The following is a 144,179-nucleotide window of genomic DNA, read 5'->3' as shown; positions in this document are numbered from 1 at the left end:
CTCAGTGCCATAGCCAGGGGTTCAATCGCCAGTGCGAAGAGCAGAGGGGACAGGGGACACCCCTGCCTCGTCCCTCGATGCAACCAAAAGTACACAGACCTCCTCTTGTTCGTGGCCACACTCGCCACCGGGACCTCATACAACCACCTGATGAACCCCTCCAAAAACCCGAAGCTCTTCAGCACCTCCCACAAGTACCCCCACTCTACACTATCGAAGGCTTTCTCAGCGTCCATCACCACCACTATCTCCGCCTCCCCCTCCCTCGCCGGCATCATACTAACGTTCAGGAGCCTCCACACATTTGCGTTCAACTGCCTCCCCTTCTCGAACCCCGTCTGGTCTTCGTGGATGACCTACGGCACCCTATCCTCAATTCTCGTGGCTAAGACATTCGCCCGCACCTTGGCATCTATATTTAACAACTAAATCGGCCTGTAAGACCCACACTGCAGGGAATCCTTGTCCCGCTTCAGGATCAAGGAGATCAGTGCCCGTGACATCGTCGGGGGCAAGGCCCCCCCCTTGCCTCATTGAAGGTCCAAACCAGCAACGGGCCCAACAGGTCCACATAGTTTCTGTAAAATTCGACCGGGAAACCATCCGGCCCCAGTGCCTTCCCCGCCTGCATGCTCCCTATCCCTTTGGCCAGCTCCTCCAGCCCAATCGGGGCCCCTAAGCCGCCACCAGTCACTCCTCCACGTTCGGGAACCTCAGTTGGTCCAGAAAGCGGCCCATCCCTCCCTCCTCCAGAGGGGGTTCGGACCGATACAGTGCACCATAAAAGTCCCTGAAGACCCCATTGATGCCAACGCCACTCCGCACCACACTCCCTCCACTATCCTTAACTCCCCCGATCTCCCTAGCTGCGTCCCGCTTCCGAAGCTGATGCGCCAGCATCCGACTTGCCTTTTCCCCATATTCATAAATCGCCCCCTGGGCCTTCCTCCACTGCGCCTCCGCCTTCCTGGTGGTCAACAGGTCGAATTCGGCCTGGAGGCTACGCCGCTCCCTCAACAGTTCCTCCTCCGGCACCTCCGCGTACCTCCTGTCTACCCTCACCATCTCCCCCACCAGCCGCTCCTCCTCCCTCTGCTCCCTCCTCTCCTTGTGGGCCCTAATGGAGATCAGCTCTCCCCTAACCACTGCCTTCAGCGCCTCCCAGACCTTCCCCACTCAGACCTCCCCGTTATCGTTGGCCTCCAGATATCTCTCTAAGCTTCCTCGGACCTGCTCGCTCACCTCCTCGTCCGCCAACAGCCCCACCTCCAAGCGCCACAACGGGCGCTGGTCCCTCTCCTCCCCCAGCCCTAGGTCTACCCAATGCGGGCGTGATCCGAAATGGCAATCGCCGAGTACTCGGTATCCTCTACTCTCGCTATCAGCGCCCTACTCATAATAAAAAAGTCGATCCAGGAATAGGCCTTATGAACGTGCGAGAAGAATTAAAATTCCCTAGCCCCCGGCCTTGCAAATCTCCAAGGGACCACCCCTCCCATCTGGTCCAAAAACCTCCTCAGCACTTTAGCCGCCGCCGGCCTACTACCCGTCCTAGACCTGGAACGATCCAGTGCCGGATCCAACACTGTGTTAAAGTCCACCCCCCATTATCAGGCCCCCCCACTTCCAAGTCCGGGATCCGACCCAACATGCGCCGCATAAAACCCGCATCGTCCCAGTTCGGGGCATACACGTTGACCAGCATCGCCCTCTCCCCTTGCAGCTTACCACTTACCATTACGTACCTGCTGCCAATCAATCATTCATTCATTGTCTGTCACAATGCTCGACGCCTCGAACGACACCTTCTTTCCCACCAAGATCGCCACCCCCCGATTTTTGGCATCCAGCCCCGAATGAAACACCTGGCCTACCCACCCCTTCCTCAATCTTACCTGGTCTGCCATCTTCAGATGTGTCTCCTGGAGCATGACCACATCCGCCTTCAGCCCCTTCAAGTGTGCGAATACCCGAGCCCGCTTGACCGGCCCGTTCAGTCCCCTTACGTTCCAGGCTATCAGCCGGATCAGCGGGCTACCCGCCCCCCCCTGCCCCGCCGACTAGCCACAACCCCCCCTCGGCCAACCACGGGTCGGTGCCCCACGCCCGGCCCGTTCCCCACGGCGGCAGACCCCCATCCCAACCCCCTCTACTCGCTCCAGCTCCCCCTTGACCATACCAGCAGCAACCCGGTTCCCCCCCCCACAGTTAGGACCACTCCTCGCTGCATTGCTCCCCCCATTGCACTCCCGCAAGTCAGCTGACTCCTGCTGACCCCGGCCACACCCGCCTCTCCGTCGACTCCTCGCATTGTGGGACATCCCCTCTCACTCCATTACCCACCAGCAGGCTCTCTGCCTCCCTCTTTCATCCCAAGCACGGGGAAAAAACTGCGCTTCCCCGCCCCGGCCCTGCCCCCTCCAGCCTTCAGAAGAATACTTTCCACTGTACTTCGGTACACATGACAATAAACAAATCCAATCCAATATAGGCCAGACTGGGTAATGACAGCAAGTTTCTTTCCCTTAAGGGCATCAATGAACACCAGTGACAAAAGACAGCTTTATGGTGTTTCTTGCTGAAAATGATTTTTATTATTCCAGAATTTGAAAAGTGAACTGTGTGAAGAAGGGAGGCAAAAGATATGTGTGCAGTTCTGGTCGCCACACCATAGAAAGGATATGATTGCACTAAAAAGGGTGCAGAGGAGATTCACCAGGATGTTGACTGGGCTGGAGAGTTTCAGCTATGAACAGAGGCTGGTTAGGCTGGGACTGTTCTGCTGAGAGTAGAGAAGGTTGAGGAAGTTGACATGATCGAGGCGTACACAATTGTGAATGGCATAGATAGTCAGGAGAAACCTTTCCACTTAGAAGAGGGGTCAATAACCTGGGGGGGGGGGCACAGATTTATGGTAAGGGGCAGGAGATTTAGAGCAATATGGGGAAAACATTTTTCACCCAAAGACAGATGAGGGGCGGAATTCTCCGACCCCCCGCCGGGTCGGAGAATCGCCGGGAGCTGGCCTGAATCCCGCCCCCGCCACTTGCCGAATTCTCCAGCACTGGATATTCGGCAGGGGCGGGAATCGCGCCGGTTGGCGGGACCCTCCGACGATTCTCCGGCACGTGATGGGCCAAAGTCCGGCTGCTGTCTTGCCTGTCCTGCCGGCGAGAATCAAACCACCCCTCTTACCGGCAGGACTAGGCGGTGCGGACGGGCTCCGGGGTCCTGGGGGGGGCGGCGCGGGGCAATCTGGCCCCGGGGGGTGCCCCCACGGTGGCCTGACCCGCAATCGGGGCCCACCGATCTGCGGGCGGGTCTGTGCCATGGGGGCACTCTTTTCTCTCCGCCATAGCCACAGCCTCCACGATGGCAGACGCGTAAGAGACACACCGCCCCCACCCCGCGCATGCGCAGGGATGTCGTCAGAGGCCGCTGACGCTCCCGCACATGCGCGGACTTCCGCCGCCCGGTGAAGTCCTTTCTGCCCCGGCTGGCGTGGCGCCAGAGGCCTTCCACGCCAGCCGGTGGAGCAGAAAACACTCCGGCGCGGGCTTAGCCCCTCACGGTGAGTGCTTCGCCCCTAAAGGTGCGGATTTGGGGCGGCCCGACGCCAGAGTGGTTCACGCCACTCCATCCCACCGGGACCCCCCGCCCCGCTGGATCGGGGAGAATCCCGGCCCAGAATCTGGAATTCACTGCCTGAAAGGGTACTAGAGGCAGGGACCCTCACAACATTTAAGAAGCATTTCGATGAGCACTTGAAACACTGTAGTTTACAAGATTATGGATCAGGTGCTGGAAAATGAGGTTAGAATAGAGAGATGCTTGTCTGACAGCGCAGACAGGTTGGGCCAAAGGGCCCCATTGAGTGCTTTAAAACTCTATGACTCTTTGAACACGTATCTGTACATGGTCTTCACCGAGAACAAATGAGGCTGGTTGATGGGAGTACATGACCCTTCCATGGCCACGTACAGGACTCCTCCAATCCCAAAGTGAGCTCTTCCCACAACAATCGACCTCCCGCCAGCTCAACCTGTTTTAGCAGCTTCTTCCTTCATAATGATTGTTTATCTATCTTGAATGACCTACAGTAGAGATTGACTGCAGTGTGCATCCCTGTCTCTGAGTCAGAGGCTGTCACCAGGGAATGACAATAAAATGTTTGCTGGTGTGGATCCTGTAGAGCCTGACCTCGTTGTGCTTGTAGCAGCTGAGGCAGACAGGCGCCGAAGACAGCAGCAACGGCAACACAGGCTGGAGGTGGCACCACGTGTGCAGGTGGCCACCGCACACCATGAAAGCCCAGCCTGAAGGGGAGGCCAGTGGCAGATAAAGGTGTGCTGACAGACAGCATATGCTGCAGATGACTGTGGCTCAACAGAGAGACAGTGCAACACCTGTGCCACGTCCTCGCAGACATGGCACCAGTTGAGGAGGAGGAGGACACCCACTCCTGGTGGCCATGAAGGTCACTGCAGCCCTAAACATCGATATCACTCCAAGCTCGAGCAGGGATCTGTGTGGCATATCGCAATCAGCAGCCCACAGGTGCATCCAGGAGGTGACGGATGCTCTGTATGCCTGGCATCCGACTATACCACATTCGACCTGGACCAGGCCCACAAAGATGCCTGGGCTACAGGATTTGCCACCATTGCCAGGATGCGCTTGGTCCAGGGGGCAATCAATGGCATGTATGATGCCATGCGAGAAGTGCGGCATCAGGGAGTGTCCTATATTGATAGAAAGGGGTCCCACTCCCTGAATGTTCAGATTGTGTGCGACCACCGCCTCAGAATCATGTACATGTGTGCCCGCTATCCTGGCAGTGTGCATGACAGCTACATCCTGGGTCACTCGGAGATCTCCAGTTTGTTTGAGGACCACCCTAGGATGACGGGTTGTCTCGTGGGGGACCAGGAATACTCGCTGAGGACATAGCTGATGGCGTCGGTGCGGAGGCCTGAGACCGAAGCGGAGACCCAATGCAATGAGGCTCAGGCTGCCACCCGTGCCAATATAGAGCGGTGCATCGAGCTGATCAAGATGTCGTTCCAATGCCTTGACCGCTCTGGCGGTGCCCTGCAGAACACATCCCAGAGGGTCTCCACAGTCTGGCACAGCAGCGAGGCGACATGGAGGAGGAGGAGGTGGAGGGACATGCAGCCTCGTATGACGAGGAGGAGGCGGACCAGGAAGGGCTGGAGGACGAGGCAATGAGGAGCCGGAGGATGGACGACAGGCTGCGGCGTGGGGAGATAATGGTGCATGGTGAACACTGACGGCCCCCTTGTTGCCTTGGGGCAGAGGGGGTAATGGCAGGGGCATTGTAGGGGGCACAGTGGTTGTCCATACTTACCAGGCATTGCGGGGAGTGGCTTCCCAATGATAACATCTGTCCCAGTGGCAACTCCCCTCTGCCCTCACTCACCATGCTCCCACCCCCGGCCTCACTTATCGGGCCCTGGTGACCCCCACCACCACTAATTTTGCACCCACATTTTCCCAAGTGTTAACTATTTCCCAGACAATTAATAATACTCTGCCAGCCGCTTCTCATATTCTAGTGGTCTGAATTCCAGAATCAATACTTTCCATATTAGTGCTTGTTAGCTTGTGCAAAACCCCAATGAATCATGGAGGTTAAAATAGGTGTTATCAATTTAAAATCAAATGCCTTTAAACTGCAGCTCAGAATTTGGTTAAGCGTTTTGATCACAGCAATAACATTGACTGGGTACATTCAGTGAAGGTCAATAATCACATCTAAATTGGCTTCTTTCCATCAATCTGAATGAGCAGTTATGTATGAGTGGCAGTTGTTCAATACTGAAACAGGAAGGGGGTACAAAACATTCAGATGGCTTAGCAGCAGAGAAAGTCAATTCAGCAATTTATAGGGGCAACATAGAAAATGTGTTTTTCATTAGGGGAAAGTAGTTTTTAAATGCTTTCATTTCTCGTGGTTTTAAAAGAGATACAACAGTGTAACCCTTGTGTGTATCATCATAAGTGAACACGTTTATGCGCAGTTAGCATTTTAATTCATCTCCTAACACCTTCATTGTCATAAAAATGACAAGAAAATATTAGCTGGGGAAGTCGTAGGTTAGATTGTTCATCTAGGAAGATCTCCCAGTCCCTCATTGCCATATCAGATTGTTCCTTGAATGGTTCCAGAGTTCTTGCCTCCATTATTGTGACTGGGAATATATTGTCCTTGACAGTCTCAAGCAGGTGGCAGCAAGTTGGCAACCCATTTTACATTATTGCCCCAATGAAAATAATAATTGGGAGAAATTTAAATAGGCTTCACACTGGCGCACAATATCATAATTATCCACTTTCTAATTGACAAAATTCCTGACATCTGACCAAACTTATCTTTCACTAATTTGAGCCCTTCCCCCACTTTGTGGTGTTCAAAATCACGAGGGGTCTAGCCAGAGGTGTGTAGTTAGGAAATGTTCCCGTTGATGAAAAGGCTGAGAATCAGCCAACATCAACTTTAAAGATGACTAGTGAAAGACCCAAATGTGGCATGAGGAAAGTCTTTTCACACAGCAAGTGGTTACGATCTGGAATACACTGCCTGCAGTGGAGACAACTTCATTTATCCATAGAATCCTTACAGTGCAGACGGAGGCCATTCAGCCCATCGAGTCTGCACCCACCCTCTGAAAGAGCACTTTATCAAGGCCCCTCCCCCGCTCTATCCCCGTGACTCCACCACTCTATCCCCGTGACTGCACCTAACCCACACATCTTTGGACACTAAGGGGCAAATTAGCCAGGCCAATCCACCTAACCTACACATCTTTCAAGGAAACCGGAGCACCCGGAGGAAACACGTGCACTACATGGGGAGAGCATGCAAACTCCACACAAACAGTGACCCAAGGCCGGAATTGAACCTAGGTCCCTGGCGCTGTGACACAGCAGTGCTGACCATTGTGCCACCCATGCCACACTTGTGGCTTTCAAAAGGGATATTGGCTAAACACACAAAGCGAAAAGATTTGCAGGGCAAAGGGTGGATAAGTGGGACTAACTAAATTTCTCCTGCAGAGACCCAGCAAGGGCAAGACTGTTGAGATGGTTTCTTGCTGCATTGTAGGCTGATATGATTCTATGAACATACAACTCTCTCAATTCATATCCGTCCGCTATATTGTTTGTTGTTGTTTCTCTTTCCATACTTAGTGGCGCTCAAGGCAGGCTTTCCTTTGTCCCCATAGCGAGGTGTTTCCTGGAACAGGTCATTAGCCAGAGGCTTATGGCTTAAGGGACTCCACACCACACCAAGCATATCTGACCATGAATCTCCCTCTCGCTCTTATCACCTGCCATTGCTGCGTTTGTAGGATTTTGCAGGAATACACAACCTGTTGGCCGTGTTGTGGACGCACCTTCCTCGGCCATCCTGGAGAGGAACCTGAACCCTGAGCTTCTGACTCAAAGGCAGGGATGCTACCCTCTGCATCACAAGACCTCCTCCTTCACTATATACCAGCCATTAAACTGAAGGAAGACTTAATAACATTCCAATGTTCTTGTGGGGAATACCTGTAGACATTGTTACCCCCATATTAAAGGAACAATGAAGGAAAGACTCACAGTCTCATATAGTTCTACTCATGCTCCTACCTCTCGTGTGGGATTCTCTGTTGGCTGACGCTGAAATCGCGGAACGTGATTGGGCAGAAAATAGGTTCCAACGCAAAAATCGCGGCAGGTGCCGATTTGACACCAAATCCCTTTTCTCCGTCACCTCGACAGAGGCATCAATGCAGTCTGGAACTCCGTTTTCATTATTTTAATACATTTTGAGTGCCTAATTCATTTTTTCCAATTAAGGGGCAATTTAGCGTGGCCAATCCACCTACCCTGCACATCTTTGGGTTGTGGGGGTGAAATCAACGCAAACACAGGGAGAATGTGCAAACTCCACATGGACAGTGACCCAGAGCTGGGATCGAACCTGGGTCCTTGGTGCCATGAGGCAACCATGCTAACCACTGCGCCACCATGCTGCCCTGGGAACACCGTTTTCATGTCATTAGCGGGCCCGACCCGGTATTCTCCGGGGCCTCCGTGATGCTCCTCTTCCGATGGGCCAAGTTCCGATGACATGGGTCACGTGTGCTTTTAAATATCGTGAAACCGACCTCCTGGCTGCTGAGGGAGAGAGAGGGAGTACGGAAAGTGTCCAACATCGCCATAGTTTGCTGACAGTTGTGCCTCTGGCCAGCGGGGCTTTTGTCAGGGCCGATGGGAGTAGCGAGGGTGGCCAGGAGATGGACTTTGGGGTCGGGGTGGATGTGCACTGAACACCATTGCCGTAGCTGGCAAGGCAACCATGCAGCTGCAAACGCCGCTAACAGCCCATTGTGTACACGGGTCGTATAGGTGTCCCCCCAGGCCACCCCCCTAAGCACCCTCTGGCCCCAGCCGACCCATCAGCTGTATGGGGGCACTCCAGCACAACCAGTGCCATCTTGTTGACTGGATGAGTGTGTGTGGAGATTGTAATGTGTTTGTGTGGCTGCAGCTTGTCAGCCCCCCTAGTGTCAATCCCATATTATTTTTCATTGGAATTGATTGTGTTACACATGGTGCCAGTGCTAGCCCCTCCACAGTGGCTGAATTGGCCCAGGTTCGGCGCCAGTTTTGCTGTTGTTAAAGTCCACGAATCCTGCGTCGGCGTCAACACTTAGTCTCAGAAACAGAGAACCCCACCCCTTATGTTTTGGGCTGTTCGGGAGCTGAGTTCCTACAGTTATGGGCTAGAGAGATCAGGAAAGTGTGGTGGAAATCACAACTTAAGTGGAAAAAGATAGATTGTTAGCCTTATTCATATTGCATGTGTAACTCTGTATTTCCTCTCACAGATGTTGTAGGCTTGTTAGTGGAAGCTGTCTATATTGACATGAAAAAGTAGGATATGATCGGTGAAAGTTGGAGTTATAATATCCTTATTTTAGTTTTATGATGTTGAAAGCGGAGGATGAAAGTCAGGAAGGGTTCATTTCCACTAGAAATAGATTCCTCACACAAGATGTGGACTGCCTGCACCAGAGATAGGTTTCCCAGACTAGAGATGGATAGCCACACTATAGATGACCCCCTCTCCCCACCAGAGACATAGATTGCCAGACTAGAGACCCCTACATCAACCCTCTCCTATACCTCCACACCCAGGCATGCTTACTTCAAAATGTCGAAGGACAACTGGCAGAACAGGCGCCGGAATGTGGCAACTAGGGGCTTTTCACAGTAACTTCATTGAAACCTACTTGTGACAATAAGCGATTATTATTAGAATGGGCTTCATTAGATAGGCAAAAGTGTATCTTATGGTTTTGCAATCTTACTTCAATGTTATCAAATCTGACCTGGAGCCAGCCACACCGCAGGGACAGCAGCCAAATTCCTCGGACTGATCTCGAACAAAAGAGAAAATGCTGGAAAATCTCAGCAGGTCTGGCAGCATCTGTAGGGAGATAAAAGAGCTAACGTTTCGAGTCCGATGACTCTTTGTCAAAGCTAACAGATAGAGAGTGGGAAATATTTATGCTGTGGAGTATGAACTCCACCTCGGACTGATCTGTTCCCTGTTAGAACAATATTCACGACGCCCTATGCTGCTCTTGCTCATGTATTGCTTGTTTGCCCCTTGTTCCGCACTGTAGCCAATCACTATTTTTTAAATAAATATTTTTATTCTCCTCCTTTTTCACATTTGCATCCAAATTTACACCCACCAACAAACAATCAATGGTAACAAATACAATGTCAATCTCCTGGGCAACAATTCCTCCCTCCCATCAACCCCCAAACAACCCTCAAAGAAAAGGATTCAGGAATCCACCATCCACCCATACATAGTCACCAACAACATACCCCCCCCCACCCCAACACCCAACCTATCACTATTTCCCCAGGGTAGAGGGGTCAATTACTAGGGGGCATAGGTTTAAGGTGAGAGGGGCAAGGTTTAGAGTAGATGTACGAGGCAAGTTTTTTACGCAGAGGGTAGTGGGTGCCTGGAACTCGCTACCGGAGGAGGTAGTGGAAGCAGGGACGATAGGGACATTTAAGGGGCATCTTGACAAATATATGAATAGGATGGGAATAGAAGGATACGGACCCAGGAAGTGTAGAAGATTGTAGTTTAGTCGGGCAGTATGGTCGGCGCGGGCTTGGAGGGCCGAAGGGCCTGTTCCTGTGCTGTACATTTCTTTGTTCTTTGTTTGTTCTTTGTATTTGTTGATGTACCATTTGTCAATGTACTCTGTTGATTATTCTCTTTGTCTCCTATGTACGTACTGTGTACGTTTCCTTGGCCGCAGAAAAATAATTTTCGGTATATGTGACAATAAATATCAATCAATCAAGTTGCTTCATGTGACATCATCATTAGTTAATCTGCAATGAAACAAATCACCAGGACAACTCGTATGATAACCTTGCCCATTTTAAACTGTTGCCGAATGGGAGCGTCCCACAATCATTCTGCCTCAGAAATGTCTGAAGATCAGGCTGTTTAATGGGAAGCATGCATCCATCCTGGCCACTCCACAAAATCCCCTGGACTCCACTATTGACAGATCTTCCACTTCATCAATTTCCATTAGTGAGTGGTAGCACAGGGTCTTGTAAGGCATGTCTGCTCCCCCGGACATCAGCCAGGATTCTTTTGGAGTCTCGGTGACTTGAAGGAGAAGCCAAGCTGATTTTGAGGAGATAACAGTTACCCTGACCTCCACGTTGGTGGGGAAAAAATGGACAGTTCACTGTACCTGTAACCTTGGACCTGAAAATGTACCCCGGGTGCCTGTTTTTCCAGTTGGCAACGACAAAATCGCGTTCAGCGAACGAGCGGCGAATTCAGGTTTCCGACCAAATCGGGGACGGCGCCGCTTTCGCGATGCTCCGCCCTCTCCAAAGCAACAGACTCGGAGATGCCTGCCCCTGAGCGGCTGAGTTCCCAACGCCGTGGGTCCCTCATGGTCTCATCCATCAGGAACTCAGCATGATGGCTGCGGACTCAGTCCAGCGTCACCACAGTCAGGGGACGGCCAATCCGTGGGCAGGGGGAACATTATTCGGGGCTGGGGGCACTGCGGTTTGGGGTGCACGAGCCAGCCAAACGGGGGGGGCGCCATTTTGCGGGCCGGGTTTGTGGGTTGCATCCGCCATGTAGCACGGCGCGGTTGCTGCAGCCCACCGCTGTGCACATGCCCGACCACTGACCCGGCAATTCTCCGGGGCGTATCGGCAGCTCGTGCCGGGTGCTCTACCCTGCCGTCCTGCTCGCCGCCAGCAAAACGGGGGATCAGTGGCCGTTTTGCGCCTGTTTTTCTGGTGTAAAACGCTGCCGTTTCCACGCCGGCGTCGGGATATAGTCCGAGAATCGGAGAATCCGGCCTCTTATTTTTACTTTAGAAGTCAATGGAAATCGATATTGGGCAGGGGCTAGAAACAGGCGGCTGATGAGATTTCACCAACTTTACATTGTCACACAAACATTTCTACCTGGTCAACTCTAAGCCTATTTCCCCAATACCTTACATGGGAAACGTTGAGTTGCACCTCAGCTTGACTAAGTGGTGAATAACGCATCATCAAATCCAAGCATTTGAAGCAATTATCCATTTTATCATTACATGTTATGCTCATATAAATAGCTGAGGCCATCTAGATGAGTGGTAGGATAACAAGGTGAATGGAGAGAAGCAGGCAGTTAGTGCGAATAAACACTGGCATTAAAAAAAAGAGAATTACAGAGCAGCATATGTACTGACGCTTTATAAACCCTTTTGTGTTTCACTTAATCGAGTACTTCTGATAGATTTGTAAGTACAATACAGATGCTAGGTCTCACGATGTCCTGGAATGGTCAGTCTTTTAATTTAATTGTTTTTTGATCACTCCCTGGTTCAAATCAGTTGTATTTTTATTCCAGCTCTTTTTTTTGGTCAGTTCTGTGGAAGGGTCATCTAGATCCGGGTGGCACAGTGCTTAGCACTGTTCCCTCTCAGCGCCAGGGACCTGGTTTTAATTCTGCCCTTGGGTGACTGTGTGGAGTTTGCATGTTCTCCCCATGTCTGTGTGGGTTTCCTCCGGGTACTACGGTTTCCTCCCACAGTCCAAAGATGTGCAGGTTAGGTGGATTGTCCATGCTGAATTGCCCCTCCAGGGATGTGCAGATAAGGTTGGGTGGACAGGGGAGTGACCACGGGTAGAGGGCTCTTTCGAAGGGTCAGTGCAGACCCGATGGGCTGAACGGCCTCCTTCTGCACTGTAGAGATTCTATGGATTCTAGACCCGAAACATTAACTCTGTTTCTCTCTCCACAGATGCTGCCAGACCTGCTGAGTTCATCCAGCATTTTCTGTTTTTACATTTTGTTCGTCTACGGCTTGTTTTCAGAATGAACGATGTCACTTTGTCACATAACGTGTGGTCTGGATGGTAAAATTTGTCAACAGGAAATGCTTCAAGACTCTACTGACCCAAAGATCTTGGGTGCATCTTTAATGTAGTTAAACATCCTAAGGTGCTTCACAAGAGTGTTATGAAACACAATTTGACACCAAACCACATAACGAGAAATAAGGGTTCATGATGAAAAAAGACATAGGTTTTGAGGAACATCTTTAAAGCTGGAAAGTGAGATGGAGAGGCTTTGGTCTGGTTTAGGTGGGAAATGTCAGTGCTTTTTGGGTGGCACTGTGGAACAGTGGTTAGCACTGCTGCCTCACAGGGCCAGGGACCTGTGTTTGATTCTAGCCTTGGGTGACTGCCTGTGTGGAGTTTGTGAGTTCTCCCCATGTCTGCGTGGGTTTCCTCTGGGTGCTCCGGTTTCCTCCCACAGTGAAGTGGATTGGCCATGCTAAATTGCCTTTTAATGTCCAAAGGTTAGATGGGGTTGCGGGATAGGGCGGGGGAGTGGGCCTCAGTAGGGTGCTCTTTCAGAGGGTCGGTGCAGACTCAGTGGGCCAAATGACCTCTTCCGCACTGTTGGGATTCTAGGATTCTAGGATTTGGGGCAATTAAAATCAGGATTGTGTGACGGCCATAATTGGAGGAGAACAGACAATCTTAAAGAGTTGCGGGGCTGGAGTTGATGAGAGAGAAGGTGAAGGGTGAGCATGCGGAGGGATTTGGAAACAAGATCAAGAATCTAGCGGCTTTTCACAGTAACTTCATTGAAGCCTACTTGTGACAATAAGCGATGATGACAATGATGATTATTATTATTAATTTTAAACTCAAGATGTTGCTTAACCAAGAGATCAACAAGCACATGGATGAGGGGTGAAAGGAAGTTGTTGTGAATTCGGATTAAGTGCAACATTATTTTGAATGACCTAATCTTCGATAGAGGGAGGATGTACGGAGACTTTATTTACCAAGCACTGAAATACTTTTGGCAGAATTCTCCGTTCCTGAGACTAAGTGTTGACGTTGGGGCAGGATTTGCGGAATTCCCGCCCTTAGTCATACCTTTCTTTCCACTTACACGGTTCAATTCCCGTACCAGCCTCCCTGAACAGGCACAAGAATGTGGCGACTAGGGGCTTTCCACAGTAACTTCATTTGAAGCCTACTTGTGACAATAAGCGATTTTCATTCATTTCATTTTTTTAATTTCTCTTGCTTTGCCTGATTTTACATTAAATTAAATATTTAAAATGACACTTTCTGGTTTAGACTCTGCGTGCCTCAGTGGCAGCACAGTAGTGCAATGATTAGCATTATTGCTTCACAGTGCCAGGGTCCCAGGTTCGATTCCCAGCTTGGGTCACTGTCTGTACGGAGTCTGCACATTCTCCCTGTTTCTGCGTGGGTTTCCTCCGGGTGTTCCGGATTCCTCCCACAAGTTTGCAAGACGTGCTCCTTAGGTAATTGGGACATTCTGAAATTCTCCCTCTGTGTACCCGAACAGGCGCCAGAATGTGTCGGCTAGGGGCTTTTCACAGTAACTTCATTGCAGTATTAATATAAGCCTATTTGTGGCAATAAAGATTATTATTATAAGTTTTCTTCAATCTGATTGGTTGAAGAGACACCCTGTTTACCCTTAGTTAACAATCTTAGATGCTCTGTAGAGGGTGGTGTGCTGAAATGACACTCTAATTACTGTAAGTTGCTGTGCAAAAGCTCACATAAAGTTTGTGAGGAATGTACCCACCTGAATTGGCCAAGTCCCGATTTAAAATGGCGAACGGCACAGGCTGAAGGGAAATTCAGCCAACACAGGCAGAAACCAGCAGGTGCAGGTTTACTGTGTATTTAACTCTGCAAAAGCCCAGACAGCATCGATACCAGCGACCATCAGCATAATAATGTAGCAGCCATCTACATACTAATGAGCAATCCCCGGGAACAATAGCAACATTTGGGACACACAAAACTAAGCCAGACTCCCCGGCGCCAGCAGGAGCCAACACTAAAGAGGTTAAGGGAAACCTCAAGACCGCCCATCGATCAAGGAACCGCTCCAGTATTGGAGGAATCGAACCAAGCAATTGGAACGAAGTCCAATCACCTAGAACCAGGTACAGGGTCCACCCCGAAAGGCGGGAAGCCCCTGGGGACTATAAAAGTTAAGCCCCAAGTTCAAATCGTTCTCCTTGACCGGGTAACTCAGCAACGCAAAGCAACCCCTGAGAGTGAACGGTCCAAGCTGCCACATCCCTGAAGTAAGTCTCAAGTCAACGCTCGCTACGAGATAGGCGCTCCTAGCTACACGTACCAACTTCGAATCCCGCAGATTGAGAACCCGGACGAAAGGCCATTTGTTCCCCTGACCTGGTGGGCCAGTCCGAAGTTAAGTATAGGCCTGTTAGTTGTAGAAGTAGCTTAGATGTAGAATTTGTGCATGAGTAGTGATTACTGTATATAATAAATGTGCTTTGATTTGAATCTTACTAATTGGTGTGTTGAGTTATTGATCATTACTTGGACTTGAACCTCGTGGCGGTATCATAAAGATACCTGGCGACTCGAGAGCAAAGGTTATAAAACAGAGCCAATAGAACCAACCAAAAGTTAGCAACAGGAACGAGAATCGCAATCTTGGGCCAGTGTTGTCATTGGGCACTGGCTGCTAAATCTGAACCAATAGGATGGAGCTTATTGTTATATATGTGGATTATTGTAGTTGTGTGAAATGTCTCTTTAAGATCGTAGTCACGTGACATCATTGGCTACTTTGTGAACTTTTAGGAAGTCTGGCACCAAACCTTGTACAGAGAAGACTTGTTCAATAAACCTTTGTTAATCTTGCATCAAACCCATGTGCCTCTGCAATCCTATTTCTTTTGTACCGTTAGTCTAAGGTTACAGCACTTACCTACACAGAATAACAGATAAGCTCTTTTTTTCTTTTTCTTTTTTATCTAGAGGGGATGGCAGGGAAGGTAGTGCAATGTTCCTCCTGCAGAATGTTTGAGGTGAGGGACACCGTGTACCTGCTGATTTCATCTGTGGGAAGTAAACCCATCTCCAGCTCCTCAGAAACCGCGTTACGGAACTGGAGCTGGAGCTGGATGATCTTCGGATCATTCGGGAGGCAGAGGTGGTCATAGATAGAAGTGTCAGGGATGTAGTTACGCCGAAGAATAAAGATAGATGGGTGACGGTGAGAGGGGCTGGGAGGAAGCAGTCAGTGCATGGATCCCCCGTGGTCATTCCCCTTAGTAACAAGTATACCGCTTTGGATACTGTTGGGGGGGGGGGAGGACTTACCAGGGGTAAGCCATGGGGTACAGGGGAGAGGAGTAGAGCATTAGTCACTGGAGACTCCATAGTTAGGGGGATAGATAGGAGATTCTGTGGGAACGAGAGAGACTCGCGGTTGGTGTGTTGCCTCCCAGGTGCCAGGGTCCGTGATGTCTCGGATCGTGTTTTCGGGATCCTTAAGGGGGCGGGAGAGCAGCCCCAAGTCGTGGTCCACATAGGTACCAACGACATAGGTAGGAAAAGGGACAGGAATGTAAGGCAGAAATTCAGGGAGCGGGGGTGGAAACTAAGATCTGGGACAAACAGAGTTATTATCTCTGGGTTGTTACCCGCGCCACGTGCCAGCGAGACGATGAATAGGGAGAGAGAGGAGTTGAACACGTGGCTACAGGGATGGTGCAGGAGGGAGGGTTTCAGATTTCTGGATAATTGGGGCTCATTCTGGGGTCGGTGGGATCTCTACAAATGGGACGGTCTACACCTGGACCAGAGGGGTCCCAACATCCTGGGGGGGAAATTTGCTAATGCTATTCGGGAGAGTTTAAACTAGTTCAGCAGGGGATTGGGAACCTGAATTGTAGCTCCAGTATACAGGAGGTTGAGAGTAGTGAGGTCATGTGTAAGGTTTCAAAGTTGCAGGAGTGTAACGGCAGGCAGGAAGGTGATTTAAAGTGTGTCTTCTTCAATGCTAGGAGCATCCGGAATAATGTGTGTGAACTTGCGGCATGGGCTGGTACCTGGGACTTCGATGTTGTGGCCATTTTGGAGACATGGATAGAGCAGGGACAGGAATGGTTGTTGCAGGTGCCGGGGTTTAAATATTTCAGTAAGCTCAGGGAGGGTGGTAAAAGAGGGGGTGGGGTGGCATTGTTAGTCAAGGACAGTATTACGGTGGCAGAAAGGACGTTGGATGAGGACTCGCCTACTGAGGTAGTATGGGCTGAGGTTAGAAACAAGAAAGGAGAGGTCACCCTGTTAGGGGTTTTCTATAGGCCTACGAAAGGTTCCAGAGATGTAGAGGAAAGGATTCCAAAGATGATTCTGGATAGGAGCGAAAGCAACAGGGTTGTTGTTATGGGGACTTTAACTTTCCAAATATTGACTGGAAACGCTATAGTTCAAGTACATTAGATGGGTCCGTTTTTGTCCAATGTGTGCAGGAGGGTTTCCTGACACAGTATGTAGATAGGCCAACGAGAGGCAAGGCCATATTGGATTTGGTACTGGGTAATGAACCAGGACAGGTGTTAGATTTGGAGGTAGAGGAGCACTTTGGTGATAGTGACCACAATTCGATTACGTTTACTTTAGTGATGGAAAGGGATTCGTCTATACCGCAGGGCAAGAGTTATATCTGGGGAAAAGGCAATTATGACGGATGAGGCAATTCTTAGGATGCATCGGATGGAGAGGAAAACTGCAGGAGATGGGCACAATGGAAATGTGGAGCTTGTTCAAGGAACAGCTACTGCGTGTCCTTGATAAGTATGTACCTGTCAAGCAGGGAGGAAGTGGTCGAGCGAGGGAACCGTGGTTTACTAAAGCAGTCAAAACACTTGTCAAGAGGAAGAAGGAGGCTTATGTAAAGATGAGACATGAAGGTTCAATTAGGGCGCTCGAGAGTTACAAGTTAGCTAGGAAGGACCTAAAGAGAGAGCTAAGAAGAGCCAGGAGGGGACATGAGAAGTCTTTGGCAGGTAGTACCAAGGATAACCATAAAGCTCTCTATAGATATGTCAGGAATAAAAGAATGACTAGGGTAAAAGTAGGGCCAGTCAAGGACAGTAGTGGGAAATTGTGCATGGAGTCCGAGGAGATAGGAGAGGTGCTAAATTAATATTTTTCGTCAGTATACACACAGGAAAAAGACAATGTTGTCGAGGAGAATACTGAGATTCAGGCTACTAGACTAGAAGGGCTTGAGGTTCATAAGGAGGAAGGATTAGCAATTCTGGAAAGTGTGAAAATAGATAGGTCCCCTGGGCCGGATGGGATTTATCCTAGGCTTCTCTGGGAAGCTAGGGAGGAGATTGCTGAGCCTTTGGCTTTGATCTTTAAGTCATCTTTGTCTCCAGGAATAGTGCCAGAAGACTGGAGGATAGCAAATGTTGTCCCCTTGTTCAAGAAGGGGAGTAGAGACAACCCTGGTAACTATAGACCAGTGAGCCTTACTTCTGTTGTGGGCAAAGTCTTGGAAAGGTTTATAAGAGATAGGATGTATGATCATCTGGAAAGGAATAACTTGATTAGAGATAGTCAACACGGTTTTGTGAAGGGTAGGTCGTGCCTCACAAACCTTATTGAGTTCTTTGAGAAGGTGACCAAACAGGTGGATGAGGGTAAAGCAGTTGATGTGGTGCATATGGATTTCAGTAAAGCGTTTGATAAGGTTCCCCATGGTAGGCTACTGCAGAAAATACGGAGGCATGGGATTCAGGGTGATTTAGCAGTTTGGATCAGAAATTGGCTAGCTGGAAGAAGACAAAGGGTGGTGGTTGATGGGAAATGTTCAGACTGGAGTCCAGTTACTAGTGGTGTACCACAAGGATCTGTTTTGGAGTCACTGCTGTTTATCATTTTTATAAATGACCTGGAGGAGGGCGTAGAAGGATGGGTGAGTAAATTTGCAGATGACACTAAAGTCAGTGGAGTTGTGGACAGTGCGGAAGGATGTTACAAGTTACAGAGGGACATAGATAAGCTGCAGCGCTGGGCTGAGAGGTAGCAAATGGAGTTTAATGCAGAAAAGTGTGAGGTGATTCATTTTGGAAGGAATAACAGGAAGACAGAGTACTGGGCTAATGGTAAGATTCTTGGTAGTGTGGATGAGCAGAGAGATCTCGGTGTCCATGTACATAGATCCCTGAAAGTTGCCACCCAGGTTGAGAGGGTTGTTAAGAAGGCGTACGGTGTGTTAGCTTGTATTGGTAGAGGAATTGAGTTTCGGAGCCATGAGGTAATGTTGCAGCTGTACAAAACTCTGGTGTGGCTGCATTTGGAGTATTGCGTGCAATTCTGGTCGCCGCATTATAAGAAGGATGTGGAAGCATTGGAAAGGGTGCAGAGGAGATTTACCAGAATGTTGCCTGGTATGGAGGGAAGATCTTATGAGGGAAAACTGAGGGACTTGAAGCTGTTTTCGTTAGAGAGAAGAAGGCTAAGTGGTGACTTAATTGAGGCATACAAGATGATCAGAGGATTAGATAGGGTGGACAGTGACAGCCTTTTTCCTCGGATGGTGCTGTCCAGCACGAAGGGACATAGCTTTAAATTGAGGGGAGATAGATATAGGACAAATGTCAGAGGTAGGTTCTTTACTCAGGGAGTAGCAAGGGCGTGGAGTGCCCTGCCTGCAACATAGAACATAGAACATAGAACGATACAGCGCAGTACAGGTCCTTCGGCCCACGATGTTGCACCGAAACAAAAGCCATCTAACCTACACAATGCCATTATCATCCATATGTTTATCCAATAAACTTTTAAATGCCCTCAATGTTGGCGAGTTCACTACTGTAGCAGGTAGAGCATTCCACGGCCTCACTACTCTTTGCGTAAAGAACCTACCTCTGACCTCTGTCCTATATCTATTACCCCTCAGTTTAAAGCTATGTCCCCTCGTGCCAGCCATTTCCATCCGCGGGAGAAGGCTCTCACTGTCCACCCTACCTAACCCCCTGATCATTTTGTATGCCTCTATTAAGTCTCCTCTTAACCTTCTTCTCTCCAACGAAAACAACCTCAAGTCCATCAGCCTTTCCTCATAAGATTTTCCCTCCATACCAGGCAACATCCTGGTAAATCTCCTCTGCACTCGCTCCAAAGCCTCCACGTCCTTCCTATAATGTGGTGACCAGAACTGTACGCAATACTCCAAATGCGGCCGTACCAGAGTCCTGTACAGCTGCAACATGACCTCCTGACTCCGGAACTCAATCCCTCTACCAATAAAGGCCAACACTCCATAGGCCTTCTTCACAACCCTATCAACCTGGGTGGCAACTTTCAGGGATCTATGTACATGGACACCTAGATCCCTCTGCGCATCCACACTTCCAAGAACTTTACCATTAGCCAAATATTCTGCAATCCTGTTATTCCTTCCAAAGTGAATCACCTCACACTTCTCTACATTAAACTCCATTTGCCACCTCTTGCCACAGTAGTGGACTCGCCAACACTAAGGGCATTTAAATGGTCATTGGATAGACGATAAGGGAATAGTGTAGATGGGCTTTAGAGTGGTTTCACAGGTCGGCGCAACATCGAGGGCCGAAGGGCCTGTTCTGCGCTGTAATGTTCTATGTTCTGTGTACACTTGCCTCTGGTACTGCAAACTATTAAAACATGTTTTTATCATATTAACTAGTTTTGTTTTCTCTGTGTCGGTTAATTTTCCGACCAATATAACACTCACATTGCATTTCAAATATACGTCCATTTGAAGCTTCAATTTCAATAAGCTTATTATTGGGTCATCTATTCAGACATCACATTTCAGTTTTTAATTATTGTAATCATTTTAATGCATTCTGGATTAAGTCCTCCTTCAACAAAAGGGGGACAATGTGGCCTGCATTACAAAAACCGACTTTGATAGCACTGGAACTCATTATTGTCAGAGTCATGAGTTCAGCATTGTTTTGGAAGACTTATACTTCTTGATTACAGGATACAGTTGATAAGATTAGATCTCAAATTGATTCTACATTTTTTCCATAAATATTGCAAAGTCCAGGCTAACACTCGTGTTCAGCAGTGAGGGAATGCAGCACTGTCAGAGATACCGACATTTTGATGTATAAGATCTCACGGTACTATTTTGAAGAAAAACGACGGAGCCGCCCCCCCCCCCCCCCCTCAAGTAACCCCTAAAAAGAACCCAGAGTACCGGATAATTATCATATTGGTTGTGGAAGTTTGCAGTTGGTTGCAACTGGTTGCCCTGCTTCCAACAATACAATGGTGGCAACATTTGAAAACTTGTCAGTAATGCAATTTTGGACATCCTGAGGTTATAGATGAAGCCATTTAAATGCAAATCTCTTGTTTTTCTCATTGTGTTGCAAATTATGGCGCCTGTATTAGTTTGGTGAGTCGTGGTTGTATTTCATGTATTGGGATTTAACGTGATAGTTTTCTTTAACTTGTTCACGGGATGTGGACCGTGCTGGCTAGCTGGTGGTCATTGTCCTAAATTATTCTAAAAAGGTGGCGGTGGGCATTTTCCTTGAGCTAAGGAAAGTGCTGTGAAATACTTTCAGCGGCAAGCCAACCGATGAATAGTGTGGAATCACTGGTGATTTATAGGCATGGAGTAAAGAACAATGGCAACATGCCTTTTATTTGAAAGCACTTTTGTTTAAAAGCACAAAATAAGCACTGGCTCAACCAGGCTTGACCTCCATTGAATGTGATTTTCCTATCAAAGGTTACAGAATGTTACCCAATACCGAGACAGGAAAAGATACTACTTAGGACTCTCAGCGCATGTTTCTGAACACTGCTGTGATAAAAAAATAAAACGTCTATTCTGTTAGTCTTGAATTCTTTGTACAAATGCGATTTGCCAGATCTGTAAAACTGTACTTTGGCAGAACACGCATGTTACTGAAATGAGTGCTCGTGGGAGAAGGCTGGAGTTTTGTGCTTCGCCATCTGTAACTTTCCAAATGAATGATGAGAGCCCGACGGATGCCGAAGCTGAAAATGTCGGCCTATTTCCCCGTCCCAGTGGCACAGAAAGATAGAACATAGAACAGTACAGCACAGTGCAGGCCCTTCAGCCCACGATGTGGTGCTGACCATTTATCCTAATCTAGGATCAACATAACCTACACCCCTTCAATTTTCTGCTGTCCATGTGACTGTCTAAGAGTCGCTTAAATGTCCCTAATGACTCTGACTCCACCACCTCTGCTGGCAGTGCATTCCACACACCCACCACTCTCTGTGTAATGAACCTACCCCTGACATCTCCCCTAGACCTTCCTCCAATCACCTTGAAATTATGTCCCCTCGTGACAGCCATTTCCACCCTGGGGAAAAGTCTCTGGCTATCCACTCTATCCATGCCTCTCATCACCTTGTACACCTCTATCAAGTCACCTCTCTTTCTTCTTCTCTCCAGTGAGAAAAGCCCTAGCTCCCTCAACCTTTCTTCATAAGACATGCCCTCCAGTCCAGGCAGCATCCTGGTAAATCTCCTCTGTACCCTCTCCAAAGCATCCACATCCTTCCTATAATGAGGCAACCAGAACTGGACACAATATTCCAAGTGTGGTCTAACTAGGGTTTTATAAAGCTGCAGCAAAACCTCGTGGCTCTTAAACTCAATCCCCCTGTTAATGAAAGCCAACACACCATACTCCTTCTTAACAACCCTATCAACCTGGGTGGCAACTTTGAGGGATCTATGTACGTGGACTCCAAGATTCCTCTGTTCCTCCACACTTCCAAGAATCCTGCCTTTAACCCTGTATTCAGCATTCAAATTCGACCTTCCAAAATGAATCATTTCACATTTATCAAGGTTGAACTCCATCTGCCACTTCTCAGTCCAGTTCTGCATCCTATCAATGTCCTGTTGTAACCTGCAACAACCCTCAACACTATCTACAACTCCCCCAACCTTCGTGTCATCGACAAACTTACTAACCCACCCTTCCACTTCCTTATCCAAGTCATTTATAAAAACCACAAAGAGCAGAGATCCCAGAACAGATCCTTGCGGGACACTACTGGTCACCGACCTCCAGGCGGAATACTTTCCATCCACTACCACTCGCTGTCTTCTCTTGGCCAGCCAATTCTGTATCCAGACAGCCAGATTTCCCTGTATCCCATGCCCCCTAACTTAAATCCATATACACTACACCCACTGCCCGACCTTCATCAATGTGTCTTGTCACATCCTCAAGGAATTCAGTGAGGCTTGTGAGGCATGACCTGCCCCTCACAAAGCCATGCTGACTATTTTTAATCAAACTATGTTTTCTAAATAATCATAAATCCTATCTCTCAGAAACCTTTCCAATATTTTGCTCATCACAGACGTAAGACTGATGGGTCTGTAATTCCCAGGGAGTTCCCTATTCCCTTTCTTGAACAGGGGAACGACATTCGCCACCCTCCAATCATCCGGTGCTACTCCAGTGGAGAGTGAGCAAAGATCATCGCCAATGGCACAACAATCTCCTCCCTCGTTTCCCGTAGTAACCTTGGGTATATCCCTTTTTTTAAAAAATTAATTAATTAATTTATTTATTTAAAAAAAATTTAGAGTACCCAATTCATTTATTTCCAATTAAGGGGCAATTTAGCGTGGCCAATCCACCTATCCTGCACATCTTTGGGTTGTGGGGGCGAAACCAACGCAAACACGGGGAGAATGTGCAAACTCCATACGGACAGTGACCCAGAGCCAGGATCGAACCTGGGACCTCGGCGCTGTGAGGCAGCAGTGCTATCCACTGCGCCACCGTGCTGCCCCGGGACTTATCTATTCTGATGCTTTTCAAAATTTCCAGCACATCGTCCTCCTTAATATCAACCTGTTCGAGTCTATTAACCTGGTTCACACTGTTCTCATGAGCAACAAGATCCCTCTCTCTAGTGAATACTGAAGCAAAATACTCATTTAGGGCCTCCCCCATTTCCTCAGACTCTAGGCACAAGTTCCCTCCACTATCCTTGATCGGCCCTACTCTCACTCTGATCATCCTTTTATTTCTCACATAGGTATAGAACACCTTGGGGTTTTCCCTAATCCTTCTCACCAGGGCTTTTTCATGCCCCCTTCTAGCTCTCTTCAGTCCATTTTTGAGTTCCTTCCTGGCTACCTTGTAACCCTCTAGTGCCGAGTCAAATCCTTGCTTCCTCAACCTTACGTAAGCTTCCTTCTTCCTCTTGACTAGAAGCTCCACTTCTCCTGTCATCCAAGGCTTCTTCACCTTACCATTCCTTCCTCGTTTCAGTGGGACAAAACTATCCAGCAATCGCATCAAGTGCTCCTTAAACAACCCCCACATTACTGTTGTGTATTTCCCTAAGAACAATTGTTCCCACTTTATGCTCCTCAGCTCCTGTCTAATAGCAGTATAATTTCCCCTCCCCCAATTAAATACCTTCCCATACTGTCTGTTCCTATCCTTCTCCATGACTATGGTAAAGGTCAAGGAGTTGTGGTCACTGTCACCGAAATGCTTTCCCCCCGAGACATCTGACACATGGCCTGGTTCGTTGCCGAGCACGAAGTCCAATATGGCCTCCCCCCTAGTCGGCCTATCTACATATTGAGTCAGGAATCCTTCCTGTACACACCTGACAAAATCTGCTCCATCCAAACCATTTGCACTAAGGAGGTTCCAGTCAATATTAGCGAAGTTGAAGTCACCCATACCAACAAATCTGTTAATTCTGCACTTTTCCAAGATCTGCCGCCCAATCTGTTCCTCACTCCCAATAAAGTGACTGCTCCTTTCTTGTTTCTGCATACTGACTCAATAGACAAACCCTCCTCAACTACCTCCTTTTCTGCAGCTGTGGTGGACTCCCTAAATAACAGTGCCACTCCCCCTCCTCTTTTACCTCCCTCCCTATTATTCTGAAAACATCTAAAACCTGGAACATCTAACAACCATTCCTGCTTCTGTGAAATCCATCTCTCCGTAATGGCCACAACATCGTAGTTCCAAGTACTGATCCATGCTCTAAGTTCATCTCCCTTATTCCTGACATTCCTTGCATTGAAACAGACACACTTTAACCCATTCCACTGAATGCAACTTTGCCCTTTGACAAAGAGTCATTGGACTCGAAACATTAGCTCTTTTCTCTCCCTGCAGATGCTGCCAGACTTACTGAGATTTTCCAGCATTTTCTCTTTTGTTTGCCCTATCAACTGTCTATCCTTCCTCACAGACTTGCTGCATACTATTTCTGCCTGGTCAACAGCTACCCTATCCTCTGATCCATAGCTCTGGTTCCCATCCCCCTGCCAAACTAGTTTAAACCCTCCCGAAGAGCTCTAGCAAACCTCCCATCCAGGATATTGGTGCCTCTCCAGTTTAGGTGAAATCCGTCCTTCATGTACAGGTCCCACCTTCCCCAGAAGATATCCCAAAGATCCACATATCTGAAGCCTTCCCTCCTGCACCAGCCCTGTAGCCACGTGTTCAGCTGCACTCGCTCTCTGTTCTTTGCCTCACTTGCACATGGCACCGGTAGCAATCCTGAGATCACTACTCTGCTTGTCCTGCTCTTTAGCTTCCAACCTAACTCCCTAAAATCACTTTTTAGATCCTCATCCTTTTTCTTATCTATGTCGTTGGTGCCTATGTGCACCACGACTTCTGGTTGCTCCCCCTCCCCCTTAAGAATCCTGTAGACTTGATCCGAGACATCCCTGGCCGTGGCACCCGGGTGGCAACCTTGCGGGAGTCTCATTCACGACCACAGAATCTCCTACCCATTCCCCTAACCATTGAGTCTCCTATCACGATTGCTTTTCTATTCCCCCTCCCTTCCCTTCAGAGCCACAGAGCCAGGCTAAGTGCGAGAGACCTGGCCGCTAGGGCCTTCCCCCGGTAGGTCATCGCCCTCAACAGCATTCAAAACGGTATACTTGTTCTGAAGGGGAATGGCCACGAGGGATCCCTGCACTGTCTGCCATTTCATTTCCCTTCCCCTGACTGTAACCCAGCTACTCTTGTCCTGTACCTTGGGTGTGGTAGCCTCCCTGTGACTCTTCTCAAAGATGTATGCAAGAATTAATTAAAACAAGAGTCTCATCGATAGGGAGGAGCCAGGAAATGATCGAAGAAGGAGAATGGGAATAAGAAAGTTGTCAACTGTGTTTAAACAGCTGTTTTGTTACCTCTAACATCATTCTTTCAATTTGGATTCTAGGAGTGCAGTGTCCATGACATTTATGCTGTTGCATCTGTCCAATTCAGATACTTCAACCAGCTCCTTAATTAAAATTTACCCAGATGTCTATTTATGAGTGGAACAAAGTACGGATACGGATATAATGCAACACACTTTATTAAATATAGTACCTCGGTACATGTGACAATGAACAATCCAATCCAATATCACCCACTGGAGTTCCCCCTCCTACCCCTACGGTGACCCAGGCATTTTCACTTTTACTTGAGCACTTAAATGATCTTAAATCAGTTCACTCGTTACTGACACTCTTCAAGTGATAATATTTTCTCGAATACTTGATCAAAACCTCTCTGAAGGCATCAATTTAACATGTCCGATCAAAACCTCTCTGAAGGCATCAATTTAACATGTCCAATTTTTTCTAGATAGGAGAGGTAAAGTTTTGAAGTTTTAGCAGGATGCTATTTAGTTAGGTTATTGCACAGGCAAAAATCCCTGAATAGTGTGTTTTGAGCAGCAATTCTAATTTACATTTTTTATTGGTACATAAAACAGGAAATCTCTTTTCATATGGAAAATCTTCAGAGCCTGCAATTTATTATTGCACAAAGAAATTGCTTCTTGCTTCACAGGTCCTGATTAGTAAAGAGTATATTGCTTTCATTATGTTTGCACAATGCTCACTGTCACTCGAAGAAACTGCCAGAGGATAACTCCCACTCCCAGTCCTAAAGCAGCAACTAACAAGGAATGACACTGATATAATGTACATGCAAATCACGTACAGACCAATATTACAAAAGCACCATACACCAGATTCCGATGAACCTATAAACCACATGTGCATTTTTCCCATAGCCAATAATGGAAAAGGAAACCTCATGCTCTGCCTGGCAACACTCTTAGAATTAAAATGCTGACAGCACAAGAGGAGGCCATTCAGCCCATTGTGCTCATGTTGGCTCTCATATATGGGAGAAGACAGGCAAGGATTGGGATTGAAGCCGACCCCAGTGCTTTCATACTGGTCTTTGAAGAAGCTGGACGGGATTCTCTGTTTCAGCAACTAAGTGGAGAATCGGGACTGTGTCCCACTGGCGCGAGGAGTGTCGCCAAGGTAGTATTTTCATATCTGTACTATGTAAAATTATGCATAGAGCAAACATTCATGTTTCCCTGCACTTACTGGTCTCACGCCACCATTTTGAATGAGCCTCCCATCTGAGCGGCCTGTCTCTAACCCCCACAATGCAAATGACGACCCTCCCACTGACAAGGAGAGTAGCCTGAACCCCTCACCAAGGAGGAGTACCCTACCCCCACCACGGGACTAATGAGTTACCACCCCTCATACCACACATGCATGAGGGTGACCCGCAATGTTGAGAGCAACCTTGTTCTGATTGACAGCTGCTGGCCACTTCAAAAATGCTAAGTTCTTTCTGTGATTAGAAAAGAGGAATTGAAAGCACTTAGCATTTTTCAAAATGGCCAGCAGCTGCCAATCAGAACAAGGTTGTTTGTAAAAGTTGTTAGGATCAATGGAGGGTACTTCAGATGCATTCAAGCATGAAGGGAAAGATAAATAAACAAATCTCCAGCCTGCTGTGTTTAAGTCATTAAGTCAATCAAAGGTACTGCACTGTGAAATTGAAAGAATGTTAAGCATTTCAAACCATCTCAAAGGATTTGTAGGCTTTTCAAGTATTGTGGACTTTCTAGGAAGGCTCTGACACTTCAAATAGCAGCAGCTTTAAATGCATAGGGCTGAGGGAGCAGATGTGAGGAAAGGGAAAGTGTTCCCGGTTTGAATCTTCAATGAACTGTCAGATTTGCTCATCAGCTGTCAGGCACAGCAGTTCAGAGTGTGAAGGCCATTCAGGGTTTAAACAGGTCAGACAAGGATGATGATTTTGAACAAAGGGCTGCCTTTGATCACCATGCCAAGAGTAATCTTCAGGTTGCCCAGGGCTGGAAGGGGCAGTCCAAACACAGGACCCCTTCCCGATGTCTCTATAGCAGTGGAGTTGCCCCTCTCCCACAGACCACTCCTTCCCAGGATCTCACCATGTCTTGTGTCTTGTCGGATCACCATTAGATTAGACTGGGGAACACACCGACTTCTCATCACTGCTCTTACTTGCACCCTGCACCATTACAGAGATTATCACCTCAGTGGGGTATTTTAGTGAAGAGGCTCCCGGGTCACCTTCTGGTGCGTACTTCACACATACTGCAGCACATCAAGTGGAGATAGGGACTCCCAAGGCTGAGGATCAGGACAGGGGAACCTAGTCACAGGCAAACATATCCCAGGCCCACATGAACATTGCTGCAGTGCTCCAGAGCTTAGCCCATTCACAAAGCCTCAAGGTGGAGGCATCAAGAGCATTGCCGGGCACTGACTGATCTCAGCCAGTCACAGAGGGACATGTCACAGGCACAGAGGGACATGGCACAGTGCCAGAGGGACATGACCGAAGCAGTGAGGGACATTACAGAGGCAGTGAGGGACATGGCCTCACCTCCGACCCATGGAGTAGCCTGGGGTCCATCGAACACCCTGGGGGAGGAGGAAGGGATTTGGCCCGTGCCCCACAGGCGAGGTTCCGGGACACCTCAACCCTTCCGTGTACCGCCTACCTGACGCTGGCGAACCTAACTGACGGCAGGCAGAACAGTGACACGTCATCACCTGTGACACCTGAAGGTCAGCTGGGCCCATCCAGGCACAGGCCCTCCAGAGGACGACCGCCAAGAGCATCAAAGGTCAGAGGATGAGACACAGCAGAAGTGGCTCCACTTCTGCTATGCTGTCTGGGGTTACATCGAGAAGAATCAGCATTCCACCTAAGATAAGGAAGTTAGAGAACACGTGAGTTGGCACGGGCGCAGCATATAGGCATCAGTTAGGGTTAGGACACAACAATGTATATACTCACCATTAAATACGGATGCGTCTTAATGGCCTCATCAGGTCTAACTTGGTGCCGGGACGATGGAGCGTTAGGCTCATTTAAATATGCATTTGAGGGATTCTCCCAGTGCCTGGGAACTAACGGCTGTGTCTGGGAGACCTCACCAGGGTGCCGTTTAGTAGCGGTTTCCACAAACGTGGATCAGTGGTCATGATACTTGAGAGGTGGGGGGTCTCCCAGGCCATTAGACACCCATGGGTGGTCAGAGACAATGCAGGCTGGCACTCTGGAACTCCCTCTGACAGCAAGGTGGCTGGGCACTGCCAGTCTTGCATGCTGACACTGCCAAGGTGCCCGGGTGATACTGCCAGACTGGAAGCGCACTGCCAGGGTGCCATGGTGACAGTGCCAAGATGTCTGGTTGATAGATTGGCACTGCCAGGGATCGGGACCAGGTGGGGTCTTATCAGTGGCGGGGGATGAAGTGATGTTCCCGGGAGCCTCCCCGAAGTTGGAAGGGGAGAGGGAATCGAAAACAGGAGGGGGTGCTGAAAGATGGGGGCAGCCAGACAAAATGTTGCCCCGATCTGTGAGGAGCCTTTCCTGCTGGGCGTGCCGGCCTCGATGGAGAGAAACACACGAGGATGAAAAACAGCAAAGTGCCATTGAATAGCGGGGTATGTCACGATGCTGCAGCACCCCACTGCACTCCGCTAAATGCACCCAAAACCGGACATAGATTTTTTTCCAGTTAAACCGCGCCCCATGTTTGCACCAACAGTCCGACCTGCCTCTAACCTCTGTCATAACGGGTGTTAGAGATGGGCTGGGCCTGGTGTAGATGATGTGCAAGGTGAGGGGGGGAGGGGGGGCCTGGAGGATGGGGTGGGGCATGGTTCCCATGACACATGAATGTTCCACCTGGTTTCACCCTCAGAGAGAGATGGCAGAGCACGTGGCCAGAAGTGTCAGCCCGCCATGTATGGCAGATCACCTGAGCCCGAACCACTCACCATTTCCCGCCAACCCCCTCCTCCCGATGGGCCTGAGAGATGGAATGGCCAGCACACATGCAAATGTCACCCAGGTGGATAGTGGCATGTATTCCCAAAGGCAGGAATCAGACTTTGTCAAACAATAAAGAGCACGAGAGCTCATCTCAGAGCGAGTCATCATCTTCCTCTGCCCTGTGGACAAGACCCGCTGATACTGCCAACCTAGGGCCAACACCCTGTGCTGATGCTGGTGGGACCCTCGGAGGTAAGAGGGAGAGCTTTGATAGTGGGAAGGAATAGAAGGCTGTGAAAAAGATGGAGTGAAGGGCTGAGGGACAGGGAAGACGTGAGTGGTTTTGGGGAAGGGGATTTAATTTCAAATTGGGGGAGTGGGGGTGGGCATGGCGAGGTGGCATAGGAACTGCCAGTGGCTTGGCCTCTTAGTTGGTAAATCAGGAGGTGATGAAGTTGTGCACCATGGCCCTGGATGATACGTTGGATGGCCTGTCCTGCCAGCCTGGGCTCCAGTCCACGACCATCCTAGACACCTTCCTCATCAGATGAGGCCTGGCGTTCTTCCTTGTCTTCTGGACTGTTCTCCCCTCTGCTGCACGATGTTCTGCAGGACACAGCAGGACACCACAATGCTCAAGACCCTCCTGGGGCTATATTGGAGAGCACCACCAGAGCGGTCGAGGCATCGGAAGCACATTGTGCCGATGCACCGCTCACTGACAATCCAGGTTGCTGCATGTGTGTCGTTTAATGGGTCTCGGCGCTGATTTCAGCCATGGCCTTTGCGGGTAACCTTTGTTGTCCAAGTGTCAACCCTTCAACTGAGGAGTGCCTCAAACGTATGGGGAACCTCATAGTGCACCAGGGTGTAAGCATCGTCACGCTGCCTGGGTATCGAGCGCAGATGTGCAAAATGTCCATGATGTGCAACTGGTGGTCATTAACCAAATGCACATTAAAGGAGTGGAGCCCTTTCCTATTGATGAAGAGCACGCCCTAACCAACCTGTGCTCGGAGGGGGACATTCGATTCATCGATCATCCCCGGACCTGGGGCATGCCAGCATGGCAGAATCCTACAGCTACACATGTGTCCTTCGCACCTCCTCCTGGACCTGTTGGAGCAGGCTCCTGTTGTGCAGGGTCTTCCCTGAGCTAGCCCTGCTCCTCCAGCCTTCATGCACCTGCAATGGCGGCTGTGGCCAGGTAGATATCAAGTACTGCTGGCTTTACACCGAAAGTCATTCTCTGCGGGGTGGTAGCAGTGGCGGGGGAGGGGAGGGGGCAGGTCCTACAGGTGAGGGCGAGCAAGGGAAGTGTGCATTTGCTGAGAGTTCAGCTGTAGTGCGATGTGGGGCATGCGTGTAACACGCAAGTTGTGGCAGAGAGCTAGTCATGCATCCTGGCTGGGACAGGATGGATGGGAGTAGGGGCGCGGTGCACAGGCAGTGCTTGAAGACAACTTGTGGCTCTAAGGCGTGGGCTATCTGAGAGTGTGACTGGTGAGGCCTCAGTGTGCCAGGGAGGGTGCCTAAGGCCACAGAGCATGTGTCCTTTGTTTGGGGGTGAGCTCTGCTATTCCCCTGCTTCACTTGCAATGGAGCTGCACTTCTGATGAATGCACTGAGGAGTCCCAGCACCTGGTGTGCCGCTGACTAAGCTGGACCACGCCCATCCTGTTGATGACACTGCAGGGGTGTGTGTGTGTGTGTCCCTCCCCCCGCAAGCCCAACAATGTTTGAGAGTTTTCTTACCTTCTTGCTCCCCCTCAGCAGCCATGGTTCCCAGTACCCGCTTGTAAATACTTGCACCAATTCGTTCCCGCGAGAACTTCTGTCTAAGATGGGCAGAGCATCGCGGAGGGATGGAGCATGAAGTGCCAAACCCATTAATAATATTTAAATTCATGCAAATGACTGTTTTGCATGGACCCGCCGGTGAGGGGTGTAAACTTTGATAATGCTGCCAGAGAGGGCTTGGAGCTTAGTGACGGAATCAGCGCGGGTGAAAATGGCAATTTTTCCATTGCGTGCTGTTCTCCGCCTGATCACAATTCTCGCTGCCAGCATCGCTAAGCGGAGGATTCGGCCCTTGGGTTTATGATATCACTAGCAGCCCTCCTTTTCTGAACAAGATTGTCCAAATATAAGATGGCAATCTCTTACCACATTACCCAATGAGGATCCTGTACTGATTTTAAATACATCACCATCTGCTGCCTTGGTCGTTCTGCCATTGCCAACTTTGATTGCCTCCAGGCTATGCTCCATTCTGTTCATGTTTCTCAATCTGACTGCTTCAGTCGCTCATTCTGTGAGCACTATCTTCTTCACAAAGTCGTCTACAGCAGCAAAAACAATGGTGCAAACTGATGAGGCTTCACAATTTTACGTCAGAAAATCATCTCCCAAATCAAATATAGGTATCCTTTCTACGGAAGACTGATCTTCTCCTTGACCTTCCTACCTGTGAAGTCTCGAATACAAACCTAACCGTCAGTGAATATTTCCTCATCTTTTCTTATCGCCCACAGCCCCCCCCCCCCCCCCCCCCCCAGCTATCTGAAAATGCATTATCCTCCATTCTGGAAATTCTGATTCTGAGCTTTACCTCTAATTCAGTCTCTGTCCTCAAGTCCTCTACCTGCCATTACTGTTGTTAATGCACCAATTAGCTCCCTCACTTATGCCTTTAATGCATTTGTCGCCACCAACGCACCCAACCCATCCTTTGTTCTCCTGTGTATGGCTTTCTGCATTTAGTACAACTTGTTCACTGCCAAATTTGGTGAACCCATGCCAAGCATTTCCGGATTTTTCTGTCTATAATCTAATCCACGGCTACTCCAGAATGATTCTGGAAATCAAATACAGTTCCTGAGTCCTCTAGGGCAAGCAAGCTACTTCAAGTCACTTTTCTTTTCCCCTTTTAGCTTTCTCTCTATGATAGTGCACAAGAAGCTCATGGGTTTATTAATATCAAGTTGTGAGCTTTCACACCACCCTCATGTGTTACTAGCCCTCTTCCCCTATTCCTGCCAAAAACGTCTCACCCAATCACTCATTCTAACCCCAATTCTCTGTCGCTGAACAGTTCCTCCCCTTCACCCACACAGTAACAGTGACCTTGATTCCCTTTGCCCACTTAAATCCTTGCCACATAAACAATGCTTCAGTTTTCAAAGGTTTGATTGATCTGTGTTTGATTATGTTAGTCTGTTCAGTGACCTATGTATTTATGTACTTAATTTCTTAAGCCTGTGTGGTGGAACTTGAGAGCTTAAGTAACTGACTCCTGGCCGAATGTTCAGGAAAGAGCTGGAATCTGGCTGTGACTGTGTGTGTAGAAATGTTGTAATTGCTGAGATATTTGTAAGCTATGTCAAGAAACTATTGCGTGTTTAGAGCTAGTATCATTTCTGAATTATTTTGAGATAAATCAGGTATATAAGAAATACAATAAGACAACCAATACATACCAACTACCTCTCCTGGCTTAGTGGCATAATTTGCCCTGTTCATCGCTGTTCCTCTGTTTCAAAACTATCATTGCCCTCTTCCTGAAAAAATTTACATTTGGCTCTGTTTCCATTGCCACCGCCAATTATCTCCTAAGCTTCCCTTCTTGTCCAGGACTTTTTAACATTTCTTTAGTCGTCCATGGAATATGGGCGTCACTGGCTGGGCTGGCATTGGTTGCTCATCCCTGAGGGTATTTGAGAGTCAACCACATCACTGTGCGTCTGGAGTCACATATAGGCCAGACCTGGTAAGGACGACAGATTTCCTTCCCTGAAGGATAATGGTCTCATGATCATCGCTAGACTTTTGATTCCAGATTTTTATTGAATTCAAATTTCGCTATCTGCCATGGTGGGATTCGAACCAGGATCCCTAGAGCATTATCCTGGGTCTCTGGATTACTAATCCAGCCACCATACCATTATGCAACCACCTCCCCTTGCTTCCAATTGAATTCTCCAGCAATTCCCATGTAACTCCATTCAGTTCAGTTTCTGTGCTGCCCGCAACAGTGAGATATCCCCCCTCCCCCTCTGAGACAAGGCCATACAATGTATGGGTATTAATAATAATTACATATTCATATATTATTAATCATATCTTCTGTGACTAGAATCAAAATCATTCACTTCTCTAAGAAGCCTGTTGATGCTCATATCTTTTCCATAGTCTAGTCTAGCAATAAGGTTTTATTTTCTTCCTGACTCCTCTCCTCCTCTTTATAAAACCAATAGAGCACAATAAATAGGAGCAGGAATAGATCCTACGGCCTGATGAACCTGCTCCGCTATTCAATACAATTAACGCTTCAACTCTAATTCCCTGCCCACTCCCCATATCCAGGCGGCATGGTGGCTCATAGCACCAGGGACCCGGGTTAAATTCGGGCCTTAGGTGACTGTCTATATGGAGTGTGCTCTTTCTCCCCATGTCTGGTTTCGTTCGGGTGCTCCGGTTTCCTCCTACCATCCAAAGATGCGTGGGTTAGGTGGATTGGCTGTGCTAAAATTGCCCTGTAGTGTCCAAAAGGTTAGGTGGGGTTACGGGGATGGGGTGGCAGTTTGGGCCTAGGTCAGGTGCTCTTTTGGGAGGGTCGGTGCAGATTCAATGGGCTGAATGGCCTCCTTGAGGCAAAACTCTGTCTATCCCAGGCTTAAAAAATATTCAAAGAAGGGGCATCCAAAACACTTTGGGGTTGAGAATTCCAAAGATTCGCAATCTTTTGAGTGAAGTAATTTATCTTCATCTCAGTCCTAAATGATTGATCCCTGATCCTGAGACTGTGTCCCAGCCCCCCGCACCCCCTGTTCTAGAACGTATTAATATCAACCTTCTTGCTGATAGTCACCCTCAAGTATGGGCCTAATTTTTTCTCAAAAGGAACAATACCTTTCATGATATGTAGATAGAAAAATAGATAGACAGGCAGCCAAAGAAATATTTCATTATCTACTCGTCACAAACTTTGGTAGAATGCAATTGATAAAACTTGTTTCTAATACCAATGGAGTGCATCAGATGATGTTCAAAGTTCTTCATTTTAAAACCCATTCTTCAATGAAGAAACTCAATCAGAAGGATTTTTTAAAACGTGCAACAAACACGATTAATCTTGCAGCTATTTCAGGCTTGAGACATTGCTGAGATTTATAGTTCCTAACAGACACAATTTTGGTTTGGCTAATTATCAAACGCACCTAAGGTATTCCATTGACTTCATGCAGGCAGGTAGTTCTGTTGTACAACTGTTGTAAATGTGGGCACTGAAGTGAATCCACCAGTTCAGTCCATAGGCCTTAATCCTCCTCTCCTGTGGGCTCCACTTTGCAACAACTCCTTGATGTAACATCAATGACCACGAGATGAAAATGGTGAAACTATTGAGGCTTTATTGCCCAAGATGTTGAGCCTCCTGCAGCTGGAACCAGAATGGGAGCAGCACAGGAGAGCTTACACTTTTATACGTCGCCTGCTGTGAGGAGCCAGCAGGCTGGGATTTACTGTGTTACCTATAGTACAGTGGCAGCACCGTAATACGCGTAGTGTGTTACCAGTGGTGTTTACCACATTCACCCCCTGTTTAAAAAAACATCCAGCGGGGGGTGAAAAACGTTACAGATTGAGTCTGTTGGGGGCTTTGACCCTCCGCCGTGATCGTCTTAGTTCTGGTGGTGGTAGGGGCGCTGATGTGGTCACCTGCGACTCCGGGAGCGTGTTGTCCTCTCCTTTGTCGCCCAGTAGTTGATCCGATGAGGGGACGGATGCTGCTGGGGTGGGGACCGCGGTGAGGTTTGCTGGTGTGAGGGTGGGCGGCGCAGGGGCGAGGGAGGCAACCGGAGGGGGAGGGGACGGTTGTGAGTGGGGACCCAGCGGGTGCCAGGTCCCAGAGGGAGACTGTGTCCTGTCGCCCGTCGGGGTGTGCCACGTAGGCGTACTGTGGGTTCGCATGGAGGAGGAGGACTTTCTCGACCAGGGGATCCAATTTATGACTCCTCACATGCTTCCGGAGGAGGACAGGCCCAGGTTGGGAGCGAGACCCCGGAGGTGGACTTCCTAGGGAAGGCAAACACACATTCGTGAGGGGTCTCATTAGTAGCATTGCACAGAAGCGACCGGATGGAGTGGAGCGCTTCGGGGAGGACCTCCTGCCAGCGAGAGGCCGGGAGATTCCTAGACCGAAGGGCCAGCAGGACGGCCTTCCAGACCATCCCATTCTCCCTCTCCACCTGTCCGTTTCCACGGGGGTTGTAGCTGGTTGACCTGCTCGAGTTGATGCCCTTGCTGAGCAGGAACTGACGCCGCTCATCACTCATGAAAGAGAATCCCCGATCGCAATGGATGTAGGTGGGGAAACCGAACAGAGTGAAGATACTGTGCAGGGCCTTGATGACCGTGGCAGAAGTCATGTCGGGGCATGGGATGGCGAATGGGAAATGGGAGTACTCATCAATAACATTGAGAAAGTACATGTTGCGGTCGGTGGAGGGGAAGGGCCCTTTGAAGTCCATGCTGAGGCGATCAAAGGGGCTGGAGGCCTTTACCAGGTGCGCTCTATCTGGCCGGTAGAAGTGCGGCTTGTGTTGCTAACTTTTGGTTGGTTCAATTGGCTCTGTTTTATAACCTTTGCTCTCGAGTCGCCAGGTATCTTTATGATACTGCCACGAGGTTCAAGTCCAAGTAATGATCAGTAATCAATACACTGATTAGTAAGATTCAAACCAAAGCACATTTATTATACACAGTAATCGCTATTCATGCACAAATTCTACTTCTAAGCTACTTCTACAACCAACAAGTCTATACTTAGCTTCGGACTGGCCCACCAGGTCAGGGGAACAAATGGCCTTTCGTTCCCCTGAGTCCTGAGTCTGCGGGATTCGAAGTTGGTACGGATTGGTAGCTAGGAGCGTCTATCTCGTAGCGAGCGTTGACTTTTACGGTCTCTCGGCGGCAGCTGCACCGGTCACGGTCAAGGTTGGTTCGCGTTGCTGTGTGACCCGGTCAAGAAGAACGATTTGAACTTGGGGCTTAACTTTTATAGTCCCCAGGGGCTTCCCGCCTTTCGGGGTGGACCCTATACCTGGTTCTAGGTGATTGGACTTCGTTCCAATCGCTTGGTTCGATTTCTCCAATACTGGAGCGGTTCCCTGATCGATGGGCGGTCTTGAGGTGTTCGTTAACCTCTTTTGTGTTGGCTCCTGCTGGCGCCGGGGAGTCTGGCTTAGCTTTGTTTGTCCTAAATGTTGCGATTGTTCCCGGGGATTGCTTATTAGGATATGTAGATGGCTGCTACATTATTATGCTGATGGTTGCTGGTATCGATGCTGTCTGGGCTTTTGCAGAGTTAAATACACAGCAAACCTGCACCTGCTGGTTTATGCCTGTGTTGGCTGAATTTCCCTTCAGCTTTTGCTGTTCTCCATTTTAAATCAGGAGTTGGCCAACTTAGGTGGCTACACCAACCCTCCTTGTGATCCTAATGCAAAGCGTGAAGGATCACATTACTGCGTTGTTTTCATTCCCTGACCCGGTGAGGGGCGGTATGTCAAAACAGGGACATGCATTACAAAACAAGAAAATCAGAACCTCTAGCAATCCTTAATAAACTACACTCCCTTCAACATTTCATCACTCTAACTTCCTCAACCATACAAACAAAATCATAGCAGTTTTACACATTTTTCCTGGCTTGGCAGTCAAGCTCAGGACTGTACAATTGCTCATGAACATTTCTTTATTTGCAACAAATCGCAAATGAATGCTCTTTATTATAGATCGCGGGGGTCGGCGGTCTGGTCATATCCGAAAATAGGGGATCTGATCCTATATACCGGGGTGCGAGCGTGGTAGGCTCTCCTTCTCCATTTTCTCAGACGGATAGTCTGCACGATGCAGCAGAGTATCGCCAATACCAATAAGGATTCTATCACGTAGGACAGGGAGTACCAGGTTATAAACCTGTCACACCAAGATGGTGTGGTGTCGCTTGTGACTGGGCTCTGGGTACTGTGGGGAAGTCAATCATTAACGGCTGGGGGGGGGGGGGGGGGGGTGAGGTCAGGGGGCTTGCGTTCGCACGCAACCAAATGTCCATTATAACGATGAGCCACACGGAGGATGTCCTCATGGTTCTTCTTCTTTCACTTCTCTTCTCTTCTCTTCTCTGGTCCTGGAGCTTCTGGAGTTCTGTGGAATCAAGCATAGTGTCTGATACTATCTTGGTTGAACATCTCATATGATAGCCTGTCTGTCCTTTAGTGCCAATTACTCCCTTTATAATTGGTCACTTTGTGTGACTCCCTCATTTGTTTTTCAAAAACTGAATTTCTGGACAAGACACACTTACAAATACTGAACCTGCTGACTGCTGAACTTGATGAAAGCTGTGCTGAGAGATGTAGCGATGTCCAGGGGCAAGACCGTTAACGCTCATGTCGAACTACAGTGATGCTATTCAGCTCTCCAAGCAGCCAATCACCTTACAGAATACCAAAAGAGAGCCAACCTGGAAAAGCACTGAAAACAAATCACTTTTTAAAAAAAATTTACAGAGCGAAAAATAAAGATTGGAACATAACACCAACGTGTATTTATTTATTTTATTTTTAAAATAAATTTAGAGTACCCAATTTTTTTTTTCCAACTAAGGAGCAATTTAGTGTGGCCAATCCACCTAACCTGCACATCTTTCGGTTGTGGGGGTGAAACCCACGCAGACATGGGGAGAATGTGCAAACTCCACACAGACAGTGACCCCGGGGCGGGATTGAACCCAGGTCCTCAGCGCTGTAGGAAGCAGTGCTAACCACTGCCCCACCGTGCCGCCCACCAACTTGAATTTATACAGCACTTTTAATGCTATAAAATGTCCAAAAGTGCTTCACAGCATCACTATACAACAAAATTTGACAGCGGGCCACATGAGATAATATTAGGGCTGATGGTCAGAAGCTATAACAAAGAGGTTTTTTTTAAAAGAGTGCCTTCGAGGAGGAAAAGAGCTGAAGAGGTATAGAGGATAAGGGAGGTTGGAGAAAATTACAGAGATAGGGATGGGAAAGGCTATGGAGCACTGAAACAGTTTTTGAAATTGAGGCGTTGCTTAACTGGAGGCCAATGGAGGTTAGCGAGTACAGGGTTTATGGGTGAATAGAGTTTGTTCGAGTAAGGACATGGGCAGCAGAGTTTAAAAAATACGGCCTCAAGTTTACAGAGGGGCAAACTTAGGAAGCTGACCAGGATTGCATTGGAATAGTCAAACACTAGAGGTTAAAAAGGGAATGATGAGGGTTTCAGTAGCTGATGAGCTGAGGCAGTTTTGGTGAGAGGTTGTGAGAAACTCATCAGAGAGTCAAATATGACACCAATTTTTGAAGTTTCTGGCTTTGCCTCAGACATTTGCTAGGGAGAGTGATTGAATTGTTAGCGAGGGACAGAGCTTAGAGCAGAGACCAAAGATAGTCTTTCCAATGTTCACTATCTTGGGACATCACTGCAGCAGTTCCTCAGGATACTGTGTAGGCCCAAATATCTTCAGCTGCTTCATCAGTGACCTTCCCTCCATAATAAGATCAGAAGTTGGGATGTACGCTGATGATTACACAATGTTCAGCTTCATGTCCACATTTAGCAGGGTCTGGACAACATTTAGGCTTAGGCTGATAAGTGCCAGGTAACAACCATCTCCAACAAAAGAAAATGTAATCATCTCCCCCTTGATATTAAACGGTGTGACCATTGCTAAATCCTTATTATCAACATTCTGTGGGTTACCATTGACCAGAAGCTGAACTAGACCAGCTATACAAATACTGTGGCTACAAGAGCAAGCCAGAAATTGGGAATTCTGTGGCGAGTAACTCATTCTAAATCCCCAAAGCCTGTCCACCATCTACAAGGCACTTGTCAGGAGTCTGATGGAATAATCTCTCTATTTGCCTGGATAGGTGAGGTTCCAACAACACTCAAGAATCTCAACACCATCTAGGACAAAGCAGCTTGCTTGATTGGTACCCCATCCACTCTCTCTACCACCAATGCACAGTGGCAGCAGTGTGTACTACCTACAAGATTTGCTGCAGCAACTCACCAAGGTTCCTTTGACACCAAATTTCAAACTTGTGACCTCTATCATCTCGAAGGACAATGGCATCAGACATATGGGAACACCACTGCCTGGGAGTTCCCCTCCAAGTTACACACCATCCTGACTATATCACTGTGCCTTCACTGGCACTCGGTCAAACTTCTGGAACTCCCTCCCTAACAGCACTGTGGATATACCTACACCACATGAATTGCGATGGTTCAGGAAGGCAGCTCCCCACCACCTTCTCAAGGGCAATTAGGGATGGGCAACAATTGCAAAAAATTAGATGAAATTTCTGGATGTTCGACAAACAATCATTAACCCACTTGACAAAGGATTAAGATAGAAGCCAAAATGTCTTTGAGGAGGTAAGGAGGAAATTAGACAAAGGAGAGCCAGTGGACATGATCTATTTGTATTTCCGAAAGGCCTTTGACAAGAGACTGCTAAATAAGATAAGACCCCATGGTGTTAGGGGCAATGTATTGAAACAGATAGAGGATGGGCTAACTGGCAGAAGAAGGCAGAGAGTGGGGATGAAGGCGTGTTTTTTAGGATGGCAGCCAGTGACGAGTGATGTTCTGCAGGGCTCAGTGTTGGGACCACAGCTACACATGATATACATTAATGACCTGGAAGAAGGAACTGAGGGCATTGTTGCTAAGTTTGCAGATGATACAAAGATCTGTAGAGGGACAGGTAGTATTGAGGAAGCAGAGAGGTTGCAGAAAATGAAAAATGAAATGAAATGAAAATCGCTTATTGTCACAAGTAGGCTTCAATGAAGTTACTGTGAAAAGCCCCTAGTCGCCACATTCCGGCGCCTGTTCGGGGAGGCTTGTACGGGAATTGAACTGTGCTACTGGCCTGCCTTGGTCTGCTTTAAAAGCCAGCGATTTAGCCCAGTGTGCTAAACCAGAAGGACTTGGACAGGCTAGGAGAGTGAGCAATGAAGTGGCAAATGGAATACAATGTGGAAAAGTGTGAAGTTCGGCACTTTGGAAGGAGGAATAGAGATATAGACTATTTTCTAAATAGGGAAAGGCTTCAGAAATCTGAAACACAAAGGGACTTAGGAGTCCTAGTTCAAGAATCTTTTAAGGTTAGCATGCAGGTTCAGTCTGCAGTTAGGAAGGCAAACGCAATGTTAGCATTCATGTTTAGAGGGCTAGAATACAAGAGCAGGGATGTACTGCTGAGACTGTATAAGGCTCTGGTCAGACCCCATTTGGAGTATTGTGAGCAGTTATGGGCCCATATCTAAGGAAGCCTGTGCTGGTCTTGGAAAGGATTCAGACGAGGTTCTCAAGAATGAACCCTGGAATGAAGGGCTTGTCATATGAGGAACGGTTGAGGGCTCTGGGTCTGTAGTCGATGGAGTTTAGAAGGATGAGAGGACATCTTATTGAAACTTAGAGAATACTGAGAAGCCTAGATAGAGTGGACGTGGAGAAGATGTTTCCACTAGTAGGAGAAACTAGAACCCGAAGTCACAGCCTCAGACTGAAGGGACGATCCTTTAAAACTGAGATGAGGAGGAATTCCTTCAGCCAGAGGGTGGTGAATCTGTGAAACTCATTGCCCCAGAAGGCTGTGGAGGCCAAGTCACCGAGTGTCTTTAAGACAGAGATAGATAGGTTCTTGATTAATAAGGCGATCAGGGGCTATGGGGAGAAGGCAGGAGAATGGAGACGAGAAACATATCAGCTATGATTGAATGGCGGAGCAGACACGAAGGCCTAATTCTGCTCTGAGCACTGCGGCCTACGGCGCTGAGTTCCAGGGTTCGAATCCCGGCTCTGGGTTACTGTCCGTGTGGAGTTTGCACATTCTCCTCGTGTCTGCATGGGTTTCACCCCCACAACCCAAAGATGTGCAGGTTAGGTGGATTGGCCACAATAAATTGCCCCTTAATTGGAAAAAAAATAATTGGATACTCTAAATGTATTTATTTTTTAAATAAAAAGATTCTGCTCTTATATCTTATGGTCCTATGGTCTTATGAATGGACATTAAAACAAATAATTAGTTTAAAAATCTAATAATTAATCGTAACGGAGGCATGTAACAACATCCCACAAAAGTATGTATATTTTCAGGTCCCATAACTGTTATTCAGTGGTAGTTATTATTATTCTGTTCAAAACTCAGCTCAACTTCATTGTACCAGGCTTAACATTTTCTGGGGTTTCTAACAGTGATGTAAGTCTGGAAAAGGAGACATTCTCAACCTATCAATTCATTTTTCTGATTGTCAGTTATTTGTTGGCAACGTGGCCACACAGCCTATCCTGTAGCAAAACAGCGAGTAACAAACCTCATTGTTAAAATTTCCGAAGCCAGGGGCCCCCCATTGGGTTGATGGAGGTGATGGAGAGTATGGGAGCAATGCAGGTAGGGGGGGCCCCGGGGCCTGGATGGGTTCCCGATGGAGTTTTATAAAAGGTTTGGTGGGGACCTGGGGCCTCTGCTGGTGACGGTGTATAATGAGGCTAGGGAAAGGGGGGGCGTCCCCCCACACTATCGGAGGCATCCATTTCCCTGATACTAAAGAAAGATAAAGATTCGGAACAGTTTGGGTCCTACCGTCTGATATCGTTATTAAATGTGGACGCCAAGTTCCTGGTGAAGGTGCTGGCCTCGCGTACTGAGGTTTGCATGCCGGGGGTGATAGGCGAAGATCAGATGGAGTTTGTGAAGGGGAGGCAGTTGTCGGCGAATGTAAGGAGGTTACTTAACGTGATTATGATGCCCCCAGAGGGGCAAGATGTGGAGGTGGCAGTGGCAATGGATGCAGAGAAGGCTTTTGATTGGGTGGAGTGGCAGCATTTGTGGGAGGTGCTAGGACAGTTTGGGTTCAGGCAGGGGTTTGTGGGTTGGGTTCGGCTGCTGTATAGGGTGCCGGTAGCAAGCGTGCGGATGAACTGGGTGAGCTCAGGGTATTTTGGGTTGCACCGTGGGACAAGGCAGGGGTTCCTACTCTCCCCGTTGCTTTTTGCCTTGCCGATAGAGCCACTGGCAATGGCGCTTAGAGCATCGAGTGGTTGGAGAGGGATTGTGCGGAGGTGGGGTGGGGTGGGTGGGGGGATGGGGGGGGGGGGTTGACCACATGATCTTGTTGTATGCAAACAATCTGTTGCTGTATATCTCTGACCCACTGGGTGGCATTGGTGGAATCATAAGTATCTTGGAGGATTTTGGCCGGTTTTCCATATACAAGCTGAACATGGGGAAGAATGAGGTCATCTCCATCGAGGCCAGGGGGCAGGAGAGGAGGCTTTTAGAGCTGCCGTTCAAGGTGGTGGGGGCGGGTTTCAGGTACTTGGGCATCCAGGTGGCACGGGGATGGGCGCAGCTGCATAAGCTGAATCTGGCTCGGTTGGTGGAGTAGATGAAGGGGGATTTTAAGAGCTGGAATGTGTTGCCAATATTGCTATCAGGGCGGGTGCAGACAGTGCAAATGGCGGTGCTTTCAAGGCTCCTAATTGTGTTTCAGAACCTCCCCATCTTCGTTTCAAAGTCATTTTTAAAGAAGATCAAAGCATTGATTTTGCGGTTTGTGTGGGTGGGAAAATCCCTGCAGGTCAAGAAGGTGCTGTTGGAGCAGGGGCGAGGGGGGGGCGCTGGCGTTGCCAAATGTAATGGCCAGCTAACATCGTTATGGTTAAGAAATGGGTAGTGGGGGAGGGGTCCGCGTGGGGGTGGATGGAGGCGGCCTCTTGCAGGGGAACGGGTCTAGGGGCATTGTTGACGGTGCCTCTGCCATTCCCACTGACCAGGTACACCACAGGTTCAGTGGTGGTGGTGGCCTTGAGGGTATGGGGGCAGCATCTGAGGCTGGAAGGTGCCTCCATGTGGGCACCGATTTGTGACAACTACAGGTTTGCACCGGGGGCTGCTGGACACGAGGTTTCAGGGGTGGCGTCAGGCAGGGATCGAGCGGTTGGGGGACCTGTTTGTAGGGGGAAGCTTTGTGAGTTTAGAGGGCCTGGAGGAGGAATATGAGTTGCCCAGCGGGAATGGGTTTAGATACTTACAGGTTCGGCACTTTGTGAGGAAGCTGGTGTCGTCCTTTCCTTGGTTGCCACTCTCTGGGTTGCACGATAAGGTGCTGTCCAGGGAGGGCATGGGTAAGGGGAAGGTGTCTGAGATTCTTAATGGACTGGGAGGGTATCCCGAGAGGAGAAGTCAAATGGAAATTGGAGGAGGAGCTGGAGGGGTGGGAACTGCAGGCCAGGTGTGGGATTGGGTCCTGAGGAGGATCAATGCATCCTCGTCCTGTGCAAGATCTTATCCAGTTCAAAGGGCGCATATGACGGTGGCTAGGATGAGTAGGGCTTTTGAGGGGGTAGATGATAGATGTGGGCGATGCGCGGAGAGGCCTGCAATAGCGGCTGGTTTAGCACAGTGGGGTAAACAGCTGGCTTGTAATGCAGAACAATGCCAGCAGCGTGGGTTCAATTCCCGTACCGGCCTCCCCGAACAGGCACCGGAATGTGGCGACTAGGGGCTTTTCACAGTAACTTAATTGAAGCCTACTTGTGACAATAAGCTATTATATTATATATTATATTAAACCATGTCCACATGTTCTGGGCATGTCCAAAACTGAAGGGTTTCTGGCAGAGGTTTGCAGAAGTAATGTCCGAGACGCTGAGGGTGAAGGTGGTCCTGAGCCCAGAGGTCGCAATATTTGGGGTGTCGATAGACCTGGGAGTCCAGGGGGCAAGAGAGGCCGATGTCTTGGCCTTTACCTGCCTGGTAGCCTGGAGATGGATTTTGCTTGGGTGGTGGGACTCGGAGCCGCCAATTTCGGGGGGGTGGGTGAGCGACCTGGCGGAACTCTTGAGGCTGGAAAAAATTCAGTTTGTCTTGAGAGGGTAGGTTGATGGGTTTGCCTGAAGATGGAAGCCATTCATCCACTTATTTAATGGGGAAGGTAGAACGGGAGGAGGGAAGGACAGGGGGGTTTGGGTGTTGACTAACTATTTATTATATTGTTCCAGCTTGCTCTTGCTCTTATTTGTGTGTTTGCTTTTTATATAAATACCTTAATAAAAATATTTTAAACAAATTTCAGAAGCTAATCTGGATTTGCGTTAAATCCTGAAGTTACGATTATTTATGTGCATTATACAATGCGCATCTTTACCATCTATGCTTCAGCGAAGGATGCCCGCATAGGGCATGTGAGTACTCTTGTGCCTGCCAATGTGTGGGGATTTGTAACTTTGACTTTGTCACTGTAAAATGGGGAATATTAATTCAGCTGTCCATTATCCAATCTCCAGATGTTCATCTCCATGCACTTCAAGCACTACTGCCTTACAGATGGCTGTGTATAAAATTACTGCTAAAAAGTGCTTTAATGTCCAGCAGTCTGAAAATTATAGCATGTTTTGGCAAGTTATTGCAGTCATTGTATGGCACTAACATGCCATCAAGTGGCTGAATGTAATATTGCAAGCAGATAATTCCAAGTGCATAAAATACATCTCTTGTGTTGCAGTGGCCTCTGTTCCTGAGCCAGTAACTCCATGTTCAAATTCTGCTCCGGAACTTGATGGCCAAGGAAGGTGGGCTCATAATGCAGCCAAACACAATGGCTTAGATTCTCCGATTTTGAGGCTATGTCCGGAGGAGGTTTCTGGTTTTACCGTGAAAAGGTTGGTGCCGCCCCCGCACCGATGCTCCGACCTGTGAGGGGCGAGTAGCCGCGCCACGTAAAACGCACTGCCTTTCTGATATAAATGCCTGGAGAATTGATGGGTCCATGGCCGCGCATGCGCACGGCGACAACCTGCAGCGGTCAGGCCGTACAACATGGCGGCGGCCGTGCGTGGACTTGATCTGCCAGACAATGCCCCTCTGGACACCTCCTCTCTACCCCCGGGCCACCCCCCATCAGTCCCCCAGCCGTCGCCGAAGCCCCCCCGGCCAGCAGCACAGCTCCCCCCCCCTCCCCCCGTCTATGGAGGCGCTGGACACAATCCGCAGCCGCCACGCCCGATTCCCAAAAACTGAAACCACACGTCCCCTATGCCGTCGGGAACACGGCCCATCCGGGGCGGAGCATCAGGGGAGGGTCTTCAGATACGTTCTGAGGCCGTCCCAACGGCGTGCGGTGTACTCTTCGATGACGCAGTTTTGGAGGGGGCGGAGCATCCGAAAACAGCCGCTGCCCCGGTTTGGTTGTAAACAGGGATTCTCTGCCCGATGGCCGATTACGATATCGGCGTTGGGCAACGGCGAATCCCACCAAAGAGTATCAACCTGCATAAATCCCGTCAACACATGCCAGCAACAGGCATTATGAATGGGAGAGATTCCTGGTCAGCCATGTGGTGGAATGTAATTCTGCCATCACTAATCATAACTCACTACAATGATAGACATGTAAAGATACACTATGGCATGGTAACGTGCTTTCCTTATGGGTTGGATAGCTGATTGGAGTACCAACAGCATGGGGTTCAGTCCTCTTTCCGGCTTGAGTGGATTTGGGACCTCACTCCATGTTCTATCTGCGTTGGAGACTATGGTGCTACCGATCAGACTTGTCTTCACACAGAGGAACTGAGGAAGAAAGTATCCCTAACTTGATATCCATCAGAAATCATTTATCTATCTAATTAACCTGTATTAATTTTGGCTTCTCAGTTTGAAAGTATAATCACTTCAAGGTGAAGTGTTTACAAAGCGTTGTTGTCACAAGAACATCCTGCAGTTTTCTATCTTATGAATTCTAAGTTGTCCTGCTGTTACAGGTCAATTCATTCCACACACATTCATCTCAATGGACAGATGTTATAACTCTTCCCAAAGGGAAAACAATATTCTCATATGTTTAGTTGCTGAATTAACCATTCTAAATGTGCTATGAAACGCTAATTTAAAAAGTGGAATTGAAGATTATACAGATCAGCCATTGTTGATTTCTACTGTGAATTGTGGTACGATGGCACAGTGGTTGGCACTGCTACCTCACAGCACCAGGGACCCGGTTCAATTCCGGCCTTGGGTTACTGTGTGAAGTTTGCACTTTCTCCCAGTGTCTGCATTGATTTCCTCCGGGTGCTCTAGTTTTCTCCCAACAGTCCAAAGATGTGCAGGTTAGGTGGATTGGCAACGCTAAATTGCCCCTTAGTGTCCAGGGATGTTCAGCTTAGGTTGGGTTATGGGGATAGGGTGGGGGAGTGGGCCTAGGTAGGGTGCTCTTTCTGAGGGTCAGTGTAGATTCAATGGGCCGAATGGCCTCCTTCTGCACTATAGTGAGTCTATGTTTCTATAATCTTGAATGCACTGCCAGAAAGGGTGATGGAAGCAAATTCAGTCATAATTTTTGAAAGGATATTGGATACATACTTGAAAAAGGAAAATGTGTTCCTTCAAATAGCTGGCAGATACATAATGGATCGAATGACTCCTTCTGTGCAGCATGTCTCTGCATTGATTTGGGTTGTACATATTGGAAATTTGCACATTCTCGGCCGTGATTATCCATCCATTGTTTAAACAGGAAGTCATGGAATTACACAAAATCACATAAAATCTACAGGACAGATATAGGTAATTTGGCTCAATTGGTCCATACCACTCTCCTTCCATCCCTTTTTCATCTTTTAACCTACTCTTCTATTTCATTCTCCCTCATGTTCATTGAGCATTGTCTTAAGTGTATCTCACCATTCACCTCAACCATTGAGAGTTCCAAGCACTAGCCTCTCTTTAGGTAAGAAAGGTCATCCTAAATTCATTATTGAATTTATTCATGACTGCCTTACATTTATGGCCTCTCGACTTGGTTTCCCCACAAGGGACAGGATTTTGACCTTTGGGCCAGAATGCCACAGTGTGTGGGAAACAGTCACCCATTGTTCCCTGAAGAAGCCAATTAATGGCCAGAAGTTGCACTTGTCGTGGAATGAAAGATGGTGGGAAGGCTTCGAAGAGCCCATAAGTGACCCTCACCACTGAAAAAGCAGCAGGTTGCCATATAGGTAAGCGGGAGAGAGGGAGAAGAAAGTTATTTTCTGGAGATAAGTTTACCTGATCAATCTTGCCTCATAATTATAATTTCACAGGTTTGGTATCTTCTTTATAAGTCTTTTTTGCAGCTTCCATCAGTGCCCTATATCCATTTAGTATATGAATAGGCAGTGTATAATTTTCTGATATGCTTTAGCTCCTTCAACAAGCAGCTGGGTGGTGGAATTAATTATGAATCAGCTGCAATTTCCTTCCAGTTGATCAGGAGGAAAACCCATGTTTCAAAACTCAAACATCCTCTTTTTTATCTCAAACAAAAGATAGAAACACCTCCCTTTCCCCAGTGAACAAAATACACATTTACGTGCACAATTTTGATGTGAGAGATCTTTCACATGGTTTTGAAATGTAACTAGTCTGATTGACACTTCTGGCTTTCCGTAGTCATGTGGCGATGCCAGGAGGCTGTCTCTGGAGGCAGACATCTTAGGTCAGTTCCATAAAGGCCACTCACAGAAATAGATACTAATGACGACTGTTGTCCTGGTACATGAAACAATCATTGTCCAACCTTACCTCATCTCATTTCTGGAAAAATGCTTCTTTGAAACCCTTCAAATTTCTGAAAACTCTAAAGTTCACCTTGAGCAGAATTTTCGTAGCTCCGTAGAGGTAGGCTTCAAGGTGAGACCAGGAGGAATTTTAGAGGAAAATACATGAGTTCAGCAGCTTAACGGGTTCCCCATCTCCAAGTGAACTCCCCAGAGGCATGTGAGCACTACTAGAGGCTATCTCAATACCAGCTCTATCCTTCAGTAGTCGATAGCCCCCAACTCAGCACCAAGCTCATAGGGTGCCGGGGGGGATGGTGTACCAGCTGCTGACCTGGGTGGCCCATGAGGCCTCATAATCTAACCCCCTCACCAAAACTTCCAAAGGCCTCAAAACTATGGCAACCATTTATTTTAGCTCTTCAGAGGGTGCCTCAAGATGGAGGAGTCTTTGCGTTCGCCTTTGGCAATGACAGTGCCCACCTCGGCCACTGGCAGTGCCTACCTCTGCCAACGGGGCTGCTGTCCTTCCAAGACTGCAGGCCCCCTCTATGTCTTCACAAGGACATCCAAGCAATCCAAAATCGGCAAAAGAGTGGTTACTTTCTCAAATGGGTTCTCTCATCACCAGCGGTGTCCTTCAGTCGACTTCCTTGCTCTTTTTCTTAAAATTAATTTCATATTGCGAGACAAGTACAATGATGAAAATCCTTGGCTATAATGAGTAATGCACAGGAAGAAAGATCACCATGTCAGAACAAGACTGGACCAATTTTACAGTAAGCACTGTTTTGTTTCCACACGGTTCACAGGGTGGTTGCCTCCTGTGTGTCGTGGGTGTTATGTTTGTGTGAAGCACTCGGTTTAATTATTTCCTTTTGTAAACTCGCAGAGTTCTTACCGATGACAGACAGCTTCCAGGAGGAGTTATTTTGTGTGGGTGGCACAGTGGGATAAAGTGCTGGAGGTCCGATCAGTGCGATTGGCAGCTCCCCCCAATGGTTCAGTGGTCTGGTAACCATGGAGTGACCTGCGGCTGAGTGAAATCTGCACATGGAGTTTCTTCCAGCTGGTTATCTAAACTGGTCAAATCTGTTAAAGCTGCAAAATAGCTTTTGTGAAGTTTATGACTGGTTTGTTTGGCAATGCAATCAGTTTCCATGGAGATTGCTGATATCTAAATAAGCACTCAAATTGGTGTGGTACCAACAAGCTGCTTTTATTTTCAGACCCTTGTGATTAGTCTGTCAAGAAAAAAAAAAGACATGCAAAATATGAGATTTGAGTGCAATTGCGCTCCAATATACTAACTCCTGTCAGGGAGCCAACTAGTGGTCAGCTAAATAGATGCGAAGACCAATCTTATCAATTAGCTCATGATTTAAATTGGCACCAACCCTTTGAGTCAAGTTTCAAGCTGGAAGCATCTATTTCATCAAATGGAAAATGCTAAGTGAATGGTGTCATTGAAACACTTTGGGCGCGATTCTCCGCTCCCGCGCCGGCTGGGAGAATCGCCTGGGTCGCCAAATTTTCCCGTGACGCCGGTCCGACGCCCTCCCACGATTCTCCCAAGCGGCGAGAACGGCCCCGTTGAGTTCCGCGCGGCGCAGGCCGGAGAATCGCCCGAGACACCCAAAATGGCGATTCTCCGGCACCCCTGCTATTCTCAGGCCCGGATGGGCCGAGCGGCCAGCCCAAAACGACGGGTTCCCCCCGGCGCCATCCACACCTGGTCGCTGCCGGCGGGAACAGCGCGGGAACGCTGGGGGGGGCGGCTGTGGGGAGGGGGGATCCTGCACCGGGGGGGGCCTCAAATGGGGTCTGGCCCGCGATCGGTGCCCACCGATCGTCGGGCCGTCCTCTCTGAAGGAGGACCTCCTTTCTTCCGCAGCCCTGCAAGATCCGTCTGACATCGTCTTGCGGGGCGGACTCGGAGAGGACGACAACCACGCACGCGCGGGTGACGCCAGTCATGCGGCGCTGGCCGCGTCATGTATGCGGCGCCAAGGCCTGGTGCGCGTAAATGACGCGGCGCCGCTCCTAGCCCATTATCAGGCCCTGAATCTGTCGGGATAGGGGCCGTTTCGCGCCGTCGTGAACCTCAAAGGCATTCACGACGGCGCGAACACTCTGCCTCCATGTTGGAGAATCCCGCCCTTTCTATTCTAACCAGGCACAGAATAAAGTCTCTCCTGGCCTGACATTGTGCTTCAATCTCAGAAAAGCTCCCTACACTGTACCAGAATGGAATTAATTTATTTTTCATTTCTGGCACCAGCTGTCCTCTGGGTCCAATCTGAGAGCAAATTGATGGAAAATTGGTTACTTTTGTGCTGAAGGCCCTCAACATACCAGGGCCTGGATTGAGAATATCCCAAAACCCAGGACAAATAGAAACTGTGCATTTATATTAAAGCTCTCCAATGCCTCACCCCACACCATCTCGCTAACCTCTTCCAATTCTGACCTCTGGTATGCCTCCCATTTCCTTCTCCCCATCGTTGGTGATCTTACCTTTTGCTGCCTAGGCCTTAAGCTTCAGAACGCCTGCCCTAAAGCTCTTCACCCCTTTCTCCAGCTCTTCCTCCACATTTAAGAAGCTTCTTAGGACATCTTCTGTAATAAAGGTTTTATATCACCTGCTCTAATATCCCTCTGTTGTTTCTAATTCATCCACAGATTATGTGTATATCTAGATAGGCCAGCATTCATTGTTCATCCCTATTACCCTTGAGACGGTGGTGGTGAGCTGCCTTCTTGACCCGCTTGCAGTCCATGTGGTGTAAGTACAGTGGCTTTGTTTCACTGTGACTGTCGACAGGTAAATCTTTCTCTCTGTGGCCTTCATTTTCTTTATAAAACTCCGGCTTTGGTATTTTATATTGTGAGCTAATGCGAGATCAGTGCAAAAGCACACTGAGTTGGCAGAGAAAGGCTCAATGTACTGAGGGTGCTTTGGACTACATTGAGTAGTTCCGCTGACTCCGTGTTTTTATTTATTGCTAAAAGAAAGCCAAATCCTCTTTGTAAGCTTTAGCATGCAATACCATGGATCATGTATGGCCAATGGCCTGTTGACGACTCGTGCTTTGGGAATCCTCTAGGGAGGAGTCAATGCCACCAGAAGCAGAGAGTGAAGAACATTTATGAGGGAATACCAAAATTGCGGCGTAAAGAGAATATTCCAGAAAGAAGAGGGAAAATACTATCCAGTGTGAGCTCTGTGTTTGCTCTGTGCCTCACGGGTGCCTATAATCCCCGAGTCACAATGTTGTGGGTTTGAGTCCACCCCAGTGACCTGAGCACAATCTCGAGGGTGACACTCCAGTGTAGTATTGAAGGAGTGCTGTACTTGTTAGAGGAGTGGGCCTCTGGGTGAGATGTTAAATCACCCCTGCCCTCTTGGGTGGCCATAGATGACCCCATGGCAGCTTTTGAAGAAGGGTGGGTGAGTTCTTTATGGTGTCCTCAACAATATTCGTTCCTCGATCAAAAACTGAAAATAGATTACCCGGTCAGTTGCTGTTTTTTGGGTTTTATTTGTGCGAATTGCCTGCCACATTTTCCCTGCCTTGTGAGAGTGGCTACCCGAAAAATTACTCCATTGGCTGCGACATGTCTTGAGATGTGAAGCGGTCATGAAAGATGCTACATAAAGGCAACTTCTTTCTTTCTGGCAGACAAACAAAATTGAGTGAGATGCGACCAAGCATCAGCTGTAGATCAAAGTGGTCCTGGCACAAGGACGAAGAAACCATTTTGAAATATCAAGAGGGACATAAAATACTATAAAACTACATTAAGTAAAAGATTTGAAATGCAAGGAGGCTGTGGCCTCTGAAGATTCAGCAGATAATCTTGAAGGTGAGTGTAAGTAAAAGAAACAGACAATTAAATGGATATGGGTCTCATATTTATCAATCGATAGCAATTTTGATAATATCCTTGCAATCTCTGGGAAGCTATAAGAATTCTCACTAAAGCTGTTTTATTACAGTCGCTTTAGTTTTATCTCTGGACAGCGAGCATTTAGCACTGGCCACATAATAACTCGGGGAAAGAGAGCATTAAATAAATCCCAGTCTTTACACTCTTTGATTAAGGGATTCAATTATTATAGTGTAAAGCCAAGCCCTATATATTTCTCTGCAAATTATCTGACAAATTTTATGACCTTTTCCGCACCCACCTGCTCCCAGTCCTAGCCCCTCACGCTCTTCACTCCCCCTCAAACACTCCTTTTCCCTCCCCTCCCCCTCCTCCCACTCCTACTGCCCCTCCCCACCTCCTCCTCCCCTCACACGCTTCCTCATCCCCCTCCTTTCTCTCAGCCCTCTTCGTCCTCCTCCTCCTCTACCTTGTCCTTCCTCAATTAGTCCTCCCCCTCACCACCTCCACTCAGCTGCCCCTCCCCCTCCTTCCTCCTCTTCCCCACACCACTTCCTCACCTCTCTTCCCTCTCCTCCCCCTGACTCCTCCTTGTCCTGCTCCTTACCTCCTCCTTATTCCCCCCACCTGCTCCTCCCCCTCCCATTGCTCCTCCTCCTCCTCTTCCAGTGTTCCCTGTCTCCTCCTCGCCATCACACCTCCAGCTACTGTCTCCTCCTCCATCTTACCCTCCTCGCCTTCCTCCATGTCCCATTACCCCTTCTGCTCCTTCCACTACTCCTCCTGCTGTCCCTCCTTCTACTCCCTCTCAATCCCCCTCATCTCCTCCAACTCCACTTCCTCCTCCTCCCCTCTTCCCCTCCATACACTGCTCTCCTCTTCCTTTCCCACCCCATCCTGCTACTCCCTTCACTTTCTCCATCCTCATCCACCCCTGCTATTCTCTTCTCCTCCCCACCTTCCTCCTCCCCTCCACCCACTTCCCCTTATCCTCCTTTTCCTCCTCCTCACCATCCTACTCCCCCTCCACCTTTCTCCTCCTCTGTCCTCCTCATGCGTCCTCCCCATCCCTTCAACTCTTCCTCCACCATACCCCCCTTCCTACTCCCCCTCCTCCTCTAACTCCCCATCCCTCCTCCCCCCCACTTGCCTCAACCCTCCTCCTCTCCCCCAGCTCTTCCTCTATCCGGAGTGACTGACTGTAGTGCCCACCCGTAAGGTTACTCAGTGACTTGGTAATGTCTGCAGGGGCTGGTAACATTTGTCCCAATTCAGGGAGCTGCTGGAAAACAGCCGGATTTGGGGTTACTGTTTCGAACAATCGGTCTTTCCTCTTTTCTTCTGATATAATAGAAACTGATTCTCCTTTAAAACATCTTTCTTTTTAATTATTTTAATTTTTTATACCATCGATTCTGATTGTCATGTCATTAATATTATAATTGTTATTCAATAAAATTGTTTTATTAGGGTGTAGGGCTGGGGGTTTGGGAGGTAGGGGAGCGATAGAAGGTGGACTCCGGATAGAGGGGCTGGAGTTAGAGGGGTTAGAGGACTTGCAGGGTAGAAGGGGTGTGGGATTGAGAGGATGGGGTGAGGGTTAGTGGGGGTGAGCCCAGGGTGAAGGGGCTGGGGGGGGATTGGAGTTAGAGTGGGTGGGGGTGGCAGAAATTGTGGTCAGGGGGCGGGCGTTACAAGGTTGGGGATTACAGGGGCAGATGGTAAAGGGTGTGGGAGTATGGGGTAAAGGGCAGAGGGGTTGGAGATTCATGAGTGGGGGCTGGGTGGGTGGGAGGCAGCAGGGGTGGGGGGATGTTAGGTATGAGGGGGTGGGGACTAGGGCAGGAATGTAAGAGGTTGGGAAGGGCTGAGTAGGGCTGGGGGGAGGGGGAGAGCGGTGGCGATGGTGAGAGATCGCTAGCTTTGCATCTAGTCCGTATCTGGTATGTGCATTTGAAAAAGTCGTTCTAAAATTCTGGTTGATTCTAAACATGTTTATGGCCGCATTATCCGTTCTCGCCTAAAATAAATTAAGGAACGCGATTTACGCTGGCTGGCCACTTAAACGTCCAGATAGGGTACAACTTCTTGTGTGTACATCCTTAGCGTAACATTTGATGGTTTCAAAGGCAGATGTTTCAACTTCTGATTGTAAATTATCTCAGGAATCAATGATACAGCTGCACGCGTATCCACTTCCATTTTGATTTCGTTACTAACAAGTTTTGGAAATGCTCAGAAACATTGTTGATCGTCCCACACCAACAAGGTGCCTAGTTTCAGCTCCTGAAGTTGCTCAGGTACATCGTCTTGAACTTCTTCTTCCAACTTATAGACGCAACTAGTCTGCTTAGAAGTGTTTGTTTTCTTGCACATCTTCGGTGTTGGTGAAGTTTTCTTTCTGAGCCTAACATGCTTTGTCAATATGGCCCTTTTGTAACAGTTATTGCACTCATTTTCTCTACATCAGCATTCCCCCACTGAATTTGCAACCTGTGTACATCAGTGACATGATAGCTTTGCAACTTTGTTTCGGACGATCTCCATCTTGTAGATCTTCACTTCAGCCCTTATCTGTGAAGCCTCTTTTGTTGCTGGCTCCATTAACATGGGAACTTCTACAGCAGCTTTGAGAGTTAATTCACTTCCAGTAAGCATCTTCCGCTGAATAGCTTCCCTGCAGAGTGCACATAGCTTCCCTGCAGAGTCCACATACCATCCTATCACAAAGGGTGTCATCCAGTGTTGTACCAAACGAACAGTATTTTGCTAACCTTCTCGACAAATTGTAAAATACTTTCATGTCCCTCCTGACTACAGCAGTGGAACCAAAACCTTTCTGCAATTAATAATGGTCGAGGTGAGAAATGTCCTTCTAAAATCTTCATTAGTTTGCTATGGGACTTATCTCCTGGTTTTACTGGACAAACTATGTTTTGTGGCAGCATAAAAGTTTTACGCCCTACCAAACTGAGAACTGTTGCAACCTTTAGATCCTTTGGTGTTTGATTCACTCTGAGATACAATTGCAATTTCTCCTCATATGAGTTCCACGTCTCACAGTCTTCATCAAATGCATCCACGGCGCTGGTTTTTCCCACCATTCCAGATACCGGCTTCTGGGGTCGATACTTCAAACAACTTCCTCCCTTCCAATTCTTTTGGATGTATGGAACAAGCAATCCCCTTATCCACAATGGAAATTAGAAATTTTTCTTTTTGCCTGACTGTGGTTTGCCTTTCCCCCCCCCCGAGTACAGTCGTAAGACTTCCAAATCCCCATTATTAGGGGGTTGCTCATGCAATCTAAGATGGAGAACTGAAGCTTGAGAAAACGCTCTGCTGATGTCACTACAGGTCATGTGATGCAGGGATGTATTCTCTGATACATAACAATAACCCTTAAAAATAACCATTGCTCGGGGAGAGCTGAAGCCATGAACAGCCTTGGCTCTTGTGAGTGGCGCAATGCGTTGGCATCATGGAAGCTGCCAGGGTATCTCGCAGAGATCTCTCGAACCTGGGTCCTGCGGTCACAAATGATTCAAACATTTATGGGTGAAACCCCTTGCTAATGACAAAAGCACCCAGCTGGCTGGCACCTTGGTGGGCACATGGGTGCCATCGATGGCACCCTGAATGCAGAGGAACCTTGCAACTTCAGTAAAGCCTCTGGCCCACTTAGCCTGTCTGACTTGATCCATCCTGAAATGAATGAATGTTCTCACCCGCCTGAATAGAGCATCAGTCACCAGGTTGACACAGCTGTGTGTACCTGACTGGGAGACTCGGCAAAGTTCAGCAACTGAGCCCTGGAAGGATCCAGAGGAATGAATGTTAAGTACAACAGTGACCTTGAAAGCCACGAGCATTGAGTGTCCACCCACATAATTGGAGGCTATATCTGGCCCAATCATCTGGTAGATGGTTGTGACAGCTTCCCTTGAAAGCCAGAGCCTCTTGTGGCTCTGGACCCCGGTCATATTGAGGTAGGTGGATCGCTGCCTGTATAGCCTGGCAGCTGGATAGTGACGTTTTCTACTGGGGATGTCCTCCTTGCCTTCCATTCTGGCCCTGAGCACCCGGTGACCATGCATCTGCTCTGAGGTGATGCCTGCAACCACCCGGCCTTCTCTCTTTTTGGCCCCTGTCCTCAGAGGAGAAGGTTCACCATTCTGAGTAGGCTATGAAAAGTCGGCGATGTTTCAGAGGATCATAGGCTGCACTCCCCCTTTTCGAGAGAGAGAGCTGACTGGTGGTGATGTAACCCGAGGGTCACCACTCCTTAGGCGAGGGGCAAGATTGGGAAGACAGGGCCTACATGGTACGGGAATCAGCCAGTATGGGAATTGAGCCCCCGCTGCTGGATGCAGCCCTGCTGCTTTTTGCACCCTGTAGCCTTTGATGTCCTTGGTAGACGTCATCTGGAGGGCCTGGAGTTGGAGGGCCCCAGCCAACTTGCTGGTCACTGGCTTCTCCATGCTACTCTGTTCTGCCCACTGCCCTTGAAATGTGCCGGTGTCGGGGGAGGAGGGGTGTGGTCCGTAAGAACTGGAGACTGCCATTGTCCCCTTGGTGGCAGGCCCCTGGTTGGTCTCCAGCACTTTCTCCTCCCTAATGGTGCCGTACGGCCCTGGGGGTCTCCATGGACAGAAGGGCAGCAGGAGTGAGCTCCGGAGGCATCTGCGTCATCTGGCTCTGCCAGTCCTGGTGCCTCACAGTTGTCTGCACCATGTTGCCCTCAGCGATGGTCCGAAGTGACTGTGTCATGCTCTGCAGTGGCCCGGCAATGTTCACCTGCATCTGGGACACGTTCCTGTGCGACTTGGACACGCTATGGAAGTCCTCGGCAATGTCCACCTGCATATGTGACATTTTCCTCAGTGACTGGGGCATGATGTTGAGGCCCCCAGCCATTGTCATCACAGACTGAGCCATGCCTTGGACACCACCAGTCAAGATGTTGGCGTTGTGCTCCAGGCTTTCCACTGCGGTCGCCACCCTTGCAATGCTGGCCCCGGTGCTACGCATTGCCGGCATCGGCTCCTGTGCACGTAGCCTTTGGGACTCCTTCATTCGGCCTTGCAGCCACTGGAATGTCACTGACATCCTCTCCTGACTCTCACAGGCGTATCCTAGTATCTGCATCAGCTCTGGAATACACTTGTGCAAAGGCTCGGCATCTGACTGGGATTCAGCTGAATCCTGGCTTCCGATTGCTGACTCCTTTGGATGTTCCTGCCTCTTCTTGATGTGCACCATCAACTGTTTGATGCTCATCAGATTGTGCCTCAGAAGCCTGGCCATTAATGTTGTCCACCGAGGTGTGTGTATCTGTGCTGGTGGAAGGTGGGAGTGATAGCTGTGATGCATCAATGATGGTCTCCTCGGAGCTCTCCTCTGAGGTGGTCTCTTGGGTAGCAGGGGTGGGTTGACTCCGGATAGCCCAGCCCAAGCAGGTGGAGATCCTGCGAGAGAATGGACATCTGGTCAGTGAGAGGGAAGGATCATTTTGTCTGACCTGGACAACTCACTTGAGACAGGTCATCTGGGTGAAGGGTGCCAGGGTGCTGAGGAACAGGCACAAAGAGGGTGCAAGGTGTTAGCCAGTGATGTGTGGGTGGGGAAGGAGTTGCGGTTGGGAATTTGAGGGATGGCAGGTGATGGATGCCAGGAGAGAGGTAGTAACTTACCCTTGCAGTTGGTGGAGGACATTGGTCTTCTTCTGACATTAGACACTGGTCGTCCTGGTCATGCTGCCCACACTGACAACCGCTGCCACTCCCTCCCAGGCGGCTGACCCTCTGAACTCCTTGGGGGACAGGATGCCCGGTATCTCATTCACAGCATCGAGAAGCCTGTCCAGCTCGGCACTCCCAAAGCGAGGAGCAGGTCTGTGCGCTGCCGTGCTTGTGTGTTTTCTGGGAGTGAGTGGTGAGGGAGCATTTAAAAACAGCTCCCCCTTTTTAGCAGCGAGACGCTGCGGTGCGAGTCTGGCGAATCAGATGGTGAGACAGCCAGTAATGGAGAGAAGGCTCGTGGGGGCTCATTTTCGGCACACAGTGCTGTTAAATATGGGCGGCGATCTCGCCAACATGGCAGTCGAGAAACACCCATTAATCGTGCCCAAAATGACACTTAGAAATGTTTTGAGTTAAATCACACACAAAGTATATTTTCGGTCTTTAATTAAATTGAGAGCTGCCTGTGTGAGTGCAAAATGGGGTAACAGATTTGCAGTTCTTTGCCTGCTAACAAATTGTAACCGTTGATTCAATCCTAAAGAATAAGATCCTAATTAGATATGAGCTCTACCTGATATCAATATTCTGCCGAAACATACCTCTATATTCCGTGAGACCAGAAATTGGGAAGGGGCCCTGTTCAATCGCAGGCCGGCCCAGACTAATTGCTGGTCCGTGCGCTGAGCAGGGGGAACTCTCCAAATACGGTGGCCGCAGGGGCTTAGTTAATTTACCACCTGTGAATGTTTAAACAGACCGAGGAACTCGCTGTGAACACACTTGGAACTCGCTGATCACTGATCCAGGATCAGACTTCCGGGTGCGGCGATGACCAGCTGAGTCGCACGTTTCGGCAGCTCCAAAGGCAATTTTAACGGCTAAAAGTACTGTGCGGTGAACCAGAAGGGAATCCCCCCTGGATACGGATGAAAAAAGGAGAGGAAGGTGGCCGGATTGCGGTGGATCCTTTAGAGCAGCGGCAAGGAAGGCAAGCAAAAACCAAGATGGCGTCGGAAGGTGGCAGTTTAATATGGGGCCCTGAACAACACGAGTTTTTGAAACGCTGCGTGGAAGAACTCAAAAAGGAAATGAAGAAGGAGCTGTTGGCCCCGATATTACAAGCGATCGAAGAGCTAAAGGAGGAGCGAAAGACCCAGGAGTGGGAGCTTCGGGTCGTGAAGGCAAAGGCTGCCGAGAATGAGGACGACATACAGGGCCTGGTGGTGAAGACGGAGATGCACGAGGCACACCATAAACGATGTGTGGAAAGGCTGGAGGCGCTGGAGAACAACGCGAGGAGGAACAACCTAAGGATTCTTGGTCTTCCTGAAGGTGCGGAGGGAGCGGACGTCGGGGCATATGTGAGCACGATGCTGCACTCGTTAATGGGAGCGGAGGCCCCGGCGGGTCCGCTGGAGGTGGAGGGCGCATACCGAGTGATGGCGCGAGGACCGAGAGCAGGAGAAATTCCTAGAGCCATAGTGGTGAGATTCCTCCGTTTTAAGGACAAAGAGATGGTCCTTAGATGGGCAAAGAAAACTCGGAGCAGTAAGTGGGAGAACGCGGTGATCCGCGTATACCAAGACTGGAGTGCGGAGGTGGCGAGAAGGAGGGCGAGCTTTAATCGGGCCGAGGCGGTGCTTCACAAAAAGAAGATAACATTTGGAATGCTGCAACCGGCAAGACTGTGGGTCACATATCAAGGGAGGCACCACTACTTTGAGACGGCGGACGAGGTGTGGACTTTTATCGTGGAAGAAAAATTGGAATGAGCGGGTTATTAAAAAAAAGAACGTTTGAAACAAAGTGGTGGGGCGAGTATGGGGGGCGAAGAGGGGGGTAAAAAGGGGGGAAAGAGGAGTTTTATGTTATTAATCCTGCGATGTGGTAACTTTTCTCTCTTCCACAGGAGGTGGTGGGGGGAGGAAAGGAGTGGAGGAGATGGGGCGTTGGCCATTGGGGGCGGAGCCAAGGGGGAAGCGCAGGCTCGGTTCCCGCGCTATGATAATCATGGCGGGAAGGAGGGGGCGTCGCACGGTGCGAGCCGAGGTCACGGGGGGAAGCCGAGGTCGGCCAGAGTTTGCTGACTTCTGGGAGCAACATGGGGGGTGTAACTACGCTAGTGGGGGATCTAGCGGGGGGGTGGGAGGGGGGAACTATTGGGCTGCTGCTGCTGGGGAGAGGGGGGAGCTGGTATGGGGTGGGATGGGCGGGGGGGCACCGCCTGGGGGGACACAGCTGCGTGGGAACCGGGTGAGGAGCTGGAAAAAGGGGATGGCTAATCGACAAGGGGGGGGGGGGGTAAAAAGCCCCCCAACCCGGCTGATCACGTGGAACGTGAGAGGGCTGAACGGGCCGATAAAGAGGGCACGGGTACTCGCACACCTTAAGAAACTTAAGGCAGACGTGGTTATGTTACAGGAAACGCACTTGAAACTGATAGACCAGGTGAGACTATGCAAAGGTTGGGTGGGGCAGGTGTTCCATTCGGGGCTAGATGCGAAAAACAGGGGGGTGGCTATATTAGTGGGGAAGCGGGTAATGTTTGAGGCAAAGACTATAGTGGCGGATAGCGGGGGCAGATACATGATGGTGAGTGGCAAACTACAGGGGGAGACGGTGGTTTTGGTAAACGCATATGCCCCGAACTGGGATGATGCCAATTTTATGAGGCGTATGCTAGGACGCATCCCGGACCTAGAGGTGGGAAAGTTGGTAATGGGGGGAGATTTCAATACGGTGTTGGAACCAGGGCTGGACAGGTCGAGGTCCAGGACTGGAAGGAGGCTGGCAGCAGCCAAGGTGCTTAAAGATTTTATGGAGCAGATGGGAGGAGTAGACCCGTGGAGATTTAGCAGACCTAGGAGTAAGGAGTTTTCATTTTTCTCCTATGTCCACAAAGTCTATTCGCGAATAGACTTTTTTGTTTTGGGAAGGGCGTTGATCCCGAAGGTGAGGGGAACGGAGTATACGGCTATAGCCATTTCGGATCACGCTCCACATTTGGTAGACTTGGAGATAGGGGAGGAAACAGAAGGGCGCCCACCCTGGAGAATGGACATGGGACTAATGGCAGATGAGGGGGTGTGTCTAAGGGTGAGGGGGTGCATTGACAAGTACTTGGAACTCAATGATAATGGGGAGGTCCAGGTGGGAGTGGTCTGGGAGGCGCTGAAGGCAGTGGTTAGAGGGGAGCTGATATCAATAAGGGCACATAAAGGAACGCAGGAGAGTAGGGAACGGGAGCGGTTGCTGCAAGAACTTCTGAGGGTGGACAGGCAATATGCGGAGGCACCGGAGGAGGGACTGTACAGGGAAAGGCAAAGGCTACACGTAGAATTTGACTTGCTGACAACGGGTACTGCAGAGGCACAGTGGAGGAAGGCACAGGGTGTACAGTAGAAGGCGAGCAGGTTGCTGGCCCACCAATTGAGGAAAAGGGGAGCAGCGAGGGAAATAGGGGGAGTGAGGGATGAGGAAGGAGAGATGGAGCGGGGAGCGGAGAGAGTGAATGGAGTGTTCAAGGCATTTTATAAAAAATTATACGAAGCTCAACCCTTGGATGGGAGGGAGAGAATGATGGGCTTTCTGGACCGGCTGGAATTTCCCAAGGTGGAGGAGCAGGAAAGGGTGGGACTGGGAGCACAGATTGAAATAGAGGAAGTAGTGAAAGGAATTAGGAGCATGCAGGCGGAGAAGGCTCCGGGACCGGATGGATTCCCAGTTGAATTTTACAGGAAATATGTGGACTTGCTCGCCCCGCTACTGATGAGGACCTTTAATGAGGCAAAGGAAAGGGGACAGCTGCCCCCGACTATGTCTGAGGCAACGATATCGCTTCTCCTAAAGAAGGAAAAGGACCCGCTGAAATGCGGGTCCTATAGACCTATTTCCCTCCTAAATGTAGACGCTAAGATTCTGGCCAAGGTAATGGCAATGAGGATAGAGGATTGTGTCCCGAGGGTGGTCCATGAGGGGGACCAAACTGGGTTCGTGAAGGGGAGACAGCTGAATACGAATATACGGAGGCTGCTAGGGGTAATGATGATGCCCCCACCAGAGGGGGAAGCGGAGATAGTGGTGGCGATGGATGCCGAGAAAGCATTTGATAGAGTGGAGTGGGATTATCTGTGGGAGGTGCTGAGGAGATTTGGTTTTGTAGATGAGTATGTTGGATGGGTGCAGCTGTTGTATAGGGCCCCAGTGGAGAGTGTGGTCACGAATGGACGGGGATCTGCATACTTTCGGCTCCATAGAGGGACAAGGCAGGGATGCCCTCTGTCCCCATTATTGTTTGCACTGGCGATTGAGCCCCTGGCAATAGCATTGAGGGGTTCCAAGAAGTGGAGGGGAGTACTTAGAGGAGGAGAAGAACACCGGGTATCTCTGTATGCGGATGATTTGTTGTTATATGTAGCGGACCCGGCGGGGGGGATGCCAGAGATAATGCGGACACTTCGGGAGTTTGGAGAATTCTCAGGATATAAACTGAACATGGGGAAAAGTGAGTTGTTTGTGGTGCATCTAGGGGAGCAGAGCAGAGAAATAGAGGACTTTCCGCTGAGGAAGGTAACAAGGGACTTTCGTTACTTGGGGATCCAGATAGCCAAGAATTGGGGTACATTGCATAGGTTAAATTTAACGCGATTGGTGGAACAAATGGAGGAGGACTTCAAGAGATGGGACATGGTACCCCTGTCACTGGCAGGGAGGGTGCAGGCGGTTAAAATGGTAGTCCTCCCGAGATTCCTCTTTATGTTTCAGTGCCTCCCGGTGGTGATCACGAAGGCTTTTTTCAAAAGGATCGAAAAGAGCATCATGAGTTTTGTGTGGGCCGGGAAGACCCCGAGAGTGAGGAAGGGATTCTTACAGCGTAGTAGGGATAGGGTGGGGCTGGCACTACCGAGCCTAAGTGAGTACTACTGGGCCGCCAATATCTCAATGGTGAGTAAGTGGATGGGAGAAGAGGAGGGAGCGGCGTGGAAGAGATTGGAGAGGGCGTCCTGTAGGGGGACTAGCCTACAAGCTATGGTGACGGCCCCATTGTCGTTCTCACCGAAGAAATACACCACAAGCCCGGTGGTGGTGGCGACTTTGAAAATTTGGGGACAGTGGAGACGGCATGGAAAGACGGGAGCCTTGGTGGGGTCCCCGATAAGAAATAACCATAGGTTTGCCCCGGGGAGAATGGATGGGGGATTTGGAATATGGCAAAGAGCAGGAGTAATGCAACTGAAAGATCTGTTTGTGGATGGGAAGTTCGCAAGTCTGGGAGCGCTGACCGAGAAATATGGGTTGTCCCAAGGGAATGCATTCCGGTATATGCAACTGAGGGCTTTTGCGAGGCAACAGGTGAGGGAATTCCCGCAGCTCCCGACGCATGAGGTGCAGGACAGAGTGATCTCAAAGACATGGGTGGGGGACGGTAAGGTGTCAGATATATATAGGGAAATGAGGGACGAGGGGGAGATTATGGTAGATGAGCGGAAAGGGAAATGGGAAGAAGAGCTGGGGGAGGAGATTGAGGAGGGGCTGTGGGCGGATGCCCTAAGTAGGGTAAACTCATCGTCCTCGTGTGCCAGGCTAAGCCTGATTCAATTTAAGGTGTTACACAGGGCGCATATGACTGGAGCACGGCTCAGTAAATTTTTTGGGGTAGAGGATAGGTGTGCGAGATGCTCGAGAAGCCCAGCGAATCACACCCACATGTTCTGGTCATGTCTGGCACTACAGGGGTTTTGGGTGGGGGTGACAAAGGTGCTTTCGAAAGTAGTGGGGGTCCAGGTCGAACCAAGCTGGCGGTTGTCTATATTTGGGGTTCCACAAGAGCCAGGAGTACAGGAGGCGAGAGAGGCCGATGTTTTGGCCTTTGCGTCCCTAGTAGCCCGGCGCAGGATACTGTTGATGTGGAAGGAAGCCAAGCCCCGGGGGTGGAGACCTGGATAAATGACATGGCAGGGTTTATAAAGCTGGAACGGATTAAGTTCGTCCTAAGGGGATCGGCTCAAGGGTTCACCAGGCGGTGGCAACCGTTCGTCGAATAGCTCACAGAAAGATAGAGGGAATGGAAAAGAAGAAGGTAGCAGCAGCAGCCCGGGGGGGGGGGGGGGGGGGGGGGGCGTGGGGGGGAGGAACCAGAAGGACTCTCAGGGTTGTTAATATATATGTATAATATGTATATGTCGTTGCTATAAATAATTATATATTGGACTGTTAAATCATATTTTTGGAGAGTGTTTATCTAAGACAAGGCAGTTGCCATTTAGTTTTAGTTTTCGTTTTTGTTATATATTATTTATTCTTTGTTTATAAAACAGGTCATTGTTATTTATACGGTTATATTATTGTGTAAAGGATACACAATGTACTGTGATGGTTGACCAAAAATTTTCAATAAAATATTTTTTTAAAAAACTGATCCAGGATCATCCCATGACTGCTTAACACTGTTGTTTGCAATTGATGTGATTTCAACGCTTGCAAGTAAATAAATGTTCGCAATTAATGTTGTTTTAGGGCAATTCCTTCATTTGATTTACTTTCAAATACCAAATGATGACTTAAAAATTGGTTGCGAATGCCAAATGTCCTGGAGTGGGACTGTTGAAAACACAATCCTCTGGCTCAGAGGTGAGAGCGCCACCCACTGAGGGACGGATTACACTAAACAATAATTCCATATTCATTTTGATAGCGGGAAGGCTGGACTATATTGATAACGAGGTGATTATTGTTGTCGTTTTCTAAGAGTTAGAGTTAGTATCATCTAAAGCTTTTTGATTCTGCTCTCTGTCACCTTTAAAGGGCTCTCTTAAGAGTGGTTGAAGAGAAATAATGCTATAAATAATCGCTTATTGTCACGAGTAGGCTTCAATTAAGTTACTGTGAAAAGCCCCTAGTCGCCACATTCCGGCGCCTGTTCAGGGAGGCTGGTCGGGAATTGAACCCGCACTGCTGGCCTTGTTCTGCATTACAAGCCAGCTGTTTAGCCCACTGTGCTTAAAGGTGTGCAATGAATTGCAAGTCTGACTGACTGGTGACACCATTATTTACTGAAGGCTGTGCAATATGATGAATGCATTGGAGTTGGCAATGACACACATTTAAAAATATTCCAACCACAGTCATGATCATGTGCTTCTCTTGGGGTGCAGTATGAAATTGTTTTTACACTTTTACAGAACCATAATATCACTTCCGCTGAGATTCAAAACAGAACGAGAACTTTTAAGGCACAAACTACTTTCGATGTTCTCGAAGTTAGTGATTTTAGCTTCTGGCTCAATCTGTAAGTGATATTTTAGCATATTTACTTCTGTGTGAATGATTCAGTAGTGAAGAATCACGCTGCAAAGGAAAACCCTGTTCAGCAAGATCCCGTTAAATTTGCTGCGAAGTGCTGATATTATGAACATGTCGGGACAGGGAATGGTGTGAACATTGTTAGGACTTGTTACAGCACAACACAGAAAGAATTAAGAAAAAGTCACCTTCTTATTTTTTTCAGCATTAGCTCAAAACTATATGAAGAATGGGGATAAATGACATAAATATTTATTTTATTGCCTGTCCCCTCCAATGGTGGCTTTTTATCCACCCCTAATTTCCATTGTCCCATATTTGGTGACCATGTTTAAATGTCGAGGCGCTATCCTCTGCAATTTCTTCCCTAAATCCCTCTGCTTCTCTCTTCTCCATTAAAACACTCTTTGAAACCTTGGGTGAAGGTTCAAATAAATAAGATTCTTAGGGGGTTAGGCTGGGTAAATGTTGAGAGGATGTTTCCACTCAAGGGACCAGGGGGCATAGTCGCAGAATAAGGGGTACTCAATTAACACGGATTTGAGGAAGAATTCTTTCTCCCAAAGACTGGTGAATCTGGATTTCTTCACCCCAGGAAGCTGTGGAGACCGAGTCCTTGAACATTTTCAAGGCTGAGATCGATAGGATCTTAATCGGGAGGGGAATTAAGGATTACAAAGAGAAGGCAGCAAAGTGGACTCAGTGAGATCAGCCATAAACAAAGAACAAAGAAATGTACAGCACAGGAACAGGCCCTTCGGCCCTCCAAGCCCGTGCCGACCATACTGCCCGACTAAACTACAATCTTCTACACTTCCTGGGTCCGTATCCTTCTATTCCCATCCTATTCATATATTTGTCAAGATGCCCCTTAAATGTCCCTATCGTCCCTGCTTCCACTACCTCCTCCGGTAGTGAGTTCCAGGCACCCACTACCCTCTGCGTAAAAAACTTGCCTCGTACATCTACTCTAAACCTTGCCCCTCTCACCTTAAACCTATGCCCCCTAGTAATTGACCCCTCTACCCTGGGGAAAAGCCTCTGACTATCCACTCTGTCTATGCCCCTCATAATTTTGTATACCTCTATCAGGTCGCCCCTCAACCTCCTTCGTTCCAGTGAGAACAAACCGAGTTTATTCAATCGCTCCTCATAGCTTATGCCCTCCATACCAGGCAACATTCTGGTAAATCTCTTCTGCACCCTCTCTAAAGCCTCCACATCCTTCTGGTAGTGTGGCGACCAGAATTGAACACTATACTCCAAGTGTGGCCTAACTAAGGTTCTATACAGCTGCAACATGACTTGCCAATTCTTATACTCAATGCCCCGGCCAATGAAGGCAAGCATGCCGTATGCCTTCTTGACTACCTTCTCCACCTGTGTTGCCCCTTTCAATGACCTGTGGACCTGTACTCCTAGATCTCTTTGACTTTCAATACTCTTGAGGGTTCTACCATTCACTGTATATTCCCTACCTGCATTAGCCCTTCCAAAATGCATTACCTCACATTTGTCCGGATTAAACTCCATCTGCCATCTCTCCGCCCAAGTCTCCAGACAATCTTAATCCTGCTGTATCCTCTGACAGTCCTCATCGCTATCCGCAATTCCACCAACCTTTGTGTCGTCTGCAAACTTACTAATCAGACCAGTTACATTTTCCTCCAAATCATTTATATATACTACAAACAGCAAAGGTCCCAACACTGATCCCTGTGGAACACCACTGGTCACAGCCCTCCAATTAGAAAAGCATCCCTCCATTGCTACCCTCTGCCTTCTATGGCCTAGCCAGTTCTGTATCCACCTTGCCAGTTCACCCCTGATCCCGTGTGACTTCACCTTTTGTACTAATCTACCATGAGGGACCTTGTCAAAGGCCTTACTGAAGTCCATATAGACAACATCTACTGCCCTACCTGCATCAATCATCTTAGTGACCTCCTCGAAAAACTCTATCAAGTTAGTGAGACACGACCTCCCCTTCACAAAACCGTGCTGCCTCTCACTAATACGTCCATTTGCTTCCAAATGGGAGTAGATCCTGTCTCGAAGAATTCTCTCCAGTAATTTCCCTACCACTGAAGTAAGGCTCACCGGCCTGTAGTTCCCGGGATTATCCTTGCTACCCTTCTTAAACAGAGGAACAACATTAGCTATTCTCCAGTCCTCCGGGACATCCCCTGAAGACAGCGAGGATCCAAAGATTTCTGTCAAGGCCTCAGCAATTTCCTCTCCAGCCTCCTTCAGTATTCTGGGGTAGATCCCATCAGGCCCTGGGGACTTATCTACCTTAATATTTTTTAAGACACCCAACACCTCGTCTTTTTGGATCACAATGTGACCCAGGCTATCTACACCCTCTTCTCCAGACTCAACATCTACCAATTCCTTCTCTTTGGTGAATACTGATGCAAAGATCTTATTAAATGGCATGAACACGCCACTAACTGATACTCGCACATTCAGCAGCTGAAACGGCACGGCAAGGTCCCCACGAGGCAGAGTGGGTGCAAGCCATTAAACAACTCCAGGGCCTAAGCCTGGATGAGGGCGGCCATTTCGCGCACTTTTCACGGGCTCCCGCGCATGCGCGCACTGACCGAGGGGACGGCGAGGCCGAAGACCGCACTTCGCAGTCGCGCACTACTTACAACCGCACCGCGCATGTGCGGTGGCGTACCGAATGTTCTGACGTCACGGCGTGCGGCAACTGTGGCTCCGCCCACTTAAAGCGGCAATGTCCTGCAAAATCCCGACGCTGTCTCCAATGTGGCAAGCTTGGCCAATATGCAGCCCTATGCAGATCTGCTCAACCTACTACCGCTCATCACTCCAACCAGTCACGCAGGGATGTCCGAACCATCCAGCCCCCGGTCACCGATTCCGACTTCGACTTGATTCCGGACCTTGACACTGAGGACCCTAAAGCACCATTTCAGGTGGGCATCATCACCAAACACAAGATGCTCCAGAAGACAAAAGCCAAGTCTCTCCCAATATTCAGCATTGATCTGGACGACGAGTGGTGTGCCACCCTCACGGTCAACCGATCCCGCATCCGATTCCGCCTGGACACCGGCGCTTCAGCCAACCTAATTACGCGGTCTGACCTCGAAATCCTCCATGTCAAGCCTACCATCCTGCCAGCCGCCTGCCAGCTTCTGGACTATAATGGTAATGCCATTGCTGCCAGTGGCTCTTGCCAGCTTGAAGTGTCGCACCGGTCATTAAAGGCTAACCTGCCATTCGAAATAGAGGGAGCCACTAAAGCCTCCCTGCTTGGTGCTCAGGCATGCAAACTTCTAAACCTTGTCCAAAGGGTTCACTCCGTGTCACCCGCTGACGCTTCCGCATCTCAGGACGCTGACTTTCGGACACAGCTGAACGCCATCATCACCCGATACCACAGTGTATTCGAGGGCATGGGCACACTCCCATACATTTATAAAATCTTGTTAAAACCAAATGCCGCGCCTGTGGTGCACGCACCTCGCAGGGTACCAGCACCCCTCAATGACCGCCTCAAGCAGCAGCTGCAGGACCTCCAGGACCAGGGCGTCATTTCGAAAGTTACAGAACCGTCTGACTGGGTCAGCTCTATGGTATGCGTGAAAAAAACATCCGGCGAATTACGCATATGTATTGATCCCAAGGACCTCAACCGCAATATTATGAGAGAACACTATCCCATTCCAAAGCGTGAAGAACTCACCTGCAAGATGGCTCGCGCCAAATTTTTCACCAAGCTAGGCGCATCCAAGGGGTTTTGGCAGATCCAATTCGACGCATCCAGTCGGAAGCTCTGCACCTTTAACACCCCATTTGGCCGGTATTGCTACAACCGGATGCCGTTTGGCATCATCTCTGCATCGGAAGTGTTCCACAGAATAATGGAGCAGATGATGGAAGGTATCGAAGGGGTTCGCGTATATGTGGACGACATCATCGATCGCCTCCAACGCGTAAATGCTCCTTTGGTCAAACAGAACTTAAATTCCTCAGAGACCACATTTCACAGTTTGGTGTGCTGACACGGTATCTGCCATTAAGGCCATGAAGACACCGGAGGACAAGAAGGCGGTCCTCCGCTACCTGGGCATGGTCAATTTCCTGGGGAAATTCATCCCTAACCTTGCCTCCCACACCACGGCTCTCAGGAACCTGGTTAAGAAGACGACCGAGTTCCAATGGCTCCCCGCCCACGAACAAGAATGGCGGGAACTCAGGGCGAAGCTGACCAAGGCCCCGGTGTTGGCATTTTTCGATCCGGCCAAAGAAACAAAGATCTCCACGGATGCCAGTAAGTCCGGCATTGGAGCAGTGCTCCTTCAACGTGACGATGCCTCCTCATGGGCCCCTGTCGCATACGTGTCACGTGCAATGACGCCCACCGAACAGCGCTATGTGCAAATTGAAAAAGAGTGCCTGGGCCTTCTTACTGGAGTTGTCAAATTCCATGACTATGTCTATGGACTCCCAAAGTTCACAGTCGAGACAGACCACAGGCCACTGGTCAATATCATTCAAAAAGACCTTAACGACATGACGCCGCGCCTGCAGTGCATTCTCCTTAAACTCAGGCGGTACGACTTTGAACTCATCTACACCCCGGGTAAGGGGCTCATCGTCGCCGATGCACTCTCCCAATCTGTCACCGCACCCTGCGACCCAGCGAGCTTCGTGTGCCAAATTGATGCTCAGGTGGCATTCGCCGCATCCAATCTGCCCACCACGGACATACGATTCATCCATATTCGTCGTGAGATGACCAACGATTCCCTGCTCCAACGTGTCATGCGCCACCTGACAGACGGGTGGCTCAAGGGCCAATGCCCTCAATTCTATAACATTAAGATGACCTGGCGGTGGTCGATGGAATTCTACTAAAGCTGGACAGGATCGTCATTCCGCACAGCATGCGGAACCTCGTCCTTGAGCAGCTCCATGAGGGCCACCTGGGAGTGGAGAAATGCCGCCGATGGGTCCATGAGGCAGTGTACTGGCCTGGAATCAACAAGGACATTACCAATGCCGTTCTTAACTGCTCAACATGCCAGCATTTCCAGCCTGCTCAGCCAAGGGAGACCTTGCAACCCCATGAGTTGGTCACGTCCCCCTGGACCAAAGTGAGCATCGACCTGTTCCATGCACTTGGCCGGGACTATGTGCTCATAGTGGACTATTTCTCAAACTACCCGGAGGTAGTTAGGCTACACAACTTCACCTCAACTGTGGTCATTTGGGAGTGCAAGGAAACCTTGGCTCGCGGTCATGTCCGACAATGGCCCATGTTTTGCCAGTCAGGAGTGGTCCTATTTTGCCAAACGATACAATTTCACACATGTCACGTCCAGTCCCCATTACCCCCAATCCAATGGCAAAGCTGAAAAGGGGGTGCACATTGTCAAACGACTCCTGTGCAAGGCGGCCGATGCAGGATCCGATTTTTACCTCGCCCTGCTTGCTTACAGGTCAGCTCCATTGTCCACCAGCCTGTCACCGGCTCAATTGTTGATGAATCACACGCTGCGGATGACGGTGCCGGCCATTCATGTCCCAGACTTGGACAACCTTCCAGTCCTTCGTCAAATGCAGTTGTCACGGGCCCAACACAAATCGACGTACGATGCCCGCGCCACGGATCTCCCTGCTCTGGCTCCTGATGACGAGATCCGTGTCCAACTTCCCGATGGTGGTTGGTCCGCCACTGCTGTGGTGCTCAGACAAGTGGCCCCCAGGTCATTTTTGGTTTGTCTACAAGACGGCTCTCTTCTTCGCCGGAATAGGCGGGCACTACGACTCCTTCCTCGCTCGCCATTAGATCATCATGTCCTGCCCCGCCGTCACGACAAACCCTTCACGGACTTTGCAGATCTCCCTTTCGCTCTGCCACCCTCTGAGTCTGACACAGTCCTGCCCATTCCAGAACAGGCGGCCCCTGACCCACCCTTGAGGCGGTCAACCAGAATTTGTCGCCCACCTCAGAGACTGAATTTATGAACTGCCTGAATTCATGGACTCTTTGAACTCATGAACTAATTGTTTTGTCACCCTGTTTGATTAACTCACTGGTTTGTACATACTGTTGTTCTAGTTATATTTTGTGTTACATACTGTCCAACTGCACTAGACACCTTCCAATGTAAATATCTTAGAGTTTCTGTACATAGTCCTGTAAATACGCTCGTATGTGCCACACATAGTTAGGAACATTCACATACTACATTATTTATTGCCACGAACATGCATTTTGTTTTAGAAAAGGGGGGATGTCATAATATACACATCAGTATATGATGATGCCGAGACAAACACTGACTGACACACTGCAAGACCAATCAACACACGCAACACAGCAGCCAATCACCAGTTAGGGCACGGTCACTATAAAGACAGAGGGCACTAGTTTTCCCGTTCATTCGGGATGCAGCCTCTGAGACAGACAGAGCCCGCAGTCAGTAGCACAAACATCCACCATGTGCTAACAGTATAGGCTGGTCAGGTTAGGCATAGGTCTTCAGTCAATCTAACATAGTGTCGACCCACAGTGCAAGTATGTTTAACAGCTCTTAGTTAAATAAAATAGAGTTATACTATTACAAGTGTTGGTAGCCTGTCTATGTTACTGCTAAGGTAAGCGCAGTCTCCACAGATCCAGAGTACCCAACACATCACACCCAGGTCCCTCTGCTCCTGCACCCCCTTAAGAATGGTGCCCTTTATTTTACATTGTCTCTCCATGTTCCTAAAAATCACCTCACATTTCTAGGGGCAGTCTGCACTCATAGGTATTGATTAAACCTAAATGCCTAAAAAGAAATATTTTTTTCTTAAACAAATCAACTTGGTGGTAAAAGGGGCAAAAGAGAAAGAAAGCCAGAGGCAATGGAGACAAACCCATTCAAATACTATGGAAACACAGCCCAGTGAGACAAGTAAAAACCGAAGGGCTGGATTCTCCATCGGCGGGATCCTCCGCTTCGCTGGCATCGCACGCATGCCCGCAGGGGTGGCCACAATAAGAAACCCCATTGGCTGGCTACTGGGACGGAGGATCCCGTTGCCGGCAGGGGCATGCTGCATCAGAAAATGGGTGCGGCGGGACGGAGAATCCCGTGCAAAATGTTTAAAAGGAATAATCAAAAGTTTGGAAAGAGACTAAATGATAGAGAATGAATATGGTGGGGGGCAGCACGGTGGCACAGTGGTTAGCATTGCTGCTTCACGGCACCGAGGTCCCAGGTTCGATCCCGGCTCTGGGTCACTGTCCATGTGGAGTTTGCACATTCTCCCCGTGTTTGCGTGGGTTTCCCCCCCACAACCCAAAGATGTGCAGGGTAGGTGGATTGGCCACGTTATATTGCCCCAAAATTGGAAAAATTAATTGGGTACACTAAATTAAAAAAAAAGAATGAATATGGTATTGAAAAACGATGAGGGAATAGAAGCAGGTAGAAATGAACACAGGGCAAGGGAAATGGCGGCAAATGATGAAAACACAGGTTGATAATTAAGAAAGCAGTTTGTGACAACAGAAGAAGCGTTGTTAATGGCCGTCAAGTAAGAATTGGGAGAATGTAATAATGGGTGTGGTTCTCCGGTCCCCCAGACGTGTGTTTTTCGGCAGTGCGCTGTTCGCTGGCTGCGAGATTCTATCTTCCCGCTGCTTGTCAATGTTTGATCTGTACAACGGCCTGGTCAGACCACACCTTCGGTATCTAGGGGCTTTTCACAGTAACTTCATTGAAGTCTACTTGTGACAAGAAGCGATTATTATTATTATTATTATTGTATGTAGTCCTGGCCACTGAGATGCATGGCTGACATTCTAATTGTGGAGACAAGATCCACAAGGTCCTGAAGTTCACCAATGTACAAACAGTTAACACGTTTGCCTAAAACTTCCTCAACTCCACTATTTTAATAAAGGCATTAATGCATTCATTCAAACAAATACATTAATACAAATTAATACATTGCCTTTATAATGGTGCCTTCATAATGTGGCCAAACAGGTAGAGCACCAACCTGAAAAATCCATCCAGCATAACCCCAATGGCAGGTGGTAAGAACTGGAGAGACTCCTGGTCAGCCATGTTTAATGTGGAGTGACAAGCCTCAAGCTACAAGCCCTTGGCGGCAGGCTGTAGCGATCTGTTCCGGGGAAATACCTTGCTATGGAAACAGTCTGCCCTGTGCACCACGAGGTGCGGGAAGAGCAACAACGACAAGCAAAACCTAAAGCAGATAACCCGGTCATTTATTTCACTGTTGACCTTGGAGCTGGCTGCGTGCAAATTGGTTGCTGCATTTCCTACATTAAAACGGTGACTATAAAAGTACTAATTTGTATTTTGGGGACATTTGAGATTGTCATGGGCACTACCCAAATGAAATAATCTTTTCTTTAACCACTTATGTATTGGTGTCCATTGGATAAATTCCAAGGCTTTAAATAATGTTGAAAAATTAAATAATACTATTTTTATTGTTACCACAAGAGGTCACTCTCATCATGGATGTTTGGTCCCAGTATGTGACTCCTCCTGATTGTTTTTCTTGGCTCAGTGTTGCAGATTTAAGCACTAAACTGCCTGAAGCATTGAGTGAGCAACACTAAGGCACGTTGTAAAGACAATGTGAGATCACACATTATTAATACAAAGGCGGAATTCTCCGGATGTTGGGATTCTCTGTTCCCGTCGACAGAGCATCTCTGCCCGTGGGTTCCCCGGCAGTGTGAGGTGGTTTCAATGGGAAATCCCATTGACAGGCAGCGGGGCGAGAGAATCCCGCCGCCAGCGAACGGCACGCTGCTGTGAAACAAACGGCTGGGGTACCGGAGAATCCAGCCCAAATTCTCTCCAATTTTCTTCATCACCTGCAAGCTTGTGTTAACGGCAGTTTAATGTTGCTTCCTTCGGCATTATCGCTGCATCTATATTGACTTTAAGGCAAGGCTTTCCCTCACCTACCGCATTTCATTGTCTCCATCACCACGCGCGCATCCAGTGCGAATGGACGCTGACCCTCCCCGTCAGAAAGATCTGCCTTGACTGTTTCCTGCCCATGTCGGTTACTGGCAGCCGCATGCAGGCTCCATGTGATGACCAAATGTGCCCTGCAGCACAGCGCTGAGCAGACATATGTAGAATTGTGAAACCAAAACTTGCAGTGAATCTGCAAGTTGAACGTGTCAAATCTCAGAATGGCAGTGCACTGCACCGTCAGCATGACGCTTGCATTAACCGAGGCAAGCCAGAGCCGACGATTCTGGAGAGGTGAACAAATGTCCTATTATAGCATCATAGAATCAATCATACAGCACAGAAGGAAGCCATTCAGCCCATCGTGCCTGTACCAGCTCTTTATATAAGCTATCTAATTCGGCTCACTCTCCTAACTATTTCCCAAATAGCCCTGCACATCTTTCCACCATGAGCACTTATCCAAGTTTCTTTTGAAAGTTAACATTGCACCTGCTTCCTGCATCCTTTCAGGCAGCGCATTCTAGATCATAACTACCGGCTGTGTTAAAAAAAAACTCCTCTGGTGTAGGTTTTCCACTTAGTGAACATTCAGAGATTAGAAGCAAATAAATCTCACGGCGGTTAGAAGGAAAACGCACACTTCCGGTTGCGGCTATGCAGAGCTAAGTCGCAGGTTCGGCAGCTCCCGCTTGGAACAGACTTTTGGGCTCTTTTCAGGGCCCTCAACGGCATTTTTTCGAAATTTCCCAGTGTGGGAAGAAGACTGCAACATTCCCCCGACAGTGTATGGCTTGGACCAGGAGCGGGGCGACTAAAAAAGTGGTGGTGAACCCAAAGAAAGTGCGAGGGAAGAAGAGCAAGATGGCGGCGGGCGGGGACCAGGCAGCGTGGATGCAGTGGGTGTAGGAGCAGCAGGAGGTTATCCAGCGCTGCTTCAGGGAGCTCAAAGCGGACCTGCTGGAGCCGATGAAGGCTTCAATCGATAAGCTGCTGGAGACCCAGACGGCCCAGGGGCTGGCGATCCGCGAGGTCTGTCAAAAGATCTCCGATAACGAGGACGGGATTTTGGGCCTAGCGGTAAAGGCGGAGGCGCACGAGGCGCTCCACAAGAAATGGCAGGAACGGTTCAAGGAGATGGAGAACCGGTCGAGGCGGAAGAATCTGTGGATCCTGGGCCTCCCGGAGGGGCTGGAGGGGTCGGATGTGGGGGGCTATGTTGTCACCATGTTAAACTCACTGATGGGAGCGGGGTCCTTCCAGGGGCCCCTGGAGCTGAAAGGGGCCAATAGAGTGCTGGCGAGGAGGCCCAAGGCTAACGAGCTGCCGTGGGCGGTGCTGATGCGGTTACATCGGTTCGCTGATCGGGAGTGCGTGCTCAGATGGGCCAAGAAAGAGGGGAGCAGCAGGTGGGAGAACACGGAGGTTCGAATATATTAGGACTGGAGCGCGGAGGTGGCGAAGGGGGTGAGGTTTGGCATGCTGCAGCCGGCGCAACTGTGGGTCACCTACAAGGACCGGCACCATTATTTTGAGACCCCGGAGGAGGCGTGAGCCTTTGTTTAGGCCGAGAAGCTGGACACAAACTGAGGGTCGGGATGGGCGGTCGGGGTTTGCTGTTGGTGTGTTACATTTTGAGGGAGGGTTCTTTGCTCTTGTTTCTTTTTGATTTGGTGTGAGTGGTTAGGGTGGGTGGGCACTGTTTTGGTTGGGTCTGTCGGGTGGGCTCTTGGAGCGGGGCAAGTAAATGGAGTAGGGGTGGATGGCCGGCAGGGGGGATGGGGCCCCGTGGGGGAGGGGGAGGCCCGAGTCGGGGGTGAGGGGACTGGGCCTGTAAAAGGAGCTGCGTCAGGGGTGGCGGGGCCGGGCAGGTAGAAAGCGCGGGCTTTATCCCACGCTGAAGGCTGGAGGGGCGGGGAAGCGAGGGTTGTTTCCCACGCTTGGGATGGAAGCGGGAGGTGGAGAGCCTGCTGATGGGTAATGGAGGAGGAGGGGATGTCCCACAATGCGAGGAGTCGAAGGAGAGACGAGAGTGGCCGGGGTCAACAGGAGTCAGCTGACTTACTGGAGTGCAATGGGGGGAGCAATGCAGTGAGGAGGGGTCCTAACTGTGGGGTGGGGGGGGGGTGGGAGGGAACCGGGTTGCTGCTGGTATGGTCAAGGGGGAGCTGGAGCGAGCAGAGGGGGTTGGGACAGGGGTCTGCCGCTGTGGGGAACGGGCCGGGCGTGGGGTGCGGGCGCGTGGCTGGCCGAGGAGGGGTAATGGCTAGTCGGCGGAGGAAGGGTGCGGGTAGCCCCCTGATCCGGCTCATAACCTGGAACGTAAGGGGATTGAACGGGCCGGTCAAGCGGGCCCGGGTGTTCGCGCAACTGAAGGGGCTGAAGGCGGATGTGGTCATGCTCCAGGAGACACACCTGAAGGTGGCAGACTAGGTAAGATTGAGGAAGGAGTGGGTAGGTCAGGTGTTTCATTCGGGGCTGGATGCCAAAAAATCGGGGGTTGGCGATCTTGGTGGGAAAGAGGGTTTCGTTCGAGGCATCGAGCATTGTGACAGACAATAGCGGCAGGTATGTAATGGTAAGTGGTAAGCTGCAAGGGGAGAGGGTGGTACTGGTCAACGTGTACGCCCTGAACTGGGTCGATGCGGGTTTTATGCGGCGCATGTTGGGTCGGATCTCGGACTTGGAAGTGGGGGGCTTGATAATGGGGGGGGGACTTTAACACGGTGTTGGATCCGGCACTGGACCGCTCCAAATCTAGGACTGGTACGAAGCCGGCGGCGGCTAAAGTGCTGAGGGGGTTTATGGACCAGATGGGAGGGGTGGACCCTTGGAGATTGGCAAGGCCGGGGGCTAGGGAATTTTCATTCTTCTCACATGTTCATAAGGCCTATTCCCGGATCGACTTTTTTATTATGAGCAGGGCGCTGATAGCGAGACTAGAGGATACCGAGTACTCGGCGATAGCCATTTCGGATCACGCCCCGCATAGGTGGACCTAGAGCTGGGGGAGGAGAGGGACCAGCGCCCGTTGTGGCGCTTGGAGGTGGGGCTGTTGGCGAACGAGGAGGTGAGTGAGCGGGTTCGCGGAAGCATAGAGAGATACCTGGAGGCCAACAATAACGGTGAGGTCCGAGTGGGGATGGTCTGGGAGGTGCTGAAGGCGGTGGTTCGGGGAGAGCTGATCTCCATTAGGGCCCACAAGGAGAGGAGAGAGCAGAGGGAGAGGGAGAGGCTGGTGGGGGTGATGGTGAGGATAGACAGGAGGTATGCGAAGGTGCCTGAGGAGGGACTGTTGAGGGAGAGGCGTAGCCTCCAGGCCGAATTCGACCTGTTGACCACCAGGAAGGCGGAGGTGCAGTGGAGGAAGGCCCAGGGGGCGATTTATGAATATGGGGAAAAGGCAAGTCGGATGCTGGCGCATCAGCTTCGGAAGCGGGACGCAGCTAGGGAGATCGGGGGAGTTAAGGATAGTGGAGGGAGTGTGGTGCAGAGTGGGGTTGGCATCAATGGGGTCTTCAGGGACTTTTATGAGGAACTGTATCAGTCCGAGCCCCCACTGGAGGAGGGAGGGATGGGCCGCTTTTTGGACCGATTGAGGTTCCCGAAGGTGGAGGAGGGACTGGTGGTGGGATTAGGGGCCCCGATTGGGCTGGAGGAGCTGGCCAAAGGGATAGGGAGCATGCAGGCGGGGAAGGCACCGAGGCCGGAGGGTTTCCCAGTCGAATTCTACAAAAAATATTTGGACCTGTTGGGCCCGTTGCTGGTTAGGACCTTCAATGAGACAAGGAAGGGGGGGCTTTGCCCCCGCGATGTCCCGGGCACTGATCTCCTTGATCCTGAAGCGGGACAAGGTTCCCCTGCAGTGTGGGTCTTACAGGCCGATTCCGTTGTTAAACGTAGATGCCAAGGTGCTGGCGAAGGTCTTAGCCACGAGAACTGAGGACTGGGTGCCGCAGGTGATCCACGAAGACCGGACGAGGTTCGTGAAGGGGAGGCAGTTGAACGCGAATGTGCTGAGGCACCTGAACGTTATTATGATGCCGGCGAGGGAGGGGGAGGCGGAGATAGTGGTGGCGATGGACGCTGAGAAGGCCTTCAATAGGGTAGAGTGGGGGTACTTGTGGGAGGTGCTGAAGAGGTTCGGGTGTGGGGAGGGGTTCGTCAGGTGGGTTAGGCTGTTGTACGAGGTCCCGATGGCGAGTGTGGCCACGAACAAGAGGAGGTCTGAGTACTTTCGGTTGCATCGAGGGATGAGGCAGGGGTGTCCCCTGTCCCCCCTGCTTTTCGCACAGGCGATTGAACCCCTGGCTATGGCACTGAGGGAGTCGAGGAACTGGAGGGGGTTTGTGCGGGGTGGGGAGGAGCATAGGGTGTCGCTCTATGTGGACGACTTGCTGCTATATGTGGCGGACCCGGTGGGCGGAATGCCGGAGGTAATGAGGATCCTCAGGGAGTTCGGGGATTTCTCAGGGTACAAGCTCAGCATGGGGAAGAGCGAGTTATTCGTGGTTCACCCAGGGGACCAGGAGAGGGGGATTGGCGAGCTCCCACTAAAAAGGGCGGAGAGGAGCTTCAGGTATTTGGGGGTCCAGGTGGCCAGGAGCTGGGGGTCCCTGCATAGACTTAATTTCACGAGGCTAGTGAAGCAAATGGAGGAGGCGTTTAAGAGGTGAGACGCGTTGCCGCTGTTCCTGGCGGGTAGGGTGCAGTCAGTTAAGATGACGGTGTTCCCAAGGTTTTTGTTTCTGTTCCAGTGCCTCCCATTCTTATCCCAAAGACCTTCTTTAGGTGGGTCAACAGGAGCATAATGGGGTTTGTGTGGGTGCGTGGGACTCCGAGGTTGAGAAGGGTGTTGCTGGAGCGGAGTAGGGATGGGGGGGAGGCTGGCACTGCCCAACCTCTGTGGGTACTACTGGGACGCCAATGTGGCGATGGTGCACAAGTGGGTGATGGAGGGGGAGGGGGCTGCATGGAAGAGGCTGAAGGTGCTGGCAACAGCGCCGCTGCCGCTCCCTCCAATGAGGTATACCACGAGCCCGGTTGTGGCAGCTACTCTCAAAATCTGGGGGCAGTGGAGGCGGCACAGGGAGGAGGTGGGGGCCTCGGTGTGGACCCCAATATGGGGGAACCACCGGTTTGTCCGAGGGAGAATAGATGGAGGGTTTTCGGGGTGGCACAGGGCAGGGATAAGAAGGTTGGGGGACCTGCTTGTGGATGGGAAGTTCGCGAGCCTGGGTGAGCTGGAGGAGAAGTACGGGCTCCCCCCCGGGGAACACCTTTAGGTATCTACAGGTAAGGGCATTTGCCAGGCGGCAAGTGGTGGAATTCCCGCTGCTGCTGTCACGCATGGTACAGGACAGGGTGCTCTCGGGGGGATGGGTTGGAGTGGAGAAGATCTCGGCAACTTACCAGGTGATGCAGGAGGAGGAGGAGGCCTCGGTGGTGGAGTTGAAAAGTAAGTGGGAGGAGGAGTTGGGGAGGAGAGCGAGGAGGGGACTTGGGCAGATACCCTTGGGAGGGTGAACTCTTCCTCTTCGTGCGCGAGGCTCCACCTCATACAGTTTAAGGTGCTGCACAGGGCACACATGACCGGGACAAGGATGAGCCGGTTTTGGGGAGTGAGGACAGGTGTGTTAGGTGCTCAGGGAGCCCAGCAAACCACACCCATATGTTCTGGGCATGCCCAGCGCTGGAGGAGTTTTGGAAGGGCGTAGCAAGGATGGGTCGAGGGTGGTAGGATCCAGGGTCAGACCGGGCTGGGGGCTCGCAATATTTGGGGTCACAGAGGAGCCGGGAGTGCAGGAGGCGCAAGAGGCCGGTATTCTGGCCTTTGCGTCCCTGGTAGCCCGGCGAAGGATTCTTCTTCAGTGGAAGGATGTGAGGCCCCCAAGCGTGGAATCCTGGATCAACGATAAGGTGGGGTTTATTAAATTGGAGAGGGTGAAATTTGCCTTAAGGGGATCGGTGGGTTTTTCAGGTGGTGGCAACCGTTCTTGGACTTCCTGGCAGAACTGTAGACAATGGCCAGTAGCAGCAGCAACCCGGGGGGGGAGTGGGGAGGTGTATATATTTGCTATGTTTGCTATGTGTTAATTCGGGGTGTTAATTTATTATTTTTGTATAGGAGAGGGGGGCACGGGGGTTGTTTTATTTTGTTTTGTATTTAATTCTATTGGGTTTCTTTTTGTTGTTGATATTTTGTGAAAACTTCAATAAAAATTATTTTTTTTTTAAAAGAAGGAAAACGCAGGCAAAATCTTCATGCATGATTTTCAGTGATAATTTTCACTGCAGGCACATAATATAAACTCAGTTTGAATTGAATGCAACCCAAGATTTAGAAGTGTGATGAAAGAACCAGAAGCCATTTAATTTGTCATTCAGGAGTCACATATCCAGCCCCCCCCCTTCCCCCCGGGGCCGGATTCTCTGGTTCCCCTGCCTCGTGTTTCTCTGTGATGGAGGGATTCTCTAGTCCCGCCTCTTGACAATGGGATTTCCCATTGAAGCCACCCCAAGCCACCGGGAAATCCCCGGGCAGGGCTGCACTGCCGATGGGGAAAGGGAATCCCAATGCCAGAGAATTACGACCCAGAAATATGATGAACAGGAGAAACTTTGCGAACCTGGGGAATTTGTGCAGCGACAAGCATCAAATATGCAGAGAGAATGGGACAGGTGTTGCCAGCTGTTGGCAGTTCTGAAATAGATAGAAATTTCCTGCTGATGTGCAATGACATTGGCCTGTAACCTCTGGCTAGCAGTGAGAAGCCACTTGCGGCCGTTTCTAAACATGCGCACTTGCCTGCGCTCGGATAATGCGATGAACCTTCCTCTCGGTGCGGAAGTCTGGGGCCTCCAGCGGGACAGTCTATGCAGGCTCCAGCACAACGCAGTTTCAATGCAGCCCAGCCCCCTTGTGACGCAAGTGTTTTAAAGGTATGTCAATTTTTTTTTCAACAGTTTGTTTTCGCTCTTTCTTTTATACAGGCATTGCTGTTATTAGTTCTTTTAAAGTAATTTTTTAATCTTTTTATGATTAAAGGTGATTATTTATAAGCGAACATAGTGCTTGTTATTTGTTTTAAATCTGTGAAACTATTTAAATCTGCGCAATATTATTAATAACTTTATGTGTGACCCGCTTAAAAGTGTTTGTATGTTTTAATTTAGGTTAGGGTCATCAGATTTTGAAAGCGCCCCAGGGCTTTTTGCTGTCACTGTACTTGTAACATCTGATATTTTTTTGATTTGTTTGTAGAATCATTGAATCACTGCAGTGCAGTAGAAAGCTATTTGAGTCTCTGAAGCTCCGAAAGAGCACGCCAACCTAAGCAAAAATCCCTGCCCTATCTCCATAACCCCACCTAACCTTTGGACATGAAGGGGCAATTTAGTAAGGCCAATCCAGTTAACCTGCACATTTTTGGACTGTGCAAGGAAGCCGAAGCACTCAGAAGAGATGGAGGCGACATGGTGATTCGCACTGCTGCCTCGCAGCGCCAGTGACCCGGGTTTGATTCCGGCCTTGGGTGACTGTTTGTACGTTCTCCCCGTGTGTTGTGGAAAAAACTAGCCAACACTTCGAGGTTTCGCAAAGGTCTTTTATTATAACACAAAGTTCGTGGAGGGAGTTAGAGTGACTACCGTCCTTCTAATTGTCCCCACCTTACAAGAGTATAGCAGTACGTTATATGGTTTAATAAGCAATATTATGGAAAAACGAGGCATTCCTTTGATAAGCCCAGACACAGAAAAGCGAGCAGTGTTAAACAACAGGCCTTGAATTCCCAGCCTAAGGACAATAATAATTGTCTACTCTCAGCAAAATGTGCAGCTGTGCACTTGTTTACATAGTCTGACCTTCTGCCTATTACATGCAGAACTTCTTGACTGAAATAAAGCTAATATATCCATCATGCTTCGCCAAGTGCCTATTGCCATGAAATATAGTCAAGCAGCCAGTTAAGAAGGAGTACAGGGTATTAAGGCAACTAATCCGACAACTAAAGTTCCTTCTACACTGTGTCTGCGTGGGTTTCTTCTGTGTGCTCTTGTTATCTCCCACAGTTCAAAGATGTGCAGGTTAGGTGGATTGGCCACGCTAAATTGCCCCTGAGTGTAAAGGGATGTACAGGTTAGATTCTGAGGATAGGGCGCGGCGGGGGGGGATGCTCTTTCAGATGGTCAGTGCAGATTCAATGTGCTGAATGGCCTCCATCTGCACTGTAGGAATTCTATGGTTCTATTCCATGATTTTAGCAAACCCACGCAGACATGGGGAGAATGTGCAAACAGCACACAGTCACCCAAGGCCCGAATGAACATGGGTCCCTGGTGTTGTGAGGCAGCGGAGCTAACCAGTGTGCCACTGTGTTACCCGCATTGTTATGTTTCTGCCTTGCTTTCTTCATTTATCTCAGAAGTAAATGCTGTGTGTTGATGTTTCAGTGAGACATGTCGAAGCTTTTAAAGTTTAATGTAAAACACTTATTAACAAAAATAATTCTATAAATCCGAAACTTTGAAACTAATTAACATTTAGCTTAATGCTTAACTTTATCAGCTGAACAATGATTAAACTACCTCAACCCATACAAATTTCTTGCAATAAAATATATTTTCTCATTTAAACACAATGCTCAATAAAATATATTTTTCCATATAAACACAATGGTTCTGTCTATTTGTAAAGAGGCGGGAGGGAAGAGGCGGGAAGGGGAGGGAGGGAAGGGAGAAAAGGGAGAGAAGAGGGGAGAGGGGAGGGTTTTGACATATCAATTTTTAATGTTACCAGCTCAAAGTCTGAAAGCAGCAGCTGCTGAAGTGCAGTGTCCTGGCACACATCTCCTCTGACATCATTTCATGATGTCCTTTGACAGAACACTCTTAGGGGTGGGTAATAGATTTGCTACAATACCTGTCAGAGAGATAGTTCACATTAGCTTACAGGAGGCTTGCCTATGTCCACTCAGGCATCAAACCTTGTTAAAGCATTTGAAATAATCACTGAACTTTGTAAGGATGAACACAGCTTAAAACTGAATCAGCTGAGAGGACAGTCGTGCAACCATTAGTCTCCTTGAAGGAGTCAATAGCATCAGTTTCGAGGCCATGGGACCAATTCCGATGGGTCGCCCATGTGCTTAGAATGTCAGAGTCCTGACTGCCAAAGCAAATCTTCTTCAGCCAGCTCAAGGAAAGATCCCGAAAGAGGAGGACAAAGGAAGCTCTCCAAAGACACCGATCCCACCTTTTGGTAACTCCAGACAAGTGAGCGATTGAAGATGCAGCTCTCAGACTGGGCTCATCAGCCACCCAAGGACCCACAGAACCCGTGACCTGTAACACGGAGTGTCTTAGGTGGGCAACCATACTCGTTAGCGAGTGATCACCCCATTCTATCCATTATAGTTCCTTTAATGAAATTAACATACTCGTGACAAATCAAAGTTTAAAAAAAATAAAAATATATCTTCCTTTCACTTTATTTGCATTTTAAACCTATTTATAGACATTAAACACTAATAAGATAAAACATTAACCATCCCAAAAAATGTCTCCCGATGTCTCCTGTCTCTGCTCGATGATCCTAGATCGCGATAAGGAAGTGCAAAGAAAAAGGTGTAAAAGCTCATCTAACATCGGGGCAAGTAGTCCAAGTTAACGCTGTCCCTGGAATTTCCATTCAGCAGCTCCAGCTCCAGTGCAGTGTTTGGTTTCAAGCAGGGGGAAAAAAAAGCCGGGAGTTTAAACGGCGCGCACTTCCAGCATGCATGCCCCTACATCGGCACTTCCAGGTCGTCACAACTTAAGTCACTGGTCCGAAAAGAAGTTACGGGCCATTACCATTATTGGATCCCCCAATTTTAATATCCTAGCGGGAGGTTACCATTGATCAGAAAACTAACTGAATAAACATTTTACAAGAGCATGTCCAAGGCTGGGAATTCTGTGGCAAATAACTCCTGACTCTCCAAAGCCTGGACACCAGCTATGTGACAGCATACTCTCCACTGGCCTGGATGAGTGTAGCTCCAACAACACTCAAGAAGCTCGACACCACTCTAGACAAAGCAGCCCGCTTGATCAGAACACAATCCATCACCTTAAACGATCACTCTCTCCACCACAGATGTACAGCGGCAGCAGTGTGTACCACCTATACGATGCACTGCAGCAACTTGTCAAGGCTCTTGCAGCAGCATCTTCCAAATTCACAAACTCTACCATCTAGAAGGACAAGGGCATCAGATGCATGGGAACACCACCACTGGCAGGTTCCCCTACAAGACACAAACCACCTTGGCTTGGAACCACATTGCCATTCCTCCACTGTCTCAGGGCCAAGTCTTGAAACTCTGTCCCCCCCCACTCCCACCCCCCACCCAACACTACTGTGGGTGTACCTACATCAAATGGGTGGCCATGGTTCAAGAAGGCTGCTCACCACTGCTTTCTCAAGGGCAATTAGGGATGAGCAAAAAATGCTGGCCACATCCCAAGAACAAACTGAAACAACATAGCATGGACAGCCTGATATGTGGAAAAACCAGATCGTTCTCTTAATCGGGAAGTACACCTTGTGCATTCTCAGGCCTTGTTATGTTCTTATTAATAGCAAAGCTCCCAGTAAATCACTGACGTTAAAAGAATGTCTTAAATTATTAGCTGTTCGATGTTGCTACAGCAATCAGACCTGTAACTGATGCTCTGAAATTAACCAACAACCATAACAATACTCCTTGTTCTAAACACATTACATACAATTGAAGCTAACACACGTTCTAAAAAGGTACTTTATGAGGCCGGGAGGAAAATTGAAAGACCGCTTCAGTGGGCTCCAATCGCAATGTTAGCCCTGAATTCTGCCCTCTCAGCTATCATTTCCTTTCAGCAGGAATTTGTTTGAAAATCAATGCCCCCCATTTGCACACTTCCTGGTTTTCCATTCATTAACATCAAGAGAGGTTCCGTCAAACAACAGCTGTGCCAGTAGCACAAGCTCCAAAGCTGAGTACAATAGAGCATATCCTAGGCAAACACAGCCGGGACCAATGAGAAAGCCAGGACATGCTGCGAGGAACAGGTGGAAATGCCAATATTATGTATTTTTTTGTCATTCATGTGATCTGGGAATCTCCGTCAGGGACAGCAATTATTCCCCATCCTGAATGCTTGAGAAGGTGGCAATGAGCTGAGGTTTTGAGCCACTACTGTACACGTGGCGTAAGTACGCCAAAATGTTCTTGCATAGGGGAGTAAAGGTTTTATTAAAGATCTTGCATGTAGCATACACCTCCACGAAGTTATACACTTTCTTCCCTTCACATTTTATCTGCCATTTCTAGCTACCCACAGATTCACCTTGTGCATCATCAGAGGTCATATCTGAATTCTGTGGTCATTTTTTTCTCATGAGAAGATGTAACATAACATAATAAATAGGAGTAGGAGTCGGCCATTCGACCCCCTCAAACCTACTCCACTTTCAATACAATCAGGACTGATCATCTGCGTCAACTCCACTTTCCCACCCACAGTTTTCTGTCTTAATCCCAGTACATGCCCGGAATTCCTGCCAGTTGTTTGTTCTGTGCTTACTAAGGCTGATAAACTGACATTATAGAGTCATAGGGTCACATAGTACAGCAGAGGCTCTTTGGCTCATCGGGTCTGCACTGACAAAACTACACTAAATCTATACTAATCCCATTTTCCAGCTCTTGGCAAGACATTTCAAGTGCTCATCCACATAAATTTTAACGGTTGTGAGGTTCCCCGCCTCGACTACACTCCCAGGCAGTGTATTCCAGATTCTCACCACCCTCTGGGTGAAAAGACTTTTCCTCAAATCCCCTCTCAACCTCCTGCCCCTCACCTTAAAATGATGCCCCCTCATTATTGACCCTTCAACTAACGGGGACAGATACTTCCTATCCATCCCGTCCATACCTCTCATTATCTTATGCACCTCTATCAGGTCCCCCTCAGCCTTCTCTGCTCTACAGTAAACAACCTGAGCCCAACCAGTCTTTCTTTGTAGCTTTAGTGTTCCAACCCAGGCAGCATTCTGGGGACTCTGCTCTGCACCCTCTCCAGTGCAATCACATCCTTCCTATAATGAGGCAACCAGAACTGAACACAGTACCCCAGCAGTGGCCGACAGCTCCAACATAACCTTGCTGGCTTTATAATCTATGCCACAACTGATAAAAGCTAGTGTCTCGTATGCCTTCTTAATTATCCTATTAACCTGTCCTGCCACCTTCAGGGATCTGTGGACCAGCGCCCCAAGATTCCTCTGTTCCTCTGAGCTTCCAAGTGTCTTGCCATTCATTGAATGGCAAAAAGGGGTCTTTTTCAGGATGGCAGCCGGTGACTAGTCGTGTGCCACATGGATCGGTGCTGAGATCACACCTTTTCACAATATACATTAATGATCTGGAAGAAGCAACTGAAGGCACTGTTGCTAAGTTATCAGAAAATACAAAGGTCTGTAGAGGGACAGGTAGTATTGAGGAAGCAGGCAGGCTGCAGAAGGACTTGGATAGGCTAGGAGAGTGGGAAAATAAGTGGTAGATGGAATACAATGTGGGAAAGTGTGAGGGTATGCACTTTGGAAGGAGATATGGAGGCAGAGAAATAGGGAAATTCTTAGGAAATCAGAAGCACAAAGGAATTCGGGAGTCCTTGTTCATGATTCTCTCAAGGTTAACATGCAGGTTCAATCGGCAGTTAGGAAGGCAAATGGAGTGAGACAATGAGGAGAAATGCCCCTCCAGTGTATGCAGAATTGGACCAGAAGTGGCAGTGTGAGAAGACAAAGTTCTAAAGGAAGACACGAGCAGAGCTGGCAATGCGGGAAAGCATGACGGAGCAGCAGGGTCGCGGGGAGGCGGCACAGTGGTCGACGGAGCAGCTGGTGAAGTTTTTTGAAGATTGCTTCGCCAAGCTGAAGAAGGACATGCTGGACCTGATCAAGGCTTCGATTGACCAGGTGGTGCAGAATCAAGAAACCCACGGATGTGCGATCCAGGAGGTCCGAGCACGAGGAATATTTAACCGGGCTGGAGACCAAGGTGGAGATGATGAACCACCAGAAAAGAATGCAAGAGAAGCTTGAGGGCCTGGAGAACAGGTCCAGGAGGCAGAATCTGAGAATCGTCGGCCTCCCTGAAGGGCAATGAAGGATCGGATGCGAGGGCCTATGTGACGAACATGCTGGAGAAGTTGATGGGGGCTGAGGCGTTCCCTCGGCCCCTGGAAGTGGATAGAACGCATAGAGCTCTCGCGAAGAAGCCCCGAGCGAACGAGCCGCCGAGGGCGATGGTGGTATGTTTGCACCAATTCCTGGACAAGGAACACGTTCTGCGGTGAGCCAAGAAAGAACGGAGCAGCAAGTGGGAGAATTGTGAGCTGCGCATTTATCAAGACCTGGGAGTGGATTTGGCCAAGATGCGAGCTGGGTTTAATCAGGCAAAAACAGCCCGTCTGTGGGTCACATATGAGGAACAGGATTTTTATTTCGAAACACCAGACGATGCATGAACTTTCATCAAGGAAAAAAGACTTGGAGAGTATTGTAGTGGCGATTTGTTGAAAATCACTTTCGTGCTGGTTTGAATAAGTAGGGTTAACATAAGAACATAAGAACTAGGAACAGGAGTAGGCCATCTGGCCCCTCGAGCCTGCTCCGCCATTTAATGAGATCATGGCTGATCTTTGTGGACTCAGCTCCACTCTCCAGCCTGTACACCATATCCCCGAATCCCTTTATTCTTTAGAAAGGTATCTATCTTTTTCTTAGAAACGTTTAAAGAAGGAGCCTCAACTGCTTCGCTGGGCAAGGAATTCCAGAGATTCACAACCCTTTGGGTGAAGAAGTTCCTCCTACACTCCGTCCTAAATCTACTTCCCCTTATTTTGAGGCTATGCCCCCTAGTTCTGCTTTCCCCGACCAGTGGAAACAACCTGCCCGCATCTATCCTATCTATTCCCTTCAGAATTTTATATGTTTCAATAAGATCCCCCCGCATCCTTCTAAACTCCAATGAGTACAGTCCCAGTCTACTCAACCTCTTGTCATAATCTAATCCCCTCAATTCTGGGATCAACCTAGTGAATCTCCTCTGCACTCCCTCCAGTGCCAATATGTCCTTTCTCAGGTAAGGAGACCAAAACTGAACACAATACTCCAGATGCGGCCTCACCAACACCCTATACAATTGCAGCATAACCTCACTAGTCTTGAACTCCATCCCTCTAGCAATGAAAGACAAAACTCGATTAGCCTTCTTAATCACCTGTTGCACCTGCACACCGACTTTTTGCGACTCGTGCACCAGCACACCCAGGTCCCTCTGCACAGCAGCATGTTTTAACATCTTAACGTTTAAATAATAATCCATTCTGCTGTTATTCCTCCCAAAATGGATAGCCTCACACTTGGCAACATTGAATTCCATCTGCCAGACCCTAGCCCATTCACCTAACCTAACCAAATCCTTCTGCAGACTTCCAGTATCCTCTGCACTTTTTGCTTTACCACTCATCTTAGTGTCGTCTGCAAACTTTGACACATTGCACTTGGTCCCCAACTCCAAATCGTCTATGTAAATTGTGAACAACTGCGGGCCCAACACTGATCCTTGAGGGACCCCACTAGTCACAGGTTGCCAACCAGAGAAACACCCATTTATCCCCACTCTCTGCTTTCTGTTAGTTAACCAATCCTCTACCCATGCTACCACTTTACCCACAATGCCATGCATCTTTAGTTTAGGCAGCAACCTTTTGTGTGGCACCTTGTCAAAAGTTGTATGCAATAAGGGGCTGTTGCGATGACTAAAGTTATCTTTGTCTTACTGGGAGCTGGTTGGAGGGGTGGTGGTTTCTGTGGATGTTTTCTTCTGCGGCTGTTTTTCCACAGTTTTTTCTGATGTTTGTTTACTGGGGAATGTGATGCTTTGAATATGTTTGTCCAAATGGGGGGAGAGGGGAGAGAACAATGGAGAGACAGACCGTTTGGTGCCATGGGTGGAGCTATCAAGTCAGCTTGGGTCAACTGACTCAAGGAAGTACAGCGGGGGTGAGCAGGTGTTAAGTTGGAGCTTGATATGGGGGGGTGGGCTTCTAGTGCTGTTATCGGGGGGGGGGGGGTAGGTGCTGCTTTGCTGACAGGGGAGGAACTGTTACTAGGAGACAAATGGGAGGTCGGGGATGGCGAATGCCCGAGGGGGGGCTCGAGGAGGCCGGGGGTGCGAGCTGGAGGCTGGCCTAAAAAGGGTGATGTCTAGTCGGCAGGTGGGGGTGGGGGGAGGGGGGCAGGAAGCCCCCCGACCAGGCTGTTTACATGGAACGTCAGAGGGTTGAATGGGCATTTGAGGGGGCTGAAGGCGGATGTGGCAATTCTACAAGAGACACACCTAAAGGCGATGGACCAGACTAGATTGAGAAAGGGGTGGGTTGGCCAAGTATTCCACTCAGGGCTGGACTCAAAGACCAGGGGGGTAGCGATCTTGATCAATAAACAAGTGGCATTCCAGGCAGGGAGAATCGTGTCAGACATGGGGGTTAGGTACATAATGGTGAGTGGCAAGCTGGAGGGGGTGCGGGTGGTACTCGTGAACGTATATGCTCCGAATTGGGACGATGTGCAATTTATGAGGCGGGTGTTAGGTAAGATCCCAGACTTAGAGTCACACAACTTGATCATGGAGGGAGATTTTAATACAGTCATTGATCCGGAATTGGACCGGTCAAAATCCAGGGCAGGGAGGGTGCCAAAGGAATTGAAGCAGATTATGGAACTGATGGGGGGAGTATACCGATGGAGGTTTGCACAGCCAAGGGCGAAGGAGTTTTCGTTTTTCTCCCATGTCCACAAGGTATACTCTCGCATCGACGTTTTTGTTCTGAGCCAGGCTCTAATCAGGGGGTGGTGGATACTGAGTACTCGGCAATCGCAGTGTCGGACCATGCCCCACATTGGGTGGATCTACGGGTTAGTTTGGAGAGAGGACAACACCCGCTATGGAGGCTGGAGGTGGGGTTGTTAGCAGACGAAGCGATCTGTGGGCGGGTGAACAAGTCCATCCAAAATTACCTGGAAACAAATGATACCGTCTCTGCAGCAACGGTTCGGGAAGCTTTGAAGGCAGTGGTCAGAGGGGAATTAATGTCGACAAGGGCCCACAGAGAAAAGGCGGAACGGGCTGAGAGGAATAGGTTAGTTGAGGAGATACTCCAGGTGTTCAGGAGATACTCGCAGGCCCCAGACGCAGGGCTACTGAGGGAGCGGTGGAGGTTACAGGTGAAGTTTGGGCTGTTGACTACAGGGAAAGCGGTGGAACAGCTGAGGAAGGCAAGGGGGGCAATTTATGAGTATGGGGAAAAGGCTAGCAGAATGTTAGCGCACCAGCTCAGAAAAAGGGCAGAGGCCAGGGAGATAGGGAGAGTAAAGAGTAGAGGTGGGAATACGGTCCTGGACCCAGTGGGGGTGAATGAGGTGTTTAAGGACTTTTACAGCAAATTATATGAGGCGGAACCCCCAGCTGGGGTGGAGGGGATGAGTTTTTGGGACAGTTTAGGTTCCCGAGGGTGGATGAGGATCTTGTGGAAGGGCTGGGAGCCCCAAATGAAATTGAGGAAATAATCGAGGGGTTGGAGGATTGCAGTCGGGCAAGGCCCCGGGGCCGGATGACTACCCGGTGGAATTCTATAAGACATTTTCAGAGATATTGAGCCCACTGCTGGTGAGGACATTTAATGAAGCAAGACAGAAGGGCGTCTTCCCCCCAACAATGTTGCAGGCCTCGATTTCATTGCTCCTGAAACGGGAGAAGGATCCGGAGCAATGCGGGTCATACAGGCCAATTTCTCTACTGAATGTGGACCCCAAACTGCTGGCTAGGATACTGGCCACAAGGATAGAGGATTGTGACCCGGGGGTGATAGGGGAAGACCAGACGGGATTTGTAAAGGGCAGGCAACTCAAGGCCAATGTTCGAAGGCTTTTAAATGTTATTATGATGCCCTCAGAAGGAGTGGAGATGGAGGTGGTGGTAGCGATGGATGCTGAGAAGGCTTTTGATCGGGTGGAGTGGGATTATCTGTGGGAGGCGCTGGGAAGGTTTGGGTTTGGTGAGGGCTTCATTGACTGGGTGTGGTTGCTCTATCAGGCACCAGTAACGAGTGTGCGTACGAACCGGCGGAGGTCGAGGTATTTTAAACAACACCGAGTGACGAAGCAAGGGTGCCCCCTCTCCCCGCTGCTGTTTGCTCTGGCCATAGAGCCATTGACTATGGCGTTAAGAGCCTCTAGGAACTGGAAAGAGCTGGTTCGGGGAGGGGTGGAGAACCGTGTCTCGGTTTACGCAGATGACAGGCTCTTGTATATTTCAGACCCGTTGGAGGGGATGGGGGAAGTTATGCGGATCCTCGGGGAATTTTGTAATTTTTCAGGGTATAAATTGAACATGGAGAAAAGCGAGATGTTCGCAATCCAGGCAAGAGGGTAGGAGAAGAGACTGGGAGAGCTGCCGTTTAGAATGGTAGGAAGGAGCTTTCGATATCTGGGAATCCAGGTGGCCCAGGAATGGGAGGCACTGCACAAGTTAAACCTATCCCGGCTCGTAGAACAAATGAAAGAAGACTTTAAGAGATGGGACATGCTCCCGTTATCACTGGCGGGGAGGGTACAGACTGAAAATTACGGTCCTCCCCAGATTTTTGTTTGTCTTTCAGTGCCTCCCCATCTACATCCCGAGGGACTTTTCCAAGCAGCTGAATAAGGATATTTCGGGCTTCATGTGGGTGGGTAAAACTCCGCGAGTGAAGAAAGTGTTGCTGGAGCGCAGTCGGGGGGAGGGTGGGTTGATGCTGCTAAACCTTTGCAATTATTACTGGGCGGCTAATATAGCCATGATTAGAAAGTGGGTAGTGGGGGAGGGGTCGGTGTGGGAACGGATGAAGGGGGCGTCATGTAAAGACACACGTTTGGGAGCACTGATAACGGCACCTCTTCCATTCTTGCCGGCCTGATACTCCACAAGTCCGGTGGTGGTGGCGGCTCTGAGAATCTGGGGGCAATGGAGGAGATATAAGAGAGTGGAGGGTGCATCGGTTTGGACCCCGATTTTTAATAACCATCAGTTTGTACCGGGTAAACTGGATGGTGGGTTCCGGAGATGGCAAAGGGCAGGAATTAGGAGGATGGGGGATCTATTTATAGATGGGAGCTTCCCCAGCTTGAAAGCCTTGGAGGATAAATTTGAATTGCCGGCAGGGAATGAGTTTAGGTATTTGCAGGTGCGAGACTTCTTGAGAAGGCAGGTTCCGGCCTTCCCGCTGCTGCCGCCATGGAGGATACAGGACAGAGTAGTCTCCAGTACTTGGGTGGGAGAGGGGAAGGTATCAGATATTTACCAGGAACTTTTGGATGTGGAGGAAACTCCGGTGGAGGAGCTTAAGGGCAAGTGGGAGGACGAGCTAGGAGGAGAGATAGAGGCGGGTCTGTGGGCGGATGCCCTAAGCAGGGTTAATACATCCTTACCATGTGCCAGGCTTAGCCTGATACAATTCAAGGTAGTCCACTGGGCACACATGACGGTGGCCCGGATCAGCACGTTTTTTGGGGTAGAGGACAGGTGTGCGAGGTGCGCGGGAAGCCCAGCAAATCATGTCCACATGTTTTGGGCATGCCCGAAGCTTAGAGGGTTTTGGCAGGTTTTTGCTAAGGCAATGTCCACGGTACTCAAAACACGGGTGGTGCCGAGTCCGGAGGTGGCGATCTTTGGAGTGTCGGAAGAGCCGGGAGTTCAGGGGGCGAAAGAGGCCGACGTATTGGCCTTTGCCTCCCTGGTAGCCCGGAGACGGATCTTATTACTGTGGAGGGACTCGAAGCCCCTGAGTGTAGAGACCTGGGTTAGTGACATGGCTGGGTTTCTCAGTCTCGAGAAAACAAAGTTCGCCTTGAGAGGGTCAATGGTTGGGTTCACCCGGAGGTGGCAGCCGTTCGTCAACTTTCCCTGGGAAAATTAAAATGTCAGCAGAAGCAGAATTCCAAAGGGGGGGGTGGTGGGGGGGAGGGCTGGACTGTTGTTCTGTGGTTGGGGTGTGTGAAGAAGATTGTGATGGGGGTGGAAATGTTTATTGTACCATGTTTATGTCACTGTTATTGTTATTCTTATAAAAACTTGCAAATACCATACTAAAAATATTTTTTTTTTAAACTTTATTCATCAGTGGCATTTGAATTGTATTGGGTTGCTTAATTGGAGTTAGCAGCAGGTGTAGATCGTAGGTTCAGATTTTTCCTTTTATTTAAGAACTGTTTAACTGGTAATTGTGAAGCTATTTCTTTGATGTTATTGTCGTTAATTATGTGTTTAAATTAGAGTCTGTTTTAACATAGTGGTCAGAGTCATGACTCCAGGGGTGAAGTATCCTTTCCTCGCAGATTTGCAAATAGAAAAATTGTTTGGGGTTCTTGTTCGGTATCTTAACAAGTGTTGGCATCTGGGCCGGTATCCTAATATTTCTAAAGTTCCCCCCAACACTTTCTTTCCTCCATTCAGGCCTCCACTGATTTTCTCTTTTTGTGTCTGCTGAAAGGCTCTCCTTTTTTTCTTATCCAGTCCTGAATATTCCTAGACAACCAGGGTCCTCGGGGCTTGTTGCTCCAACATTTGACCCTAAAGTGAACATGTTGGGCCTGTACTCTCCCCATTTCCTTTTTGAATACCCACACCCCCCTGCTCCCCACAGCTCCTCTGTAGATTTTCCCACAAGAAGCTGTTCCCAGTCTACTTTGACCAGATCCTGACTTATTTTAATAAAATCTGTCTTCCCCCAATCCAAAATCATATTTTGCAGACCATTTTTTTCCTTTTACACAACCAACATTGGGCACAATTTAATGGGCTCGTCGCACCCGAGTTGTTGGTGCGACAAGGCCATTGAATCTCACAGGTGAGATTTGTGATGCTCAAAACACATCGCCAGATTTAACAGTCTCACTGGTGTGATCCAGATAAGCATATTTGAATGATCCGTTAGGCCCATTTAAATATGTGTTCGCTGGTTCTCCCAGCACCCAGGACCTAACGGCCGCACCTGGGAGAACTCACCAGGGCCTCGTTAAGTACTGGTTTCTACAAACGTCGACCAATCATAATGGCAACTGGGGGGTCTCCCAGGGCATTAGAGACCCCTGGATGGTAGGGAACCTGGCAGGATGGCATCCTGGCACTCCCTCTGGCAGCCCAGGCACCTTTGCACTACCAGAATGGCACCCCAGCAGTGAGACCCAGGCACCCTGGAAGTGTCAGGGTGTCAGTGCCAAGGTTCCAGCTTGGCATTGTCAGGAATCGGGCCTGCGAGGGCTTACCAGGTGGGGGGTGGGGGGAATGTTCCCAGGGGCCTCCGTGAAGTTAGTGGGGTTGCAAATGGGGGGGGGTTTGGGGTAGTCAGACAAAATGGTGCCCCAGTGTGCGAGGAGCCTTTCACTCGCCAGCAGGAAATCTCTAAGTTCGGCCTTGGTGGAGAGAAACACGCTGAGACCAAAATAAAAACGACGAAGTGCCGTTAAATAGCAAGATATTTCCGTGTCCCAAACCGGACATAGAGCTTTTCCAGTTTAATCGCGCCCATTCTCTGTTGTAATGAATTTGATGTTAAAGCTAGATCACAGGGTCGATTTTTGCTTTCTACAGGCTAATGAAAGCAGCTCTGGAGAATCATGTGATCAAAAAACACCATCACATATCTGAACCCAGCAAGGCTCGAAAGCATCCATGGAGATTATCTGGAACATGATGGTGGGAACGGGAGTCATCTACTGGTACCACCTCTGCATCGTTCTTCCCTGTTACTACTAACTTCATTACTGAATGTTCCAAATGTGTCACTTGATCCATTTGCAGATTTACCTTGGGATCAACAATTTGCTACACTATCATTAACTTTATAATACTAAACTTCACAACAGATGAGAAGTACACTGAGTCCGATTTCCTATCTGGACAGCCTGTTAATCTTTCAGTATTTACTGTCCTTGAATTTGGATATTTCATATACGACCTGTAACTCCCGTTAAATCTTCTGGAGTACGGAGATCATACGGCGCACATGCGCGCTGGAACTTTGCCGAAGTCTCATTGCACGGGCATGGGTGCTGAAAGCATGCCAAGTTCAAACTTCTGTTCCAGTGTTTTTGAAGTCCTTTGCTGCAAGTGCTGTGTTGAAGCAGCTGAATGTAAAATCTCGGGGCAGCGCTAACATGGTCTGTTTGCCCTGATGTTTGGTCAGTTTTTAAGCTTGTTTATTTGCACTTTATTTTCCCCATCCAGAATCATCGGCCAGAGGCAGGAGACATCGGAGAAGACTTTTCCGGTGGCTTAATTATTTATAATAGTGCTGAGAAATATGCATAAAATGCACTTAAAATGAAAGAAAGATATATATTTTTTTAAACTTTGGTTTGTCATGAGGCCGTTAATTCCATTAAAAAGGTTTTTAACAGGGCAGCACAGTGGCGCAGTGGATAGCACTGCTGCCTCACGGCGGCGAGGTCCCAGGTTCGATCCCGGCTCTGGGTCACTGTCCGTGTGGAGTTTGCACATTCTCCCCGTGTTTGCGTGGGTTTCAGCCATATAACCCAAAGATGTGCAGGCCAAGCAGATTGGCAACGCTGAATTGCTCCTTAATTGGAAAAAATGAATTGGGGGTACTCTAAATTTATTTTTAAAAAGGTCTTTAACGTATAAAGTGAGTTTGAAGTCACAGGATGTGAAAGAAAGATTTTTCAAAACTTTGGTTTGTCATGAGGATGTTAATTCTAGTAAAAGAACTATAAGGAATGGAGTGAGTTTGGAGCGTATGTAATCTTCAGCGATCACTCGCTAACAAGTATGATTGTCTACCTAAGAAATTCCGTGTTACATGTCATGGGTTCTGTGGGTCCTTGCATGGTCGATGACCCCGATCCCAGAGCCACATCTTTGATTGCACACTAGGCAGATGTTTCCGGGAGGTGGGATCGGTCCTTGGACTCTAGATCATTCTTATTCCTTTCTCAGGCTCCTTTTCCTGGCCCCTTCTTGCCGTCAGATGTCATTGAAGAATTGTGTTCCTTCAATCAGGAGGTTCCTCCAAGTAGGTCTCATCTGAGCCAGGATCTCCCAGGAATTGATCACTGTGCTGCATTTCTAAAGGTAAGCCTTCAGGCTGTCTTTGAAGCATCTCCTTTGTCGTCCTCTTGTTCGGTAGCCTTCCTTGAGGTGGGCAAAGAAGATTTATTTAGGCAGTCGGGTCATCCTAAACACATGGTTGGCCCAGCATTGTTGGTTACAGATGATCAAGGCCTAGATGCTGGCGTTCTTGGCTCCTTCAAGGATGTTGATGTTAGTACACCTGTCCTCCCAGTTGATGCGGAGCTAAAGTACATTTGGATTTTGCAATGCATTTTAAGCTGTATTGCTTCAGAGTTTTCCTGATGTAATGTTGATCCTTACAAGCCTCAGTGATTATTTCAAATGCTTTAGGAAAGTTTAATGCCTTTGTTGACATACGCAAGCCTTCTGCAACCTAATATGAACTATTTCTCTGACAGTTTTTGCAGAATCCAGTGCAGATTCAAAATGTGGGGCGAAATTCTCCCGAAACGGCGCGATGTCCGCCGACTGGGGCCCAAAACGGCATCTTTGGGGGCCGAGCCCCAACATTGAGGGGCTAGGCCGACGCCGGAGGAATTTCCGCCCCACCAGCTGGCAGAAACGGCCTTTGTTGCCCCGCCAGCTGGCGCGGAAATTACATCTCCAGGCGGCGCATGCGCGGGAGCGTCAGCGGCCGCTGACAGTTTCCCGTGCATGCGCAGTGGAGGGAGTCTCTTCCGCCTCCGCCATGGTGGAGACCGTGGCGGAGGCGGAAGGGAAAGAGTGCCCCCACGGCACAGGCCCGCCCGCGGATCGGTGGGCCCCGATCGCGGGCCAGGCCACCATGGGGGCACCCCCCGGGGCCAGATCGCCCCAGGACCCCGGAGCCCGCCCACGCCGCCTTGTCCCACCGTTCAAAAGGTGGTTTAATCCACGCCGGCGGGACAGGCAATTTATCGGCGGGACTTCGGCCCATCTGGGCCGGAGAATCCAGCGGGGGGGTCCGCCAACCGGCGCGGCCCGATTCCCGCCCCCGCCGAATATCCGGTACCGGAGACTTCGGCAACCGGCGGGGGCGGGATTCACGGCAGCCCCCGGCGATTCTCCAACCCGGCGGGGGGGTCGGAGAATGACGCCCCTGGAGTCCGGCTACATGTCCACCGAGTGAGGAAGCAAATCAATTACCCACCACTGAGAGTGTACAGACAAAGGACATCATATGAAATTATGCTGGAGGAAATGTGTGACAGGAATCTGGGCATCAACGAGGAAATAATTGGACTTCTTTGTGTAATGATGAAGAAAAACATGAAGTTGAACTCTAACTGTCGCATTGCCTGAACAGTGAATATGAAACTCACAACAGTTGTAGTATTTTGTGAATTGCACAACATTGCCCTGCAGTATGACTGAGCATTCACCTGGAAGATGAATTACCATCAGAGATTGAGGAGTTGGGACTTCCGGTTGCGGCTATGCCTAGGTAGGTCGCACGTTCGGCAGCTCCCGCCGGGAATGGACTTTTGGGATCTCTAGAGGGGCCCCAACGGCAATTGTTCGACGGCTTCCAGTGTGGGAAGGTGACAGCAAGGTCCCCCCGACATTATATGGATTGGACCAGGAGGGGAGCGGTGAAAAAAGTGATCTTGGAGCAGTGAAAAGTGAGAGGGAGAAAGAACAAGATGGCGGTGTGTGGAGACCAAGCAGCATGGGCGCAGTGGGCGCAGGAGCAGCAGGGGTTTCTTAGACGCTGCTTTGAGGAGCTGAAAAACGAAATGCTGGCGCCAATGAAGGCAGCGATTGAGAAGCTAGTGGAGACCCAGAAGGCCCAAGGGGCGGTGATCCGGGAGGTGCGGCAAAAAGCCTCGGAGAACGAGGACGAGGTCTTGGGCCTGGCGGTGAAGGTGGAGGCGCTGCACAAGAGGTGGGCGGAAAGATTTGAGGACCTGGAGAATAGGTCGAGGAGGAAGAATCTTCGGATTCTGGGTCTCCCCGAAGGAGTGGAGGGGCCCGATGCTGGGGCATATGTGAGCACGATGCTCAATTCGCTGATGGGCGCGGGAGCCTTCCCGAGGCCTCTGGAGCTAGATGGGCTCACCGGGTCCTAGCAAGGAGACCCAAGGCCATCAAGCTGCCAAGGGCTGTAGTGGTGAGGTTTCACCGCTTTATGGACAGAGAGTGTGTCCTGAGATGGGCCAAGAAAGAGCGGAGCAGCAGGTGGGAGAACACGGAGATCCGAATCTACCAGGACTGGTGTGCAGAGGTGGCTAGGAAGAGAGCGGGTTTTAATCGGGCTAAGGCGGTGCTCCATCGAAAGGGGGTGAAGTTCGGTATGCTGCAGCCAGCGCAATTGTGGGTCACGTTCCAGGATCGGCACCACTATTTTGAAACGCCTGATGAGGCATGGAGTTTTATACGGACTGAAAAGTTGGACTCAAATTGAGGGTTTGTTGTGGGGGGATGTTTACTGTGTATATAGTGCTTATTACGTTTAGGGAATGTTCCTCTGGTTTGGGTGCTGGATGGGGATGGGTGAAGGGATTGGATGGGGAGACTGTGGGAGAGTGTGGGCGTCGGTGTTGGAGGGGCAGACCCCCACGAAGGAAGAGGGGGAGTGGAGGCCCGGGGATGGGGAATTGGGGTAAGGCCGCAAACGGAGCTGCACCAGAGGGGGCGGGGCCGGGTAAGGAAAGCGCGGGCTTTTTCCCGCGCTAGGGAAGGACGGGGGTGGGGGCCGAGGGGGGATGGGCGGTGCTGGAGAGGAGCGCACACTGACTGCCAGGGAGGGGGAAGTGGGATTCTCACATTGGAGGGGGTCGATGGAATGGCGGTAGAGGCCGGGGTCAGCAGGAGTCAGCTGACTTACGGGAATGTTATGGGGGGAGCAAAAGGGCTAGATGTGGATCTAGCGGGGAGAGGGAGGGGGGGAGAGGGGGGTATAGGGTTGCTGCTGCATTGGCCAAAGCAGAGCTGGAAGTAGGAGAGGTGGTCGGGGCGGGGGTCCACCGTCTGGGGGACTGGGGGGTGCGGGAGGCGCGGGCACGTGGCTGGCCTAGAAAAGGAGATGGCTACAGCCCCCCAATCCAGCTGATAACTTGGAATGTGAGGGGCCTGAACGGGCCGGTCAAGAGGGCCCGGGCGTTAGTGAATTTAAAGGGACTGAAGGCAGACGTGTTTATGCTCCAGTCGACACATTTGAAGGTGGCAGATCAGGTTAGACTGAGAAAGGGATGGGTAGGACAGGTATTCCATTCAGGGTTGGATGCAAAGAACAGAGGGGTTGCAATACTGGTGGGGAAGCGGGTGTTGTTTGAGGCAATGAATATTGTAGTAGATAATGGAGGATATGTGATGGTGAGCGGTAGGTTGCAGGGGGTGCGGGTGGTACTGGTGAACGTATATGCCCCGAACTGGGATGATGCCGGATTTATGAAACACATGCTGGGTTGGATTCCGCACCTGGAGATAGGAAGCTTGATAATGGGGGGGGCGGGGGGGGGGGGGGGATTTCAACACGGTGCTGGACCCCAGCACTGGATCGCCGTAGGTCCAGGACGGGTAAGAGGCCGGCTGCGTCTAAGGTGCTCTTCGCTCCTCAATGTGGATGCTAAGTTGCTGGAAAAGGTGCTGGCTACGAGAATTGAGGACTGTGTCCCAGGGGTGATTCATGAGGACCAGACGGGATTTGTAAAGGGCAGGCAGCTAAACACTAATGTCCGGAGGCTCCTCAATGTGATTATGATGCCCTCGGTGGAGGGAGAAGCGGAGGTAGTGGCAGCTATGGACGCAGAGAAGGCCTTCGACCGGGTGGAGTGGGAGTATCTTTGGGAAGTGTTGCGGAGGTTTGGGTTCGGGGAGGGGTTCATCAGCTGGGTCAGATTGCTATATAGAGCCCCGGTGGCGAGTGTGGCTCCAAAACGGCGGAGGTCGGTGTACTTTCGGCTGTACCGAGAGACGAGGCAGGGGTGCCCCCTGTCCCCCTTGCTGTTTGCATTGGCAATTGAGCCTCTGGCCATGGCACTAAGGGAGTCCAGGAAATGGAGGGGACTGGTCCAAGGGGGAGAGGAACATTGGATGTCGCTGTATGCGGACGACCTGTTGCTGTATGTGGCAGATCCAGTGGAGGGGATGGCGGAAGTCATGTGGATCTTAAGGGAGTTTGGGAACTTCTCGGGGTATAAGCTTAATGTAGGGAAAAGTGAGCTCTTTGTGGTGCATCCAGGGGACCAGGGAAGGGGGATAGACGACCTGCCGTTGAAGAGGGCGGAAAGGAGCTTTCGGTACTTAGGGATCCAGGTGGCTGGGAGTTGGGGGGCCCTGCACAAACTCAATTTGACGCGGTTGGTGGAGCAGATGGAGGAGGATTTCAAAAGATGGGATGTGCTGCCACTCTCGCTAGCGGGCAGGGTGCAGTCGGTTAAAATGATGGTCCTCCCGAGGTTTCTCTTTGTGCTCCAGTGCCTTCCCATTATGATTCCCAAGGCCTTTTTCAAACAGGTAGGTAAGAGTGTCATGGGTTTTGTGTGGTCAAATAAGACCCCGAGGGTAAAGAGGGTGTTTGTGGAGCGTAGTAGGGACAGGGGAGAGCTGGCTCTGCCAAATTTGTGCGACTATTATTGGGCAGCCAATGTGGCGATGATCTGTAAGTGGGTAATGGAAGGAGAGGAGGTGGCGTGGAAGAGGTTAGAGATGGCGTCCTGTGTGGGCACGAGACTGAGGGCACTGGCGTTGGCACCACTGCCGCTCTCGCCGACAAGGTACACCACGAGTCCGGTGGTGGCGGTGACGTTGAAGATCTGGGGGCAGTGGAGACAACACAAGGGTGACGTGGGAGCCTCGGTTTGGTCCCCAATTCGGGAGAACCATCGGTTCGTCCCGGGAAGGATGGATGGGGGATTTCGGAGCTGGCATTGGGCAGGGATTAGAAGAATGGGGGACCTGTTTATAGATGGGGCGTTTGCGAGCCTGGGGGCGCTGGAGTAGAGGTTTGGGTTACCCCCGGGAAATGCTTTCAGGTATATGCAAGTGAGGGCATTTGTGAGGCGGCAGGTGAGGGAATTCCCGCTGTTCCCGGCACAGGGGACTCAGGACAGGGTAATTTTGGGTGTATGGGTTGGAGAAGGCAGGGTTTCGGTGATCTACCAGGAGCTGAAAGAAGAGGAGGAGCCCTTGGTAGAGGAGTTAAAGGGCAAGTGGGAGGAGGAGTTTGGGGAGGAGATAGATGAGGGTCTGTGGGCTGATGCCCTGAATAGGGTTAATTCTTCCTCCTCTTGTGCCAGGCTCAGCCTAATACAATTTAAGGTTATTCACAGAGCGCATATGACAGGGGCGAGGTTGAGTAGGTTCTTTGGGGTGGAGGATAGATGTGTGAGGTGCTCGGGAAGCCCGGCGAATCACGTCCACATGTTCTGGTCGTGCCCGGCATTGGATGGATTTTGGAGGGATTTCGCGAGGACTATGTCCAAGGTGGTGAAAGTCCAGGTCAAGCCGAGTTGGGGGTTGGCACTATTTGGGGTAACGGTGTTCTGGCCTTTGCATACCTGGTAGCCCGGCGGAGGATCTTGCTATTATGGAAGGACGTGAAGCCCCCCAGTGTGGGAGCCTGGATAAATGACATGGCAGGGTTCATTAAGCTGGAGAGGATAAAGTTTGCCTTACGAGGGTCTGTGCAGGGGTTCTTCAGGCGGTAGCAACCGTTCCTAGACTATCTCGCGGAGCGTTAGGAGGAGGTCAGCAGCAGCAGCAACCCAAGGGTGGGGGGGAGGAGGGGGGGGTCTCTTTCGGGGGGGGAATTTGGATGGGTGGGGGGGGTCTTCCCTACGGGTATCTTTGAATGTCATATGGGGGGGGGTTACTGTATACGGGGAAACCCAATGTAAAAGTTTTGTATAATTTTTGACTGTTGTGTTTGCGTTTCTTTCTTTTTGTTATTGGGGGGGGGGGGGGGTTGTTAAAAATTTTGTTGGAAAATTTGAATAAATACATTTTTTTTAAAAAGAGATTGAGGAGTTGGAGGAGGGCAATATGGAGCCTGATGCAAACATACCTCCTTATGCTGGTGAGGAAGCCCAGATTGTAGTGACACAAGGGCAGTTCGAGATCACCTGGAAGCTGCTGCTTCTAGATAGTGAACCATCCCTCCATACCTTCCCTCCCTCTCCTCCCCCTTCCTGCCCCATTTACAAAAAGACAAAGAACCGTTGTGTTAAAGTAAAAAATATATTTTATTGATCATTGTGTTCAAGTAAAAAATATTCTTATTGCAAGAAACTTGGAAAAATTGAGGTAGTGGGTTTCCTGATGGCGTAGGGGTGGCCACAATGTGAAACCCCATTGGCTGACTGCGGGAACAGAGAATCCCGCTGCTGGGGGGGCATGACTGTTTCCCTGGAACGCAGGAGGCTTAGGGGTAATCTTATAGAGGTCTATAAAATAATGAGGAGCATAGATAAGGTAGATAGTCGACATGCTTGCCCAAAGGTAGAGGATTCTAGAACTAAAGGGCATAGATTTAATGTGAGAGGGGAGAGATACAAAAGAGACCAGAGGGGAAATGTTTTCACACAGAGGGTGGTGAACATCTGGAATAGGCTGATGGAGGCAGTGGTAGAAGCGGGGACAATTTTTTCCTTTGTAAAGCAGTTAGGCAGTTACATGGGCAGGGTGGGTATAGAGGGATATGGGCCAAATGCCAGCATGTGGGACTAACATAGTGAGAGAAACTGGGTGGCATGGACAAGCTGGGCCGAAGGGCCTGTTTCCATGCTGTAAACATCTGTGGCGAACTATCTTTGGGTTGTGGCGTTGAAACCGATGCAGACACAGGGAGCATGTGCAAACTCCACACAGACAGTGACCCTTGGGCCGGGATTGAACCTCGGTCCTCAGCGCCGTAGGTGGTAGTGCTAACCACTGTGCAAAACGCGATTAGGCGGAGAATAGGTTCCGATGCCAAAATCGCAGCCGCCGATTTGACACCAAATCGCAATTCTCCGTCACCTCGACAGCAGCATTAATGCAGAACGCACGTACAGTAAACACCATTTGCATGTCATTAGCGGGCCCGACGCGGTATTCTCTGGGGCCTCTGCGATTCTCCGCCCCCGATGGGCTGAGTACCTGACAGCGCCGTTTACTTATGCTTTCAAAAATCGTGAAACCACCGCCGTGGCTGCTGAGGGAGAGAGAGGGGTACAGAAGATGTCCAACATCACCATGGTTTGCTGACTTGTGCGGCAGGCCTGGAGGCTTCTGCCAGGCCCCGGGGGGGGGGGGGTTTAGCAAGGGCTGGCCAGGCAGTGGGTTGTGAGGTCGGGGTGGACGGGCACGGAACACCATTGCCATAGCCGGCAAGGCAGCCATGCAGCTGCATACAAACCCTAACAGCCCACTATGAACTTAGGGCCAATGACTCGACTATCCTTCCACTCCAGGTTTGACCAGAACAGATCTTTTAAAGAAATTAGGGAGGAGGTGCTTCGCTAATTCTGTAAGAGTCCTGCTACCCTTTGAGGTTGCGAAGAATTATTCAGACAGATTTTTGTTGGTTCAACAAAGAACTCAATAGGTTTATTGAAAACATTCCCCAACATACACACATGCGCATGCATATGCGCAAGTAGAGGTGGCCGAGTAAGAGGATAGGCTCATAGGGTTTTTTACATTGAGGTGTAGTTGTATGGAGCAGATTTCCATGTTTTTTAGAAATGTCTCAGTTTACAGGATGATTACTTTGCAAACCAGGCACAGCACTTCCAAGAGAGCGAGAGAGAGAGAGCACACACCTTCAGTCAGCCTGTCTTCAGAACAACGTTGTTGTTTTTTCTCTTCTCTCCTGCTTGTTAAGAGCTCTTTAAGTATCCTGCTGGTTGTATATTCCAAAGAAATTCTATCTTCCGTGTCTGCTGCAGCGACTGTTTCAGAATAGGTAAGTGCGTTTTGATGTCCCATCTCAAAAACATTTGAAAAGTCTCAGGGTGGTGTGAACCGAAAGAGGATGGGGCTTTTCACGCTCCACCAGGGGTTGAGTGCCTGTCTTCATCCCACTTGGTGGAATGCAAAACTGTATGCATGGCAGCAGTCTGGGCAATTTTCCAAGTGTCTGTACAGGGTCACAGCTTTATTAAATCCAGCTGGAAACAGAAAGAATTGAAACTGCATCTTCAAAATGCACAACCTCGAAACATCTTTCACTGGGTTTCTCAAAGTGTTTAACTGCCAATGAGGTAGCTATGAAACGTAGACACTGTTGTCATAGAAACATAGAAAATAGAAGCAGGAGTAGATCATTCAGCACTTCGAGCATCCCTTCTTATCATCAAAATGGTGCCATGTGATCTTTTACCATATGAGACGGAAATACAGAGCCTCATCATAAACTTAACTTCACATCTGAAAGATGGCACCTCTGGCAGTGCAGCACTCCCTCTGTACTACAACGGAATGTCAGCTTTGATTTTTGTGCTTGCATTTACATGGAACATACAGTGCAGAAGGAGGCCATTTGGCCCATCGAGTCTGCACCGACCCACTTAAGCTCTCACTTCCACCCTATCCCCATAACCCAATAACCCTTCCTAACCTTTTTGGCAACTAAGGGCAATTTATCATGGCCAATCCACCTAACCTGCACTTCTTTGGACCGTGGGAGGAAACCGGAGCACCCGGAGGAAACCCACGCAGACACGGGGAGAACGTGCAGACTCCCCATAGACAGTGACCCAGTGGGGAATCGAACCTGGGACCCTGGCGCTGTGAAGCCACAGTGCTATCCACTTGTGCTACCGTGCTGCCCATGTACCGTGCTACATGCTGAAGTGAAGAAAATTTTTTTTTCCCAAAGTGGCATTGCCTGCATGGCGGATCTCAAATGATCCCCAAGGAAATCCGTCGACTCAAAAGGAGCAAATTAAACAAATTCTTCTGGATGCTTCAGTAACACAAATTAAAATTATTACATGCAGGAAAGTTCACTTTGATAATGACAAGCCTTCTTTTCAGATGACAGGTGGGCAGTTTCGAAAAGAATGGCAGTATTAAAATTGGCATCGACTCCTCATAAATATTAAATAGAAATGGGGGAGGTGGTGGAATAGTGGTATCACTGGACTAATAATCCAGAGACTCTGGGTAATGCTCTGAATCCCATCACAGGAGGTGGTGAACTTGAAATTTAATTAAAAATCTATCAAACTATTGTTGATTGCCATAATAACCCTGCCTTACCGGGTCTAACCTGTATATGATTCCAGATCCACAATAATGTGCTTGACTCTTACCCACCCTCTGAAATGGCCCAGCAAGCCACTCAGTTCAAGGGCCATTAAGGATGGGCACTAAATGCTGGCCCAGCGAGTGACACCTGAATCCATTCAATGAATCAACAAAAGGTCAGAGTGAATTAGGATAGTCGTGCATCAAGCACAAAGGAACACAAACAAACCAACACAAATAGAATGGAATTGTACGTCTGTCTCCTTCACCATTGCCTACAGTAAGGAATTCCTTACTGAAACATCTGTGTCTCCTCCTTTAAGATTCTTAATCAATTCCTTTCAGCAAGAAATTGGCTGCTGAATGTACTGTTGCACCTGTGATATGAAGATGGGTAGAAGTCTTACCTGTGCTGTGGAGATGGGTAGAGATCTTGCGTGTGCTATGGCGATTGTTAGATGTCTTACCTGTACTATGGAGATGGGTAGAAGTCTTACCTGTGCTATGGAGATGGGTAGAAGTCTTGTGCTATGGAGATGGGTAAAAGTCTTACCTGTGCTGTGGAGATGGGTAGAGATCTTGCGTGTGCTATGGCGACTGTTAGAGGTCTTACCTGTAATCTGGAGATGGGTAGAAGTCTTACCTGTGCTATGGAGATGGGTAGAAGTCTTACCTGTGCTATGGAGATGGGTAGAAGACTTGTGCTACGAAGATGGATAGAAGTCTAACTGTGTAACTCCCTACCATACTACAACTGAGACAATCACAAGATTATTCCCCATTAAATAAGTAATACCAGAGCTACCCTGCCTAGTATCAGCTAAGATCCCACAGTGAGCCGCTAAGCTTTGCACACAAGGAGGATTTTGGGCTTCACCCCCAGTCTGCTGTTTACTTCATGAGTGGAAGTCCACTTGAGTTCGCAGAGAGTGAGAGATGAGATGAATTTTGCTCATTAAGGTTTAAACATAAATAATTGTCATTTGAGCAGTTTAGAGCAAAAGAGAGCTACAGCTGAGGAGGGGAAAACGGTGGAGGTAGTGATCATTTTCTAGTTCGGAACCTGTTTCTTTGTAATCCAAGGATAATGAAAATGGTGAATGCCATTAAAACAACATCAAGTACAAGAGTTAACAACATCTTACATTATAAAAATGTACATTTACTACTCTGACTTACACAATCTACATCAAATCAGCCAATAAACTGAAAGACTATCAGATTACTGATTAACCAGTACTGGTTGATAAGAGACTGATTGCTAAGGGAATGTTTCTAAATGACATATCAAAATAGTCATGAAATATTGACACTGTCGCATAGGAACATTTATGAATGCTCATATGTGGGGTTGATTTTGCAGGCCTGTTTCGGCCACTCCCATCCCACCCCCCAACTCCCTTCCCCATCCCTCTAGTGCTGGACAGGAGCAGTAACCCAGAAGTGTGCCAGACCCGTTCAGGCCCAATTTCTTTCCCCCAGGCTATTAACATTGCGCTGAACTCCACTTCAGCGAACAGTCAAATCTTTTAGTCTGAGTTCATGGTGTGCAGCTTTCTCCTGTAACTTTCTGGTCAGGAACCATGATGTGGTATAACCCCAGGTCACCATGGAGTGGGGTCGGAAATGCAAAGCTATGAATGAGATTTGACATGCAAGGCTGTTATGTATAATATATAAATAGCATTGAATGAATTACTTCCTTGAATATCATCCAGTCACATGATGTCATTGGGTCAAAAATAATTTTGCTTGCTCTGTTTGCTCTGCTATTTTATTGAATTGGTTTAAACCTTATGCCATATTTCAAAACGAACATGGCTGGAATGAAAGCCCCTATTTAGGTGTTTGCAACAAGCAGGTAGTATCTTCATGACTCATTGTATAAATAGAAAAGGAGGTGTCCACAACTACTGGGACTTCCACTGTTTAGATAAAAATAATGAAAGGCGTCAAGATTGAGAACATATTTACAGAGAGATAAGGAATCCAATCAATGCACTTGTGGGAATTACTTGAGGTGTATATTCTTTGACGTCGCATACATTCCATGGTCTCAGACACTCCTGTTATTTTTCTGTTCCATCTACAGCAATCCCAAATACAGCAATCCCAATTTATATAGAACCTTTAATGTAGAAAAAGATGAAAGCACTTCACTGGGGCAAAGATTTTAAAAATGGAAACCAAACAAAGACATTTGGAGAAATCCTTAAGAGGATGCTCAAAGAGGTGAGTTTGAGTACATTAACTGAGGAGAGGGACATATGAAAGACAATCAACGAGTGGGATTCAGGTAGTAGAGCTGTCAATGGTGGGGCAGAGGGAAGGGTGAATATAGAGGCCAGAGTCAAAGCAATGGAGAGTTCACAAAGAGACGGGCAGGTTGTAGGACTGGTGGAGGTTACAGGTATAATGAAGATTGAGGCAATGAACTGCTTTAAATAGGACAACAGTAATGAGCAGGTTGAGCTTGGTGTGGGATAGATAACATGGGAGTTTTGAACAAGAGGAAATTTACAGAGTGCAGGGATTGGGATGGTAGCCAGAACAACATTGGAATACTTGAGACTGGAGATGAGAAAGACATGGCTGAGGTTTCAGGAAGAGATCATCTGACTCTGGAAGGGAAGTGGATGATGTAACAGAGGTAGAAATAGGCAGTGTTTGTGATGGTGAGGCTCTGGGGTTAGAAGGTCATCTCAGGGCTTTAGTAGCCTGGTTGAACAGGCAACAATGGACGAGGATTTTATCCGCTTCATCCCTGCCAGAATGGTGGGACCATTCTCAAGTCAGGAACCCAGATTTTGAATTGGACACCTGACCCTTTACCTGCCTCCAGCTCCCTGACCAATTGGTGACAGAGGACAGGCTGACACCTCCATTATGTCAAAGGAATGGGATCACGGCCTATTTTAGAAAAGCTCACCAGCATTCGGAATTCATGGGCTGCAGCAGCCAAAGGAATGCTCGGTGCTGGGCAAATCCCCCACCTCACCCACCCAAAACCCCTTCATCCCCACCACCTGGCCTGCTAAATCTGCAGGTCCTGCTCAACGTTTGGAAGGCCTGCAGTGTGGTGACACCTATTAAAGAAGAAGGAAGAGGATAACTTTCCCAATGAAGTAGGTATCATTGGAAGTGGCTGAGGAGCAGCAGTGTGGACCCTCCCACCTAGAGACAGTGAACCGAGAGGATCCAGGGCCTCAAGGGGGCATGACAGGGGAGCGCAGTGACACCCCCAGGTGCCAACCTGCCAGCTTTGACTGGCTCAGTATTGGCCATCAATGACAGACAATGAATGCCAACCTGCTTCACTGGAAAGGAGTTCTGTTCCAGGAGACTGCAGGTGTCACCTGCTGTGAGAGCTTGAACCTGTGTGCAAACATGTCGCAAGAACTGATTCTCTGTCTATAGATACAGTGTTATGGGGCCTTGCCTTGATCCAGCTGGATTTTGATGTCCATCCCCTCTGCCCTGTGGACATGCAACGGAGGAGAAAGCAGCTGGTGCTGCTGCTGTTGCTTCCCCTCCTCCTACAGAAACAGATAGTGATGTGTGGCCTCTGCTCTTGATAAAGAGGTAGAAGATGGAGCTGCATAAACTGCTCCCCTGCAACGGTAAAGTTTGGCAGCAAGGGGGTACAGCTGAAGGTTTGTGAAGTGGTGGACAGGTGAAGGACCTTCTAAGAAGTTGGCAAGTGTCTGACAAGCAGTTTTAACACTCTCTGAGAAGAAGTGCTTTAAACAGCAGTCTCTCACCTGGCCATGGTTGGAGCTCTTCAATATAACTGATCAAAGCCTTCCCAGCCAGCCAGTTTCACTGATGGAGCTCTTCCCACTGCGCACTCACTTTGGTGATACCGACATGCCAAGAAATAGGCTACATTGGCTGGTCAATACAGGATTAAATATTAAAACAGCTAATAATTAGCTGCTTAACAGGATTCTGATCCAGTGCCAACATCTAGAATTGTCCCACCCCACTCATCCCACACTGCCTTCCAACAGTCCCATAACAATCTGCCCAATAAGCTGTCTTTAACATTGTGTTCATGAAAACGTTGCCAAGGGACATCCCACAGGTGAGGAAGAGGAGGACCCAGAGATAGATCCTTGGAGGTCTCGAGGGATCACAGTGTGGGGACAGAAGGAGCAATTATTTCTGGAGATGCTCTGGCTGTGATCGATCAGTAAGAGTGGAACCAACTCAGTTCCCTCTGAGTTCCACCAGAGAGGAGAGATGTTGAAAGAGGATGGTATAGCATCCAGAAATGAATTGTGCAACATGATGTGTTTGTAATTCATTCTTAGGATATGGACATTACTGGTAAGACCAACAATTGCTCTTGAGAAGGTTGTGGGTAGCCGTCTTCTTGAACCACTATAGTCCATGATGTGTAGGTGCGCCCACAGTGCTGTTAGGAAGGGAGTTCCAGGATCTTAATCCAGTCACAGTAGTTCCAAGACATGATGGTGTCTGGCTTGGAGGGAAATTTGCTTGGTGGTGGCATTCTCATGCATCTGTTGCCCTTGTCCTTCTAGGCAGTAGAGGCTGCGGTTTGGGAGATACTGTTAAAAGAGCCTTGGTGAGATGCTGCAGAGCACCTTTGGATGGCACACATTGCTGCCACTGTGTGCTGGTGGTGAAGGGAATGCATGTTTAAGGTGGTGGATGGGTTGCTAATTAACAGGGCTCCTTTGTCCCGGATGGTGCCAAGCTTCTTGAGTGTCGGATCATCCTGGCAAGTGGTGAGTATTTCATCAAATTCCTGACCTGTACGTTGTGCTTTGGGAGTCAGGAGGTGAGTTATTTGATACAAAATTCCCAGCTTCTGACCTGGGGTGAGATTCTCCGACCCCCCGCCGGGTCGGAGAATCGCCGGGGGCTGGCGTGAATCCCGCCCCCGCCGGTTGCCGAATTCTCCACCACCGGAGATTCGGCGGGGGCGGGAATCGCGCCGCGCCGGTTGGCGGGCCCCCACCGCGATTCTCCGGCCCGGATGGGCCGACGTCCCACCGCTAAAATGCCTGTCCCGCCGGCGTAGATTAAACCACCTACCTTACCAGCGGGACAAGGCGGTGTGGGCGGGCTCCGGAGTCCTGGGGGTGGCGCGGGGTGATATGGCCCCGGGGAGTGCCCCCACGGTGGCCTGGCCCGCGATCAGGGCCCACCGATCCGCGGGCGGGCCTGTGCCCTGGGGGCACTCTTTCCCTTCCGCCTTCGCCACGGTCTCCACCATGGCGGAGGTGGAAGAGACTCCCTCCACCGCGCATGCGCCGCCCGGAGATGTCATTTCCGCACCAGCTGGCGGGTGGGGCACCAAAGGCCTTTTCCGCCAGCTGGCGGGGCGGAAATTCGTCCGGCGCGGGCCTAGCCCCTTAAGGTTGGGGCGGCGCGATGCCCGACTGATTTGCGCCATTTTGGGCGCCAGTTGGCGGACATCGCGCCGTTTCCGGAGAATTTCGCCCCTGCTCTTGTGGCGGCAATATTTATATGACTTGTCCAGTTCCGTTTCTGGTCAATGACCAGTCGGTTGATGATATAACTGGAAACAGAAGAACTTCAGTTCATGAAGGTTTATGAAGTAAAGAAAATTGACGTGATTCAGCATTGTGCTGGAGTTATGCTGAAAATTAGCTCTAGCTGCAGTATGTTAGCAGGTATTTGCATCATTGAATGATTGCTTTCTGATAAAAATAACCTAGGCACATTCCTCTGCTATAAAGATTGAACACTGTCCAAACCTCTGGATCAGTACCTTTGGAATTAATGAGGAATGAGGAACAAAAGCCTTTCTAAAGTTTTGTTCGGAGGTATTTCGATTTAATGTATGTAAATAAAGAGGTAGGGTGTGGAAAGTTACGTAGGAAATAAATGTTCATGGTGTTCAATTGACTGCCACAGGAGGAACTTCAGTAGAAATAATTGCTTTGATTTTAAATACAAAATTGTGTATGACATAATTTAGTAATTCAACATTATATACTAAGATTGACCTGTTGGGAGATTTAGGCCTATTTTTATTTGTAATTGAGTCATTATGGCACAGAAGGAAGCCACTTGGCCCATTGAGCCCATTCTGGCTCTCTGTAGAACAATCCAGTCAGTCTCATTTCCTTGCTCAATCACCTGAAAGTTTATTTTTCTCAAACACTCATCCAATTTCCTTTTGAAATCATTGATCATCTCCACTTTCATCAACCTCGTAAGGCAGTGACTTCCAGGTCATTACCATTCGCTGTGTTGAAAATGTTTATCCTCACATTCCCCTCGCATCTCTTGCCCAAAATCTTAAATCCCTTGTGCCATTCCCCAATGTTTTTGTCTACCTTACCTCGAACCATCATGCACCTCGATCAAATCTCCCGGCAATCTCCTTCGCTCCAAGGATAACAACCCCAGCTTCTCCAACCCTAACCCTGGAACCATTCTAGTAAATGTCCTCACAAGGCCTTCACATTCTGCGTGAAGTGTAGTGACCAGAACTGGAACAGTTGATGGCTAAACAGAGTTTTATAAAGTTTACGTCTAACTTCCCTGCTTTCGAACCCAATGCCACTATTATGAATAACAAGATTGCATAAGCTTTGTTCCTCTCTCAATATGGCCTGCCTTCAAAGAACTATGCACAGACATCCCCCAGTTACCTCTGTCTCTGCACATCCTTTAGAACTCTGTCATTAAAACTATATTGTCCCTCCCGATATCTTCTGCCTAAATCTGTGATGGGCAACCTAGGCTATTGAGTGAGCTGCATGATTGAAATTGGGTGTGTTTACTAAGACCCTCGAATAAGATTGAATACATTTAACATACGCTGAATATTTCATAAGTTATGGAAAATGCTTAATCATTCATATATTAATAGAACTGCCACCAACTTCATGTGGTGAAAACAAGATAAATGTTTATTCTTGATTGGACACAGAAGGAGTGCACGGCTCTCACAGCCTCACTTCACTTACCCTTGCTTTACGTGAGAATCACTTCAGTCACACTAGTAGGAAAAAGACTCTGTGGATGTAAATCAGCGGAATGTGGCAACTCTGTGTACGGGCAGCGGCCAACAAAATGTCTTGTGGGCCGCACTCAGAAGCCTAATGGGCCGCCTGTGGCCCCCGAGCCACAGGTTGCCCACTACTGGTCTAATTACATCACCTCACACTTCCCTGTCGGAATTTGTATCCAACACTTGGCTGCCCATTCTGCTGCCTATCTCTATCCTGCTGCGGCCGATTTAGTATCATCTTCAATAATTGTTACACTCTCAAGTTTGGTATCGTCAGCAAATTTTGAAATGTTACTCTGTATTACAATATCCTAGCACTGACCCTTGGGGAACAGCAATGTCTACCATCCTCCAGTCAGAAGCAACAACTTACCACCACTCACTGTTTTCCGTCATTCAAACAATTTTTCAAATTCGAGTTGACATTCACCCTCCTACCATAAGCCCCAATTTTGTTAACCAGTCTTTTATGTAGTTACCTTACCATTTCTGAAAATCCATATGGACAACTTCCACTGCACTGCCTTTATCAAGTGTCTCTGTTACTTTAGCAAAGAATTAAGTTGGATTAAACACGATCTGCCATTTACATATCCATGCTGGCTCGCCTCGATTAACTCAAACCACTCCCTGATTTTTGTTTCCAAACCTTAATCACCATTGGTCTTAAACTGAATGACCTGTATCACTAGGAATGTCCTTACACCCTTTCTTAAACAAAGCACATTTGCCTCTTTCAAATCCTCTTTTCCTTGAAAAGAATGCTTAATAGCGCACTGTGCAAATGCCCTTTTGTCAGTTTGAATATTACTGTTCTGTTTGCACGGTGGCACAGTGGTTGGCACTGCTGTCTCACACTGTCAGGGACCCGGGTTCCATTCTGGCCTTGGGTGACTTTGTGGAGTTTACTCATTTTCCCTGTATCTGTGTGGGTTTCCTTCGGGTGCTCCAGTTTCCTCCCACAGTCCAAAGTTGTGCAGGTTAGGTGGATTGACCATGATCGATGTATGGGGTTACGGGGATAAGGCGGGGGAGTGGGCCTAGGAAGAGTGCTATTTCGGAGGGTCAGTGTAGACTCAGTGGGCCTAATGGCCTCCTTCTGCGCTGTAGGGATTCCAAGGGTATTTAAATTTTTAAGTATCAGGATATTTAAATAAGAATATTCATGGCCTAGAAATTGGACTGCATGGGTGGGACGTAGATCACTTTAAACATCAAGAGCTCACTGTTAAAGTTTCAGGGAAGAATTGTTGGGAAGCTTGGCCTAGATCAGGGCCTGGGATCCTAGCAGTTTCTAATTACAATAAACGGTGAGTCCCAGGAGCAAGCTGAACAATGGGAAAATCTAACCAGAAATCACTTGGCATCCTATTTTGTCAGCCTACATCTGGCTGTGGCTGGTGTAATTTATTAAGAACTTGTGAACTGGGAACAGATTGACGCCTGCTGCTTAATTTGTGTTTGTCACTTCACCCCCAGTCCTTTGTGTCACATCAGGGCGCATGCACATTCCTGTGCATCAGTTATCAGCTTGCATAGAGTTTGTACAGCCTTGCCCATTTGCTGGTTATTCAAATTAGCCATGTATAGTTGTGTGCTCTTTCAAAATATACACATATCGTTCTCTATTGCTAGTGAAGCCCCTGAACTCCAGTTCCCGAATAGCAAATTTTGCCAAGAGCAAGAGGGAGCGGTCAATCCAGGAGTGCCGATTATAATATATGCATCCAATCGTCTGTTCCGGAGGCTGGTGTGCTTGTCCTCACTTTGCCAGTCCAAATCCCACAGAAGAGGAGCTGCTAAATTCCTGCCTGGTGTTCTCTATGACTGCTGCAACCTTCCTGATCATTGTATGAGTCTGTTGTTGGCTACTTTATTTATTACTGGCAGGAATTACTAAGTTGTTCTTTTTTAGTAGGACCACATGGGTAGGATTCTGACTCTATAGACGACTGCATCCACTTCTGGTTTAACTGTGAATTTTGGGCAATGTAATTGTGACCATATTTAAATTTGCCGTGTTTTAGGGAGTGCAGGAAGTGATAAGGGAGCAGAGAGATGTCAATCTGCCTTAGTGTGAGCGGCTGCAATGCAAATAAATGTGGCGTTGGGGATCTGCTTTCACCCAGTGCAGGTGTTCCAGCCTCCACGTTCACTTTTCCTGTTAATAAACAATTGGCTCGCCCCGGTATAGCAGCTTAAAACTGCAGGATTGGAGCATGCAGGGAATGGCTTTCCAAAACAAGAACAGCGACGGGCGAGCAGCTCAGTTAACAAAGCCAGAATGGCAGTGAGAAAGAGGAAAACAGCATTAGAATGTTACCAGAACAGAGTCCTTGCCCCCCCCCCCCGCAACGTGGCTTGCTTTCTAGCGGCGTAGGCAGCTCACCATTGGTGGTCGGTGGGAACTTCTGGTCCCGCGATGTTAATATCGTTTTGCACCGCCATAGGGATGCCCTCATCGGCAGGACTGGACGATCCCACTGGCAGAAAAGGCCAAATAAATTCAGACCTCTGACTTTGGTCAGCATGACTCAGTTGGTAATGTTCACAACTGTCTGTCAGAGTTCTGAAGGGTTCAAACCGCAATCTATGTCACGAGCATGTAAACCAGGTTGACAGTTAACAGTACAGTATCGTAGAATCATACAATCCCAATGGTGCAGAAGGAGGCCATTCAGCCCATTGAGTCTGCACTGATCATCTGAAAGAACACCTTACCCAGACCCCCACCCCCACCTTATTCCCAGAACCCCGTAACCCCATCTAGCCTTTGGACACTAAGGGGCAATTTATAAGGCCAATCCACCTAATCTTATTTTTTATTCGTTTATGGGATGTGGGCCAGCATTTATTGCCCATCCCTAATTGCCGTTGAGGGGGCAGTTAAGAGTCAGCCACATTGCTGTGTGTCTGGAGTTACCAGACCAGGTAAGGACGACAGATTTCCTTCCCTAAAGGACATTAGTGAACCACACGGGTTTTTCCGACAATCAGCATTGGTTTCATGGTCATCATTAGACTTTTAAGTCCAGATTTTTATTGAATTCAAATTTCACCATCTGCAGTGGTGGGATTTGAACCTGGCTCCCAAGAGCATTATTCTGGGTCTCTGGTTTACTAGTCCAGTGACAATAACACTACGCCACTATTTGGACTGTGGGAGGAAGCCGGAGCATCCGGAGGAAACCCACGTAGAGACGGGAGAACATGCAAAATCCACACAGTCACCGAAGATTATAATCGAATCCGGGTGCCGAGTGCTGTGAGGCAGCAGTTCCAACCACCGTGCCACCGATTGTTAGAGATGAGGCCCATTTTGATGATATGCTAAACTGAAGCCCTGCCATCCTGCACAGTTAGATGTAAAAGATCCCATGGCATTATTTGAAGAAAGAGCAGGGAGTTCTTAAATATCCTGGCTAACATTCATCTCTCAGTCATCACTATCCATAGCGATTACCTAACAAATAGAAAATCATTAGTCACAAAGACGTTTTAAATTCACAATAGGCAGGTTACAAATTAGCATTCTTTCAGCTGAATCCAACACCTAACTGCCACAATAATACACGTCTCCCCTTACCTCGAGAACTGTTTCAACAGGTTTCTCAACATATCATCCCATTTATTGATCATGGAATGATTGGGCCTGGTATTTCCTCAGAGCCATGACGCTCCCTGGAAACAGTTGATTTTCTGCTTCTCTTCCAGAGATGGAGCAGGTATAGCTTGGAGGAGGTTCTGGAGAATTTCTCATTTAACTTTTTTTATTATTAGGCAGATTTTGAATCAAATACGGGTGAACAACTTTACACTGTGTGGTAGTATGTATTGGGGGTCATGTGGGACTGGAAGCCCTAATGTCATTGGCTGACAGATCCCGGGTCCTGGTTGGCCGTTGACCTCTAGCTCCGCCCTGAAGGCGGAGTATAAGAAGCCGGAGTCTTCCCCCCGCAGGCCAGTTTACTATCGAGCTGCGGGGGAACAGACACGCTTAATAAAGCCTCATCGACTTCACTCTATTCGTCTCACGGAGTCTTTGTGCGCTACAATTTATTCAGCGTGCCTAAAAAGGACTATGGAGCTCAGGATCATTCCGGAATGCCTGAGGATCAGCCCCTACGCAGTGAACGCAGCAGCAGCCTTCAAGCACTGGCAGACTTGCTTCGAGGCCTACCTCAGAACGACCACCGGCCGGGTCTCAGAAGACCAAAAACTGCAGGTCCTGCACTCGAGGGTGAGCACGGAGATTTTCTCCCTCATCGAAGACTCGGAGGATTTCCAGACGGCGTTCGCAGCACTGAAAAGTCTCTATGTCCGCCCAGTTAACCAAATCTACGCTCGCTACCAGCTCGCGACGAGACGGCAAGCTCCCGGAGAATCGATGGACGAATTCTACGCCGCGCTGCTGATTTTGGGACGAGCCTGCAGCTGCCTGTCGGTGAACGCAAACGAACACACGGACATGTTAATGCGCGATGCTTTTGTGGCAGGTATGCAATCCTCCCAAATCCGCCAAAGACTTCTAGAAAAAGATTCGCAAGGACTCTCAGAGGCACGGGCCCTAGCAGCCTCCCTAGACGTGGCCGCGCGTAATACCCGCGCCTACGGCCCCGACCGCGCGGCAACCCATTGAGCCCCGTACGTACCCGTCGCGGCAAACCCCCTACCGCCCCCCCCCGGACACCCCACAGGCTTGCGCGGTCCAAACGCCGAGTCGCACCGGGGGCGCCCGCTGTTATTTCTGCGGCCAGGCGAAACACCCCCGACAGTGCTGCCCGGCCCGCGCAGCTATCTGCAAAAGCTGCGGGAAAAAGGGCCATTATGCGGTTGTGTGCCGGTCCCACGAGGTCGCCGCTGTCCTGGAAGCACAGGGAGCCCTGCAAGCAGTTTACGCGCCCCAACCCCCCCAGCACGCCATGTACGACCCACAGGCGCAGCCGCTCTGGGTCCCGACCACCGCGGTCCCGGGAGAACTGGGAGCTCTGCACGCCGCTTACGTTCCCCAACCCCCCTCCCCGCAGCCCATGTATGACCCGCCACCGGCGCTACCGCTTTGGGTCCCGGCCAACACTCTCCACGGAGAGGAGGGAGTTTTACGCCACCCTAACCCCCACCCCGCGCCCCACGCCTGACCCGCCGGCGCCACCTACTTGGGCCCCGACCACCGCTGTCCCCGGTGAGGGGGCTCTGCGCGGTCCTAGCGCTCGCGGTCCTAGCGCTCGCGGTCCTAGCGCTCCCCAGCCCCCCCAGCACACCATGTGCGACCCGCAGATGCCGCCATTTTGGGTCCCGGCCACCACGAGGGGAGGAGGGGCACCGATGTGCGACCCGCAGACGCCGCCATTTTGGGTCCCGGCCACCACGAGGGGAGGAGGGGCGCCGATGTGCGACCCGCAGACGCCGCCATTTTGGGTCCCGGCCACCACGAGGGGAGGAGGGGCGCCGCCATCTTGGACCGCCCCAGACCTGTACGACGCGTGGGGGCGGCCATTTTGTCCACCCCCGCCGCTATCTTGTGACCCCCAGCCAGGTGCGATGTATGGGGGCGGCCATTTTGTCCATCCCCGACGCCATCTTGGACGGCAACAACGGACCCCACTCCACCACTACAACCACGGCTCGCTTCAATTACGCTCGATCAAGCTCGGCCCCGGACAGTCCAGACGATGACGACAACGGTGCTAATAAACGGCCACGAGACGCCATGCCTAGTCGACTCCGGGAGCACGGAGAGCTTTATACACCCCGACACGGTAAGACGCTGTTCCTTGACCACCTATCCCAGCGCACAAAAGATTTCCATAGCTGCAGGATCCCACTCCGTACAGATCCAGGGATTCTGCATAGTTACCCTAACGGTGCAGGGGAGGGAGTTCAAAAACTACAAACTAAACGTCCTTCCCCAACTCTGTGCCCCCACCTTGCTGGGATTAGATTTCCAATGCAATCTTCAGAGCCTTACGTTCAAATTCGGCGGCCCCATACCCCCACTCACTATCTGCGGCCTCGCAACCCTCAAGGTGCAACCCCCGTCCTTGTTTGCGAACCTCACCCCGGATTGCAAACCCGTCGCCACTAGGAGCAGACGGTACAGCGCCCAGGACCGGACCTTCATTCGGTCCGAAGTCCAGCGGCTACTAAAGGAGGGCATAATCCAGGCCAGCAATAGTCCCTGGAGAGCGCAGGTGGTAGTAGTGAAGACAGGGGAGAAACAAAGAATGGTCATTGACTATAGCCAGACCATCAACAGGTACACACAACTAGACGCGTACTCTCTCCCCCGCATATCCGACATGGTCAACCGGATTGCCCAATATAAAGTCTTCTCCACCGTGGACCTCAAGTCCGCCTACCATCAGCTCCCCATCCGCCCAAGTGACCGCAAGTACACAGCCTTCGAGGCAGACGGGCGATTATACCATTTCCTACAGGTCCCTTTTGGCGTCACAAACGGGGTCTCGGTCTTCCAACGGGAGATGGACCGAATGGTTGATCAACATGGGTTGAGGGCCACGTTCCCGTATCTCGACAATGTAACCATCTGCGGCCACGATCAGCAGGACCACGACGCCAACCTCCAAAAATTCCTCCAGACCGCCAAAACCTTGAACCTCACGTACAACGAGGACAAGTGCGTTTTTAGCACCGATCGGCTAGCCGTTCTGGGCTACGTAGTGCGCAATGGGATAATAGGCCCCGACCCCGAACGTATGCGTGCACTCATGGAATTTCCCCTCCCGCACTGCCCAAAAGCCCTGAAACGCTGCTTGGGGTTCTTTTCATACTACGCCCAGTGGGTCCCCCAGTACGCAGACAAGGCCCGCCCCCTAATACAGACCACGACCTTCCCTCTGTCGACAGAGGCTTGCCAGGCCTTCAGCCGCATCAAAGCGGATATCGCAAAGGCCACGATGCGCGCCATCGACGAGTCCCTCCCCTTCCAGGTCGAGAGCGACGCCTCCGACGTAGCTCTAGCGGCCACCCTTAACCAAGCGGGCAGACCCGTGGCCTTTTTCTCCCGGACCCTCCACGCCTCAGAAATCCGCCACTCTTCAGTAGAAAAGGAAGCCCAAGCCATAGTGGAAGCTGTGCGACATTGGAGGCATTACCTGGCCGGCAGGAGATTCACTCTCCTCACGGACCAACGGTCGGTAGCCTTCATGTTCGATAATGCACAGCGGGGCAAAATTAAAAACGACAAGATCTTAAGGTGGAGGATCGAGCTCTCCACCTTCAACTATGAGATTTTGTATTGTCCCGGAAAGCTGAACGAGCCGTCCGATGCCCTATCCCGCGGCACATGTGCCAACGCACAAATTAACCGCCTCCAAACCCTCCACGAGGACCTCTGCCACCCGGGGGTCACTCGGTTTTACCACTTCATCAAGTCCCGCCAGCTCCCATACTCTTTAGAGGAGGTCCGTACAGTCACAAGGGACTGCCACATCTGCGCGGAATGCAAGCCGCATTTTTTCAGGCCAGATGGAGCGCACCTGATTAAGGCTTCCCGCCCCTTTGAACGCCTCAGTCTCGATTTCAAAGGGCCCCTCTCCTCCACCGACCGCAACGCATATTTCCTTAATGTGGTGGACGAATACTCCCGCTTCCCTTTTGCCATTCCCTGTTCTGACATGACCGCGGCCACAGTCATTAAAGCCCTGAACAGCATCTTCACACTGTTCGGTTACCCCGCTTACATCCACAGCGACAGGGGGTCCTCTTTCATGAGTGACGAGCCGCGCCAGTTCCTGCTCAGCAAGGGCATAGCCTCAAGCAGGACGACCAGCTACAACCCTCGGGGGAACGGGCAAGTAGAGAGGGAGAACGGCACGGTCTGGAAGGCCGTCCTACTGGCCCTACGGCCCAGGGACCGCCCAGTTTCACGGTGGCAGGAGGTCCTCCCGGACGCTCTCCACTCCATCCGGTCGTTATTATGTACGAGCACTAATCAAACGCCTCATGAGCGTCTCCTTGTTTTCCCTAGGAGGTCCTCCTCTGGAACGTCGCTGCCGACCTGGCTGGCGGCCCCAGGACCCATCCTGCTCCGAAAGCATTTGCGGGCACATAAGGCGGACCCGTTGGTCGAAAGGGTTCACCTCCTCCACGCGAACCCCCAGTACGCCTACGTGGAGTACCCCGACGGCCGACAGGACACGGTCTCCCTGCGGGATCTGGCGCCCACCGGCAACACGCACACCCCCCCGACACCATTCACCCAACCCCCCCACTTCCTGCCACCGCCGCACCCCGCGACCGCCCCCTTCCCAGGAGGATCGGTTCCCCTCCCCTCAGCACCGACCAAGAATAAAGCCCAAGCTGAAACCGTAAGGCTCCTGGAGGCGATGACAACGGTACAAGCACCACCACCACCGGGGCCGAGGCGATCGACACGGACGACCAGACCACCCGACCACTTGTGGCGTCGATCTAAAACTAAATATGGACTTTCACAAGAACATTTTGCTTTTCTTCCCATACCCTCTGTAAATAGTTGCAACAGGACAAAATTGTACAATACTGTATTGCCTTGTGAATGTTTTTTTTTCCTCCCAGGACCAGCCCTGTAAACCTTTACCACCATACGAAGCATCACCCCGCGGGGTTCATTTTTGACAAGGGGTGAATGTGGTAGTATGTATTGGGGGTCATGTGGGACTGGAAGCCCTAATGTCATTGGCTGACAGATCCCGGGTCCTGGTTGGCCGTTGACCTCTAGCTCCGCCCTGAAGGCGGAGTATAAGAAGCCGGAGTCTTCCCCCGCAGGCCAGTTTACTATCGAGCTGCGGGGGAACAGACACGCTTAATAACGCCTCATCGACTTCACTCTATTCGTCTCACGGAGTCTTTGTGCGCTACACACTGAAAGACCATCCGACTGAGCAGCCGTAATGAGCCTGAGGAATACAATAGGCACGTCATTGATAAAGCTTATGTAGGTCAGGAAGCATATTACTCACTTTACAGGAGGAACATTCCATCATGATTATCACATCACCAACATGGGCCAAAAACAGAAAGGTAGAATTTGATGTCTGTCATACTGGATACTTTGAAACATTCACCATGTATAATGTTATCTGATACTGCAAAGGCCACTAATCCAAACATTTACTGCAACTGGAGACTGCATTCCCATGTTTATAGAATCCCTACAGTGCAGAAGGAGGCCATTCGGCCCTATGAGTCTGCTCGACCCTCTGAAACAGCACCCCATCGAGGCCCACTCCCAACCCGCTCTATCCCTATAACCCTGTGCACTGATCATGGCCAACCTAACCTGCACATCTTTGGACCCTGGGAGGAAACCGTAGCACCCGGAGTAAATGCATACACACACGGGGAGGACATGCAAGCTCCACACAGACAGTCATAGACATAGAATTTCCAATGCAGAAAGAGGTCATTCGGCCCATTGAGTCTGCACCGGCCCATGGAAAGGTCACCCTACCTAAGCCCACACCTCTACCCTATCCCCAAAACCCAGTAACCCCATCTAACCCTTTTGGACACTTAAGGCATTTTAGCATGGTCAATCCACCTAACCTGCACATCTTTAGACTGCTGGAGGAAACCGGAGCACCTGGAGGAAACCCATGCAGACACAGGAAGAACCTGCAGATTCCACAAAGACAGTGACCAAGCCGGGAATCGAACCTCGGACCCTGGATCTGTGAAGCAACTGTGCTATCCACTGTGCTACTGTGCTGCCCAAGGCTGGAATTGAACCTGGGTCTATGGCACTGTGAGGCAGCAGCACTAACCATTGTGCCACCATGTTATCACCAACATCAACGCGACGAGGAAAGAAAAGAAAAACATGCCTCTCACTTTTCGCTGTGTTCAATACTGCAGCTTTGTCTCTTCCTGCTGGGAGGGAGAGCAAGTCTAATCCATCAACATTAAACAAAAGCATCATCTGCACTCTCGGGTGGCACTATTCAAAGAACAGTAGCGGCATTCACCCCGGTATCCTGGACAAACATCCTTCCTTCAGCCAATACCACCAAAACAGATTATCTGGTCATTTACCTAATTTCTGCTTGGGAAAATATGCTGTGCGCAAATTGGCATCTGTGCTTTACAACACTTCCAACAATACTTTGTTGCCTACACTTGGAAAGGTCCTCAGATTGGGACAGGGGCAAGTCCTGTTTCCTATTGTTAAAGTAAAAAGTTAAAATCTGTAGAAAGCATTCACTATTAACTGAAGTTCAAACACCTTTTTAAGATTTTATCCAGAATCAAACAAAATGGGTCCATTTATCATTGAGCTGAATACAGCCAATAATTGCTCAGCACTTTGCTTGCCCTGGAATCAGAAACTAATTTGCATTTTGTGTTGGATATCATCAATTTTTATTCCAATTGAAAACTAATCGGTTATACAGGAAGTTAGCTATGCACATTGCAACAGAAAGCATCCTCAAGTGAAAATGCTGTGCAGAGGTCTTTAAATCAGCAATTTGCAGTAGTTCTTTAAACAGTTGTGAGGGTAATGTGTGTGAGTTTAGTCTGTTGTTGCGAGGGTGATGTGTGTGAGTTTGGCCTGTTGTTGCGAGGGTGATGTGTGTGAGTTTGGCCTGTTGTTGCGAGGGTGATGTGTGTGAGTTTGGCCTGTTGCGAGGGTGATATGTGAGATTTTAGTCTGTTGTTGCGAGGGTGATGTGTGTGAGTTTGGCCTGTTGTTGTGAGGGTGATGTGTGCGAGTTTGGCCTGTTGTTGCGAGGGTCATGTGTGCGAGTTTGGCCTGTTGTTGCGAGGGTCATGTGTGTGAGTTTGGCCTGTTGTTGCGAGGGTCATGTGTGTGAGTTTGGCCTGTTGTTGCGAGGGTCATGTGTGTGAGTTTGGCCTGTTGATGCGAGGGTCATGTGTGTGAGTTTGGCCTGTTGTAGCGAGGGTCATGTGTGTGAGTTTGGCCTGTTGTTGCGAGGGTCACGTGTGTGAGTTTGGCCTGTTGATGTGAGGGTCATGTGTGTGAGTTTGGCCTGTTGTAGCGAGGGTCATGTGCGTGAGTTTGGCCTGTTGTAGCGAGGGTAATGTGTGTGAGTTTGGCCCGTTGTTGCGAGGGTCACGTGTGTGAGTTTGGCCTGTTGATGTGAGGGTCATGTGTGTGAGTTTGGCCTGTTGTAGCGAGGGTCATGTGCGTGAGTTTGGCCTGTTGTAGCGAGGGTAATGTGTGTGAGTTTAGTCTGTTGTTGCGAGGGTCATGTGTGCGAGTTTGGCCTGTTGTTGCGAGGGTCATGTGTGTGAGTTTGGCCTGTTGTTGCGAGGGTCATGTGTGTGAGTTTGGCCTGTTGTTGCGAGGGTCATGTGTGTGAGTTTGGCCTGTTGATGTGAGGGTCACGTGTGTGAGTTTGGCCTGTTGTTGCGAGGGTCATGTGCGTGAGTTTGGCCTGTTGTTGCGAGGGTCATGTGTGTGAGTTTGGCCTGTTGTTGCGAGGGTTATGTGTGAGTTTGGTCTGTTGTTGCGAGGGTCATGTGTGTGACTTTGGCCTGTTGTTGCGAGGGTCATGTGTGTGACTTTGGCCTGTTGTTGAGAGGGTCATGTGTGTGAGTTTGGCCTGTTGTTGCAAGGGTCATGTGTGTGAGTTTGGCCTGTTGTTGCGAGGGTCACATGTGTGAGTTTGACCTGTTGTTGCGAGGGTATCGTGTGTGAGTTTGGCCTGTTGTTGCGAGGGCCACGTGTGTGAGTTTGGCCTGTTGTTGCGAGGGTCACGTGTGTGTGTTTGGCCTGTTGTTGCGAGGGTCACGTGTGTGAGTTTGGCCTGTTGTTGCGAGGGTCACGTGTGTGAGTTTGGCCTGTTGTTGCGAGGGTCATGAGTGTGAGTTTGGCCTGTTGTTGCGAGGGTCATGTGTGTGAGTTTGAGACAGTCTGGGTTTTTCACTGAATATCCCGGTGTCTCCACAGTTTTCTCCAGATTGCTCAAATGTCTGTCTTTCCAGCTCCGCTGAGTGCCGTCCCCTTTAACCTGCCCCTTCCATGGTGGCACAGTGGTTAACACTGCTGCTGTACAGCGCCAGGACCCGTTCAATTCCAGCCTCGGGTGACTGTGTGGAATTTATACATTCTCCTCATGCCTGTGTGGGTTTCTCCCGGGTGCTCCGCTTCCCTCCCACAGTCCAAAGATACACAGGTAGGTGAATAGGGAATGCTAAATTGTCCCTTAATGTCCAAAAAAGTACCCAATTATTTTTTTTCCAATTAAGGGACAATTTAGTGTGGCCTGCACATCTTTTGGTTTGTGGGGGTGAGACCTATTCAAACATGGGGAGAATGTGCAAACTCCACATGGACGTGAGACCCATTCAAATTTTGGCGGCCCAGGCGATTCTCCCAACCGGTGCGGGAGTGGAGAATCTCGCCCACTGTGAGGCACCAGTGCTAACCACTGTGCCATCAGCGCACACTCACACATACACTCAACCGCCCTTCACTGATACCCCTCCATTGCCAATGAAAGCCCCCAATCCCCTCACTATAAATGCAATGACATTAATACTAATCACATGAATAACTGCATCCTAAAATTGTAATACCTGAAATCAGTCAAAAGCAATGTAAGCAGAAACAATTATGCCAGATTGGTTGCAAGCTTTTAATTCTTTTCATTATTACATGACAATTTTCACCAAATGAGATGTCATCACATGACCTTCTGCCTTCAACTGCCCCACCCCCAGATTCCTGCCATTGGTCATCCAATGCGTCAATCATCACAGAGCCCCGCCTTCCCAAAACCTTTCACGGTGTCCTGATTTCGACTTTTGAAAATCTGGTGACCCTAACCTGGCGATTGACAAAGGAATCAGTACAGATGAGGAGAACATTTTCAAAGCACAGCATGTTGTTATAATCTTGAGAGGTTCAGCCTGAAGGCACGCAGATTCAGTAGAACTGTAAAAAATATATATTTCATCCCATCCTTAGTTACAAAGCCAAAGTGCAGGATGGACAGGGCAAACCTTACTTCATCTCATTGCTTGCTCCAAAATCCCACTCTGGGACTTGATGGCCAAGGAAAGGGTCTTTTATAATGTGGCCAAGCAAGTTGAGCATCAATCTATATATCCTCCCAGCACACACCAATGACAAGTGGGAAAGAGTGGGACAGAATTCTGGTCAGCCATGTGATGGAAAGAACATTGTAGCCTTTCCTGTTGCCACCCACAGCGCTCCAGGCTACACTCTACATGTTAGAAAGTGCTCGAACCCTGATTGATCTGTTTTGAGCACCATAGATTGGGTGGACTCCTTCTGTGTTGTATGATTTCCTCCGGTTTTCTCTTTGAGATACCCAATGTGATCAACCTTTCCTAATTCCTTTTTTTAAAGACTGTTTGTTGAGATTTTACATTTTATAAAATAACACAACAAAGTTACAAAATAAGCAAGGAAGGGGAAACAAACATGGCTAACCTACATAGAAACAGGAGTAGGCCATTCAGCCCCTCAAGCCTGCCCCGCCATTTATTGAGATCATGGCTGATCTGTTGCTTAACTGCATGGGGGCGATTCTCCGAGCCCCGCGCCGGACTGGAGAATCGCCACGACCGCGCCCCGACGCCAACGCCCGATTCTCCGAGGTGTGGAGGATCGGCGCCCGGATGGGCCGAGCAACCGCACCGATACGACAGAGTCCTGCTGGCACCGTTCACCCCTGGTCGCTGCCGGCGAGAACTCTGCCTAAACGGTCGGGGGCGGCCTGTGGGTGGGGGGGGGGAGGGGGGGGAGGCTCCTTCACCTGTGGGGTCTGGCCCGCGATCGGGGCCCACCAATCGGTTGGCCGGCCTCTTCCCCCCCCCTAACCCGGGCCGACTTTCTGGCGCAGCCGGCCCCTGAACATCGACGCCATGTTGAGTCAGGGACGGCGCGTTAAAGAAGTCCCCCGCACATGCGCAGGTTGGCGCGTCCCATTTGGTGCCGCGGAAGGAGGCTGGAGCAGCGTGAACCGCTCCAGCGCCATGCTGGCCCCCTGTGGGGGCCAGAATCGGTCGTACCCGGGCCCGGTTTGCGCTGTTGTGAAACGCAACGGCGTTCATGATGGCGCGAACACTTGGGCTCCATATTGGAGAATCACCCCCCATATACCTGCTTTCAGCCCATATCCCTTAATATCTTTGCTTGACAAAAACCTACATGAGCACAGTATGGAATTGGAGAACAACATCACAGCTGGCTCAACACAATGTCTTAACACACTGGCTTAACCGCATGGTGGCACAGTGGTTAGCACTGATGCCTCACAGCTCCAGGGTCCCCGGGTTCAATACCCAGCTTGGGTCACTGTCTGTGTGGATTTTGCACTTTCTCCCTGTGACTGCGTAGGTTTCCTTTGGATGCTCCGGTTTCCTCCCACAGTCCAAAGATGTGCACGTTAGGTGGGGTTACTGGTTATGGGGATGGGGTGGAGACGTAGGGTGCCCTTTCCAAGGGCCGGTCAGACTTGATGGGCCAAATGGCCTCCTTCTGCACTGTAAATTCTATGATTAGACAGAACTAGACACTCATATCGCTCCACCAGAGACCAAGGGAGAAACAAGATAGAATCATGAAAACATGGCATCGCAAAATAGCGCACACCCTGGTTAGGAAAGAGTTAATGTTCCCTCGTACTTAAGTTAGAACTGGGATTTTAATTGTTTAATGGATTGCACTTATTGTTTAATAGACTGCACCAATATATAAAGGGAATACAGGTGGTACTGTTTTGTTGTTGAAGAAGAGATTACTGAACATAATAAACTTGAAGTTGAAAAAGTCAAGACTTGTTTCCTAGTTCTTACTTTATGGTTACTATCAGAGCTTAACAACCCACCTACACCACACAACCCTGTAATCATCACAGGAAATCAGGATAGCATCGTATACCATGCTGGGGTGTGTACCAATGTACATCCCCTTCAACTCCAACAGTACCAATGGCTCCAAAGACCCAACACAGCCTTTTCTTTCTGAATTCCAGACCATCTGCACCAATGTAGGAGCCAGGAGGTGATGCACCATACCCACCCTTGCAAAAACAAAAGAGTACACACAAACCTCAGAACTACGGGGAGCTACATACATATTATATAACCCAGCTAAACCTCAAAAAACAGGCCCTGGACAGAACTACAATAATGAATAACAGCGTATTCACACTGTGGTCAAGCCCTCAGGAACTCTCAAGGTAGAAAATAAGGTAAAGAAGAGTTTTAAAAAAGCCCTACCAGATGACAACATCCACCAGTGAAGAGGAGAACAGGGCACTCAATCAACAAGAGGGCACCCCATCCTCCAGGGAGAATAACAGGATAGCCACCAAGGTACGGAACTTGACCCATCCCCAGGCCCCTGTGTACCCGAGAGACAAGGAAACTAAACCCAGTCTACAAGGAAGCTCCTCCCAACACCTCAGAGAGGGACATCCCAACCCCCGAGGGGTAACAGGATAAAAGCCACAGCACCGATCCTGGCCTAGCCCAGCACCAACCGACACAAAAAACTATACCCCAGTGTGTTCAGGACACCCAAAAAGCCTGCACCCCCGTTGAGCCGGTTCCTTTCCAACTCCATGTGGTGTAATGCATTCCAAGGTGCTGATTATTCCTCCCCTGGCAAAGGGGAGGGCTCCAGCACGAGAAGAAGAAACAACATCAAAAAAGTCCCAACAATTAGGCAGCTTGGGAGGAAGAGTCAATTCCCTCCTCCTCGGCACAAACATAGAAACCCTTCCCAAACCACTGGCCAGATCAGGACATGAACCAACACACTACTCACCCAGATGAACAGGAGAAAAGAAGAGGGCCCGCAGAGGGGGACGCACCCTACCTAGCTCAAAGCAACGACCATCGCAGAAAGGATATCCAGAGAAACCTTCCTCCTCAACAACCCAAACACTCCAATAGCCCAGGAGAGGAACACGAAGAGAAACAGAGGAAAGGAAAAACTCACCCTCAAGAAGGAGATAGTAGGAACCCTATCCTCCCGAGCATACAAACCCTACCCAGACCAAAGAAGGATGAAGACATGTATCCCTAATTCAAAGAGCGTAAAAGAAAATATACAAATCCAAAAGAAAAATGCGAAAGCTGTTACGGGGGGGATATCCTCAATCTCAGTGAAGACTGAACCAACCATATCTACCCACCCCTCACCCTGCTCCAGCTCAACTCGTCCTCTTCATAAACGAGACACGAGGTGACAAAAAAAACACTCCCCTCCTCCAGCTACAGGATTATAAGACACAATAACCAGGGCGGCAATGTGGCGCAATGGTTAGCACTGCTACCTCACAATGCCGAGGACCCGGGTTCGATCTCGGCCCTCGGTCACTGTCACATGACTGTGTGGGTCTCACCCCCATAACCCAAAGATGTGCAAGGTAGGTGGATTGGCCATGCTAAATCTTCCGTCAATTGGAAAAACAAATCAATGGACAGGGCATCACGCTCACATTTTACACTCTCCTGCAGGAAAAAAGACAGCACTAAAAAGCCAACAACATGGTCAAAAGAGAGTGACCTTCAAGATTACCAAAGAACCACAGGGTAAATTGTAGGATAAAGACATCTTCCATGTCGCACGAGAAGGCAAAGAATTATGCGGGATCAACGAGCACTTCTCAGGATCTCACAAGGATTCCATCGATCGAACCACGAGACACCTACATTTCCACCATGCTGTCTCTCTGATGCCCAGGTGGTCCACAGTCGAGGCCTCGACCAGGGGGAAATTACTTGATCGGCTTGGCCACCACCAACCCCTCACAACGAGCATTGAAATAGGTCAAAATAGGATCAGTGATCGGTGGGCTCAACCGACCCCTGGTCTAGAAGACAGGATACAATGTATTCCATCGAATCTGATGCACCAAGTCTCCAAATTAAGATTACCAAAGCATGGCAGCCAATTCTCAAACTGAATCTGGAATTCATCTCCATCTCTCACCGGGGACCGGGCTCAGGGGACGTCCCACCCAGCTCCCATCTCCTGTACCAATGAGGATAAATTATACACCATGCAGCAGGATTTTGACGACATGAAGGCGGCCCCTAAGCAGGGACAGTGCTCTTTTGAGTGCAAGAACCCTCTTGTGTGCCTCCACCGCTCTTCTAAAAGTACCTCCTGAAATGAACTCGAACAACCTGCACCACAGAGCCGGAATTCTCAGTCAAAGCAACATCTTCAATGGCGGCCACGATCAGATGCACTCACCACCGCCAAGGCGAGAGCCCACTCAACAGCAACTGCGCCATTACAAGCTGGGCCCCTGCCTACTCCTATCGCCACAAACAAACGAGGATTTTAGCATTTTCTCTCGGCTCTTTCTCACAAAAAGACCAATCAGGAACTCCAGGGACATGGAGCAAGCCACGTAGTCCAAGAAAAAGTAAGTATCAAATGTGCACGAGGATGAAATAATGGTTTAAAGGATGAGCAGAGAGAAAACGCAACCGCTCTCGCACTCACATCATGTGACCCCCAATTCGATATTTTTATTGAAACCATTGTTCTAAGATCTGTGGTTTACCAGTTAAAATTACTGAGGATGCTGGAATCTGAAACCAAAGAGAAATAGCTGGAAAATCTCAGAGTCATCTGGACTCGAAACGTTAGCTCTTTTCTCTCCCTACAGATGCTGCCAGACCTGCTGAGATTTTCCAGCATTTTCTTTTTGGTGTGTGGTTTACCAGTTGTTGCCCTCAGACTGAAATAGCACCTGACGTGATGGTCAAAGAAACACTTACACAAGATATTTTGTACAACTGAATCATTTTAGATGTTTAAAACACAAGATAAACACTGAACTGCTCTTTATTCTACTTGTTAAAGTATTCATTACTTGTTACAATGAACCATAAGTCTCATGGCTTGGAATTAAATACTATCCAACCCTTTGATGTGTCTTCTACTTCTCGTGGTCCCAGACAGGGTTTCCTTGCATGACGGTTGTTCCTCCGGGTCTCCTGCGGAGGCTTCTACCTGTCACTTTTTATCTATTTTATTTTGCAGTATCGTGAAAGTTCTTATCCACGTATGCCCATGACCAGAGGTCATCAGTTTTGCCCATCACTAGTTAAAACCGGATACATCCGCGGTCCTTGTTGTCTGTCTTCTTATCTGCCTTTGCTGAGCAGTCGAGTACAACTTAATGCACACTGCTTATTCAGCAGTCTAGCTTGTTAAACTGCACCCGCCGCTGTGCCTCAAACCTGTTCTGCCGTTCTACGTGGCCCATTCAACGTAATCATGGCTGACCTATGATCTAAATGCCTGAGCAAAAATTGGCTACTTTTCCCATCATACTTTGTGGATGTTTAGCTGTTAACCACCAAGCTACACAGTTCAGTGACCTACACCACTAGGTCATAAGAGGAACCCAAAAGCAGTGCAAATTAGCGGATAGCAAATGAAGCCAGCATGTGGCTGTGTGCAAAAACCCAGGATGAATCAGCTACCTTTAGATCTTCAGTAGAACGCTCTCCCAACTGAGCTATTTGAGCTGATAACACAAACCGCACCCATGCAGGTATTGATCCAGCACCATTAGCATTATCTGCACTACATACCAGCCAGCTCGCCAACTAAGCCAACTGATCCCATAAAATGTTAAATTAATTGAAATTCTACCCACTGCCATTGTGGGATTTGAACCTGTGTCCCCAGAGCATTAAGCTTGGGCCCCTGGATTATTAGTCCAATGACTTTACCACTACAGAACCACCACCTCTCTCTCCTAATTCTTTGTGACTTTTTCTGACCAACTCACTATAATGAAGTAGATGGCAGATGTCATTTCTGTAAATCACCATGTCATTTCCAGCCAGGATTCATCTGACCATCTTATGCTTGGGCTCTTCTCAACCCTTTCAAACTGGTCAGGTATAGCCAGCTCCAGTTGTCACGTACGTGGCCTTCGTGACAAATGTCCTTGTGGACTAAAATAAACCATGTCTCACATTGTGGCATCAAAGTCACTAAATAAACTATGCAGCAGCCTATATGCTTTGCATACTAATGATGATAAGATGGCTGGGATCGTACATCATGGGCGAAATTCTCCGTTATCGGCGGAAAGTCCGCCGATCGGCGCAAAAAACGGCGCAAATCCGACTTGCGTCACGTTGAAAAAATGGGTCGAAAGTCTCCGGCTCGAAATGGGCTAGCAGCGACGTAACGGGATCCGCGCTTGCGCAGTGGTTCACGCCGTGCAGCGTCATACGCGCCGCACGGCGTGACGGCTCATAAGGCCGCGCTGCTCCCCCCCACCCGACCGGAACACCCGACCGGAACACCCGACTGGATGGCTGGCCGCCGCACAGCCCCGAGGTTTGAGTCACGGGATGTGGAGGCGCTCCTGGACGTGGTGGAGCAGAGGAGGGATGCCCTGTATCCCGGGCACGGCTGCAGAGTTGCCCCACGCCACAGCCGGCGTCTGTGGAGGGAAGTGGCAGAGGTCGTCACCGCTGCGGCCCTGACACCACGGACAGGCACCCAGTGCCACAAGAAGGTGAACGACCTCGTCAGAGCAGGCAGGGTGAGCCTCCCCCATATCCCCCCTCCCCCATATCCCCCCTCCCCCATATCCCCCCTCCCCCATATCCCCCCTTCCCCCATATCCCCCTCCCCCATATCCCCCTCCCCATATCACCCCCTCCCCCATATACCCCCATATCCCCCCTCCCCCATATCCCCCTCCCCATATCCCCCCTTTCCCCATATCCCCCCTCCCCATATCCCCCCTTCCCCCATATCCCCCCTCCCCCATATCCCCCCTCCCCCATATCCCCCCTCCCCATATCCCCCCTCCCCCATATCCCCCCCTCCCCCATATCCCCCCTCCCCATATCCCCCATATCCCCAAGTGAATCCAGCCCTAACCTTAACCTCTGCAATGCACGCGCAACCGATGGCGTGCATTCATATACCTGCCTAACAGTGTTGCCTTTTACCCCTGCCACCCCCCCCCCACCCCACAGGATAAGCGCGCACACAACAATAGGGAGCATGTGAGGACTGGAGGAGGCCCCGCTGATGAGAGGCCACTGATCGAACACGATGAAAGGGCCCTGGAACTGGCTGGCGGACCTGACGACCGGGAGGTTGCTGATGCAGAGGTCGGGGGCGTAGTAGCAAGTGAGCCACCGACAGCCCGTCCCCATATCCCCCCTCCCCTATATCCCCCTCCCCCATATCACCTGATCACTGCCTGATGTCTAACCATGCATGCTTCATTGTGTATCGCAGGACCAAACGTCCAGGCACCCATCCCCGCAGATGCAGACCGCCCGCAGGATGCCCCCCGGAGGCCACGGGAGACAGAGAGACATGGACCCTCCAGCATGCGACGGCCGCAGGATGCCCCTCGGAGGCAACGGGAGACGGAGTGACCCGCACCCTCCAGCATGCGACGCCCGCAGGATGCCCCTCGCACACCATGGGAGACAGAGAGACCCGGACCCTCCAGCATGCGACGCCCGCAGGATGCCCCTCACACACCACGGGAGACGGAGAGACACGGACCCTCCAGCATGCGACGCCCGCAGGATGCCCCACGGAGGCCACGGGAGACGGAGAGACCCGGACCCTCCAGCATGCGACGCCTGCAGGATGCCCCTCGGAGGCCACGGGAGACGGAGAGACCTGGAGCAACAGGGAGACGACACCCCCGTCACGTGCGGGTGCGACCACCCAGCGACGAGGGGGGCAGCCACAGGCCCCCGTCACATCCGAGCCAGGAGACCACTACCCAGGACACCACGACCCAGGACACCACGACCCAGGACACCACTACCCAGGACACCACTACCCAGGAAACCACTACCCGGGACACCACTACCCGGGACAGCACTGCCCAGGACACCCCTACCTGGGACAGCACTACCCAGGAAGACGAAATACCGGACAGTGACTCAGAGTGGATGGGTGGAGACGAACCCCCACCCCAAAGTGCCATGGACTCAGAGTGGGACGAAGAGCACGACACAACGCCACTGCTGTCACCAACACCCTCCACCATCGCAGAAACACTCACCTCGGTTGGGCACTTTAGTGATGAGGTGTCTGGTACACTCACTGGTGCGCACAACACAGCCGTCCCGGTACAGCAGGTGGAGGTAGGAGCAGCAGAGGGGCCGGGCGGTCGGAGGGCAGCCCAGCCCAAGCGAACATCTGCCGCCCAGATGGATCCCGGGTTCCTGGAGTTACCACACCCACACATAGATCCGATGCAACTACCGACCCGGAGACGAGCGAATAGGGTGACGGGCGGCTTGCGGCGGCTGCAGTCGCAGGTGGAGGAGTCCACCCGCGTCCAGGAGCTGGGAGTGGTGCCAGTCATGCGTGCCACCCAGGCTGACACGGCACGGGTGGCGTCCGCGGTGGAGGCAATGGGTGCGACGGTATCAGACATGGGGAACGGTTTGCGAGGCCTGGGGCTTTCCGTGCATGCGGCGTCTGTGGCCCAGGACATGGCTGCCCTCTCACAGGAGGCCATGAGCCAGTGCCAGCGCCAGATGGCAGAGGTGCTCAACGCCATAGCCCAGTCTCTGCAGGCCATGGCCCAGTCTCAGCAGGCCATGGCCCAGTCTCTGCAGGCCATCGCTGAGGGCATCAGCGCCAGTGGCCATGTGCGAGCCGGTGTCGCACTGTCACAGACAGGGTTTGCCAACCCCCTGGGCTCCATGGCTGCAAACCTGCAGACCCCTGTCGATACCAGCACGGGCCTCCAGGACTGGCAGCGCCAGATGTCTGGGGGGCGTCGGATGGCCAGTCCGTTCGCATCCCCCACCCATGTAGAGGCCTGGGGGCCATCGGGCACCCCGAGGGAGGAGGAGGTGGTGTGGTCCGTCCCGGCTCCCCCTGTAGGGGAGGTCCCGGTACACCGCGACACCTCGGACTCCCCCCCCTTCCGTCCCAGGTGCATCGGGTGGGTAACGGGCAGGACAGGCTGGCAGCTCGCCATCCCAGTCGCCCGGGCCGCAGCCTGGCCCATCTAGGCCAGGACGCCCCAGGAAACGGCCGCCAAAGGGATCCAGTGTCAGAGGGCAGGAATCACAGGAGTCCACCCCCAGTTCTGCTGTACCGCCTGGGGAACCACGTAGACGTAGTCAAAGGGCCCGTAAGGCCAAACAATTAGACACTGAGTAATTTGGCACGGGTGCAGGGAACAGATGAGTTTCAGGGGCGTGGGCACGTGCATGAACTCCTTTGGTTATTAAAGTCAATGTTACACCTACAGAAGCTGCCTTTGTGCTCTGTCCAAAGCGTGCGGGGGTGTCATGTACATTGAGCGCAAGTGTGTGTGTGAGGGGTGGTCTTACCTCAGCCCCAGGTGAGTCTGCCCCCTTCCCCCTGGGCCGCCATCAACATCCCCCGGGCAGAGGACGGGACCATGCGCTGCAGTGTCACAGCCGCATGCAGGGATGGTCCGGGTGGATGGTGGTCCTGTGGCCATGGGTCAGACATAGTCCAACGGTGTAGAGCCAGGAGCTCACCGCAGGGCGGGTTGTCATCATCCTCCATGGCCTGCAATAGACACGCGTCCACCCGCAACTGTGTGAGCCCGGCCCGTTGTGCCGCAGGTGGATCGGCAATGGGGGGGGTGGGGGGGGTGGTGTGCATGCGGGTGGGGTGGGTGGGGTTGGGGAGGGGGGGTGAGGGTGCTGGGTGGGTGGATGGGTGGGGGGTGTGGGTGGTCGGCTGTTGCCATGGTGTGCGGTCTGTGGCCATACTACCCGATTCCCACGCCCATCTAGTCAGTGAAGCGGGCGGCTATCAGTCTGTCCCGTGCCCGCTGGGCCAGCCGGTAATGGTGGACAGCCACCCGCCTGTGTCTACCCCGTCTGCCCTGATCATTACCCCCATCCCCCTCATCTGGGGAGGACTGCGCCTCTTCCTGCTGCTCCTCCACTCCGCCCTCCTCTGCCTGCGGCACATCGCCCCTCTGCTGGGCTATGTTGTGCAGGACGCAGCATACCACAAAGATGCACACCCACCCTATCTGACCGACACTGGAGGGCGCCCCCAGAGAGGTCCAGGCACCTGAAACGCATCTTCAGCACGCCAAAGCACCTCTCTATCACGCCCCTTGTCGCTACATGGGCATCATTGTAGCAGTTCTCCGCCTCATTGCGTGGCCTCCGTATAGGCGTCATCAGCCACGATCGCAATGGGTAGCCCCTGTCACCCAGCAACCAGCCCCTCAGCTGGGGATGGCGTCCCTCGTACATGCCGGGGATGGATGACCGCGACAACACGTATGAGTCGTGTACACTGCCTGGGTAACGGGCGCAGACGTGCAGGATCATCATGCGGTGGTCGCAGACCACCTGTCTGTTCTTCGAATAGGTCCCCTTCCTATAGGTGAACACGGCCCTGTTATCTGCAGGTGGCCACATGGCGACGTGCATCCCATCGATTGCGCCCTGGACCATGGGGAACCCGGCCAAGGCAGAGAAGCCCACGGCCCGGGCATCTTGGCTGGCCCGGTCCACGGGGAAGCGGATGTAGCGGTGCGCCATGGCATATAGGGCATCTGTCACTGCCCGGATGCACCGATGCACCGATGTCTGCGATATGCCGGACAGGTCCCCACTCGGTGCCTGGAATGACCCCGTTGCATAAAAGTTCAGGGCCACCGTAACCTTGACGGACACGGGGAGAGGGTGTCCCCCGCCAGTGCCACGCGGTGACAGGTGTGCCAGCAGGCTGCAGATGTGTGCCACGGTTTCCCGCCTCATCCGGACTCTCCTCCTGCATTCCCGGTCCGTGAGGTCCTGGTATGACTGCCGGGGCCGGTACACACGGGGCGCCCTCGGGTGCCTCCGTTGCCGTGGGGCTGCGACGTCCTCCTCCCCCTCCTCGTCCTGTCGGTCAGGTGTCCCTCCAGCCTGGGCGGCTGCCGCCTGTCCCTCTGCGGCAGCCTGCGCCGCCTCTCTGGCACGCTCCTCCTCCTCCTCCTCTTCCTCATCCAGGGCAGCATAGACATTAGCGGCTGCCGCCACGGCGGCCAACATCGCTGATGATCGGAAAACATGACGGCCTGGTGGGGGGGAGGGGAACGACGACATGTCATCATTGCCCATATCCCCTCCTCCCCCCAGCCAGGTGGCATGGACCGCATGGGTCCAACTGTTGGAGGCTGGCACGTGGCCAGGTGGACCAACTCACTTGCCCTCGCATCCCCCTCCCTGGCACGGACCCCCCATCCCCCTCCCCGGCACGGACCCCCTCCATCCCCCTCCCCGGCACGGACCCCCCCCAACCTCCACCCCGGCACGGACCCCCCCCAACCTCCACCCCGGCACGGACCCCCCCCCCAACCTCCACCCCGGCACGGACCCCAACCTCCACCCCGGCACGGACCCCCTATCCCCCTCCCCGGCACGGACCCCCCATCCCCCTCCCCGGCACGGACCCCCCCCCAACCTCCACCCCGGCACGGACCACCCCCCAACCTCCACCCCGGCACGGACCCCCCCCAACCTCCACCCCGGCATGGACCCCCCCCCAACCTCCACCCCGGCATGGACCCCCCATCCCCCTCCCCGGCACGGTCCCCTCCCCAACCTCCACTCCGGCACGGACCCCCCCCCTAACCTCCACCCCGGCACGGACCCCCCATCCCCCTCCCCGGCATGGACCCCCCAACCCCCTCCCCGGCACGGACCCCCCCCCCAACCTCCACCCCGGCACGGACCCCCGCCCAACCTCCACCCCGGCACAGACCCCCGCCCAACCTCCACCCCGGCACGGACCCCAACTTCCACCCCGGCATGGACCCCCCATCCCCCTCCCCAGCACGGACCCCCCCCAACATCCACCCCGGCACGGACCCCCCCCAACCTCCACCCCGGCACGTACCCCCCCAACCTCCACCCCGGCACGGACCCCCCCCAACCTCCACCCCGGCACGGACCGCCCATCCCCCTCCCCGGCACGGACCCCCCCCCCAACCTCCACCCCGGTACGGACCCCCCCCCAACCTCCACCCCGGCACGGACCCCCCATCCCCCTCTCCGGCACGGACCCCCCATCCCCCTCCCCGGCACGGACCCCCCCCATTCCCCTCCCCGGCACGGACCCCCCCCCATCCCCCTCCCCGGCACGGATCCCCCCCAACCTCCACCCCGGCACGGACCCCCCATCCCCCTCCCCGGCACGGACCCCCCCATCCCCCTCCCCGGCACGGACCCCCCCCCCCATCCCCCTCCCCGGTACGGACCCCCCCCAACCTCCACCCCGGCACGGACTCCCCCCCCATCCCCCTCCCCGGCACGGACCCCCCCATCCCCCTCCCCGGCACGGACCCCCTCCCGGCACTCCCCCGGACCCCAGCCCACTCTAACCACCCCCCCCCCCCGCCGCACACACACACACACAACCCGAGACACACCTCTCCTCACGCATTCAGACTGCGGCCACGCCATCGCCTGCCCAGAGCCAACCCCCCAGGCCGTCACTCACCTCCACGCTGGTCGGCGTGAACCTGGAGCACAGGGCCATGCCGATGAAAAGGAGGTGTAATTAACGTCGACGTGAACGGTCATCACGTCGACGGGACTTCGGCCCATCCGGAAGGGAGAATATCGGCAGGCCGAAAATCGGCTGCCTTGCGCAGACCCGTGACATTCTCCGACGGCAGCGGCGAGATTAACGCCCCGCCGACTTTTCTCCCTTCGGAGACTTCGGCAACCGGCGGGGGCGGGATTCACGGCGGCCAACGGCCATTCTCCGACCCTCTGGGCGGCCGGAGAATGACGCCCCATGTCTGCATGCATTAAATACTTGTGTTCAGATTAATAAAAGTCAATGTGCCATCCGTTTAAAAGTAAATCTTCACTATTTAATTTCTTATGTGATATATCTGGGCTTCATAGTGTCTGTTTTTCTTTGGTCTGACAGCACTAACCAGTTTCACTGGATACTTGGCAGTGACACACCTCAATATATTTCAGTATTTATCCATTTAACCATGGCTACACAACTTGGGAGTGGTAACTTGACAGGCTTTTTGCACAACACCCTTTTGACGTCACCAGTTCAATACAAGGCTACCCAAGGGAGGAAACTTGCATCAGTGACTATTTGTATCTCTGACCTGCTATATTGGTTTTTCAACTGAACTGTTCTAAATTCCCATAAAAGCAAGTTTCTTAATCATTTATGATTCAGCATCTAACTTTAGACAATTACTTATTGAATTGCATAGATACTTACACTACAGAACCAGGCCAATCAGCCCAATTGGTCCACACCAATGTTTATAGACGACAGGTACCTCCTCCCAGCACTCATTATCAACCCTATCAGCATAATCTCTCATTTCTTTTTTCCGTCATCTGTTTATTTAGCTTCTCTTCATATTGATAAAATATATTAATATCAGTATTAAAATTATGAACAGAAGTTAAGGGATATGAGGCAAAGATTTAGATCATAGGGCAGACATGATCAAATTGAAAGGCAGAACAGATTTGAATGGTCAACTCATGTGTTTATGTTCCTATCTATGCTATTTGCCTCAAGCACTCAATGCTGTAGCATGCTCCACATTCTCACCATTCTTTGGGTAAAGGCGCTTCTTCTGAATTCTTATATTTGTGGTTTCTACGGTGGAACCATCTCTGCAGCTATGCTATCGCTAATTTTGAACAACCTCAGCCATAAGACTTCCAGAGAAAAAAGTCCCAGCTTATTAATCTTTCCAGATAGCAATAAGCTCTGGGTTCTTGTACCATCCTTGTAAACCTTTTATGCACCTTCTCCATGTACAGAAGACAAACTCATCCAAGCACATTTCTCCAAAGACAAATTCCTTAGCTCAAAGTCCATACTTTTTATTTAAGTGGGGCCCAAAAATAGTTATGGACCTCACACATCTGCAGGATCAGAATCTCTTCCAATCGGACTTTTATTAAATGTAAAAATCAATGGACACAAATACTACAGATAAACAGGCCAAATCTCAACACATAGAGACAGGCTATACATTCAGGGGTTAATCTTCAAACCATGCCAATGTCGAAACGGCAGCATGGTAGCATTGTGGATAGCACAATTGCTTCACAGCTCCAGGGTCCCAGGTTCGATTCCGGCTTGGGTCACTGTCTGTGCGGAGTCTGCACATCCTCCCCGTGTGTGCGTGGGTTTCCTCCGGGTGCTCCGGTTTCCTCCCACAGTCCAAAGATGTGCAGGTTAAGTGGATTGGCCATGATAAATTGCCCTTAGTGTCCAAAATTGCCCTTAGTGATGGGTGGGGTTACTGGGTTATGGGGATAGGGTGGAGGTGTTGACCTTGGGTAGGGTGCTCTTTCCAAGAGCCGATGCAGACTCAATGGGCCGAATGGCCTCCTGCACTGTAAATTCTATGAAATTCTATGAAACCAAACCAATACTATGTAAGGACCTTGGGATATTATCATCACAAAGGCATAAGATAGTTGCCAATATACAATTCAATCAAAAAAGTTGGGAAGCCAGCAGAACAGATGGCCCCAGACAACAGGTAACATGTAAACAACATTCACAATGGCTAAAGAGAAAGGAACTTGTTACTTCTCATAAATCTGTGAGCCAATCCTGGCCCTGGTCACTGTCCTTGTGGAGTTTGCACATTCTCCCCATGTCTGCGTGGGTTTCACCCCCACAACCCAAAGATGTGCAGATTAGGTGGATTGGCCATGCTAAATTGCCCCTTAATTGGAAAAAAAAAATAATAATAATTGGGTACTCTAAATTTATTTTTAAAATAAATTAAATAAATAAATAAATAGATAAATCTGTGAGCCAAAGGCATCTCACGTGAATGGGGTCCAGTGCTGTGGTTGCGTAAACAACATGAATGGGTTTGTTTAGACCAAGGTATGGAACAGGCTAATGAGATTAAAAAGGTGCTAAGACTGACCATCCAGCAGGAAGACCTCAGCAAATATGCCACCATTCAGCAGAATATCTTCAGGAAATGTGTTTTGATATTTTCATAAGGTTTGTAATAACAAGGCCAAGATCGTAGGCACTGCAGCCCAGAGGAGGGTCAGGGCTGGCCCCGTTTTCCAGGCTTACTTTCAACAACATTCATAAGATTTCGGAGCAGGATTAGGCCATTTGGCCCAACAGATCTGCTCCGCCATTCGATCATGGCCGATCTCATCGTGGCCTTACCTCCACCGTCCTGCCCATTCTCCGTAACCCTTCAACCCATTAACAATTAAAAATCTATCTAACGACTTCCGGTTGCGGCGATGCGGAGCTAAGCCGCACGTTTCGGCAGCTCCCGCGATTACGGACTTTCGGGCTCTCCAGAGGAGCCCCAACGGAAATTTTTCGAAGACGTCCCGTGTGGGAAGGTGAGAACAAGGTCCCCCTTCACTGTATATGGAACGGACAAGAAGTGGAACGGCTAAAAAAGCGGCGTTGGAGCAGCGAGGGAAGCGAGGGAAGAAAAACAAGATGGCGGCGGCCGGAGATAAAGCGGAATGCGGGCCGGAGCTGCAAGAGTTTATCAAGCGCTGTTTTGAGGAGCTGCGGAAAGAGATGCTGGTGCCTATGCTGTCGGCGATCGAAGGATTAGGGATGACCCAGAAGGCCCACGAGGTAAAGATCCAGGAGTTGCAGAAAAAAGTCGATGAGAACGAGGATGAGATCTTGGGCCTGGCGGTGAAGTTGGAGAGGCACGAGGCGCTGCACAAAAGGTGGGCGGAAAGATTCGAAGACCTGGAGAACAGGTCGAGGAGAAATAATCTTCGGATCCTGGGTCTCCCTGAAGGAGTGGAGGGGGCCGATGCTGGGGCATATGCGAGCACGATGCTCGAGTCGCTGAGGGTGCAGAGGCCCCTCCGAGGCCTCTGGAGCTGGATGGGGCACAATGGGTGATGGCGAGGAGGCCCAAGGCCGACGAGCAGCCAAGGGCGATTGTGGTGAGGTTTCACCGTTTCACAGACAGAGAGAGGGTCTTGAGATGGGCCAAGAAAGAGCGGAGCAGCAGCTGGGAGAATGCGGAGATCCAAATCTACCCGGACTGGAGCACGGAGTTGGCAAAGAAGAGAGCGGGTTTCAACCGGGCCAAGGCGGTGCTGCATCGGAAGGGAGTGAGATTCGGAATGCTGCAGCCAGCGCGATTGTGGGTCACATTCCAGGATCAACATCATTACTTTGAAACGCCTGAGGAGGCTTGGACCTTTATCCAAACTGAAAAGTTGGACTCAAACTGAGGGTTTGTGGGGGTGGGGGGGATGTTGGATGTTTGTTGTACACAGGGTTTTAATCACGCGCAGGAAATGTTCCACGGGTTGGGTGATGGATGGGGATGGGGAAAGGGATCGGGTGAGAAGACTGTGCGAGAAGGTGGGCGCCGGTGCTGGAGGGAGGGGAGGCTCGGGGTGGGGGGAAATGAGATAAGGCCACGAGAGGAGTTGCGCCAGAGGGGGCGGGGCAGGCTCAGGAAAGCACGGGCTTTTTCCCGCGCTAGGGAAGGACGGAGGGGGGGGAGTGGAGGAGCGCGCACTGGTTGTTGGGGAGGGGAGATTCCCACACGGGGGGGGGTCAATGGGACGGCGGGGGAAGCCGGAGTCAGCAGGAGTCAGCTGACTTACGGGAGTGTTATGGGGGGAGCAAAAGAGCTAGACTCGGGTCTAGCGGGGCGGGGGGGGGGGGGAAATAGGGTTGCTGCTGCACTGGCCGAGGGGGATTTGGACACATAAGAGGTGGTCGGGGCAGGGGTCCCCCGTCTGGGAGACTGGAGGGTGAGGGCGGCGCAGGCACGGGACTGGCCTAGAAAAGGTGATGGCTAGTCGGCAGGGGTGGGGGGGGCAGTCCGGCTGATAACGTGGAATGCGAGGGGCCTGAATGGGCCAGTGAAGAGGGCCCGAGTGTTCGCGCACTTAAAGGGCCTGCTCCAGGAGACACATTTGAAGGTGGCAGACCAGGTCAGGTTAAGAAAGGGATGGGTAGGACAGGTATTCCATTCGGGGCTGAATGCGAAGAACAGAGGGGTGGCAATATTGGTGGGGAAGCAGGTGTCGTTTGAGGCCAAGAATATTGTAGTGGACAATGGAGGTCGGTACGTGATGGTGAGCGGTAGGTTGCAGGGGACGTGGGTGGTATTGGTAAATGTATACGTCCCGAACTGGGACGATGCTGGATTCATGAAGCGTATGTTGGGGCGCATTCCGGACCTGGAGGTAGGAAGCTTGATAATGGGTGGGGATTTCAACACGGTGTTGGACCCAGCACTGGATCGCTCCAGATCTAGGACCGGAAAGAGGCCGGCTGCGGCCAAGGTGCTTAGGGGGTTTATGGACCAGATGGGCGGAGTGGATCCGTGGAGGTTTGCCAGGCTGCAGGCCAGGGAATTTTCTTTTTTCTCCCACGTGCAGAAAGCCTACTCCAGGATAGATTTTTTTGTTCTGGGCAGGGCGCTGATCCCGAAAGTGGAGGGAACGGAGTATTCGGCCATGGCCATTTCAGATCACACCCCGCACTGGGTGGAACTGGAGTTGGGAGAGGAGAGGGACCAACGCTCGTTGTGGCGGTTGGATGTGGGACTGCTGGCAGATGAGGCGGTGTGCGGGAGGGTGAGGGGGTGCATTGAAAGGTACTTGGAGGCCAACGACAACGGGGAGGTGCAGGTGGGGGTAGTATGGGAGGCGCTGAAGGCGGTGGTCAGGGGTGAGTTAATCTCCATCAAGGCTCATAGGGAGAAGAGAGAGGGCAGGGAAAGGGAGAGGTTAGTGGGGGAGATTTTAAGAGTGGACAGGAGATATGCAGAGGCCCCTGAAGAGGGACTACTTAGGGAAAGGGGCAATCTCCAGACGGAGTTCGACCTGTTGACCACAGGGAAGGCAGAGGCACAGTGGAGGAAAGCGCAGGGGGCGACGTATGAGTATGGGGAGAAGGCGAGCCGGATGCTGGCACACCAGCTCCGTAAGAGGATGGCAACGAGGGAGATAGGTGGAGTCAAGGATGGAAGGGGAGCTACGGTGCGGAGTGCAATGAAAGTAAATGAGGCATTCAAGGCCTTCTATGAGGAGCTGTACAGATCCCAGCCCCCAGCGGGGGAAGAGGGGATGCGACGATTATTGGACCAACTGAGGTTCTCGAGGGTGGAGGAGCAGGAGGTGGCTGGTTTGGGGGCACCAATTGGGTTGCAGGAGCTGATTAAAGGTCTGGGGAGTATGCAGGCAGGGAAGGCCCCGGGACCGGATGGGTTCCCGGTTGAGTTCTATAGGAAGTACGTAGACCTGTTAGCCCCGTTGCTGGTGAGGATTTTTAATGAGGCAAGGGAGGGAGGGACCCTGCCCCCGACAATGTCTGAGGTGACGATCTCTTTGATCCTGAAGCGGGATAAGGACCCACTGCAATGTGGGTCGTACAGGCCGATCTCGCTCCTCAACGTGGATGCTAAATTGCTGGCAAAAGTGCTGGCTACGAGGATCGAGCACTGTGTCCCGGGGGTGATTCACGAGGACCAGACAGGATTTGTCAAGGGTAGGCAGCTAAACACCAATGTGCGGCGGCTCTTAAACGTGATAATGATGCCATCGGTGGAGGGAGAGGCGGAGATAGTGGCGGCTATGGACGCGGAGAAGGCCTTTGACCGAGTAGCGTGGGAGTACCTCTGGGAAGTGCTGCGGAGGTTTGG

General features: G+C 50.2%; 1 long non-coding RNA gene across 1 annotated transcript; it reads right to left on the bottom strand.

The window, feature by feature from the left end:
• Positions 1-37,687: 37,687 nt before the first annotated feature.
• Positions 37,688-116,368, bottom strand: LOC140387177 (uncharacterized). Its single transcript, XR_011933767.1, has 3 exons — positions 116,135-116,368; positions 37,951-38,120; positions 37,688-37,790 (listed from the first exon to the last, which is right to left on the bottom strand). It is a non-coding gene; the product is annotated as an uncharacterized lncRNA (long non-coding RNA).
• Positions 116,369-144,179: the final 27,811 nt, after the last annotated feature.

The sequence above is a fragment of the Scyliorhinus torazame genome, chromosome 12 (genome assembly GCF_047496885.1).
Source record: "Scyliorhinus torazame isolate Kashiwa2021f chromosome 12, sScyTor2.1, whole genome shotgun sequence".
In the NCBI taxonomy this organism is placed as follows: Eukaryota; Metazoa; Chordata; class Chondrichthyes; order Carcharhiniformes; family Scyliorhinidae; genus Scyliorhinus; species Scyliorhinus torazame.
Note: the sequence above shows the minus strand (reverse complement) of the source record. Positions and strands in the feature narration are given on the sequence as shown.